Raw genomic sequence first — 144,179 nt, 5'->3', positions numbered from 1 at the left:
AGTCTATTCTTGTTCTGACAAATGAAGGCTATTCCATTTGAGGAATTGCCAAGAAACTGAAGATGTTTTCAAAACTAGAATGTTGACATGAATTGATTATTTACAGGGATACACAACATCCTGAGATATGTAGATATCTTTGTTAGAAAGAATACTATATTTCCCTTGACGTAGTGATGCTGAATATTACATATCTCAACATACCCCACTCTCCCTTAATCAGAAACAAACAAATGAAGACAAGCCATATCTGATCGTTCTCTCATCTCGTCTTAGTGGTCCAGGACTTAAAGGCAGGAGAGGCAGAAGAAAGCCAAGAACAAGAACAAACAAGAACATACCACAAAGTGGGTGGTGTCGCAATTGGCTTGGGTTCCATCTTGAAGGCAGCCCAATAGCTGCTGAAGACATAATCATCTATTCGCTACTGGATTATCAATACCAATAATAAATACAGTGTATGTTGGTATTTTATTTCTCTGTATACATTTAGACTGCAAAACTATGTAAAAAGGTCTTTGCAAATGAAATTGACTGTTGTCATTATTGTATTACTATAATCAATAGTAGTAGTTGTCATGTTCGCCTCTGTATGTTACAAAATCACATATTAAACCAAACCAACAGCCAGGGAAGCCAAGATCAACTCCCTCTTGTCTGACAAGCTGTTCCAATAAGAAAGTATATTACTCAATCCAATGGAGGCTCCTCAGATGAGGAAGGAGGGGACCATCCTCCTCAGTGAATTTCAGAAAAATACAATTGGTGAAACATTTAAAAAGTGATACTTGTTTTTTAGGTACAACTATACTAAATATATTCACATCACCAAATAATTGATTAAAACACACTGTTTAGAAATGAAGGTCTACAGTAGCCAACAGCACTCTGTAGGGTTGCACCATGGTGTTGCTGGAGAACAACTAGTTTCCTCCTCTGGATACGTTGACTTGGATACAAAACCTAGGAGGCTCATGGTTCTTAACCTTTCGCATAGACTTACACAGTAATTATGAGAATTTTCGGAGGGAAATCCTCCAACCTATCAGAGCTCTGGTAGCATGAACTGACATGTTGTCCACCCAAACAAAGGATCAGAGAATTAATCTAGTACTGAAAGCATAAGCTACAGCTAGCTACCACTGCAGTGCATAAAATGTGTTGAGTAGTTGACTCAAAGAGAGAAAGACAATAGTTCAACAGTTTTGAACAAATCATTTTCTTCAAAAATTAAGAAGCAAAAGAGGGAGCGAGAGAGAGCTGGCTAAACTTCATAGTGTTTTTTTCCACTTACTTAGCTAGCGAATGCAGCTAGTTAGTTTAGCCTACTCAAACACCCAGCTCAAACAGAAAGGAATGCTATGTTAGCTAGCTGGCTATGGCTATCCAACACTGGATCTCTTCCAAGTCAAGGTAAGCTTTTGGTTTTCTTAATGTATTGCCACCGGGGCTCGCTGGTGTAACTGCTAAACTGCTTGCTGAGTCTACACTGTACTGCATGATTGTAGCAGGTTTACTAATGCATTACTTCTAGTAGCTATGTTGACTATGACGTTAGCTAATATGGAGACAATTTTCATTGTTCCCCAACCAAATTTGGCCCATGGGTGGTTTTATTTGGCCACCCAAGTTTTCTGAGTAAAAATAAAACACTTTAAAAAATGTAATAATAATTTTTGTACATAAGAATGTAAAAACACCAGAAAATCAGCTCTTAGTGATTTTAATTTATGAAATCTGTTCCCAAGTCTTCACATGCATAATAGAGACACATGATCATACACGAATGTAAGCAAGATTTGAAATTATTATGTTTTAGTCAAACATATCTGTTTGGGCTTCTTGCTGTCAATTTGCAGTCTACACATTCATTTATAATTATGTTCCGGGCCCCCGACCATCCGCTCAAGAAAATAATTGCCCTGCGGTTTAATCTAGTTGAAGTCCACAAGCGAAGAGAAAAGGTGAGAGGAGGTGCGAGGGGGAATTATTTATACAACGAGCAAATTGATCATGCTGTTTGTATGTGGCTGCTATGAAATGGAACTGTGTTTGCGTGTGATCAGGGTGTATTCATTCCACCGATTCTGTTGAAAAACTTTTCTTAAATGGAAACAAACGAAGCGGGGATAAACATACCTGAATCTATACAATAGAAACTCTTGTTTGCAACTGTTAGACAAATGATTACACCCTCGATCAGCTAGATGCAGCCAAGAGTATGCAAGGCGGTATTGAATGTGTCTGTCACTTTGATTACAATTTTTTTTTTATCTCGCCCTGTGCACCTACGTTGTAAGCTTTAATTCATAGGCTAGGTTGTAGCAACCTCATGATGGGTACAGGGTAAATTAAAGTATCATGTAGTAGCCTATACCTATCGATGTTACATTGAACTGGGTGAATGGAACATGAATGAGCCATCCAATATGCTGTAATATAAATAAGGCCATGCTCATAAAAAACATATAGTCCTTCCTCATTTAAAATGGCACCCACCGCCACTGACTCACAGTTTGCTGTAACATGGAATCCTCCCAAAGCCCCCTTTCCTAATACAGTCCATACCTCCTCCCTCTTGTTCACACACAGTTAAAAAATTGCCCTGTCTCTCTCTCTCTCTGTGTGTGTGTGTGTGTGTGTGTGTGTGTGTGTGTGTGTGTGTGTGTGTGTGTGTGTGTGTGTGTGTGTGTGTGTGTGTGTGTGTGTGTGTGTGTGTGTGTGTGTGTGTGTGATTGTTGGAATTCCTCAGTGTTCCCTCTCTACATCTGGTAATCATTAGCCATGTCAGTATATAAAGTGGATGTTGTGCGTAGTCAGGATCCAGTGTATCAGCATGGAGCAGGCTGTGTGGCTGCTGTGTGTCCTGTTTCTGCAGGTCTGTCTGCTCTCCACCACGGCCCTCCCTGGACAAGACAGACGGACAGCAGCTTTTCAAACCAACCAAGCCATGGTGAGACATTCTTCTGGATTCTACTAGGTTTATTCCCTGCCCTATAATCTATGATTCCAACCCTATTCCTAGAGAGCTACCCTCCTGTAGATTTTCACTCCAACCCCAGTTGTAACTAATTAGCCTGATTCTAATTATTAGAATCAAGTGCGCTAGAAGGGGAGGTTTTCGGGGGTGACTGTGGGGGGGGGGGGGGGGTCTTGGATGGTAGAGGGGCGGTTTTCATGGGGGGACCGTAACTCTCCAGGAACAGAGTTGGGGAGCCCTGCTCTAGACTGACACACAGTTAGAATGTGCACATTGGTATAGGAGTCACTCTGGCACTATCACGATCATTCTGCACCACTCTCAACAGGGAGGCTCTTCCCCATTCCTCCCAGGACCTCCACCTCAGGTAAGAAACTATTTTATCACATATTACCACATTACATTTCCACATCATTTCTACTTAACAATTTCTACTTTACTTGCTTTGAACTATGATTGATTCTAATTGTGTCATCATTTGGACATCAGGTAGACATGAAGCCACTGGTTGTGCAGCTCAGAGCAAAGGGACATGAGGAGGGGTTCCCCGAACGAAACAGGGTAGGGGCATGCAGCAGCCAGCGTCCAGGGAGTTGTTCAGTGTTGTCAGTCCGGAAGAATGCTGTTGGACCTCCACCGCCACCCGAGGTTAGAGAGAGAGAGAGAGACGTTGTAGTGTTGACACATATGAAGGATATGTAGACTTACACTCGATTTTAAGTAAGGTGCTACATCTCCGTCGAGGGAATAAGTAACCTTAAATGTATCAAAACTACTCTTAGAAAAAATGGTTCCATAAGGGTTCCAACTGCATAAAAAAAAGTTATTCAAAACATTCTCCAAAGGGGACAGCCGAAGAACCCTTTAAGGTTCTAGTTAGCACTTTTTTTCTAAGAGGGTATAAACTGGCTGATAGAGTGGACAGCCCCTATCATAACAATGCTATTGTACTGTCATACTGCAAGGTTGATATTAAATCTCTTGAATTCATTTAATATTATATGCAGTTCTCAAGGAAACCCACTCTTAATCCTTTCCACTCTTAATCCTTTCACCTCAGAGTTCCAGGACTAAGAGGCATGAGAGTACTAAGGGCAGACGCAAAAGACCCTATCATCCTGGAGCCTTGGCTGCATTTTCCGAACTAGCTGTTCCTGTAAGTGACGTGTACCCGACAATCGTCCATATAATGGAACGCTAGAGGTTTACATGATAGTATATGTATCTGATTGTTTTAATCCTTTGCTGCCATACGTACAAAAAAAATTTATCTGTGCATTCAGCCTTACAGATCCTCAGCATAGAAGAAGACGGTACTGAGACACAGGACAGGCCATGGAGAGAAACCAACCGCTGAAACTTGCTTTATTTTGGGTCATAAGTGAAAGAAGCATGAAATAAACATGTGGTATCGACAGTAAAACACTCAGTCCTGCTTTATTTGAAGTGCATCTTGAGAAAGCTTTTTTAAATGGTCATATAGGCTTCATAAACACTGCATAAATAGGTCACAAATAATCTATAACTCATTTCATGCTCGATAAAATATTTCCAAATATGATTTCTAAATCTGAACAAATAAATGCATGGTTATGTCACACAGTTATACCACATTATGAATCTTTATAGAGCAAGATATAAGGTTATAGATGATATGTGAAGCATCTATGTGGGGCTTTATGTTGCCTTCATAAGATGCATTTCAAATAAAGCGGGACTAAGCTTTCATTGACTTTTTTTCCCCCAGTTTTCTAGCAATGCAATTATAAATAAAACTCTACCGCGCTATGGACTGGACTAAGCCATTCACTCATTTCTGAATGTTCTGTAAGACAAATCACATTGGGGTCACCAAACTTGTAGGTGATGTTATGTTCCTGGAATCGACTCTGTATTTTAATGTTATTCAAAGCCTTAAATCACAGTTAAAACAAAGGAAACAAAAATCTCAAGACACACAATGTATTTGCTTCAGTAGTCAATCTTTTCACAATTTCTCGATATTCTCTGTCAAATGCTCAATGTTACTGCATATTTTACCATAGCAAACCTTTCAACAGTTGTATATGTCTGTTCTACTAAATAAAAATGTTAGGACATGAACACAATCCAGTTTATTCCTACTGTTGTTATTACGAGAGATTTGACTCAATCCAGAAGACATTAAAACCCCAGATGTTTTGATTTTTGAAAAGGTCATCATGGACGTTTGCAATGTCTCCCCAAGTTCCAATCAACAGTTGAAACTTAGATGGATTTAGGGAGGCAGTGAGAGAATATACACATGTTGAAAACAGAGTTAGAAGACCAGCTGTCTGCAACCTTTAACAGAGTAGCTAGTAGTTAGTTAGCCACTGGTAGTCTGCACAGCGCGATATCAACCCAGAGTACATCTTCCTACCTCAAGATCTGAGCCGACTAATCGTAGGAGGTGGTTTCAACAGGCTCTTCTGTTGCGACATCGCCAGAGGCCCATCTGCTATCCCCGGCCCGCTAAATGTCTGAATCGCCGTGTCTCCAGCTCGCCTAGCATAGTAGCAACTACTGAATCTACATCCTGGCTCATCTATTGCTACTCTTTGGACCCTATTATCACTTGGCTACACATGCCTCTCCCTAATGTCAATATGCTTTGTCTATTGCTGTTTTGGTTAGTGATTATTCTCTTATTTCACTGTAGAGCCCCCAGCCCTGCCCAACATGCCTTAGATAGCCCTTTTGTTCATCCCCCCCACACATGCGGTGACCTCACCTGGCTTAACTGGTGCCTCTAGAGACAAAACCTCTCTCATTGTCACTCATCATCCGACCATACCTTTGTCTGTACATTGCCTTGAATCTATTCTTCCATCCCCAGAAATCTGCTCCTTTTACTCTCTGTTCAGAACACACTAGATGACCAGTTCCAATAGCCTTTAGCCGTACCCTTATCCTACTCCTCTGTTCCGCTGGTGATGTGGAGGTTAACCCAGGCCCTGCAGCTCCCTGCACCACTCCCATTCCCCAGGCGCTCTCATTTGTTGACGTCTGTAACTGTAAAAGCCTTGGTTTCATGCATGCATTAGATGCCTCCTCCTTAAGTTTGATTTATTCACTGCTTTAGCACACTCCGCCAACCCTAATGTCCTAGCCATGTCTGAATCCTGGCTTAGGAAGACCACCAAAAATCCAGAAATTTCCATCCCCAACTACAACATTTTCCGACAAGATAGAACTGCCAAAGGGGACGGAGTTGCAATCTATTGCAGAGATAGGCTGCAGAGTTCTGTCTACTATCCCGATCTGTGCCCAAACAATTCAAGCTTCTACTTTTAAAAATCCATCTTTCCAGAAATAAGTCTCTCACTGTTGCCGCTTGTTATAGACCCCATCAGCCCCCAGCTGTGCCCTTGACACCAGATGTGAACTGATATCCCCCCATCTATCTTCAGATTTCGCACTGTTAGGTCACCTAAACTGGGAAATGCTTAACACCCTGGCCGTCCTACAATCTAATCTAAATGCCCTCAATCTCACACAAATGATCAAGGAACCTACCAGGTACAATCCTAAATCCGTAATCATGGGCACCCTCTTAGATATCATCCTGACTAACTTGCCCTCTAAATACACCTCTGCTGTCTTCAACCAGGATCTCAGCGATCACTGCCTCATTGCCTGCGTCCGTAATGGTTCTGCGGTCAAACGACCACCCCTCATCACTGTCAAACGCTCCCGAAAACACTTCAATGAGCAGGCCTTTCTAATCGACCTGGCCCGGGTATCCTGGAAGGATATTGACCTCATCCCGTCAGTAGAGGATGCCTGGTTGCACTTTAAAAGGTTTTTCCTCACCATCTTAAATAAGTATGCCTCATTCAAAAAATGTAGAACTAAGAACAGATACAGCCCTTGGTTCACCCCAGACTTGACTGCCCTTGACCAGCACAAAACCATCCTGTGGTGTTCTGCATTAGCATCGAATAGCCCCCGCGATATGCAACTTTTCAGGGAAGTCAAGAGGCAATATATTAAGTCAATTAGGAAAGCTAAGGCTATCTTTTTCAAACAGAAATTTGCATCATGTAGCACTAATTCCAAAAAGTTTTGGGACACTGTAAAGTCCATGGAGAATAAGAGCACCTCCTCCCAGCTGCCCACTGCACTGAGGCTAGGAAACACTGTCACCACCGATAAATCTACGATAATCAATCATTTCAATAAGCATTTTTCTACGGCTGGCCATGCGTTCCACCTAGCTACCCCTACCCCGGCCAACAGTTCTGCACCCCCTGCAGCAACTTTCCCAAGCCCCCAAGACACTCTAGACCCAAACTGTTATAGACCTATATCCATCCTGCCTGCCTTTCTAAAATCTTTGAAAGCCAAGTTATCAAACAGATCACCGAACATTTTGAATCCCACCGTACCTTCTCCACTGTGCAATCTGGTTTCTGAGCTGGTCATGGGTGCACCTCAGCCACGCTCAAGGTCCTAAACGATATCATAACCGCCATCAATAGAAGACACACTGTGCAGCCGTCATCATCGACCTGGCCAAGGCTTTCGACTCTTGTCAATCACTGCATTCTTATTGGCAGTTGAAAATGAGAACTTGTTCTCAACTGGCCTTCCTGGTTAAATAAACATTACATTTTTAAAAAATATCAAAAGTTATTGATAAGACTGAACTAGATCAATGATAATTCAATAATCACTATTATGTTGCATCTTTAACCAGTAGCCTAACATACATAAGGGAACATTTTGACATTTGCTGTATGGTTAGTGAGAAAGTCCATATTGCAAATGTACGGTCCCTTACTAGATGTCCGAAAACGTTTGTAAAATTCGCGGACGGCGTCGGGCCGGGAAGTCATCAAATGAACTTTGTCGGACATTCGGTTTCCGTTTGATAAAATAATCAAATTTTGGTCATTTTTCCGCTGTCCCGGAAAATCCCACAAGAGGGCATAAGCAATCATATTGCTATTGGACAAAACATCACGAATCACGACGGAGCCTTATCTCGAAAACGGAAAATATTTCGAAGCCGAAACTTGGTGAGCGTAGGTTTGGCATAATGGGCAGTTGGCCCCAAACAAGATGGCGTCTAGACCTCAACGGTTTTTGAGTTATGGCCATTTCTCTGGGATTAAAGGTCCAAAATGAAAATAGAGAAATTATTTTTCCACTTCACGTCAAAGTCAAGGAGCCTCCGGTGCCAATAAAAAAACGGACCAGCCATTTATCTATCGTCATTTAAGAGAAATCGTACAATGACAAATTGGTGATGTTCAAAGATAGGTGTTTGTTTTTTTCAACGTTTACAGATCCAGTTGCAGGGTGTTCATACGAATCTTTTTAAAGTGTGCTGCAGAGCTCTGCGAGATTTCTGTGATTTTCTATGATTTTCTGAAATAACACACACTCACTACACCCTCTGTAAATAACTCAGTTCTTAACGTAAAGACTTAAAACTCAGGATTCTGTAAAAGCATACCCCAATCAGGATATGAGTTTATTTATAGCTTCCTGTGCCAACCGGAAGTGCCTTAAATGGTGTCACAGTGGCAGTTTCCAATGGTTAAAAAGGTCAGATCTTTTCAAAACTTCATTTGTGTGATTAGGCAACCCCCATAAACTGTAAGTCAGTCATTTCTCCCAACAGATGTCAAAGAAAAGCTCTCTCACACACACAGAAACACACACACAAACACACACACAGCAAGGATGGAGTGACAAAGTGCGGTGCTTAAAGACACACAAAGCCTACAATGGCATTTCCATATTCTCTAGGCCGTGCCGAGTTCAACGAGATAGCCCGCTTGACCGTATCTCGCTCGGTCTAAGCACAGCGACCATTAGAAAAGTAGGCCCAAAATGAAGCCTGCCCCACAAGTCATTTGCTTTTGGGTGACAGTGAGAGAACCATTAGGGTGAGAAGCACAATTTGACCTCAGGTACGTTCCTAAGGTCCTCCCGATCTGTGCAAGCCTAACCTTGACCGTGTAGCATTAACCCTTAACAGTAAAACAGGGTTTTTGATCTCACAGAATACAATGACTTCTCTCCCCATAGGAATACATTGCCTGCACCCCTAAATTGAACCTGAAGCCTATATGGGTTATGAATGCCGTATGAACCTGTCTTCGGTAACAGTCCATCAGGCCAGTATGAGGTCTACCTGTGTTGATTCTAAGCTTCCTGGACCAACCGGAAGTGGTTCAAATCACCCTAAAAGTTTATATCCATACCCAGCCTGCAGTTTGATAGACATAGTGCATTCAACCCTGTGTAAATCAGTTAATTCTTAACATAAAGACTTAAAACTCAGGATTCTGTAAAAGCATACCCCAATGAGGATATGTGTTGACTTATAGCTTCTTGTGCCAACCGGAAGTGCCATAATTGGTGTCTCAGGGGCTGTTTCGAGGGATTTAAAAATTCAGATCTTTCGAAAACTTCATATATGTGATTAGGCAACCCCCATGAACTGTAAATCAGTCATTTTTCCCATAAAATTTAAAAGGAAAACTAAATCACACACACACACAGCTTGGAAGGAGGGACCCATTGGGGTGCGTAGAGACAGACACTGCCTGCATTAGCTAACCTTGTTGGAACTTTTAAAGAACCTGTTGTTGGAACTTTTTTTGAATCCTGTTCTAGACCTCCGGCCAATAGTGCGTGGTGAGTTACATGGCTCTAGAAGGTTCTCGGACCGAGAACCAGCCTCGTACATTTGACTAGGTGCATTGCGACTGTCTCGGCCCATATAGGCAGACCCCAACGTTTCTGTCCGAAAGCTCATTCAAGGACCCCGTAGCAAGTCATGGAAAAGTGGATTTTCAACACCAATTAGGGTTTTGCTCGGACACCAAATGACCTATCGAGCCGAAACTTGGGATTCGGGGTCGCCTCAGCTAGGCCTACACATAACATAAGAAATGGACCCGCAGCTAGAATGTAACTACGTGTTTTATGGTTTTTTAATGGTTTGAACCGAAGGCGTTGTGAATTTTGGGCCAGCTCTGAAGTATGTGATAGTTGGCTACTAAATGAGTTGGAAAAAGTGGGTTTGGTGTCAGTTTGTATCAGTTTGGTGTCAGAATGATATCTAATTGACTGATGGAAGGTGACTTGCTGGTGACTCTTGTCCATTTGCAATATGTTTAAACAGTGAGGTACCATCACCAAAGTGACATTCTGAAATCAACCCTAACGAGTGATTGAGATGAACCACAATCACTGCCCAGCCATCCCGAGTTCATCGGGCAAGTCAATTTCGCATTCCTGCAGGATTTTTATAGCATGACAAATTCGTCACCATATTGCAAATGCACAGTGACTTTGCAAAAGTGAGAAAACATAAACAAATGGACATAATGAAATCAACACAACGAGCGATGGAGAAGACCCACTATCAATGCCCGGCCATCCCGAGTTCATCTGGCCAGTCAATTTTGCATTTCTGCAGGATTTTTGAGCATGTCAAATGTCTTATGGTAAATGCCCATTGAACCATATTGCAAATGCACGTGCACTTGCAATATGATTCAACAGTGAAAAAACATCACCAAATGGACATGATGAAGTCAACACAACGAGCGATGGAAAGGAGCAACTATCGTGTGGCCATCCTGTGTTCATCAGGCCAGTCAATTTAGAATTTCCGCAGGATTTTTGAGCACGACAAATTCGTGATGGTAAATGCCCATTGAACCACATTGCAAATGCAGAGTGACTTTGCAAAAGTGAGAAAACATAAACAAATGGACATGATGAAATCAACACAACGAGTGATGGAAAGGTACAACTATCACTGCCTGGCCATCCTGTGTTCATCAGGTCAGTCAATTTTGCATTTCTGCAGGATTTTTGAGCATGTCAAATTTCTTATGGTATTTGGCCCCCAAAAAAGGGACTTTTGACTTTGACTTTTGACTTCCTATGAAATCATATTGCAAATGGACAAATCATATTCCTTATGCACAAGTAAAAAATAAAATAAAATAATGATAACAAAATATGACTAAAGTATGTTGATACAGTTCTTATACGTGTGTAATTGACACAAAATTCGAAATAATTTCGAAAAACGGTCCAGAAAGCACTTTTTTAAGGGTGTGTGAAGTTTTTTACAAAAGTTTGACATTTTTGACTTTTGACTTTAGACTTCCTATGAAATCATATTGCAAATGGACAAAACATATTCCTTATGCGCATGTAAAATAAAAAATAAAAAATAATAATAAAATTGGACAAAAGTATATTCATACAGTTCTTACACATGTGTAATTGACAAAAAAAAAATCAAAAGAATTTCGAAAAACGGTCCAGAAAGCACTTTTTAAGGGGTGATAAGTTTTTGACAAAAAAATCATTTTTTCAAAATTTTGCTTTTGGATGTTGACTTGGGTTACATTTCCAATATGAAAAACCAAGGTGGATTCGCACTCGCCACCTGTTGGATTTTTAAAGTGTTACAACTGCCAATTGCCATATGGCATTTGCAATACACTTTGCATGAATCAACGCCGAATTGGGTGGTATTGGACATCGTGTATATGGTTTGTCCGATGCCAATGACTTCCCATTCATTTTTGTCCAATTCAGGGGGGTATTCCCTTACAAATGAACAACTCTCGCAAATAAATCACAAAGACTTCTGATTGTCTCTATTAACACATGCTCTATATAAAATTTCAGCCAACCCGAGCTGCCTGCTCGCCCAACACTCACCAGTCTAGTCAATAACTCAACACTCTCTCCCCAACACAATTTCCTTCCCATCTTTTTTTATGTCTCAAAGAAACATTTATAAAAACACACATAAACTTACATACTAACACACAGAAACAGTACACCCTCCACATAATTCCTATCATAGGACTAGTAGTACTGTAGAGCTCTTTTTACTTGCACACAATAGAGCTGGGTCACCCTGTCCCATCCCTAGGGGTCCACAGCCCTGCAGCTCCCCAACTCAACACAAACCCCACTCAGCTTTAGGATCTTAGTGAAACATTCACTATTGGTTTCAGGTGTGTTTGGCCAAGGCCAGAATGCCAACCAGCAGTAGGGCAGACTCCGAGGGCCAGGACTGAGCAGCCCAGCAGCTAGAGTTTGCTTAAATAGGTAGGTATCTTCCCTGACGTGGGCATGTTTTCATTGCAGACTCCTTTTGTTGTACTGTATTCCATATAAGGCATCCAAACCGTATGTTGCCAGTATACCCTTAATCTTGTAATAAATCAAATCAAGTGATATATAATTGAACATTTCTGCCATCCATTGTGACATTGTGGGAGGATAACCAACCTTCCAATTAATGGCAATGCATTTCTTAGCCGATGTAAATGCTAGGTTACACAGTTTCTTCTGATATCCATCTCCAGAATCAACATTTCCAAGCAAACAAAACCAGGGAGAATCTGTAGACATGCTGAGATAAAATAACATACTCTTAGCCAGAATTCAGCCAGCCTTCACAAGACCATAACATATGCAAATATGTCCCTTTTTGTGTTATACACCTCCAGCAGAGGTTTCTGTGTGCATGATATTCAGTTTCATTTGCATATAGTATGTTCTATAGATGGTTTTAAACTGCAGTAATTTATATCTGAGATTATATGAACATGACTGGGCATTCTGTATCCATTCATCATCTATATCCATTCATCATCATCAATAGCGTCTCCCAGGACTTCATCACATTTTTGTTTAAAGTTTTGCTAAAGTTAGTCAGCTAGTTAACGTTAGCCAACTTTTGGCTAGCTCTGCTAGCTAATGGTACAATGGTATATCATTAAATTTACTTCTGTTGAAATGGGACAAAACAGCCGTTAGATACTGCTACCTGACAGATACTGTAGCTAGAGGCTAGCTAGAGCTGAACTGGCTGTGGACAGTAGCTACTAGCTAGCTAACATTCACTAGAAACATTATTTTACAATGTAACAACTCACGTTCGAGAGAATGGATTTTAACAAGGCTAATCTGAAAACAAGACTCCCTAAATTCTATCAGCATATCGATTGTGCTACCAGGGCTGGTAAAACCCTGGATCATTGTTATTCTAACTTCCGAGATGCATATAAGGCCCTCCCCACCCTCCTTTCGGAAAAGCTGACCACGACTCCATTTTGTTGTTCCTAGCCTATAGACAGAGACTAAAACAGGAAGCTCCCGCTCTCAGGTCTGTTCAACACTGGTCCGACCAATCTGATTCCACGCTTCAAGATTGCTTCGATCACGTGGATTGGGATATGTTCCACATTGCGTCCAACATCAACATTGACAAATAAGCAGATTCGGTGAGCGAGTTCATTAGCAAGTGCATCAGCGATGTCGTACCCACAGCAACTATTAAAACATTCCCAAACCAGAAACCGTGGATTGATGGCAGCATTCGCGCGAAACTGAAAGTGCGAACCAATGCATTTAACCAGGCAAGGTGACCGGGAACATGACCGAATACAAACAGTGTAGCTATTCCCTCCGCAAGGCAATCAAACAAGCTAAGCTTCAGTATAGAGACAAAGTAGAGTCGCAATTCAACAGCTCAGACACAAGAGGTATGTGGCAGGGTCGACAGTCAATCACGGATTACAAAAAGAAAACCAGCCCCATCGCGGACCACAATGTCTTGCTCCCAGACAGACTAAACAACTTCTTTGCTCGCTTTGAGGACAATATGTAACGGTTTTCTTCCGCTGAAGGAGAGGAGGACGAAAATGCAGCGTGGTTAGAGTTCAACATGTTTAATAAAGACCATACACGAGAACACTACAAAATACAAAACAACAAATGTGAAAACCGATACGGTCCTATCTGGTGCAATGACACATAGACAGAAGACAATCACCCACAAAATACCCAAAGAACATGGCTGCCTAAATATGATTCCCAATCAGAGACAACGACAGACAGCTGCCTCTAATTGAGAACCAATCTAGGCAACCATAGACATACAAAACTACCTAGAAAGGAAACAGCCCCATAAATATACAAAAAACCCTAGACCAGACAAAACACATAAATCCCCCATGTCACACCCTGACCTAACCAAAATAATAAAGAAAACAAAGATAACTAAGGGCAGGGAGTGACAGTACCCCCTCCCCCCCAAAGGTGCGGACTCCCGGCCGCACACCTAAATCCATAGGGGAGGGTCTGGGTGGACGTCTATCCACGGTGGCGGCTCTGGCGCGGGACGTGGACCCCACTCCACCATAGTCTTTGTCCGCTTTAGTCTCTTCCTAGGAACGGCGACCCTCGCCACTGACCTCGGATTGGCAACCCTACTAAAGGGCAACCACTCCACTAAACAAACTCCTCCGGACTGAGGGGCAGCTCCGGACTGAGGGGCAGCTCCGGACTGAGAGGCAGCTCAGGACTGAGGGGCAGCCCAGGACTGAGGGGCTGACTGACGGCTCTGGCAGATCCTGGCTGACTGACGGCTCTGGCAGATCCTGGCTGACTGACGGCTCTGGCAGCTCCTGGCTGACTGACGGCTCTGGCAGATCCTGGCTGACTGGCGGCTCTGGCAGATCCTGGCTGACTGGCGGCTCTGGCAGATCCTGGCTGACTGGCGGCTCTGGCAGATCCTGGCAGACTGGCAGCTCTGGAGGATCCTGGCAGACTGGCGGCTCTGGCGGTCCTGGCAGATTGTCAGGGGAAAAAATTATGCACTCTGATATAGAGCTACTGTCAGTGTTGCTGCGCCCCTTCTACCTCCCCCGTGAATTCCCCCAGCTTTTTTTGACCGCTGTTTATATCCATCTGAGAGTAAACAGTGTCAATGCAGCTGACATCCTTTTTTACATCACTCAAGAGCTTGATGTGATTTCCCCTGATGCGCCCAAATTATCATGGTGGATTTCAATAGATGCACTCTCAAGCATACTTTGAGTACTTACACCCAGCGTGTGACTTACCTAACAAGGAAAAATAAGATCAATGAGCATATATCTATGGTCTCCACCTGTTGTATTCGGCGCATGTGACAAGAAAAAAAGGATTAATTTGATTTGGAATCCAATTTGAGTACGATATGAGGATTCCAAAGAAATGGTCAAAATCCACCCACGGACCACCCGTGCAAATACCACCCCAACAACCAGTATATAGTATTAGTTCTCTGTCTGACCGATAGAGGGGAGTTGCAGCTCAGTGTATTGTTTCATCATCTTATGTAATGTGTTCTCAGTGAATTTGGTGATGGGTCCCTTACCGTGTTCTGACCACTAGATGGTGCTGTTACTGCTATTAGGAACAGCGCCATCATGGAACAGCAACTCCCTAAATGTTAAAGGGATAGTTCACCAAAATGACATTGGTTTCCTTACCCTATAAGCAGTCCATGGACAAGGTACGACAGAGAACAGAGAAACACTGAGAAAGAAACAATCAGAGCTGCAGCCCCATACTACAGGTCAGACAGAACGCATAATACAGAGCCTTCGGAAAGTATTCAGACCCCTTGACTTCTTCCACATTTTGTTACGTTATTCTGCCTTATTCTAAAAATGGATTCAATAGTTTTGTTTCCTCAATCTACACACAATACCCCATAATGAAAGTAATCCTTCTCACCCCCCCCCCCTTAAAAGATTTAGATGCACTATTGTAAAGTGGCTGTTCCACTGGACGTCATAAGGTGAATGCACCAATTTGTAAGTCGCTCTGGATAAGAGCGTCTGCTAAATGACTTAAATGTAAATGTAAATCATTGACGTACAGTATGTTACGGCTCGGTCCCCAAAGCGAGTTCATCCTTGGCCAGACCTCCACTGGGTGGATCAGATCATAACACTGTTTTTCTACATTCAACTTATAGACAGTTACTCAAAAGAAGGTGGTGGAAAAACAAATACAGGTGTGGGACAATGACAGCAGTGATCAGTTGCAGGGATGCTTTGATTGTACCTCCTGAAGTGTATTTGAAGAATCATCCAATGACCTGGACGAGTAATGTTTGGCTATATTGAATTCTGTGTTGATTTGGTGATCTCCACAAAAAAAATTGCTAAGATATTTCCTAACAATAAACCATGGGTGACCAAAGAATTGAAGGTGGTGCTTAGCAAAAAAAAACAAGTGTTTGCCTCCGGGAATCCACTTGAAAGAAATGAGGTACAGAGATAGGTGAACACAGGGATAAAAAAAGGTGAAATGCCAGTACAAGGATAAGATGTAACAGACAATGTCAGAGAGAGACTCTCGGTCTGCCTGGTTGGGCATTAAGAATCTGGCAAACGCCCCCTTCAAAGGGAGGCAACGTATCGATCCCTGCCTGGACGAGAGGGTGTGCCTCTCTACAGCCAATGAACTAAACAAGTTCTTCACCCGCTTTGATACAAGGGGCGCCCCCGCTCCCCCAGCCTCTCTGGAGGAGGATGTCATGGCAACCGAAAGCGAGCTTGTCGTACGAGTGTTCAAAAGCACTGGAGCACGAAAGAGCCCGGGGTCCTGATAACATAAGTGGTCGTGTCTGGAAAAACTGCTCCACTCAGCTGAGAGGTGTATTCTGCTCTATCTTTCAGAGGTCCCTGGATACATGGAAATTCCATCTCTATGGAAAAAATATATTGTTGTACGTGTCCCAAAAACCTATCATCCATCTGCTTCAAATGATTACAGACCAGTCACTCTTAACTTTCTCTTGATTAATTATCTTGAAGATCATCAAGGCAGAGATAATCAACACCACCAGACACCTTCTTGACCCCCTCCAATTTGCATACCGGTCAGAGAGAGGGACAGATGATGCCATCCTTTCACTCTTACATTTGGTGTACATGCATTTGGAGGGCAGAAAACCCATGTGCGTATCATGTTCGCAGATTTATCCTCTGCGTTTCACACAATCAATCCGTTGATCCTTGCGGACAGACTGGGGGGAGACTTCGGACTTGATGCTTATCACATGGATCACCAACTTCCTAACTGATGCGTCTCAGCAGGTATGAGTTGGCAACACACTCTCTGAGGTGCGCAATACTTCAGTTGGAACCCCACCGGGCAGTGTTCTTTCACCAGTACTATACATACTGTATACAGATAGCTGCCGGAGCCGTTTAGCCAGGGTGCCACCTGATCAAATACGCTGACGGTACTGCTTTGGTCAGTCTTATCGAAGGGGATGAGACGGAGTACGGACCGTCTCTGAATGATTTTCATGCCTGGTGTGAGTCATCCCATCTAAAATTAAATGCGTCAAAAACAAAGGACAATGATGATTGACTTTCGAAGGAACAATACCATCACAGATAAAAGGTGATCCCATTGAAATAGTGGAGGAGTACAAATACCCTGGGCTAGTCATTGACAGCAAGCTGCCCTAGATCAGGTTACTCACTCCATTTTTAATAAAGGCCAACTGAGACTGTATGTCCGACGCAATCTGCACTTTTTTAATGTTAATCAAACCATCATGGTTTTCTTTTAGAAATCATTAATTGGGAACATTCTATCCTACTGCTTGACCTGCTGGTTTGGGAATATCAAGGTTGCACAGAAAAATAGGTTGGACAAGATAGTCAGGACTTGCGGAAAAATCACGAGGCAGCCACAGCAAGAACTGTCATCTTGCTACCTGGGCAGAACTCTCCATAAGGCAAATAAAATAGTGGTTGACTCTTCCCATCGACTCCACCCTGAACTCCAAATCCTTCCCTCTGGTCGCAGGTACACACCACCTAAGGTTAAAGAAAATAGGGCCAAGAACTCTTTTATTCCAAATACAATTCTGCAACTTAACAAAATGTTGGACTAATTAAACTTAGTGCAAGTGCTATGAAACTGCACTTACTATTTGCTTGTAAATATCCTTTGCTATTTATTTTTTATATATGATATATGTTATGACTGCTGCATGATGAATTGCTTCTCTGAGGACATTAAAGTTCTCTGAATCTTTCCTGTTTCAGCATGACAATACCCCCATGCACAAGGTGAGGTCCATAAAGGAATGTTGAGATAGGTGTGGAAGAACTTGACTGTCTTGCACAGAGCCCTGACCTCAACCCCATAGAACACCTTTGGGATGAATTGGAACGCTGACTTCGTTCCTAATCGCTCAACATCAGTTCCCGGCCTCACTAACACTTTTGTGGCTGAATGAAAGTAAGTCCCAGCAGCAATGTTCTAACAGCTAGTGGAAAGCCTTCCTAGAAGAGTGGAGGCTGTTATAGCAGCAAAGGGAGGACCAACTCCATTTTAATTCATTCCCGTGATTTTGGAATGAGACGAGCAGATTTCCACATACATTTGGTCATGTAGTGTACATCATGCGATGCAGTGAGAGGGTGGGTTTGTGTTGGCCGGTATATTTCTTCTCATTGGCTACATCTGCTGGCCAGTGGAGAGCGTGGCACCTGAATATAATTAGCTTGGCAGTTGGGTGTTGGCTGTTTTAGCCTGGCCTTTGCCCGATCTGCTTTGGTAGGGATGGTATCAAGCGCATGAAGCAAGATGGTGGATGGTGGTTGGAAGAGCGCGCTTGTTTGAAATGTAAAAGCATCTCAGTAGCTTTTGATAAAGAAGAACATCAAGACGAAGCAGCTGCTTTATAAGTGGGAAGCACTGCTGAACGCTACATCCCGAGGGGTTCGTGCTGATGGTACAGAGATTGTGACAGCCGGTTAAATGGCATCCCTTGAGAAGGCAAGAACAAGATGTTTGTCAGGCGAAGTGCTGTATTATCATAAGGAGACGTGTACTTGGGAATACGGAGGAGGAATGGAGAGGAAAAGAGAGGCAGAGGAGGTCTAAGAGAGAGAGAGGGAGGAAGAGGGTGAGCTTGAGTTGGTTAAAAATGTTGGGAGAAATAGATTTGGTTTGTTAAAGAAGAATGGTAGAAGGTGTAAGCAGAATGAGTTGAAGACAGGAGGAGAAATGGAAGTGAATGAGGTCGAAGTATCATAGGTGGTAGGTATGGTGAAGTTCTCGGAGCCCAAAGCGTTTTTGGGAAAAAGTGGACCCTTGCCTGATCCATTTGTGGTTTCAGGGTGGGTGAAAACAGAGTTGGATGCTGTGGAATCGGTGAAGGTAACCAGAAGCTGTCTTGTGATAATTGTTTATGTTTCTGCTGGTCAGAAGGAGAAGGCGCTCCGCGTGAATTGTTTTTGCTCTCAAGAAAAGGGCACCATTTAAAGGAGTGATTACTGGGGCAGCAGTCAATGTAAAAGTTGACCAACTGAAGGGCGAAGATTCCCGGTGTTTGTGATGCTCGTTGATTGGTGCGAAGCAGACAGGGTGGCATGAGTGGTGAAACAGAACAGAGTTATTGTCTGTTCTTTTGAGTTTTGATGTTGAATCTCTGCCTGACAAAGTGATGTTAGGATATATAAGTTGTTATGTTCTGTTAATTACTGATGTCCCTTTTAAAGCGGGAGCACCCTTGGTCATGCGCGGTGTTGTTCTATGTTATTCTGGTACTAACTCTTTTGAGTAAATGTGAAGCTCCAGTTCAATTGCTTGTATTCAGAGTCTTTCTTATTACATAAATAAGTACTAAGTGTTAAGACACTACATAAGTTATCCTAATACATTACGTTGTTACAGGTGTCAAGCTTATGGGCATGTGGCAGCAGTGTGTACGAAGGAGGTTCTTAGGTGTGAGAAGTGTGCAGAAGGGCATGAGACAAAGGAATGAGTAGAATTGTGGAGTAATGGTATGTGTTAATTGTAAGGTTGCCCATAGGGCTGGGGATCAGAAATGTCCCGTTGAGAGAGAGGCATGTTGAGGTTTCCGGGTTTAGAGTAGTGCAGCAGATGTTAATATGCTGAAGCAGTGAAGAAAATAGAGGAAGATGGGTCAAGGGGGAAGGATCCTGAGAGGAGTGGTGTGAGTAGTATAGTATATATGTACTAGTAGAGAGAGATAGGTCAACATGTGATATATGTTTCAGTAAGATTGGATGTTTTGCATTTAAAGCAATGGTTATCAACTTTACTTCAGGGATGGAATGTAAAATCACGGAAAATTGAGATTGTGGTGGCAGCTGCAAAGAGTTATTTGGGTGTGTGAGACTTGACCCAGAACAATTAAATGGTGTCCCATTCTTTCAGGTTGTTGGCCTAAGGTAGGACTAAATAGATTTAAATAGTGGAGTAGGATGATGTTATTTTTTTATTATTTAGATATACACTACCGTTCAAAAGTTTTGGGGTCACTTAGAAATGTCCTTTTTTCTAAAGAAAAGCACATTTTTTGTCAATTAAAATAACATAAAATTGATCAGAAATACAGTGTAGACATTGTTAACGTTGTAAATGACTATTGTAGCTGGAAACGGCTGATTTTTTATGAAATATCCACATAGGTGTACAGAGGCCCATTATCAGCAACCATCACTCCTGTGTTCCAATGGCACATTGTGTTAGCTAATCAAAGTTTATCACTTTAAAAGGCTAATTGATCATTAGAAAACCCTTTTGCTGCAATTATGTTAGCACAGCTGAAAGCAGTTGTTCTGATTAAAGAAGCAATAAAACTGTCCTTCTTTACACTAGTTGAGTATCTGGAGCATCAGCATTTGTGGGTTCGATTGCAGGCTCAAAATGGGCAGAAACAAATAACTCTTCTGAAACTCGTCAGTCTATTCTTGTTCTGAGAAATGAAGGCTATTCAATGCGAGAAATTGCCAAGAAACTGAAGATCTCGTACAACGCTGTGTACTACTCCCTTCACAGAACAGCACAAACTGGCGCTAACCAGAATAGAAATAGGAGTGGGAGGCCCGGTGCACAACTGAGCAAGAGGACAAGTACATTAGAGTGTCTGAACACGATCGAACATCACTGGAAAGAGCTAAAAAAAAATGTTGTGCAGCAACGCTCCCCATCCAACCGATCCAAGAATGGGAGAAACTCCCCAAATACAGGTGTGCCAAGCTTGTAGCTTCATACCCAAGAAAACTTGAGGCTGTAATCGCTGCCAAGGGAACTTCAACAAAGTACTGAGTAAAGGGTTTGAATACTTACAGTATGTAAATGTGATATTTCCTTTTTATTTTTATTTTTTATTAGCAATAATTTCTAAAAACCTGTTTTCGCTTTGTCATTATGGAATATTGTGTGTGGATTGATGAGAGGGAAAAAATACATTTAATATTTAAATATTGTAATGTAACAAAATGTGGAAATAGTAAAGGGATCTGAATTCTTTCCTAATGTACTGTATGTATGTGATTGTATTATTCCTTTGCTGCCGTACGTTAAAAAAATGTATATTTGTGCTTTCAGCCTTACAGATCCTCAGCATAGAAGAAGACGGTACTGAGACAGAAGACAGTCCATAGAGAGGAAACCATTACTTGAATTTGTTTTGTTTTCTCAACAGAATGGTCAGAAGTGATTTTTATTTTATTTTAAATACCTTGATTTGTCTAATATCTCAGTGTAATTACACTGAAAAAATACACAAAATATTCAAAATTATGTCGACACCCCTTCAAATGAGTGGATTAGGGTATTTCAGCCACACCTGTTGCTGACAGGTGTATAAATCAAGCACACAGCCATACACTCTCCATAGACAAACATAGACAAAGGTAAGGCCACAATAGAATGGCATTACTGAAGAGCACAGTGACTTTCAGCGTGGCACCGCCATAGGATGCCACCTTTCCAACAAGTCAGTTGGTCATGTCTTTGCCCTGCTAGAGCTGCCCCGGTCAACTGTAAGTGCGGTTTATTTTGAAGTGGAGATGTCTAGGAGCAACAACGGCTCACCTGCGTAGCGGATAAAAATTGTCTGTCATTGGTTGCAACACTCACTACGAGTTCCAAAGTGCCTCTCGCAGCAACGTCAGCACAAGAACTGTTCATCAAGAGCATCATGCAATGGGTTTCTATGACCGAGCAGCTGCACCCAAGCCTAAGATCACCATGCGCCATGCAAAGCATCGGCTGGAGTCATGTAAAGCTCACCACCATTGGACTCTGGAGCACTGGAAACGCATTCTCTGGAGTGATGAGTCAAGCGTCACCATCTGGCAGTCCGACGGATGAATATGGGTTTGGTGGATGCCAGGAGAACGCTACCTGCCTGAATGCATAGTGCCAACTGTAAAGTTTGGTGGATGAGGAATAATGGAAAAATGGTCTGGGGCTGTTTTTCATGGTTCGGGCTAGTTCCAGTGAAGGGAAATCTTAACGTTACAGCATACAATGACATTCTAGACAATTCCATGATTCCAACTTTGTGGCAATAGTTTGGGGAAGGCCCTTTCCAGTTTCAGCCTGACAATGCGCCCGTGCACAAAGCGAGGTCCATACTGAAATGGTTTGTCGATCGATGTGGAAGAACTTGACTGGCCTGCACAGAGCCCTGACCGCAACCCCATCAAACAATTTTGGGAAGAATTGAAACACTGACCGCGAGCCAGGCCTAATTGCCCAAAATCAGTGCCCGACCTCACTGATGCTCTTGTGGCTGAATGGAAGCAAGTCCCCTCAGCAATGTTCCAACATCTAGTTGAAAGCCTTCCCAGAAGAGTGGAGGCTGTTACTGCAGCAAAGGGAGGATCAACTCCATATTCATGGCCATGATTTTGGAATGAGATGTTTGATGGGCAGGTGTCCACATACTGTTTGTCATGTAGTTTATGCGGTATCAACCGTAAAACCTTAATTGACTTCGTTTTTTTCCGGTTTTCCAGCAATGCAATTATAAATACTGTGGACTGGACTAGGAAAGCAATTCACTCATGTCTGATTGTTCTGTAAGACAAATCACATTGGGGTCACCAAACTTGTAGGTGATGTTATGTTCCTGGAATCGACTCTGTATTTTAATGTTATTCAAAGCCTTAAATCACAGTTAAAACAAAGGAAACAAACATTTTAAGACACACAATGTATTTGCTTCAGTAGTCAATCTTTTCACAAATTCTCTTTATTCTTTGTCAAATGCTCAATGTTACTGCTTATTTTACCATAGCAAACCTTTCAACAGTTTTATATGTCTGTTCTACTAAATAGAGATGTATATACAGGACAGAAACACAATCCAACTTATTCCTACTGTGGTTATTATGAGAGATTTGACTCAATCCAGAAAGCATCACAACCCCAGATGTTTTGATTTTTGATAAGGTCATCATGGACGTTTGCAATGTCTCCACAAGTTCCAATCAACAGTTGAAACTTAGGTAGATTTAGGGAGGCAGTGAGATAATATACACATGTTGAAAACAGATTTAGAAGACCAGCTGTCTGCGACTTTTAACAGAGCAGTGAATCACCTCAGTGCTGTCTTTGGGCGGTGCCGCATTAGACTGGAATCCAAGCTGATATGCTCTGTTTAACCAGTGAATCAGTTCAGATCCCAGACTAGTGCAATGTAGACACTTGGCCAAAGAGCAGATCCTTAGCAGATAAATATTTACAGAACAACATACTTCAGCCAAACCTTGATGGAAATGTACAGAAAGATGGACTCCCACAGATAAAGAATTGATCCAATATCAACAAACACATGTACTAAATTTTAAGTCCTGAACTCTTTGATCCTCCCCCATATCCATCCTTAAAAATGCAATTCTAGCTCAAAACTTGACCAAAACATAAACTCAGCAAAAAAATAAACGTCCTCTCACTATCAACTGCATTTATTTTCAGCAAACTTAACGTGTAAATATCTGTATGAACATAACAAGATTCAACGAATGAGACATAAACTGAACAAGTTCCACAGACATGTGACTAACAGAAATGGAATAATGTGTCCCTGAACAAAGGGGGGTCAAAATCAAAAGTAACAGTCAGTATCTGGTGTGGCCACCAGCTACATCAAGTACAGCAGTGCCAGTTATTTGTGTTAGATGTTACCCCACTCTTCCACCAAGGCACCTGCAAGTTCCCTGACATTTCTGGGGTGAATGGCCCTAGCCCTCACCCTCCGATCCAACAGTTTCCAGACGTGCTCAATGAGATTGAGATCCGGGTTATTCGCTGGCCATGGCAGAACACTGACATTCCTGTCTTGCAGGAAATCATGCACAGAACGAGCAGTATGGCTGATGGCATTGTCATGCTGGAGGGTCATGTCAGGATGAGCCTGCAGGAAGGGTACCACATGAGGGAGGAGGATGTCTTTCCTGTAACGCACAGCGTTGAGATTGCCTGCAATGACAACAAGCTCAGTCCGATGATGCTGTGACACACCTACCCAGACAATGACGGACCCTCCACCTCCAAATCGATCCCGCTCCAGAATACAGACCTCGGTGTAACGCTCATTCCTTCGACAATAAACGTGAATCTGACCATCACCCCTGGTGAGACAAAACCGCGACTCGTCTGTGAAGAGCACCTTTTGCCAGTCCTGTCTGGTCCAGCGACAGTGGTTTTATGCCCATAGGCAACGTTGTTGCAGGTGATGTCTAGTGAGGACCTGCCTTACAACAGGCCTACAAGCCCTCAGTCCAGCCTCTCCCAGCCTATTGCGGACAGTCTGACCACTGATGGAGGGATTGTGTGTTCCTGGTGTAACTCGGACAGTTGTTGCCATCCTGTATCTGTCCCACAGGTGTGATGTTCGGATGTACCAATTCTGTGCAGGTGTTGTTACATGTGGTCTGCCACTGCGAGGATGATCAGCTGTTCGTCCTGTCTCCCTGTAGCGCTGTCTTAGGCGTCTCACAGTACAGACATTGCAATTTATTGCCCTGGCCACATCTTTAGTCCTCATACCTCCTTGCAACATTTACATTTACATTTAAGTAATTTAGCAGACGCTCTTATCCAGAGCGACTTACATGCCTAAGGCACGTTCACACAGATGAGCAGGGACCCTGGGCATCTTTCTTTTGGTGTTTTTCAGAGTCAGTAGAAAGGCCTCTTTAGTATCCTAAGTTTTCATAACTGTGACCTTAATTGCCTACCGTCTGTAAGCTGTTAGTGTCTTAACGACCGTTCCACAGGTGCATGTTGATGAATTGTTTATGGTTTATTGAACAAGCATTGGAAACAGTGTTTAAACCCTTTACAATGAAGATCTGTGAAGTTATTTGGATTTTAACTAATTGTCTTTGAAAGACAGGGTCCTGAAAAAGGGCCGTTTCTTTTTTTGAGCTTACATACATCAATAATGACAATATTGTAATATTATGGCATTGTACTGCTTAACTCTATTCCGTTATTATTCCATTGCACTTTACAATGCTATACAACTGTGGTTTATTTTCTGTGAATTGTTTTTCTGTGCCCTTACTCACAGGAGAGAAATATTTTGTTTTCTCCAAACAAGACAAAAACTTTTCACAAAGTAAAAAATTGCGCTTGTGTAGCCTACAACTTAGTGTGAAAGCTTTGACATCCCTGTCAGCTAGCACATAGATTTACAAACACATTCACACTTTGGTTAGTTGCTGGTTATTTCTCTCTTGTTTTTCACTGCACTAACATCTGGTTTGCGTTTTCGCTGTCATCGCTTCATGTATGAAATCACTTTTTGAAAGAGCTCCTGCTGTGATATCTAATGAAATGAATCAGGTCTTTCATTTTGCGGTGTGGTTCACCATCACTCAACTTCATCTTCTCCAGAGCTGTTCAATTATCCGACCACAAATGCATGACAGCAGATGTTGAGAGAGTTTGTGGCAGCAACAATAAGTTAGGTCTTTGCTTACCGCTACTTTTGTATTGGTAGCACTAATTACAAGCCTGTAAGCCCCATATGATTTCTAGACACAGTTATATTAGTAGGAATGCTGTACTCTGTTATGATTGAGCAAATTAGGTGTGTTTTTCTCGCTCTCTCCCTCCCCTCTCATTCTCATTCTGTCATTCTCTCTCTCTCTCTCCCTCAATCTCAAAAAATAACACCCTCCTTGTGATGTGCTTATGAGTCAGAGTTCCCAAAAGCACAGCGGAGGATACGGACCAGTAGCTACAGCTCACTGCAGTAGAGGAGACGAGCAGATGCGGTAAGACTTACTTATTTGTGGATAAAGTATTCCTGGTGGTGACATTGTGAAGCTGGTTAGTAGTTGATATGTTCCTTAGCGAGCAAAAACATTTGGCTATAGATTGGCTGAAGATATGATTGGATGTGGAGAGACAGGTATACAGCATAAAGAATCAAAGACACCCTACGTATGTCATATACTTTCCCCAAATGTGTAGTGTAAATCCAGGTGAATGTTTTTCAGCTTGATTTATGTATTTAATTTCCCGAAATGCTATATCCACCAATTTGTATTTGTTCATCAGAAATGACTTCGAATTTTTTATGAACAGATTTTTGTACAAAAAGCTATGTACCCATTGTTTCAGCTGGAATGGAATGTTTGTATCCTGTATATTTGTACTGTGATATGTTTTTGTCTCACCTAGCTATCTTAAGATGAATGCACTTACTGTAAATCGCTCTGGATAAAAGCCTCTGCTAAATCAGTGTTTCCCAACTCTGGTCCTCGAGTACACCAAACAGTACACAGTTTCATTGTAGCCCCTGACAAACCCACCTCATTCAACTCATTGAGGGCTTGATGATTAATTGGCAAGTTGAATCAGGTGTGCTTGTCCAGTGTTACAGAGTGCTTGAGGACCTGGGTTGGGAAACACGGTGCTAAATGACAAAAATGTCAAATATAAATGTTTTACATGCAGACCTCATACTACTGTATTGATAAAATTGTATATTTTATATATATCGATGTCACAAATGTATCATTTGCTAATTCCTTTGTTGTGAATGTAGTTATTTGTTACATTTGACTGTGTAAAAACCTAGCAGTACAACTCATTTCTCTGAGAGTGGGGTGGATATATAGCATTTAGCAGAGAAACATGATTATTTGTCTCTCTGAAATGAAACCACCAAGTGATAGATTTTAAACAAAAACAGCCTCCTGCTACGATTAGGTAGCGGAAAAAACACACCAATCTGTTAAAAGCTAACATTTCTGAAAATGTATATATAGCGTTTTGGTGAGAAACTCTTTATTTTTAGTGTCTGTTATTTAGTGTCCATCACTGGTGAGAATATCTGGGATGGGCATAACACACACATACCCTACTGGATGAAACACATATTACACCTGTTACCTATAACATTACATTTAATTTGTGGTTCTTTTAACTCCTCTATGGTAACTATGCTCCTAATGCACTTAGATAGCCATGAGACACAGGAGTTTAATCCCACCTTTCTGCCTGTGTGAGTAAGAAGTTAGATCACATTCACACATTTTTACAGCCCCCAATGATTTTGTAACCTCATGAGGTAAAAGACGCAACAGAAAGAGCTGGGATGGATTGAGCAAATGGAATTTCGATAGCGTTTCCACCTGGACCCGTGGAATGTGTGTGTGTGTGTGTGTGTATCCTTTCATCTTCCTCTGACTGTGCACTGAACTGGGTCAGAGTGAGATCCCATGGAGATCACACAGGGTTTAAAGCAAGAAGAGGAAAAAGCAAAGTGATTGTGAAGTGACTGTGGCCCAAACTTTGTCTCTGGTCTCCATATAATCACTCTCTGCCTGTTCTTGCTTTTTATGCCTTGCATTTTATTTTACTGTAAAATCCATTGAGATGTTAAAATGTAAATGCACTTTCAATGAAATAATAAAATAAATAAAATAAAATAAATAAGTGCACTATTGAGACCAGCTAACTTGGTGAAGCATCCCAGTTATCAGAAAGGATCTCACATGAAAAGACGAGTAGATTCATGCTCTACTCTGCATCTCAAAACCACATTTTGTTTCGACACCCACCCTTGGGTGTGACAAACCGTTGTCCCCACACACAATGACTCAGGGAAATAGAGGTGTTAACATTCCTTTCTTTTTCCTTTCCATTTCAATGTATACTGAACAAAAATATAAACACAACAAGTATTGTTCCTATGTGTCATGACCTGAAATTAAAGATCCCAGAAATGTTCGTGCTTTTACACCTGCATTGTTTGCTGTTTGGGGTTTTAGGCTGGGTTTCTGTACAGCACTTTGAGATATCAGCTGATGTACGAAGGGCTATATAAATAAATTTGATTTGATTTGATTTGATGTACAAAGATCTTATTTCTCTAAATTGTTGTGCACAATGGGACAGCATTCCACAGGCCAAAATCAGGCTGATCAACTCTATGCGAAGGAGATGTGTTGCGCTGCATGAGGCAAATGGTGGTCACACCAAATACGGACTGGTTTTCTGATTCACGCCCCAACTTTTTTTTAAAGATATCTGTAACCAAAAGATGCATACCTGTATTCCCAGTAAATGAGCTGTAACTCACTAAAATCTTTGAAATTGTTGCATGTTGCGTTTATATTTTTGTTCAATGTAATTTCATTTGATCTGAATTTGCTGCACAGACCGGGTTGAACAAGGTGAATTCCATTAAAGACCCTCTGTACTACTGACTTCCAGTGCTCCATCATAATCTTCCTGCTTTGTCCTACAGATACAGATAATCCTCCAGTATGGATTTGACCGAAGAGGATGACTATGATTACCACAACAACCTCACCCTGAACTACAGCTACGAGGACTACCACACCGTGTGTGAGAAGGCTGACGTGCGCTCCTTCGCTGGCCTCTTCCTCCCTGTGGTGTACACAGCCTGTGTGGTGGTGGGGCTAGCCGGGAACTCCCTGGTGCTAGCTGTGTACGCCTACCACAAATGTCTGAGAAGAACCATGACGGAAGCCTTCCTAGCCCACTTGGCCGTAGCCGACCTCCTCCTCCTCCTCACCCTGCCCTTCTGGGCTGCAGACGCGGCGCTGGGCTGGGAGCTGGGCCTGCCTCTCTGTAAGCTGGTCTCGGCTTGCTATGCCATCAACTTCACCTGCTGCATGCTGCTGCTAGCCTGTGTTAGCATGGACCGCTACCTAGCATCTGTTAGAGCGGAGGGCAGGAACCAGGGAAGGCTGGGCAGGGTCTTCACCCGGGCGCACTGTGGGAAGGTCTGCCTAGGGGTGTGGGCTGTGGCTTTTCTCCTGGGTCTTCCCGATCTTCTGTTCTCCACAGTAAGGGAGACCTCCAGGAGGAGGGTCTGCATGGCCATCTACCCGCCCAGTCTGGCCCGGGAGGTCAAGGCCTGCCTGGAGGTGGTTGAGGTCCTACTGAGTTTCCTGATTCCTCTCCTGGTTATGATGTGGTGCTACGCCGGCGTGGGGCGTGTGCTGAGGCGGCTGCCCGAGGAGAGCAGGAGCAGGAGGCGGAGAGCTATCCGGGTGTTGCTGGTCGTGGTGGGGTTGTTCGTGGTCACCCAGTTGCCCTATAACGCGGTGAAGATGTGGCGGGCGATGGACTCGGTCTACACACTGGTGACCCACTGTGGTGTGAGTAAGGCCCTGGACCGGGCGGCACAGGTCACTGAGAGCCTGGCTCTGACCCACTGCTGTCTCAACCCACTACTCTATGTCTTCCTAGGGTCCTCCTTCAGACAATATGCGCTGAAAACAGCCAAGGCATTTAGAGAAAGGACGAAGAGGAGAAGGGGGGAGCAGAGAGAGGACGAAGGAATGGAGATGTCCTTCAACTCTCACAAACCTGCCTCTCAGGAGACCAGCACCTTCTCCATATGAAAGAGAAGAGAGGGGGGGAGAGAGAGAGAGAGAGAAAGAGAGAATCTCTTTGGCTAACACCTTTGTATCACATGAGATTCTAGCACTTTTATAGAATGAGGACCTCCTCAACCCACCAAATACCCGCCTCCCCTCAAGAAAGCCAGTCTGGAAAGATCTACCCAATGATGACTTCAACAGGCATCTGACCTGGACACAATGGGAGTTACCGGACCTGACAAATAATCACCTCATCCCCATCCCCACGCAACAGCCCCCTGGTTTCAACCTCCCCGGGAAGGAGGGATTCACCCTCAATAGGTTCAGGACTGGCCACGGCCCATACCTCACCAACCTCCACCAATGGGGCATGAAAGAAAGCCCACTATATGCCTGTGGGGTGGTGCAAACCCTGCACCACATTCTTGAAGTCTGTCCAATCTACAAACTCAGCGGAGGCCTCCTCACCCTTAACACAGCGGGACTGGAAGCAATCACTTGGCTAAAAGATCTGATTCATAATCTTGCTTCAGTGTATTAAGAAGCTATCAGTGCTGTATAACCAGATGCTTTAGTATCGTTGATACTATATATCTGCTGCTATGGAATTATTGAGCCCAACCAGGGGAAGGGTAAGGGCTAGCCTGGTCCCAGATATGTTTGTAAATGTGCTGTCGTGCCAGCTCCTATGGTCATTGTCAAGGGGAAGTGACAAAACAGCACAAACAGATGGGATTCGGCTAAGGAGACGCATTCCAGTTATCAGAAAGGGTCTAGCATAAAAAAACAAGTAGATTCATGCTCTACCCTGCATCTTGAAACCACATTTTTGTTTTGACACCAGCCCATGTCCTCAGACATGTGGTTGACAATGACCTCGGGGATAGGGAAGTGTTTACATTCCTGTCTTTTTCTATCAAAACAACGACAAGTTCCAGATGTTAATTAAAGCGAAATTATAGGGTTGCACAGAACGCAAACACACACACCCTCTCGATTGGCCTAGCATGTTGGGGAGTTCACACTTGTCAGTGGGGCCAGGGTACATTGTAATCGTGTGAGATAAGAACATGTCTATTTGAAGTTGTAAGTTACTCGTACTAATAGCAGTCCTCTGGGATGGGTGGTGCCACTAATTACAATCTCATTAACTCATTCCTCAAAATGTCAGCCACAATTTACCAAAACAGGTCAATTTTCTCCACTCTCTAAGAAAACAGCTGCATTATGTGGGGTGGGTCAGCCTGACCTCAGAGCCATACAAGACATATCATATGTATTTTTGACCACCTCCAGGACGTGATAACTACAAATGGTCTAGTTACTTTAGACAGAAACAAAACTAGGGAGGTTGGTCAGGGAGGATGGATGAATCTGCGACCGTCTAGCAATCCAAAAGGTTGCATGTTTTTGAGTCGCGTCAGTGACAACTGTAGCATCTTAGCTAACCCTTCCCCTAACCCTTATTCTAAATGTGACCCATTTCACCTAACCTGCTACAGAAATATAACATTTACATAAGTATTCACACCCATGAGTCAATACTTTGTAGAAGTGATTACGGCTGTGAGTCTTTCTGGGTATGTCTCTAAGAGCTTTCTTTGAATCAAATCAAATCAAATCAAATTTATTTATATAGCCCTTCGTACATCAGCTGATATCTCAAAGTGCTGTACAGAAACCCAGCCTAAAACCCCAAACAGCAAACAATGCAGGTGTAAAAGCACGGTGGCTAGGAAAAACTCCCTAGAAAGGCCAAAACCTAGGAAGAAACCTAGAGAGGAACCGGGCTATGTGGGGTGGCCAGTCCTCTTCTGGCTGTGCCGGGTAGAGATTATAACAGAACATGACCAAGATGTTCAAATGTTCATAAATGACCAGCATGGTCAAATAATAATAAGGCAGAACAGTTGAAACTGGAGCAGCAGCACAGTCAGGTGGACTGGGGACAGCAAGGAGCCATCATGTCAGGTAGTCCTGGGGCACGGTCCTAGGGCTCAGGTCCTCCGAGAGAGAGAAAGAAAGAGAGAATTAGAGAGAGCATATGTGGGGTGGCCAGTCCTCTTCTGGCTGTGCCGGGTGGAGATTATAACAGAACGTGGCCAAGATGTTCAAATGTTCATAAATGACCAGCATGGTTGAATAATAGTAAGGCAGAACAGTTGAAACTGGAGCAGGAGCATGGCCAGGTGGACTGGGGACAGCAAGGAGTCCTCATGTCAGGTAGTCCTGGGACATGGTCCTAGGGCCCAGGCCAGTTGAAACTGGAGCAGCAGCATGGCCAGGTGGACTGGGGACAGCAAGGAGTCATCATGTCAGGTAGTCCTGGGGCATGGTCCTAGGGCTCAGGTCCTCCGAGAGAGAGAAAGAAAGAGAGAAGGAGAGAATTAGAGAACGCACACTTAGATTTACACAGGACACCGAATAGGACAGGAGAAGTACTCCAGATAAACAAACTGACCCTAGCCCCCGACACATAAACTACTGCAGCATAAATACTGGAGGCTGAGACAGGAGGGGTCAGGAGACACTGTGGCCCCATCCAAGGACACCCCCGGACAGGGCCAAACAGGAAGGATATAACCCCACCCACTTTGCCAAAGCACAGCCCCCACACCACCAGAGGGAAATCTTCAACCACCAACTTACCATCCTGAGACAAGGCCGAGTATAGCCCACAAAGATCTCCGACACGGTACAACCCAAGGGGGGGGGGGGAACCCAGACAGGCCGACCACAACAGTGAATCACCCCACTCAGGTGACCCCCCCACCCCCAGGGACGGCACGAGAGACCCCCAGCAAGCCAGTGACTCAGCCCCCGTAACAGGGTTAGAGGCAGAGAATCCCAGTGGAAAAAGGGGAACCGGCCAGGCAGAGACAGCAAGGGTGGTTCGTTGCTCCAGAGCCTTTCCGTTCACCTGGATTGTGCAACAATTGCTCATTATTCTTTTCCAAAATTCTTCAAGCTCTGTCAAATTTGTTGTTGATCATTGAACGACAACTATTTTCAGGTCTGCCATATATTTTCAAAGTAGATTTAAATCAAAACTGTAACTCAGCCACTCAGGGACATCCACGGTCTTCTTGGTAAGCAACTCCAGTGTATATTTGGCCTTGTGATTTAGGTTATTGTCCTGCTGAAAGGTGAATTCATCTCTTAGTGTCTGGTGGAAAGTAGACTGAACCAGGATTTTGCCTGTGCTTAGCTCCATTCCGTTGATTTTTTTATCCTGCGGCGACATAGGCAGATGAAATGAACTGATGAACTGAGACGCAGCCCACGGAACAATGTCAATCCCTCAGTCCCAAAACTAAAGACACTAAAGACCAGCATCACCCGAAGACCCAAAGACATTGTTCGTAATATTCAGTTTGTAACATGTTTAATTTGCCTTAAGAGTGTGGTAGGAAAAATCTAACTATTATTTCACCTGCTGAGGCATCTGCTCTGTATATTACACACATTTTTTACATGATCAGTCGATGCTCATAGCCAAAACCCTCTGTTGTGGACAAAATGTTGAGTAACATCCCCACTCTTTCCACCCTAAGGAAATCAAGAAATCTGTTAGGTACATTTATTATTCAGCTCCTTGTCTGCTACCACCTCAGAAATTCACCCCATTGCGAGTGAGCAGTAAGATCGTGACCGGCTATTAAACACTTGTTAGTTGTTAAAGGTCCAGAACAGTTATTCGGATTCACATGTAAAATAGCCTTTTGAGTGACTAAAATATCCCCTATACTTGGCATAGAAATGCTCAAAATTTGAGAAAAACTACTCTTTCTACCAGAAATGTTGAAAATACAGGCTGAGTGGGCAGGGATCTTACTTACTGAAATTCCTATGTCAAGAAACTTGGATGCAGTGAGCAGTGTTGCAGTAAAATCATCTCGTGCTAATTTGGTGATACACAAAGCAACTCAAACATTGCAATTGCATCAATAATGTCAAATCTTTTACATCTGCCATTCGGCATGTCTCTTGTGATGAGGTTCACAGCAGCAGCGACAGATGTGTTGACATGACAACTGTGTCAGAGTTTTGAAAGTCTTCTTTTTTTATTCCATGCAGGCTGAAGACCTAGCTAGCCAGTAACTAGTCTAAACGTTTAATTGTATTTGCTGACACCCTAATCAAATGTTCATACTTCGATCTGGTTTCATCCAAATATCCAACTTTGTGAAAAACATGATTTTGACTGTTCATGACCCTTAACCTGCTCTTAGTTTTTTTTAAATTCAAAGTGATCTATCAAAGTGTTGATGTTTTGGTTGCAATCTGGTACCATCTGAGCTTGTTGTTGAAATGCCTTGTTTTTACACTTTTTCTGTACAATGTCAACAAATAAACACCACTCTTACTCAGAAAGTGTATAGTAAGCAAGGACAGCTGAAATATGTCATACTAGTCTATGGACCAGATAGTAATTCATTTACTCAAAATGTATACTTAAGTTGGTGTTTATTATTACCATCAGGAAAATGTTTATGGTAGGGTAACATTCCTGTTATTGACAGGTAATCAAATATACAACCTACTGCATAACAACTCGTTTCAACAGTACATGACCATTAGCCCACAGCAATTGAATGTGTTTAATATAAAACTTTGGTCCAACAAAATGTGCAAATATACAAAATATAACAAAAACACAAAACAATATTCCTTTGATTAGGACAAGAAACTAGAAATATACAAAACCGCTTCACACAAGGCACCATTCTGGTCTATAAAAATTCAGACCAAATGTCATACGGCAGGTCAAATTATTATAAGGCAGTTGAACAGCTCCAAGTCCTGCAAAAATAACTACAACCAAGAATATTTTTCTTTCATTGAAGTTAAAAAAACCCTCTATTATACATCTATTCAAATATAACTAGTTAAGGGAAATAACATATTTAAGCCTAAAATATTAGCAGTCACATTCATTTACAAAGCAAAACAGTAACATCCATACAGTTAGGCCTCGAGTTAAATAAGACTGAGTAAGATAGAGTTCAGAAAGACGCTTCACATTGCATGGTGGAGATGAGGAAGACATCGAGTCAGTGAGAATCAATACTACCTGACGTAATTACAGACAATCACACTGGATCAACAAGCATCTCCACGACCGGAAATGTCAATAACTGTGTCCATGTCAGCAACGAACAGCATCACATGACTATTTGAGGTGTTAAATATCAAAAAGATCTACAGAAAAAGAAAAACCCTGGCGTCAACGCAACGCGATTCAGTTGTGGAAAATACTTTGTTCGTCCAAACAAAGACGATGCAGAGATGCATCTAAATAAGTGCATTGGATAGCCAACAACAACCCCACATCATGGCTGCATCCACTCAGGCACTTCGCTAACTAATATTCCTCTAGAATGGAGCAGAGGTTTTCCTTCACCTGACTCAAGTATGGCTGTATTATTGTCTGGACTGTCGATGTATTCCCCTCACACATGAATGAGAAACTTCCCTCAGGACCCCCATTTGAGCACTGTGACTCCTGGTATAAACAAAGGGCGACCAATTACGGTCATACAGCGGATAAAATCCTCATCATCCTCTGGCAGATGGGTTCAGCTGCTACATTCTTCATAATTCACATTTGGACAGATAGTAATGGCTGGTAGAGCCATAGCTAGAGATGACTGACGTCTGGGAATAAGAGGTCATAATAGGTCGCTGATATCTAGGGACTCAGAAAATGTCAGTGTTTAGGGTTGATGCCAAAGGGATATTATTAAGAGTACAACCATTGGCAGAATAGGCAGTGCACTAATGACTCAATGTAGGCTTAAATTAGGAAATTTAAACATGACAGAAGAACCTCTGCTACGCTAGGGAAAAGTAAAGAAACACTCCGCTGTTTGTACGAACATGATGCCCTCTCGTCCCTCAGTAATTGAGGATCTGGACGTCGAACAGATCACAGACTCCCTCATTGTCATCCAGGTTGAAGTTGTAGTCCACCCCTGCATTGGGAGACAGTCGCAGCAGAGGGAACACTGTAACACAAAATAGAGAGGAGAAAACTAAAATCTCACACTGTTAAACTTGTATATCTTGGTCTTTGGAGAGAGAATATTGAGAGCAGCTAGATAGGATCTTTAGACTCTCAGCCCTAATGTTTACCATCAGAAGACATCAGCTCATCTATTAGGTCAGCCACACCTGAAGAACACAGAAAACATTTCTGTAAGTACGCCACACAGGGAGTAAAGCCATGTTAATACAAGCCCCCATCCAAATCAGTTGGCCACCCTCCCAGTTCCAGACCTCCCTCAGCTGCTCTCCTGAGGGAGAGACCTCCCCTCTCACCCCGCTCCCTCACATTCTCTCTCCCCCTTCAGCTAGTCTCCTGTGTTGGTTAGTTTCAGCAGGCTGCACACTTCCCCCTCTCACCCCCCCTCACTCACCCTCTCTCTCTTCCTTCATGTGGTCTCCTGTGTTGGTTAATTTCAGAAGGCTGCCCACATCCAGCATGGACTGGAGCTCCTGGCCCAAGTGTCCTCCCAGAACCCCTTGCTGCTGGACACCTGTTGGCATGCCGACCAACTGCTGCATTGCTAGACCAGTAGTCGCCTGAGGGTGGCATTCTACAGGAGGGGAAGGGGGACAAAACAGTAGCATGGCATTAGTCTGGAGCATGACGGGATTTGATGCTGCAAGTACTTCCCATTGCTCTTACTCCCTCATCTATACGGTTGTTGATTTCAGATATGACAATAACAACCTTTTTTTTTTAAGTCACTAAAATCCTTAGCCTGTAGCAATCAGAAGGGAATCGAAGATATCACCACCAGTAATTGGTAGGATATCTTCACAACTGATGTGAGCCCTGAGTGAATGGCCTAGTAGTCCTCCTTACCCATGTGTATGTCTGGTGGGGTGGAGGAGGGTGTAAGATCCTCATCGTGCCTCCGCAGTGGCGCCATCTTGTGTTCAGAGATGTGGTGTGTCACAGGGCTGGGGAAATGGGCTGAGTCAGAGGGCAGGGGGAACCTCTGCAGGTCCGCAGGGGTGGTGGGTGGGGTAGGCATAGAAGACAGGTCCTCTGGGGGAGGCACAGAGAACACAACGGGTCTGGAGGAACCAGACTCTTTGTTGATGAGCATCACCTGGATCGGCGCAGACGTGCTCCTTAGATTCACCTGGTACCTCTTCTGGCCTCTCTGACCCTAGGAGACCATGGGGACAGTTTGTAGACCAAATAGCCTTTTCATAAAATGGTGTCGACCCAAAACAAACTGTTCTGGTTCGGATAGTTTCTTTCCACATCATCCTTTCCAGTGCAGTTCAACCAACTCTGGTGTATGCATAAACAGTCCAACTCTGGTGTATGCATAAACAGTCCAACTCTGGTGTATGCATAAACAGTCCAACTCTGGTGTATGCATAAACAGTCCAACTCTGGTGTATGCATAAACAGTCCAGCCCAGTATGGCTTAGCTTGGTTCGACTTAGCTCAGTAGTGTGAAATAAGTATAAAGCGCTCAACTTTGTTCCAATATCCACCCTAGCATACCACATGACATACCGTTTCAGGCACCGGTACCTCCAGCTGTGTTCCTGAGGGAGCGACCACCGCCAGGAGAGTGTCTCCGCTGAAAGCATCACAGATGTCCTCGTGGGTCACATACATATACGTGGGCGGTGTTAAGGAAAGAAATGGGCAGAGAGACTGAAGTGGAGCAGGAAAGACTGACGTGATAATCAGTGTAAACTGGAAAAACTAGACCAAGAGCATTAAACAACAAAGAGCTTAAAACTGAACTGACATGCTAATTACACTTGTGTATGTAATCCCATCCTTACATTTAACGGATTTCCTCCTTTGAGTTCATCGTTAAAAGTAGGGGGGCCTTTCAGGGACATAATCACTGTCGGCATAGATGAGGTAGAACACAGGTGTAAGAGAAACAGACAAGACCCATCTCATATTTCATATTTCACCAAAATTCAGCTCAGTCTCAAATTCTCACTAACGTCCCACCAACAAAGGCATGATTCACGCTAAACTTCGAGCTACACGAGTTTCTCGAGTGACTTACGGTCAGTAACACATGCAACCTAATGGGGCAGTGCCCCACCACCCCCACAGTGCGAGGGAGTTCATGTTGAAGGATATCTGCTGGCGATGGGGTCATCGTTCATGTGTTTGATGCTCTGCTCCAGCCAGGCCTTCTGGCTGTCAAGCTCCTTCTCCTGCTCCTCCAGCTCAGACAGCTGAGCTGTCAGCACCTCCACCTGCTCCAGCACCTCTGCTGTCTGGCAGCCCAGGTTCTCCCCTCTGGGACAGGATGAGAGAAGGGGTTTGAATGGGAGAATGTGTGGGTAGGGCATTTGGATGTGCAGTGATTTTTCACATTCCTTTCCCTGATGTGTTGCATGGAAATTAACACCATCCAGAGTGACTGACTTCAATCACCCTGACCCTGCAGACAACTGCCCAACTCACCTCCACTGAATTATGTTCTTGGTTTTCTTCTCGATGAGGCCCACTCCCTCCAGCACGTTGGTGATGTCATAGATCCTCCTCTTCTGTCTCACAGCCAAGCTGTCTGCAGCCTGTCAATGGACACAACAGACGTGTTTAAAAATTAGACAATACTGACAGACACATGAAGAGACCATTACTGAGAAAACTAATCTTGAGAAAAACTGTACAGTCACAATACATTGGGGATGAAAACCCATGCAAAGATGTGGAAATGATGAAGCTGCTTTCTATTGTGTAGAATTAAACTACTGAGTACGGTGTATATACGCGCCTACCCCCCCCCCCCCCATGCTCAGAATTGGCACAAACCAACCAAAACTTGGCACATGAAGACTAAGTAGACTTCATACAATGGAAGGAGAGGGAGGGAGCCTGCCTGCCTACTGAGTAAACAGCCTGCTGTGGCGCGCAAGTAGAGGGGGAAATGGCCAAACTCCTTATCAGCAAAGGAGTTGAAAACAGCCAGTTCAAACAGCCAGGTTGTTCAGGTGGGTAGTAAGTTAGGTGGAAGTAGTCTACTCTGCATTAATCAATCAATCATTACAATCACTGTAAAAGGAAGGAAACCTTGTCAGGAAACAGACACTGATGGGAGTGGGGTTAGTAGGGATGGCCAGGTGGCCCAGTTGTGATCATCTTGGTCTCATTAACAGTTTAAGTAACTTGTTGCATAATATGCATGTCCAGAAAACAATATTTCATAGCTATGGACCAATGACAACAGGTAGCTAGCTATGGAGCCAACAAGCTAGCTGCCTTGCTATGTACCTGCCTTTAAGTGGGGAGATATAAAGTAAGTCATTTGATAGAAATGAAAACTGGCAGAATGAAAGTGTGCCAGCACCTAACTAGCTAGCTAGCAAACTTGGTTTAAGACAAAAAAATGTGACAACTTTCTTCACTGTGAAATGACCTTGGGACGCTATAACACATTGACAATCTGATATTTGGTCAGAAGAATGACTGGTGAATCAAGACCTTGCTTAGGCTTTGTTCAATTTCACACCAATTTCTCTGGCTGGATGATGGGGGAAAACACCGACATAACATTGCATAAATAGTGAAAAATATGAGAAGCAAGCTTCGACAACTGACCACTTTCAGGTCAAGTACGCCGTCCTTCGCCTCTTGGAGTAAAGTCACGAACTTGATTGTGAGGAGCCCCAAACTTTTCTCATGTCGACTCGATGCGGCTCCGCCGTTCGGCAGGCTCGAGCGCACAGACTCAGCCATTGTCTCGAGGTCCTGGGTGAGAAATGTTTCTGTGAGCTAGCTAGGTTGTTGAACTCACTTCTTGGGTGGTGAAGTGATGGTTGAGAGAAACAGGAATTTTCTCCATTCAGTTTATTTACCTCAGTCAGGACGACGGCAAATACTGTTTGAGGTTTTTAAAACGAACGGAAGTGACGTTAGATTACAATTGCCATGGCAACTTCCCTTACCCCATGCAGAGATATTAGCAAAAACAGTCCGGTATGAAGATAGGCAGAAACTGCTTCGATAATAGAAATCCCCGATCACACTTGTAGATGATTTCATAGCGACGTTGGCTAGCTAAGCTCATGCGCAGAAACACCTCTCTCTCTCAAAAGTTTTAGAACATCCACTCATTCAAGGGTTTTTACTTTACTACTACTTTACTATTTTCTACATTGTAGAATAATGAAGACATCAAAACTATGAAATAACACACAGGGAATCATCTAGTAATCAAAAGTGTTAAATAGACACACTTTGAAGACAGCTTGACAGCTTTTCACAATCTTGGCATTCTCTCAACCAGCTTCACCTGGAATGACAGCAGTCTTGAAGGAGTTCCCACATATGCTGAGCAGTTGTTGGCTGCTTTTCTTTACTCTGTGGTCCGACTTTTCCCAAACCATCTCAATTTGGCTGAGATCTGGGGATTGTGGAGGCCAGGACATCTGATGAAATTTCATTACTCTCTTTGGTCAAATAGCCCTTACACAGCCTGGAGGTGTGTTGGGTCATTGTCCTGTTGAAAAACAAATGATAGTCCCACTGGGATGGCGTATTGCTGCGGAATGCAGTGGTAGCCATGCTAGTTAAGTGTGCCTTGAATAAAATAAAATCACAGACTGTGTCAACACCTCCTCCTCCATGCTTCACGGTGGGAACCACACATGCAGAGCTCTTCCGTTCACCTACTCTGCGTCTCACAAAGATACGGTTGGAACCAAAAATCTCGAAGGACAGATTTCCACTGGTCTAATGTCGATTGCTTGTGTTTCTTTGCCCAAGCAAGTCTCTTCTTCTTATTGGTCCTTTAGTAGTGGTTTCCTTGAAGCAATTCAACCATGAACGCCTGATTCACACAGTCTCCTCTGAACAGTTGATGTTGAGATGTGTCTATTACTTGAACTGAGTGAGCATTTATTGGGCTGCAATCTGAGGTGCAGTTAACTCTAATGAAATTATCCTCCACAGCAGAGGTAACTCTGGGTCTTCCTTTCCTGTGGTGGTGAAATTTTCTGGATTGACAGACCTTCATGTCTTTAAATAATGATGGACTGTCATTTCTCTTTGCTTTTTGAGCTGCTCTTGCCATAATATGGACTTGATATTTTACCAAATAGGACTATCTTCTGTACACCACCCCCTACAGTGTCACAACACAACTGATTGCCTCAAACGCATTAAGGAAAGAAATTCCACAAATGTACTTTTAACAAGGCACACCTGTTAATTGAAATGCATTCCAGGTGACTACCCCATGAAGCTGGTTGAAAGAAATCCAAGAGTGTGCAAAGCTGTAATCAAGGCAAAGAGTGGCTACTTTGAAGAATCTTAAATATAAAATATATTTTGATTTGTTTAACACTTTTTTGGGTACTACATGATTCCATATGTTATTTCATAGTTTTGATGTCTTCACTATTATTCTACAATATAGAAAATAGTAAATAAATTAACACCCTTGAATGAGTAGGTGTGTCAACTTTTGACTGGTACTGTACGTGTCAGTACATACACACAAGTAGGTCACATGGGGGAGAGGTTTTGTGCCATGAGGTGTTGATTTATTTGTTTTTTGAAACCAGGTTTGCGGTTCACTTGAACTTTTAAAGATGGAAAGGAGTTCCATGCATTCATAGCTCTGTAAAATATTCTGTTTCCTTACATTTGTCCTGGACCTGGGAAATTTGAAAAGACCCCTGGTGGCATGTCTGGTGGGGTAAGTGTGTGTGTCAATGTTGTGTGTAAGTTGACTATGCAAACAATTTAGAATTCCCATAAATATTTCTTATAAAAACAATTATTGACAGTCACATGGAAAATAGGAAAAATAAAGAAAAACCCTGGAATGAGTAATCAAACTTTTGACTGGTACTATATGGCATACTGGTACTAAATGACATCAGTTTTACGGGCCCCAACCAAAAGTGCTATTATGTATTTTTTTTACATTATTTGTAACTTATTTTGTACGTAATGTTTCTGCAACCGTATCTTACGATGAAAAAGAGCTTCTGGATATCAGGATCACTCACCTCGGATTAGACAAATATTTTTTTTTCAACAAGCAGGACGCACAAGACATTTTCCGAACCCCCGACAAGGCCAACATCCCAGTTATTGGCAAGAGGAAGAGACGCAGGTACAGGGGACACAGAGCGGGGTGCCTCATAAGGATTCGCAGAAGGTGAGTCGGAAAGCTGTTGTTACCATCAATATTACTCACCAACGTGCAATCATTGGACAAGAAATTAGACGAGGTATGATCATGAATATCCTACCAATGGGACATCAAAAACTGTACTATCTTATGTTTCACGGAATCGTGGCTGAATAATGACATGTATATTCAGCTAGCGGGATATACGCTGCACCGGCAAGATAAAACAGCACACTCCGGTAAGACGAGGGGAGGCGTTCTGTGCATATTTGTAAACAACAGCTGGTGCACAAAATCTAAGGAAGTCTAGATTTTGCACGCCTGAAGTAGAGTATCTTGTGATAAAATTCAGACCACACTATTTGCCTAGAGAGTTCTCAGTTATACTTTCGTGGCTGTTTATTTACCACCATAGAAGGATCCTGGCACTAAGACTGCACTCAGTCAGCTGTATAAGGAAATAAGCAAACAGGAAACCACTCACCCAGAGGCGGCGCTCCTAGTGGCCGGAGACTTTAATGCAGGGAAACTTAAAATCAGTTCTACCTAATTTCTATCAACATGTTAAATGTGTAACCAGAGGGAAAAGAATTCTAGATCACCTGTACTCTACACACAGAGAAGCGTACAAAGCTCTCCCTCGCCCTCCATTTGGTAAATCCGACCACAATTATATCCTCCTGATTCTTGCTTCAAGCTCAAAATTAAAGCAGGAAGCACCAGTGACTCGGTCTATAAAAAAGTGGTCAGGTGAAGCAGATGCAAAACTACAGGACTGTTTTGCTATCACAGTAAGGAACATGTTCCGGGATTCTTCCGATGGCATTGAGGAGTACACCACATCAGTCACTGGCTTTATCAATAAGTGCATCGAGGACATCGTCCCCACAGTGACTAAGTACATACCTCAACCAGAAGCCATAGATTACAGCCAAAATTCGCACTGAGCTAAAGGGTAGAGCTGCCGCTTTCAAGGTGCGGGACTCTAACCCGGAAGCTTATAAGAAATCCTGCTATGCCCTCCGATTAACCATCAAACAGGCAAAGTATCAATACAGGGTTAAGATTGATTCATACCACACCGGCTCTGACGCTCGTCTTATGTGGCAGGGCTTGCAAACTATTACAGACTACAAAGGGAAGCACAGCCACGAGATGCCCAGTGACACGAGCCTACCAGACGAGCTAAATCACTTCTATGCTCGCTTAGAGGAAAACAACACTGAGGCATGCCTGAGAGCATCAGCTGCTCCGGACGACTGTGTGATCCCACTCTCTGTAGCCGACGTGAGTAAGACCTTTAAACAGGTCAACTTTCACAAGGCTACAGGGCCAAACGGATTACCAGGATCTGTGCTCCGGGCATGTGCTGACCAACTGGCAGGTGTCTTCACTGACATTTTCAACATGTCCCTGATTGAGTCTGTAATACCAACATGTTTCAAACAGACACCATAGTCCCTGTGCCCAAGAACACGAAGGCAACCTGCCTAAATGACTAAAGACCCATAGTGCTTTGAAAGGCTGGTAATGGCTCACATCAACAACATTCTCAGAAACCCTAGATCCACTCCAGTTTGCATACCGCCCAAACAGATCCACAGATGATGCAATCTCTATTGCACTCCAAACATCCTTTTCCCATCTGGACAAATGGAACACCTACATGAGAATGCTACTCATTGAATACAACTCAGCGTTCAAGACCATAGTGCTCTCAAAGCTCATCACTAAGCTAAGGATTCTGGGACTAAACACCTCCCTCTGCAACTGGATCCTGGACTTCCTGACGGGCCGCCCCCAAGCGGTGAGGGTAGTTAGCAACATCTGCCACACTGATCCTCAACACTGGAGCCCCTCAGGGGTGCTCAATCCCCTCCTGTACTCCCTGTTCACCCACAACTGCATTGCCAGGCACAACTCCAACACCGCTGCCACCCTAATCTGGTGGTCCCAGTGCGCACGACCCATGTGGAGTTCCAGGTCTCCGGTAGCCTCTGGAACTGCCGATCTGCGGCCAACAAGGCAGAGTTCATCTCAGCCTATGCCTCCCTCCAGTCCCTCGACTTCTTGGCACTGACAAAAACATGGATCACCACAGATAACACTGCTACTCCTACTGCTCTCTCTTCGTCCGCCCACGTGTTCTCGCACACCCCGAGAGCTTCTGGTCAGCGGGGTGGTGGCATCGGGATCCTTATCTCTCCCAAGTGGTCATTCTCTCTTTCTCCCCTTACCCATCTGTCTATCGCCTCCTTTGAATTTCATGCTGTCACAGTTACCAGCCCTTTCAAGCTTAACATCCTTATCATTTATCGCCCTCCAGGTTCCCTCGGAGAGTTCATCAATGAGCTTGATGCCTTGATAAGCTCCTTTCCTGAGGACGGCTCACCTCTCACAGTTCTGGGCGACTTTAACCTCCCCACGTCTACCTTTGACTCATTCCTCTCTGCCTCCTTCTTTCCACTCCTCTCCTCTTTTGACCTCACCCTCTCACCTTCCCCCCCTACTCACAAGGCAGGCAATACGCTCGACCTCATCTTTACTAGATGCTGTTCTTCCACTAACCTCATTGCAACTCCCCTCCAAGTCTCCGACCACTACCTTGTATCCTTTTCCCTCTCGCTCTCATCCATCACTTCCCACACTGCCCCTACTCGGATGGTATCGCGCCGTCCCAACCTTCGCTCTCTCTCCCCCGCTACTCTCTCCTCTTCCATCCTATCATCTCTTCCCTCTGCTCAAACCTTCTCCAACCTATCTCCTGATTCTGCCTCCTCAACCCTCCTCTCCTCCCTCTCTCTCTGCATCCTTTGACTCTCTATGTCCCCTATCTTCCAGGCCGGCTCGGTCCTCCCCTCCCGCTCCGTGGCTTGACGACTCATTGCGAGCTCACAGAACAGGGCTCCGGGCAGCCGAGCGGAAATGGAGGAAAACTCGCCTCCCTGCGGACTTGGCATCCTTTCACTCCCTCCTCTCTACATTTTCCTCCTCTGTCTCTGCTGCTAAAGCCACTTTCTACCACTCTAAATTCCAAGCATCTGCCTCTAACCCTAGGAAGCTCTTTGCCACCTTCTCCTCCCTCCCGAATCCTCCTCCCCCTCCCCCCTCCTCCCTCTCTGCAGATGACTTCGTCAACCATTTTGAAAAGAAGGTCGACGACATCCGATCCTCGTTTGCTAAGTCAAACGACACCGCTGGTTCTGCTCACACTGCCCTACCCTGTGCTCTGACCTCTTTCTCCCCTCTCTCTCCAGATGAAATCTCACGTCTTGTGACGGCCGGCCGCCCAACAACCTGCCCGCTCGACCCTATCCCCTCCTCTCTTTTCCAGACCATTTCCGGAGACCTTCTCCCTTACCTCACCTCGCTCATCAACTTATCCCTGACCGCTGGCTACGTCCCTTCCGTCTTCAAGAGAGCGAGAGTTGCACCCCTTCTGAAAAAACCTACACTCGATCCCTCCGATGTTAACAACTACAGACCAGTATCCCTTCTTTCTTTTCTCTCCAAAACTCTTGAACGTGCCGTCCTTGGTCAGCTCTCCCGCTATCTCTCTCAGAATGACCTTCTTGATCCAAATCAGTCAGGTTTCAAGACTAGTCATTCAACTGAGACTGCTCTTCTCTGTATCACGGAGGTGCTCCGCACCGCTAAAGCTAACTCTCTCTCCTCTGCTCTCATCCTTCTAGACCTATCGGCTGCCTTCGATACTGTGAACCATCAGATCCTCCTCTCCACCCTCTCCGAGTTGGGCATCTCCGGCGCGGCCCACGCTTGGATTGCGTCCTACCTGACAGGTCGGACCTACCAGGTGGCGTGGCGAGAATCTGTCTCCTCACCACGCGCTCTCACCACTGGTGTCCCCCAGGGCTCTGTTCTAGGCCCTCTCCTATTCTCGCTATACACCAAGTCACTTGGCTCTGTCATAACCTCACATGGTCTCTCCTATCATTGCTATGCAGACGACACACAATTAATCTTCTCCTTTCCCCCTTCTGATGACCAGGTGGCGAATCGCATCTCTGCATGTCTGGCAGACATATCAGTGTGGGTGACGGATCACCACCTCAAGCTGAACTTCGGCAAGACGGAGCTGCTCTTCCTCCCGGGGAAGGACTGCCCGTTCCATGATCTCGCCATCACGGTTGACAACTCCATTGTGTCCTCCTCCCAGAGCGCTAAGAACCTTGGCGTGATCCTGGACAACACCCTGTCGTTCTCAACTAACATCAAGGCGGTGGCCCGTTCCTGTAGGTTCATGCTCTACAACATCCGCAGAGTACGACCCTGCCTCACACAGGAAGCGGCGCAGGTCCTAATCCAGGCACTTGTCATCTCCCGTCTGGATTACTGCAACTCGCTGTTGGCTGGGCTCCCTGCCTGTGCCATTAAACCCCTACAACTCATCCAGAACGCCGCAGCCCGTCTAGTGTTCAACCTTCCCAAGTTCTCTCACGTCACCCCGCTCCTCCGCTCTCTCCACTGGCTTCCAGTTGAAGCTCGCATCCGCTACAAGACCATGGTGCTTGCCTACGGAGCTGTGAGGGGAACGGCACCTCAGTACCTCCAGGCTCTGATCAGGCCCTACACCCAAATAAGGGCACTGCGTTCATCCACCTCTGGCCTGCTCGCCTCCCTACCACTGAGGAAGTACAGTTCCCGCTCAGCCCAGTCAAAACTGTTCGCTGCTCTGGCTCCCCAATGGTGGAACAAACTCCCTCACGACGCCAGGACAGCGGAGTCAATCACCACCTTCCGGAGACACCTGAAACCCCACCTCTTTAAGGAATACTTAGGATAGGATAAAGTAATCCTTCTCACCACCCCTCCCCCCCTTAAAATATTTAGATACACTATTGTAAAGTGGCTGTTCTACTGGATGTCATAAGGTGAATGCACCAATTTGTAAGTCGCTCTGGATATGACTTAAATGTAATGTAAATGTAAATGTAATCATTACGTTTGCAGACAACACAACAGTGATCACTGACAGCGATGAGACGGCCTATAGGGAGTCGGTCAGAGACCTGGCCGGGTGGTGCCAGAATAACAAACTATCCCTCAATGTAACCAAGACTAAGGAGATGATTGTGGACTACAGGAAAAGGAGGACCAAGCACAACCCCATTCTCATCGACGGGGCTGTAGTGGAGCAGGTTGAGAGCTTCAAGTTCCTTGGTGTTTACATCACCAACAAACTAGAATGGTCCAAGCACACCAAGACAGTTGATTTGATTATATGTCTTTACTTGTTTATACCTGTGTTTTGTTAGAATTTTTTGATGTAGGGATGTAAGTTGTTGATAATTTTGTACAATGAAAAAAAAGTATATATATAACTAATTAAATAATAATCATGCGCAGAAACACGTCATTTTTGAATGGTCGCACCAAACTGAGCATGTGCAGGGCGTCAAATCAAAGGCACTCCTTCAATATTTTTTTAATTGAACCTTTATTTAACTAGATATAAAGTTGTTGACGAAAAGTGTCCGTTTGTCACTTTTACAAGGTTTTAAAAAATGTTTAACGTTTATTTAACTAGCAAGTCAGTTAAGAATAAATTCTTATTTACAATGACAGCCTAGGAACAGTGGGTTAACTGTGTTGTTCGGGGATTTGATCTAGCAATATTCAACCACTTAAGACATTGGCTCAAATCTAGGTTGTGGCTTTAGTTTTCTAGAAAATGAACAACCAATGAATAATTATTCCCCATAGCTAGCTACCTTGACTTCTCAAATCCCAAACCCAGCCTGGTCTGTTTCGCGCGTTCCAGAAGTCTCGCAATGTTGCGCCTCTGGGTTTAGAAACCAGGGAATAGCGACTGCCACGTTACATAGAGGATTTCAAGTTGATGGCCGACCATGGTATCAAATATATTCTACTCTTATGTTCACATCTATCTGTGGCGGTACTGCAAGCATTGTTTTCAGAAAACAGTATTCCCCCATTATAGTGAATTGGGAAATGGCTTTGTTCGTGGTCAATATTCATGGATATCATTTTTTTTTATCAGAACACAATCATGGTATCAATAATTGTTTCTTGTACACCAAATGTATGTCCTTGAACGGATTACTTAAAAATCACGTACAGACAAAGTTCTAAGGACAATTTAGTTGCTAATGGTAGCCTGCAGTACCCCGGTAGGCCTTCAATTTAACATACTCCATGAGAGGGGGCAGCAAACCAAACCAAACCTTATTTAATTTGTCACATTCACCGAATACAACAGATGTAGTAGACCTTACCGTGAAATGCTTACTTACAAGCCCTTAACCAACAATGCAGTTCAATAAAGAGTGAAGAAAATATTTACGAGGCTATATACCTGTACCAAGTCAATTTGCAGGGGTACAGTTTAGTTGAGGTAATTTGTACATGTAGGCAGGGGTAAAGTGACTATGCATAGGACTCGGACAATGTTTTGGCCTTTCCTCTGACACCGCCTAGAATCTAGGTCCTGGATGGCAGGAAGCTTGGCCCCATTGAGGTACTAGGCCGTACGACCTACCCTCTGTAGCGCCTTACGGTCAGATGCAGAGCAGTTGCCATACCAGGTGGCGATGCAACCAGTCAGGATGCTCTCGATGGTGCAGCTGTAGAACCTTTTGAGGATCTGGGGAACCATGCCAAATCTTTTCAGTCTCCTGAGGGGGAAAAGGTGTTGTCGTGCCCTCTTCACGACTATCTTGGTGTGTTTGGACCATGATAGTTTGTTGGTGATATGGACACCAAGGAACTTGCAACTCTCAACCTGCTCCACTACAGCCCCGTCAATGTTAATGGGGGACTGTTCAGCCCGTCTTTTCCTGTAGTCCACGATCAACTGCTTTGTCTTGCTCACATTGAGGGAGAGCTTGTTGTCCTGTCACCACACTGCCAGGTCTCTGACCTCCTCCCAAAAGGCTGTCTCATCGTTGTCGGTAAATCAGGCCTACCACTGTTGTGTCGTCAGCAAACTTAAATTATGGTGTTGGAGTCGTGTTTGGTCATGCAGTCATGGGTGAACAGGGAGTACAGGAGAGGACTAAGCACGCACCCCTGAGGGGCTCCAGTGTTGAGGATCAGCGTGGCAGATGTGTTGTTGCTTACCGTTACCACCTGGGGGCAGCCCATCAAGAAATCCAGGATCCAGTTGCAGAGGGAGGTGTTTAATCCCAAGGTCCTTAGTTTAGTGATGAGTTTTGTGGGCACTATGGTGTTGTAGTCAATGAACAGCATTCTCACATAGGTGTTCCTTTTGTCCAGGTGGGAAAGGGCAGTGTGGAGTGCGATTGAGATTGCGTTATTGGAGTGGATCTAGGGTATCTGGGAGGATGCTGTTGATGTGAGCCATGACCAGCCTTTAAAAGCATTTCATGGCTACCGATGTGAGCGCTACAGGTGGTAATCATTTAGGCAGGTTACCTTTGCTTCCTTGGGCACAGGGACTATGGTGGTGTGCTTGATCTGGTATTACAGACTCGGTCAGGGAGAGAGTCAGTCAACTGGCAAATGTCTTCAATGTCAGTTGGTCTGTGTGCATGCTTTGAGTACACATCCTGGTAATCCGTCTGGCCTCGTGGCTTTGTGAATGTTGACCTGTTTAAAAGGTCTTACTCACATCGGACAAGGAGAGCGTGATCACACAGTCGTCCGGAACAGCTGGTGCTCTCAAGCATGCTTCAGTGTTGCTTGCCTCAAATCGAGCATAAAAGGCATTTTGCTAGTCTGGTATGCTCATGTCACTGGGTAGCTTGCAGCTGGGTTTCGCTTTGTAGTCCGTAAAAGTTTTCAAGCCCTGCCACATCCGACGAGTGTCAGAGCCAGTGTAGTAGGATTCAATCTTAATCCTGTATTGACGCTTTGCCTGTTTGATGGTTCATCTGAGGGCATAGAGGGATTTCTTATAAGTGTCCGGATTATTGTCCCGCTCCTTGAAAGCGGCATCTTTAGCATTTATCTCGATGTGGATGTTGCCTGTAATTCATGGCTTCTGCTTGGGATATGTACGTACGGTCATTGTGGGGACGACATCGTCGATGCACTTATTGATGAAGCCGATGACTGAGGTGGCATACTCCTCAATGCCATTGGATGAATCCCGGAACATATTCCAGTCTGTGCTAGCAAAACAGTCCTGTAAGCGCAGTATCTGCATTATCGGGTACTTCCTGCTTTAGTTTTTGCTTGTAAGTAGGAATCAGGATATAATTATGGTCAGATTTGCCAAATGGAGGGTGAGCTTTGCCCACATCTCTGTGTGTGGAGTAAAGGTGGTCTAGAGTTTTTTCCCCCTCTGGTTGCACGTGACATGCTGGTAGAAATGAGGTAAAACGGATTTAAGTTTGCCTGCATTAAAGTCTCCGGCCACTAGGAGTGGCACTTCTGGATAAGCAATTTCTTGTATGCTTATGGCCTTATACAGCTCGTTGAGTGCGGTCTTAGTGCCAGCATCGGTTTGTGGTGGTAAATAGATGGCTACGAATAATATAGATGAGAACTCTCTTGGTAGATAGTGTGGTCTACAGCTTATCACAAGGTACTCTACCTTACCTCAGGCAAGCGACTCCTTTAATATTAGACATTGCGCACCAGCTGATATTGACAAATACACCCCCCCGCCTTGCCAGACGTAGCTTCTCTTTCCTGCCGATGCATGGAAAATCATGGCAGCTCTATATTATCCGTGTCGTCGTTCAGCCACAACTTGATGAAACATAAGATATTTGTTTTTAATGTCCCGTTGGCAGGATAGTCTTTATCGTATATCATCCATTTTGTTTTCCAATGATTGCACGTTGAAGGGCACTGAGCTAACCTGCAACAGTCACTTCCTAGAGTAGCTCAAACACATGCAATGTTTCCAAAAACTCCTCCATGTACCAAGACGGCGACACGCTGAAATGACACTTCCCGATCAAATGCACCGCTGAGCATTCTCATAGAAAACAATGGGGTGACTTCATCGATGGCTTTGTCTTATTTTTTACAGTCTTTTAGAAAATGATATTTGTATCTCTGCCCCATCTGCTCCCCCCAGGCCCCCATCACAGCCCAAAACTTTTTCTAAGACTTGACAACGAAAGCGGAATAAAACTGCTTTTATTTAGCATGATAAAAATATACACATATTTGATAACTTTAGTTCAAATATTTACACAACATGTAAATGTATTACATTTCAAACTAGTGCCCTAGATGGCGTAGTTATTCCTGATGTTGTATTCCTCCTTAACTCGATTTAATTAATGGCCCACCAGCCTAAATAAAATTTAAAAAAGGGAAAATATGTGCACTCTTAACAAAACACAATTTCTCCCCACCGATTTCGGACAACTTCCGGATGCTGTTCAGCCATGGGATAACAACAGACTGATGCACTGAACACTGTGTGCAACATCTGGATGTTATTAGAAAAAAGTCTAGGAAATGTTTTTTTTTTTATTAAGACAGTACAGATATTTTCCCTTTTTGGGGGGGCTGGCCCGCCAATCGAGTTAAGGAGGAAACCAACACCTTTGCATCCTGAATGGAGGATGCTTTATGTATAAGCCAGTCGCGGGGGGACAGGTGTCTATAGATGGGTTAGCTGACAACATCATGAAAACGATGTGTACGCTTCAATGGGATAGAAGTCGGAGTTGTGATTCTGGATGGCCAGATAGCTACCAACAATGACAAGAAACTGCCACGAGGGGAATTGTAAGTGACTCTCTTCAGCTAGTCTTGTTCTTGATACCATTTCTTGTTTTGAGGTGTTTTGACTGATGCTAATGGATCAAATTCGTTAGCTTAACCAACAACTGTAACAATGGTTGAGAGACAACAAATGCTCATTGTGCAAATGTATTTATGTTTTCAATAAACATTGGAGATTAAATATAGTTGACATGTTGTCAACAATCTAAGCCAACCCCGTCTATTTTGCCTCACAGTTGCGCACACGTCGGTTTTGTTGCTAAACAACCAACTTGTCTATATCCGTCTGGGCACAAAGTCTGACGCAGATGACAAACAACATAAAATGAAATAGTGCCCTCTGGCGGCCGGTTGGGCTAATTTCAAACTTACTGGCCTAACCACAACAAGTCCAAAACCACCCCTAAAAACGTTTGACTGTCAGAACAACTTAACATTCACGTTTTGCAAATAATTCACATCAACAAATGCTGTCACCTCATCCGTGTAACGTCCAAGTAGAAACACAGGTGACTCTATAGGTGGATGATATACACCATCAGCTGTACTTAGAAGTCTTTCAATACGCTGGTGAGACGTCTCATCTTCTCCTCCATTGTTTTCTTCTCAGTTTCAGTCTCCTCCAGGAGCTGACGCATCTCCTCCTCCACCTGAAATACCTGAGTCAATAACACACACATTCCACTATTAAACAAACCCCAATAACGAACGCATTATACACCTGAGTAAAAACACACACGGTCATACATCTGAGACATTTGCATAAATAATGCATTAGGAGATGTGCAAGGAATTTGAAATTACGTGCATGGATCTCAAGTTAACATTCATTCATTCCTTAGTATGCGTCTGAGCAGGTCAGTGTAGTGACTGTGGTAACCATTACTGTAAGCTACCTTCTGATTAGACTGTTCAATCCGTTTCTGCTTGTCATTGGCCAGCCGTAGGAGCTCGGTCTGATGGGATGCCTGTAGCGATTCCAGCTGTCGCCGGAATGCATCGTCCATACTGTGTAGCTTCTCTACCACCGCTCTGGAGGGGAAACCACAAGCACAGATACACTGTCATCATTACTCTGACCTGGACCACCGTTGCAGGCTGGCAGCATATGAATCTATGTATTTACCATAGGTCTCTTGGGATAAAAGCATCTGCTAATGACCATATTATAATCATATTACTACTAATCCACGGCTGGATTAGATAGGAAGCCCTATACATTGTCCTATTGAAGTTGTGTTAGTCAGCATACTTGTGCGCCTGTGAGGCCTTGTCTCTCTCCTCCAGCAGCAGGCTCTCTTTAGAGTCGAAGCCCTCCTTCATGCGTTTCACCTGGCTCTCCAGCCGGGTCAGCAGGTCAGCCTTGTCCTGCCACTTCTTATTGGACACACTGCAGGGGAGAACATAGAAGTAGTAAACATGAAGTATGTATGAAGGAATGTAGTGGGGACAATGTGCGAACATTAAAAGAATTGAGGATGGTGACACAGGGTGTCAGACATATAGGATTGTGGGTCCTCAGAATGATGTTGTGATGGGTAAAATCCCAATTTGAGATCCACATCTGTACAAAATGTTTCACTCAAATCTCCCATTTACATCAATGCATGATTTATGGAAATGTAGAGAAACATGTGGAGCTCAAGTTTATTCAGTGCAGTGTGCTGTGCGAGTGTATTTGTGCGTGTCGTGAGCTACCTGAAGGCGGCCTTGACCTCGTCCAGCTCCATTTCCTTGTCCTCCAGCTGTTGCTTGAGCTGCTCCTTGCGGAGACTGAGCTGCTGCACAGTGTCTCCCAGGCCCTGCGATGTGGCTGACGACTCCTCCAGCTGCTGCTGCAGGCGCCGCTGGGCCTGCAGGCTCTCCTCGCGCTGCCTCCGGCCCTGCTCGTCACGCTCTTGTAGGCCCTGAGGGAGAGAGGGAGGGTGGAGAGAGAGAAAGTGAAAGAGTGCTGACAGAGAGAAATGCCAGTAGCTCTGAAATCAAGTGCACCTCAAAGTACTTGATGTATGTATTTGACCAAGGTCTGATTTTTACTTTCTATAAGCAACCCTTATGGAGGAGAGACTTTAAAAACAGAGTAACAGGTTTGATTTTTGCCATGTCCTAGAAACACCTCATATTCGAAAGATATGGCATGAAATAATCTCAACCTGTGTACTGTTATATCACACATATTCATTGGAAAAGTTGTCAAATGTTTCCCCAATGACACCAGTTAAAGTTCAATAACACCAGTATACACAGAATGGGTCTGAGCCAAATAGACTACATTAGTTCTGGAGAGTCATTGTTTCAGAATGAGGGGTGCTGTAGTTCTGCTGGTGTTTTTCTGTTTGTCTAGGGCATGGGCTCAGGGAGAGAGCGCAGGGGTCAGAGAGAATTACATCACTCAACAGGGCCTAGGTGACAAGGGGAGAGAGTCGGGAAGGTGATGCTGAACAATCAACCTGACATCTGGACTGAGCTGAAGGAGCTAAGGGACATGGTGGTGGCACAGAGAGTGGAGCTGGGGAACATGCAGGCCAGACTGACAGCCAGTGAGAGCCATGTGGATGAACTGAATGGAGAAGTGGTGGATCACAGAGTAGAGCTGAGTGTCACTAAGAATGAGGTGCAGTTCCACGAAAACAAGGTGGAAAAACTGGAGACCAGGAACGTAGGTAAAGTGATGTACAATCAACAACAGTGACGTGTTGAATTCTAGTCAAATATCCCATTAAAGATGGTATAGTGTCTGTTTGAAACAAGAACAATTACTCTCAGATGGACAAAAAGGTATGTCCATCAAAGGTAAGTTGCTTTTTCTAAGCATTAAATTTGCTGTCTGCAGTATTTTCCAGTATCATAAAATGAATTGTAGCTTTCAACCTTTTCAGTGCCATGTTGAAAGTCATATAGAGTTGATCATCATAACTTATTTATACTTATCTGTACAAAATATCATTGGTTAAACTTGATTATGTACACCTGGGGCAATGGACATTCAGGAGAATGGACATTTGCAAAATGGTCTGATAGAAATGTATTGCGTAGATCAAACATGACTGTCAGATTGGTATAGTAGAATGTGTGTGCTCTTATTCATTCTATTTCCATCTTCAACATGCAGCTTCAGACACAGCCCGCCATTAGTTGAAGGCGGCCAATGCAATAGTTTCAGAAAAGTAGTCACTTCCTGAGATCTGTATTCAAATTGTAAAAATTAAGCAGTTGCTTTCTCAGATCTGTATTCAAATAGTTGAAAAAAAGTAGTCCTTTTTTGTCTGCTATGAGAGTGCTTTGTCCCTACTTTTCCTCTGATGCAGGTGTCTTCACTGCACCATTGAGAGGAGTCTACTACTTCAGAACCAGTGCACATTTTCTTGTTCAAGAATGACCTGTGTATAATGACGGTACATCGGTGTAATAGTCAGAGGCAGGGAGAATGTATCAAATGTAGTGACTCTAGAGCTGGAAGAGGGAGACTTGGTCTAAGCACACCTTTCCAGTGACCAGTCTCTAGAATGATATCAATAATTACAGCATATTCAGTAGTTTCTTACTCTTCCCATTGCGAGGGGAACAATGCTTCTCATATATTGAGCCAAAATTATATCAAGGCATTTACTGAACAATATTGCTATCATTTACTGTCAGGTTTTCATTTGATTGATGAACATGTCCTTGCTGTGAATTATATGTCTGTAATTATGTACAGTTGAAGTCGGAAGTTTACATACACTTAGGTTGGAGTCATTAAAACTCCTTTTTCAACCACTCCACAAATTTTTTGTTAATAAACTATAGTTTTGGCAAGTCGGTTAGGACATCTACTTTGTGCATGACATAAATAATTTTTCCAACAATTGTTTACAGACAGATTATTTCACTGTATCACAATTCCAGTGGGTCAAAAGTTTACATACACTAAGTTGACTGTCCCTTTAAACAGCTTTGAAAATTCCAGAAAATGATATCATGGCTTTAGAAGCTTCTGATAGGCTAATTGACATCATTTGAGTCCATTGGAGGTGTACCTGTGGATGTATTTCAAGGCCTACCTTCAAACTCAGTGCCTCTTTGCTTGACATCATGGGAAAATCAAAAGAAATCAGCCAAGACCTCAGAAAAAGATTTGTCTAGTTCATCCTACGACCTGTACTGCGACCTGTACGCTCTCATTGGCTGGCCCTCGCTTCATACTCGTCGCCAAACCCACTGGCTCCAAACCCACAAGACCCTGCTAGGTAAAGTCCCCCCTTATCTCAGCTCGCTGGTCACCATAGCAGCACCCACCTTTAGCACGCGCTCCAGCAGGTATATCTCTCTGGTCACCCCCAAAACCAATTCTTCCTTTGGCCGCCTTATTTTTCTACTGTATTATTGACTGTATGTCTGTTTTACTCCATGTGTAACTCTGTGTTGTTGTATGTGTCGAACTGCTTTGCTTTATCTTGGCCAGGTCGAAATTATAAAATGAGAACTTTTTCTCAACTGGCCTACCTAGTTAAATAAATAAAAAATCTTTGGGAGCAATTTCCAACGCCTGAATGTACCACGTTCATCTGTACAAACAATAGTACGCAAGTATAAACACCATGGGACCACGCAGCTGTCGCTCAGGAAGGAGACGCTTTCTGTCTCCTAGAGATGAACGTATTTTGGTGCGAATAGTGCAAATCAATCCCAGAACAACAGCAAAGGACCTTGTGAAGATGCTGGAGGAAACAGGTACAAAAGTATCTGTATCCACAGTAAGACGAGTCCTATATCGACATAACCTGAAAGGCCGCTCAGCAAGGAAGAAGCCACTGCTTCAAAACCGCCATAAAAAAAGCCAGACTACGGTTTGCAACTGTACACGGTTTGCAACTGTACACAAAGATTGTACTTTTTGGAGAAATGTCCTCTGGTCTGATGAAACAGAAATATAACTAGAATGACCATCGTTATGTTTGGAGGGAAAAAGGGGGAGGCTTGCAAGTCGAAGAACACTATCCCAACCGTGAAGCATGGGGGTGGCAGCATCATGTTGTGGGGGTGCTTTGCTGCAGGAGGGACTGGTGCACTTCACAAAATAGATGGCATCATGAGGATGGAAAATGATATGGATATATTGAAGCAACATCAGGACATCAGTCAGCTTGGTCGAAAATGGGTCTTCCAAATGGACAATGACCCCAAGCATACTTCCAAAGTTGTGGCAAAATGGCTTAAAGACAACAAAGTCAAGGTATTGGAGTGGCCATCACAAAGCCCTGACCTCAATCATATAGAACATTTGTGGGCAGAACTGAAAAAGCGTGTGCGAGCAAGGAGGCCAACAAACCTGACTCTGTCAGGAGGAATGGGCCAAAATTCACTACCAAATACTAATTGAGTGTATGTAAACTTCTGACCCACTAGGAATGTGATGAAATAAATAAAAGCTGAAATAAATCCATCTCGCGACTATTATTCTGACATTTCACATTCTTAAAATAAAGAGGTGATCCTAACTGACCTAAGACAGGGAATTGTTGCTAGAATTAAATGTCTGAGTTCGAATGTATCTGAGTTCGAATGTATTTGGCTAAGGTATATGTAAACTTCCGACTTCAACTGTACATGGGTGGTATTCAGTAGAGGGTAATTGGGGGTTGGGAGATTTGACCTTCCCTTAATGATAAGGATATACTGTCCTTACTCCTGCTCCTAGTATAGCCATTTATCCCGGGCCTACAATGTCACGGCTAAATGTATCATGTGCTCCAAGCCTACCACCTGCTAACTTGACCCCATACCTACAAAGCTGGTCAAAGAACTTCTCCCAACCAACAGTCACCATTATAAACACAAGTATCCAAGTGGGGATGTTTCCTGAATCTTTTAAAAGGGCAATCTTCAATTGGTACATCCATTTTTCATACTTTAAAATGAATGATACACAACATGACCAAAAGTATGTGCTCGTCAAACATCTCATTCCAAAATCATGGGCATTAATTAATGTAGAGTTGGTTCCCCCTTTGCTGCTATAAACAGCCTACACTCTTCTGGGAAGCCTTGTCCACATACTTTTGGTGATGTAGTGTACATATAAATTGACTCAGAAGAACTTATAAATGTCTCATACGCTTAGTTAAACATTTGTACCCAATCAGAACCCAAAATATCAAGCTTGTTTTACGCCATTGTTTTCTAAACAGCGCAACTGTAAACAAAACACTGTATAGCCTCAAAACATGGTTAAATCAACTTTTATCTCATGGATGTTCAGTCCTTGCATCCCTGGCAGTCTATGAATTTGAAAGTGGTTACATTTCTCCAGCCCCATCCCTCAGCAGTTGACCAAAACAGTGCTGGGGTGACCCTCTTATTTGTACTGCAGATTGCCCCTTTAAATTGGCTGTAATTAAACCAGACCTTGATCCAGATGAACCTTAACAGTGTAGACTGTAGCCCACCAGCTCAAATCCTTTTAAAATTCAAAACAGTATCTTTAAAACTCTTCAATACGGTTTTAAACCATGTCCCAGCACTGTGACTGCACTGGTCGAGGTAGTAAACGACACCGTTGGGTTTTTAAAATGACTTGAGTACAACATGGGTTATAACGTGTCAATACAGCATTGATAATCTCATGGTGCGTTCCGTTATTGCCTGCTGATGCGCCATCAACCGTGGACGACCATACCATTGTACCTTCAGACTATGCCCAGTTCAAGCTCTTCTCTGTCCTGGCAAGGGCCCATCTTCTGAAAACATCTGAAACCCTACCTCTTCAAAGAGTATATACAAATACTCCTCCTCACCTTGACCCCCCTCTAAAAATACAGTGCTCAAAAAAAATAAAGGGAACACTTAAACAACACAATGTAACTCCAAGTCAATCACACTTCTGTGAAGTCAAACTGTCCACTTAGGAAGCAACACTGATTGACAATACATTTCAAATGCTGTTGTGCCAATGGAATAGACAACAGGTGGAAATTATAGGCATTTAGCAAGACACCCCAAATAGAGTGTTGCTTCCTAAGTGGTTCTGCAGGTGGGGACCACAGACCACTTCTCAGTTCCTGTGCTTCCTGGCTGATGTTTTGGTCACTTTTGAATGCTGGCAGTGCTTTCACTCTAGTGGTAGCATGAGACGGAATCTACAACCCACACAAGTGGCTCAGGTAGTGCAGCTCATCCAGGATGGAACATCAATGCGAGCTGTGGCAAGAAGGTTTGCTGTGTCTGTCAGCGTAGTGTCCAGAGCATGGAGGTGCTACCAGGAGACAGGCCAGTACATCAGATGATGTGGAGGAGGCCGTAGGAGGGCAACAACCCAGCAGCAGGACCGCTACCTCCGCCTTTCTGCAAGTAGGAGCAGGAGGAGCACTGCCAGAGCCTTGCAAAATGACCTCCAGCAGGCCACAAACATGCATGTGTCTGCTCAAACGGTCAGAAACAGACTCCATGAGGGTGGTATGAGGGCCCGATGTCCACAGGTGGGGGTTGTGCTTACAGCCCAACACCATGCAGAACGTTTGGCATTTGCCAGAGAACACCAAGATTACAGGGCGCCAGTGGCAAATTTGCCACTCTTCACAGATGAAAGCAGGTTCACACTGAGCACGTGACAGACGTGACAGTCTGGAGACGCCATGGAGAACGTTCTGCTGCCTGCAACATCCTCCAACATGACCGGTTTGGCGGTGGGTCAGTCATGGTGTGGGGTGGCATTTCTTTGGGGGGGCCACACAGCCCTCCATGTGCTCGCCAGAGGTAGCCTGACTGCCATTAGGTACCGAGATGAGATCCTCAGACCCCTTGTGAGACCATATGCTGGTGAGGTTGGCCCTGGGTTCCTCCTAATGCAAGACAATGCTAGACCTCATGCGGCTAGAGTGTGTCAGCAGTTCCTGCAAGAGGAAGGCATTGATGCTTTGGACTGGCCCGCCCGTTCCCCAGATCTGAATCCAATTGAGCACATCTGGGACATCATGTCTCGCTCCATCCACCAACGCCACGTTGCACCACAGACTGTCCAGGAGTTGGCAGATGCTTTAGTCCAGGTCTGGGAGGAGATCCCTCAGGAGACCATCCTCCACATCATCAGGAGCATGCCCAGGCATTGTAGGGAGGTCATACAGGCACGTGGAGGCCAAGCACACTACTGAGCCTCATTTTGACTTGTTTTAAGGACAACATCAAAGTTGGATCAGCCTGAAGTGTGGTTTTCCACTTTAATTTTGAGAGTGACTCCAAATTCAGACCTCCATGGGTTGATAAATTTGAATTCCATTGATAATTTGTGTGATTTTGTTGTCAGCACATTCAACTATGTAAAGAAAAAAGTATTTAAATAATATTTCATTCATTCAGATCTAGGATGTGTTATTTTAGTGTTCCCTTTATTTTCTTGAACAGTGTATATATCCTATCCAGTGCGACTTACAAGTATTTAGTCAGCCACAAATTCTGCAAGTTCTCCCACTTAAAAAGATGAGAGAGACCTGTAATTTTCATCATAGGTACACTTCAACTATGATAGACAAAATGAGAAAAAAAGTCCAGAAAATCATATTGGAGGATTTTTTATGAATTTATTTGCAAATTATGGTGGAAAATAAGTATCTGGTCACCTACAAACAAGCAAGATTTCTGGCTCTTACAAACCTGTAACTTCTTCTTTAAGAGGCTCCTCTGTCCTCCACGCGTTACCTGTATTAATGGCACCTGTTTGAACTAGTTTTCAGTATAAAAGACACCTGTCCACAACCTAAAACAGTCACACTCCAAACTCCACTATGGCAAAGACCAAAGAGCTGTCAAAGGACACCAAAAACAAAATTGTAGACCTGCACCAGGCTGGGAAGACAATCTGCAACAGGTACGCAGCTTGGTTTGAAGAAATCAACTGTGGGAGCAATTATTAGAAAATGGAAGACATACAAGACCACTGATAATCTCCCTCGATCTGGGGCTCCACGCAAGTTCTCACCCCGTGGGGTCAAAATGATCACAAGAACGGTGAGCAAAAATCCCGGAACCACACGGGGGGACCTAGTGAATGACCTGCAGAGAGCTGGGACCAAAGTAACAAAGCCTACCATCAGTAACACACTACGCCGCCAGGGACTCAAATCTTGCAGTGCCAGACATGTCCCCCTGCTTAAGCCAGTACATGTCCAGGCCCGTCTGAAGTTTGGTAGAGAGCATTTGGATGATCCGGAAGATTGGGAGAATGTCATATGGTCAGATGAAACCAAAATATAACTTTTTGGTAAAAACTCAAATCGTCATGTTTGGAGGACAAAGAATGCTGAGTTGCATCCAAAGAACACCATACCTACTGTGAAGCATGGGGGTGGAAACATCATGCTTTCGGGCTGTTTTTCTGCAAAGGGACCAGGACGCCTGATCCGTGTAAAGGAAAGAATGAATGGAGCCATGTATCGTGAGATCTTGAGTGAAAACCTCCTTCCATCAGCAAGGGCATTGAAGATGAAACGTGGCTGGGTCTTTCAGCATGACAATGATCTCAAACACACCGCCCGGGCAATGAAGGAGTGGCTTCGTAAGAAGCATTTCAAGGTCCTGGAGTGGCCTAGCCAGTCTCCAGATCTCAACCCCATAGAAAATCTTTGGAGGGAGTTGAAAGTCCGTGTTGCCCAGCAATAGCCCCAAAACATCACTGCTCTAGAGGAGATCTGCATGGAGGAATGGGCCAAAATACCAGCAACAGTGTGTGAAAACCTTGTGAAGACTTACAGAAAACGTTTGACCTCAGTCATTGCCAACAAAGGGTATATAACAAAGTATTGAGATAAACTTTTGTTATTGACCAAATACTTATTTTCCACCATAATTTGCAAATAAATAAATTTAAAATCCTACAATGTGATTTTCTGGATTTTTTGTTCTCATTTTGTCTGTGTACCTATGATTAAAATTACAGTCCTCTCTAACCCTCATTTTTAAGTGGGAGAACTTGCACAATTGGTGGCTGACTAAATACTTTTTTGCCCCACTGTATATATAAAATATATACACACACTGGTAGGTGGTTGGGTAGGTTTAGGCACCCAGAACATTCACACCTGGCCCAATGGGCAAATCAACAAGTGGTTGTCTGGCCTTGGAAGTGTTTTGAGTACCTCTTTGAGTTTGCGAATGGTCTCTGTCTGGTCATCGATGACCTTGACTTTGATCCTCACGGCGTCGTTGTCTCGCTCGTTCTGTTTCTTCTGACTCTCCAGTTCAGCAGCCAACACCTCAATCCTCGCCTCCAGACGACCCCTGTCCTGGGACAGAGACGCTCCTATGTGTGTTTTTTTTTTGGGGGGGGGGGTGGGTCAAACATAGGGGGAAAACACAAGACGAGTGTCAATAAAGGTCACTCAAGAGAAAATTTAGAATTCAGTATTTATTGACCTGGTGGAGCTAGACGGCAGCCCAACACATTTAAATGAATGGAAAAGGAAGAGGATAGCAACTACAAAAAAAGTAAACTACAACCGGCTAGCCTAGATTTGAGATTGAAATCACTGTAAAGGGTACACTACATGACCAAAAGTATGTGGACAAATGCTCGTCAAACAATCAATCATGACCATTAATAAGGAGTTGCTGCAATAACAGTCTCCACTATTCTGGGAAGGCTTTCCACTAGATGTTGGAACATTGCTGCAGGGTCTTGCTTCCATTCAGCCACAAGAGCATCAGTGAGGTCAGGCACTGACGTTGGGCGATTAGGCCTGGCTCGCAGTCTGCGTTCCAAATCGTGTTCGGTGGGGTTCAGGTCAGGGCTCTGTGCAGGCCAGTCAAGTTCTTCCACACCGATCTCGACAAACCATTTATGTATGGACCTCGCTTTGTGCATGGGGGCATTAGACATGCTGAAACAGGAAAGGGCCTTCCCCAAACTGTTGCCACAAACTTAATCTAGAATGTCATTGTATGCTGTAGCGTTAAGATTTCCCTTCATTGGAATCATTAAAAAAAAAGCCCAGACCATTATTCCTCCTCCAAACTGCACAGTTGGCACTATGCAGTCGTGGCAATATGCAGTCGGGCAGGTAGTGCTCTCCTGGCATCTGCCTACACCCAGATTTGTCCGTCGGACTGCCAGATGGTAAAGCACTGCTCCAGAGTCCAATTGCGGCGAGCTTTACACCATTCCAGTCGATGCTTGGTATTGCGCATCGTAATCTTAGACTTGTGTGTGGCTGATCGGCATTGGAAACCCATTTCATGAAGCTCCCGATGTTAATTCCAGAGGCAGTTTGGAACTAGGTAGTGAGTGTTGCATGCGAGGACAGAAGATTTTTACGCGCTACCCGCTTCAGCACTCCGCGGTCCCGTTCTGTGAGCTTGTCTGGCCTACCACTCCGCGGTCCCGTTCTGTGAGCTTGTCTGGCCTACCACTCCGCGGTCCCGTTCTGTGAGCTTGTCTGGCCTACCACTCCGCGGTCCCGTTCTGTGAGCTTGTCTGGCCTACCACTCCGCGGTCCCGTTCTGTGAGCTTGTCTGGCCTACCATTCCGCGGTCCCGTTCTGTGAGCTTGTCTGGCCTACCACTCCGCGTCCGCGTCCACTTCACAAAAACAGCACTTCCAGTTGACTGGAAATTTTACGAACTGACTTGTTGGAAAGGTGGCATCCTATGACGGTGCCACATTGAAGGTCGCTAAGCTCTTCAGTAAGGCCATTCTACTGCCAATGTTTGTCTATGGAGATTGCATGGCTGTGTGCTCAATTTTTATTTTTTTGCAACAGGTGTGGCTGAAATAGCCAAATCCACTAATTTGAAGCGGTGTCCACATACATTTTATATATAGTGTACCATAGAAATATAATTACCTCTATAAACGGGGTGTTTCGAGCACTAAATGGTGATTGGCTGAAAGCGGTGGTATACCACGGGTATGACAAAACATTTCTTTGTACTCCTCTAACTATGTTTGTAACCATTTTATAATAGCAATAAAGCACCCTCAGGGTCAGGGTTGTGTGGTGTATGGTCAGTACACCACGACTAAGGGCTGTATCCAGGCACTCTGTGTTGCATAAGAATAACTCTTAGCCATGGTATTTTGGCTTTATACCACACCCCCTCGTGCCTTATTTCTTTAATAATAGTAACTAAGTAATTCTATTTCTAAGGTGTTAGCATACCTTGTTGAGCCAGCTCCTGTCCCCAGATCCTCCTCTCAGCTCTGAGGCCGTCTATAACGGACTCCTGGGCGGTGAGCTGGGACAGCAGCCTGGCCTTGTCCTTCTTCACCAGCTCCAGCTGCAGTTGCAGACGCCTGTCCTCCTCCGCCCCCGCCTCCAGAGACCGCATACGGCCCTGACGGGACACAAACACCACGGAAACAATCAACCCCTACCCCCTTATCTTAGCCCCTAATCCATTCACACTACCTTATATGCACTTCCCATAGTCTTAAACTCCAGGTACTAGGGCTGGGAATTGTCAGGGACTTCACGATAAGATATTGTCACGATACCTAGGTGCCGATATGATATGTATTGTGATTCTCACGATTCTATTATGTATTGCGATTCGATACTGCGATTTTATGTTCCAAACATATTGCTCACTATATGTCTGCTGCAGAGAGATAAGAGAGAGCATGAGAAAATGAGTTTTGATCAATCATGGAAATAAAAGCTATAAGATTAAAAATATCGGCGTTTGGGGGCAGGTCAGCTGACTAGCTAGCTATAGATACACACACACACACACACACTACCAGTCAAAAGTTTAGACACACCTCCTCATTCAAGGGTTTTTATTTTTAGTATGTTTTTCATTGTAGAATAATAGTGTAGACATCAAAACTACGAAATAACATATGGAAAAATGTAGTGACCAAGAAGTGTTAAAAAAAAATCAAAATATATTTAATAATTAAGGTTCTTCAAAGTAGCTACACTTGATGACAGCTTTGCACACTCTTGGCATTCTCTCAACCAGCTTCATGAGGAATGCTTTTCCAACAGTCTTGAAGGAGCTTCCACATATGCTGAGCACTTGTTGGCTGCTTTTTCTTCATTCTGCGGTCCAACTCATCCCAAACCATGTCAATTGGGTTGAGGTCGGGTGATTGTGGAGGCCAGGTCATCTGATGCAGAACTCCATCACTCTCCTTGGTCAAATAGCCCTTACACAGCTTGGAGGTGTGTTTTGGGTCATTGTCCTGTTGAAAAACAAATGATAGTCCCACTAAGCCCAAACCAGATGAAATGGCATATCGCTGCAGAATGCTGTGGTAGCCATGCTGGTTAAATATGCCCTGAATTCTAAATAAATCACAGACAGGGTTACCAGCAATGCACCCCCACACCTCCTCCTCCATGCTTCAGTGGGAACCACACATGTGGAGATCATCTGTTCAGCGTCTCACAAAGACACGGCGATTGGAACCAAAAATCTCAAATTTGGACTCATCAGACCAAAGGATAGATTTCCACCGGTCTAATGTCCACTGCTCGTGTTTCTTGGCCCAAGCAAGTCTTCTTCTTATTGATGTCCTTTAGTAGTGGTTCCGTCTCTCACAGTTGAAGTGTACCTTTGATAAAAATTACAGACCTCTACATGCTTTGTAAGTAGGAAAACCTGCAAAATCGGCAGTGTATCAAATACTTGTTATCCCCACTGTATATAAATCTCTAAGACTCTTTGATTCAAAGTATTGATATAATATTGTCCAAAATAATATTGCGATATGTATCTATATACATAGAAAATATTTTGATAGCTATAAGCAACATGCTGAAGAGCCCCGGTCGTGGTGTTGTACCTTGAGCTCAGTGACGGCGTCTCGCTTGGATTTGCTGAGCTCTGTGATGCGGCTCTTCTGCTCCTTGACCATGGCGGTGAGCTCCTGCACCAGACCCCCTGCCTGTCTCTCTCTCTGTTGGGTCTGAGACAGGGCAGCCTTCACCTCCGACAGCTCAGCACTCAGCCGGGTACAGCCCTGCTCCACCTACGTACGGAGGACACAGGCAGAAACCTTGTTAGTTGTTCCTATCAAAAAGTTTCATATTCATCTAATCATCAATTTCCTGAGTCAAAGGCTCTCTTTAGTCCTATTGTCTTAATTAATCATTTTTATGACAGTCTACTACTGTGCATTCCCCGTTTGTGTCAATCTTACCAGCAATATGTTTTCTTCTAGCTCATTTAGTAGGTCAAAGCTAGAGAACTGAGTTAGCGATGTAGGGGACATTTAATACCTAATGAACCAAAGTGTCAACGTTACCACAATACATGCACACACACACACACACACACACACACACACACACACACACACACACACACACACACACACACACACACACACACACACACACACACACACACACACACACACACACACACACACACACACACACACACACACACACACACACACACACATACATACACATACATACACTACATAAGTATCTAGAACAGGTCAAAAATGTGTCCTTGTTTCAGATGTCTTTTTATACTACTGGAAGTTAAATAACAAATAAACGGTTTTATTTTATGTTCTCTAGTTCAGTGTTCAGACCTCAGTGAAGCGAGCAGCCTCGATGGTGAGGGCCATACGGAACTCGTCCTCCAGGGCAGTGTACTGCTGTGAGGCCTGGGCCAATCTGTCCTCCAACCCAGCCCTGCTCTGGGCATGTCTCTGCTCTACACCAGCCACCTCCTTGGCCACCATCTCCCGGAACTCTGCCCCGCCTGGCACCAGCCGACCCTCCAGCTCCTTCCTGTGAAACAGGATGATACCGTTAAGACTCTCACTGACTGACTGACTAAATTAATGAGATCTGGGTCAGGTTCAAAACATTTTGAAACTGAGTGAAATGGTGAAGAAACACTCATTTTCCATTGTGTGCCCTAATGATGGCACCGTACTGCAAAAAAAGGTGCTGTAGTCTCAGAAGTTTACCATAGCCAAATACATTTAAACTCAATTTTTCACAATTCCTGACATTTAATCCTAGTAAAAATTCCATGTCTTAGGTCAGTTAGGATCACCACTTTGTTTAAGAATGTGAAATTTCAGAATAATAGTAGCAAGAATGATTTATTTCAGCTTTTATTTCTTTCATCACATTCCCAGTGGGTCAGAAGTTTACATACACTCAATTAGTATGTGGTAACATTGCCTTTAAATTGTTTACCTTGGGTCAAAAGTTGAAGGTAGCCTTCCACAAGCTTCCCACAATAAGTTGGGTGAATTTTGGCCCATTCCTCCTGACAGAGCTGAGTCAGGTTTGTAGGTCTCCTTGCTCGCAAATGCTTTTTCAGTTATGCCCAAAAATGTTCTATAGGACTGAGGTCAGGGCTTTGTGATTGCCACTCCAATACCTTAACTTTGTTGTCGTTAAGCCATTCTGCCACAACCCTGGAAGTATGCTTGGGGTCATTGTCCATTTGGAAGACCCATTTGCAACCATGCTTTAACTTCCTGACTGATGTCTTGAGATGTTGCCTCAATATATCCACAACATTGTCCTCCATATGATGCCATCTATTTTGTGAAGTGCACCAGTCCCTCCTGCAGCAAAGCACCCCCACAACATGATGCTGCCACCTCCGTGCTTCAGTTGGGATAGTGTTCGTCGGCTTGCAAGCCTCCCCCTTTTTCCTCCAAACATAACAATGGTCATTATGGCCGAACAGTTCTATTTCTCCAAAAAGTACAATCTTTGTCCCCATGTGCAGATGCAAACCGTAGTCTGGCTTTTTTAAATGGCGGTTTTGGAGCAGTGGCTTCTTGCTGAGCGGCCTTTCAGGTTATGTCGATATAGGACTCGTTTTACTGTGAATATAGATACTTTTGTACCGGTTTCCTCCAGCATCTTCACAAGATCCTTTGCTGTTGTTCTGAGATTGATTTGCACTTTTTGCACCAAAGTCCGTTCATCTCTAGGAGACAGAACGCGTCTCCTTCCTGAGCGGTATGACGGCTGTGTGGTCCCATGGTGTTTGTACTTGCGTACTATTGTTTGTACAGATGAACGTGGTATCTTCAGGCATTTGGAAATTGCTCCCAAGGATGAGCCAGAGTACTGGAGGTCTACAATTATTTTCTGAGGTCTTGCCTGATTTCTTTTTATTTTCCCATTATGTCAAACAAAGAGGCACTGGGTTTGAAGGTAGGCCTTGAAATATATCCACAGGTTCACCTCCAATTGCCTCAAATGATGTCAATTAGCCTATCAGAAGCTTCTAAAGCTATGACATAATTTTCTGGAATTTTCCGAGCTGTTTAAAGTCAACTTACTGTATGTAAACTTCTGACCCACTGGAATTGTGATACAGTGAATTATAAGTGAAATAATCTGTCTGTAAACAATTGATGGAAAAATTACTTGTGTCATGCACAAAGTAATGTCCTAACCGACTTGCCAAAACTACAGTTTGTTAACAAGAAATTTGTGGAGTGGTTGAAAAACAAGTTTTAATGACCCCTAAGTGTATGTAAACTTCCGACTTCAACTGTACCTGTGCACTTGTTCCCTGGAGGCCAGCAGTTCATGGAGCTGCCGTAGCTTGTCTTTATGCTGTCGGAGCGAAGCTCGCTGGATCTCAAGCTCTCTCATCAGGGCCGACGCCTTGTTCTCCAGCTCCTGGCTCCTCTTCATCTGAAAGGTCATCGAAAGGTCACACCCTACTCAGTACGGGTAAGATTACTATTTTGCAGCACAAGGGCTTGGAATTTTTCCTGACCACATTGCAACGTTTCATCCCAGTGCTACCTATGGAAGCTCTACTATATCCATGAAGTATCAAGGGTTATGAGGCAGCAGTAGCTCTACCTCCTCAGCCTGCCGGCGTGCCTTCCGTGCTTCACTATGGGACTTGCTGTCCTCCAGGCTGCGCAGCGCCCTCTTGTGTTGCTCCTCCCGCTGCAGGACCTGCTCCAGCTGCAGCGCGGAGCTCTGACACCTCTCATCTAGCTCCTCCACGCGAGCCTGCAGACCAGAGCGTTCCGAACGCTCCTTCAACAACAGCTCCTTCAGTCTGGGAGGTGGAAAGAGAGACAGGGGAGTGAGACACAAGGTTCGACTTTAGCTTGTATTAAAAACCTACAGGAAGCATGAGATAACGGAAGTAAAGTGTGTGTGGGAATTTAGCAGAGATTTTAACTTTTTGTGACAAGAGCATAAGGAATATCTGTGTTTGTGTATGTACTGTATACAGTAAAATACTCTAACCTGTCGGTGGTGTGCAGGGCCATGCTCTGCAGGTCTTTCTCCTGGCTGGCCTGGGTCTGCAAGGTCTTCATCTGCTCAGTCAGCTTCCTCACAGCCTGCTCAGCCTTCCACCGCCTCTCTCTCTCCTGATCACGCTCCTCCACAATCGCCTAGGGAGGCACGCAAACACACACACAAAGTTAATTGTGGCGCACTAATTATGCATGCACTTTCATAGTATCAGTAGTAGTTCACAAAATCACTAAGTTGATATATTCAATTAGATAGGGAATCTATGCATGATATGACAGCCGAACTAGTTAAGTTCAACAACGATATGTACAGCAGTGGTGTAGAGGACGTAAAAATGCACGTAAACACAGTTTACACACTTTTTGTTGTTACTGTACGAGCATGATCCTTCCTTTTTGCTGAAAAATGCGTTAAAGCAGGGATCATCAACTAGATTCAGCCGCGGGACCATTTTTTGCTTGAGCGGACGTTCGGGGGCCAGAACATGATTACAAATGATTTGTAGACTGCAAATTGATTGCAACAATCATTTCAAACCTTGCTTACATTTGTTAAAGATCAAGTGTCTCTACTACACATGGGAATACTTGGAAACAGATTTCTTAAATTAACATCACTTGGAGATGATTTCCTGGTGTTTTTATAGTCTTTTATGTCCAAGAATAAAATCTAATAAAAATACTCCCCAAAAATGTTGCTTAGAAAACAGAAGTATACGGAGCATTACTTTACTCACCGCGAACGGTGATCAGCTTTTTTTCCAAACACTACATCACTGATGTACACAAATACTGCATATAAGAACTGTGGTCTATGGTCCGTACCCTATAAGTCTCCTCCACTGCTTGTTTGGTGCTGCTGGGAGTCTTCCTGACTGGTCCTATTGAGTCGGCACCCCCAAAGGCCTGATGGACGCCTGACTTCCTCCCAGGGACAACTGAACACTTTGAACTTTTCCCTTTGCTTCTCTCTTGATCACTACACATAAAAAGTCAAAGCAAAGCAGTCTCTTTATAGGTTTCAGAATGAGTATGAAAATGTGTCAACTATGATTGATTAGGTTCACTAAAACAAAACGACTCGAACTGAGCGGGTATGATAAGAATCTGATGAAGCATAACCACAATGTCAATGTCACTGCGTCATGTGTGGAGATCATGACAGGCGTGAAATTGTCAATTAAGAAACTTGCCAGCACAGAGGCAGTGTCTGTTACCTGTCTGGTTGTTTGGCCTTGGTGGGCTGCTTGATGATCCTCTTCACTGCAGTACTGTTGCTACCCCTGTGCCGAGTTGGGATTCTGGAGCGACGCCCCCGGTTCTCCTTCCCGCTATCGCACTCACTCTCTGACGTGTTGTCTATGTCCCTCTTGGGCCTCCGTACCTTCACAAAGGGGGTGGAGCTGCTGGAGACCTCCCCTGCAGGAGTCTGGTGACCAGGTTAGGAGCTTCATCAGTGATGCAGGTGGATAAACCATATGCATTACTACTACACTACTTTGTAGTATACAACTCAAATACTCTAGTGTAGAGAGAACTACACCACTGTATAGTACTACAATAAAACTGGGGCATAATTTCATTATATGCGTGATATGATATACACTGAGTGTACAAAACATGAAGAAAACCTTCCTAATATTGCGTTGCACCTCCTTTTGCCTCAATTCGTTGGGGCATGGACTCTACAAGGTGTCGAACGTGTTCCACAGGAATGCTGACCCATGTTGACTACAATGCTTCCCACAGTTGTGTAAAGCTGGCTGAATATCCTTTGGGTGGTTGACCATTCTTGATACACACGGGGAACTGTTGAATGTGAAAACCCAGCAGCTTTGCAGTTCTTGACACACTCAATCCGGGGCACCTGGCACCTACTACCATACCCCAATCAAAAGGCACTTCAATCTTTTGTCACCTTCATCTACACTGATAGATTTGAATTTAACAGGTGACATCAATAAGGGATCATGTTTTGTACACTCAGTGTATGTGAATGTTTATACAGCAACAGTCTTCACACAGGTGCCGATCAGCATCAGGCAGACGTCTTTAGACCGTTCCATCCAGTCTCACCTGTTGGAACAGCTGGGACACCTGGTGCTCCAGTTTCTGGATACGCTGTTCATTGTTTGGGTCTGCTGCTGTACTATAGCTGCCCGCTGTAGCCCAACCTGGCTGTGAAACCTGGGGCCGTCTGACTGGATCTGGGGCCCCCACTGGGCCCCCTGCCCGCTGGCGGAACTGCTTCAGCACCTCGTCAATATGGGAAGTGGTGGAAGAGCCGTCAACCCTAGCCTGTGGGGACATCTTATGTTGAGATATTAGTTCTAAAACATTCAATAGGTGTAATATGTAATAAACACCCAGAGAAACATGCCATGTGCCAGATAAGAGAAAAACAGTTCAAAGTGACCCAAAGTGGTGACACTTCGACTACTTCAAATTACAAAAAGCATTCATATACACTGCTTATAAATTACTTGTCAATTTAGCAATTTTATAACTCATTTATTGCAATCCTCCTATTTTTTCCATGGGGCATAGAGAAACAATTGCAGTTTAACAGCTAATTTCATGCAATACAACACATTTTGAAAAAAGCAAAGGTTTGCCGTTTTTAATATGATATCTGAGTGAGAGTGACTAAAAAAATCAATGGGGTCGGTAATTAGACCATGGTTACTACAACTTTTGACATAACAAGAGAAAAACTGCTGATGCACAACCAAATTATTATATATATTTTTTTTATTCTCCTTCTGAAAAAATGATCTGGGGAAATTGATCCGCGGGCCTACAAAAGGGGTTGCCCATCGCTGACAGACGGTGATCTAAACCCACATCAGTTTTAAGATGTGGTACAACCCTTTTGGCATACATTATATAGAATATCATTTGGTTGTGATTAATGTTTACCAGTTCGTTGGCACTGGTGTCTGAGGAGAGCAAGAAGTCCACGTAATTCTCCAGGCCGGGGATGTCGATGGGGCTGTCCTCCCCCAGAGGAGCAGGGTTCCCCAGCCGGTCCACCCCATCCAGGCTGGAAACCTGGGGTAAGGACTGGAGCACCAGCTCTCTGTAACCTGCAGCAGGGAACACAGGAGTCATTGAGTTTGAATATGCCAATTAGATGTCCAAAATACTTAGTTTACATGACCTACAGTGCCTTCAGAAAGTATTCATACCCCTCGACTTATTCCACATTTTTGTTGTTTTTCAGACTGAATTTCTCTCACCCATCTACACACAGTACCCCATAAGGACAAAGCGAAAACATGTTTAAAAAAAAAAAACATTTTTGCAAATGTATTAAAAATGAAATATTTAATTTACATAAGTATTCACACCCAAGTCAAAACTTTGTAGAAGCACCTTCGGCGGTGATTACAGCTGTGAGTCTCTGAAAAGTCTAAGACCTTTTCACACCTGGATGTACAATATTTGACAATTATTATTTTTTACAATTCTTCAAGCTGTCAAGTTGAATGTTGATCATTGGAGGACAACAATTTTCAAGTCTTGCCATAGATTTAAGTAAAAACTGTAACTAGGCCACTCAGGAATATTCAATGTCGTGTTGGTCAGCAACTCCAGTGTATATTTGGCCTTGTGTTTTAGGTTGTTTTCCTGCTGAAAAGGTGAATTTGTCTCCTAGTGTCTTTTGGAAAGAAGACTGAACAAGGTTTTCCACTAAGATTTTGCCTGTGCTTATAGCTGTATTCGGTTTCTTTTTATTGTAAAAAAAAAACTCCCTAGTCCTTGTCGATGACAAGCATACCCATAACATGATGTTGCCACCACCATGCTAGAAAGTATGAAGAGTGGTACTCAGTGATGTGTTGGATTTTCCCCAAACAAAGCACTTTGTATTTAGGACAAAAAACTTTTGTCACATATTAATTTAGTTTCTTGTTGACAAAAGGATGGATGTTCTGGAACATTTGTATTCTGTATAGGCTTCTTTCTTTTCACTTGGTCATTTTAGGTTCGTATTTGTGGAGTAACTACAATGCTGTTGATCCATCCTCAGTTCTCATATCACAACCATTAAAAAGGGATATTTCAGGATTTTGGATATTATATTTTTAGGTCTCTGTGTCCAGTATAAAGGAGGTTGAAGGTAGTTTCGCAAGCCAACACTAACTAGCGTTTGCGCAATGACTGGATGTCTATAGGTATCTGCTAGCATCCCAAAGTATCCCTTTAAACTCTGTAACCGTTTTAAAAATCACCATTTGCCTCATGGTGAAATCCCTGAGCAGTTTCCTTCGTCTCCAGCAAGTGAGTTAGGAAGGATGCCTGTATCTTTGTCGTGACTGGGTGTATTGATACACCATCCAAAGCCTAATAACTTCACCATGTTCAAAGAGATATTCAGTTCCTTCTTTTTTTCCTTCTTAATCATCTACTAATCCGGTGCCCTTCTTTGCGAGGCATTGGGAAAACCTCTCTGGTCTTTTTGTTTGAATCTGATCTTGAAATTCACTACTAGATTGAGGAACCTTTCAGATAATTGTATGCGTGGGGTACAGAGATGGGGTAGTCATTTAAAAAAATCATTTTTGCTCTTATTTAGGCTTGCAATAACAAAGGCGATTGAATACTTATTCGCTCAACAACACAAAAACAGCACACTAAGCACAAGCAGCATAGCGGGGGACAAGCTAAAAAGTATGCTATCCAACGTGCCCAACAATGAAAAAAAAATCATTTCAAAAATGAATTGACAAAATTACACTTTGACATTATGTTGTATTGAGCATAGTTCATTGACATACAATCTAAATGTAATCAATTGTAAATGCAGGCTGTAATACAACAAAATGTGGAAAAAGTAAAAGGGTGTGAGTATTTTCTGAAGACCCTGTATCTCTGGCTAAATCTCAAGAAACTGCCATTTTTGGTTTTTCATGGACATACTTTTGCATTTTCACTCAGAATGGAGGTTTAGTATGGCTACCCAGGAGTTGTGTAGCTCAAATAGCACTGCAACATCACTCAATTTTCATCACCGCTCACCTGGTAAGCTGCAGACTGAATTGCCTGCTCCCTCCACACTTAGGGTGACATCACTCAGATTCTCCAGTCCCAGCATGCACTGCAGCAGCTGGTTGATGCTGTCCAAGCGGTTGCTATGGAGATGGAGGTTCCTCAGTTTGTACTGCGCCCCGTGAAGGTACAGCAAACCTGGGTATTACAACCAATCACCCTCGTGATAGTAAATGTACATTTTTGTTACGGAAAACTTGGCCATGTGTGATCATCATGAGCAGGGATGGGCAAGTCTAGTTCTCTGGGACAGTGTTGCCCATCCCTGTTCATGAATGTTGTGGTCAGTAGGCTGCACACTGTGCATGTAAGTGTAAACTGAAGCTTACCTGTGAGGTCACTTATCTGATTATAGGCCAGGTTTAATCTTATCAGGTTAACAAGTCCATTCAGTCCTGAAAAGGAGAAATTAACATCTTACACACAAAAGCCCAATTCCGAATGTTTGTGACAAAATTTTTAAAAACTAACTGAACAACACTTTTCTGTTTGACCAGGGCTCACCTTCGACCTTAGTGATCAAGTTGCAGGACAAGTTCAAGGTTCTCAGTGAGGCTAGAGAGTTGAGGCCCTCGATGCGAGAGATATGATTGGACGACAGATCCAAGTGTCGGAGATGCCAAGCAGTGGTCAAGCCCTCTACTTTCAGAATACGGTTACAATGCAGATTCAGGGATGTGACATTGGCACTCAATGGGACCTCCAGCAAACTACAGAGGGTGACATGATGAGAGAATCCCATGGATTATTTCATACAGAAGTTCGAGGTGAAGATTTTACTGGAATATTAAGGTGTGATTACCTTGATATGCTCTTATCTATCAGACACAGCTCTCCATCAGCCATCGCCTAGAAGATCACAAATAAATAGCTACAGTTTCATTCATGCACAATTTCAGTGGTTACATTTCTACAGCCACATCCTTCAGTTGACCAAAAAAAGTGGCACTTAAGGTATGTATCCAACGTTAAATGTGCTAGTAGCAACGTTACCTAGCTACTGCACTGTTCTAGCAAAGATGTCTTATTGTTAAGAATGTGGTTCTAGTGTAGCTAAACGTTAGCTTGCCAGTTTATGTTTAAGGCGTTAGCTTATAATAAGGATTTTCTGCAACTTAACAACAACCTAATCCGAATATTGGACATAAAGACATGTGTAACATAATGAAATAAAATAAGTGTTCAAAACTATGAAACTAACGTTAGCTAGCTAACGTACTGTAGCCATGCTAACAACAAATCGACAAACTACATAGAAACAGCAAACCTCCCTCGACCCAGGACAACCTTAACCACTAACGAAACATAGCTAAATGTGTACCATGTGTACTATCCTCATCCCAATACTAACCCCCAGTGCAATGTGACTTGTAGAAGTTGTTCAGCATCTGTTGTTGTTGTTTTGCCGCCGCTCCACTTGAACTGGCCGCCTGTATCATCGACTTCCGTCAATATTCAGTCGCATTACTGGTCAAGCACTGCAGGTGGCGGTAATGCGCAGGCCGTCCTTGTGCACAGGTCTTCTTCCTTGATGAGGTTTTACAGCGTTTGGCATCCAGCATACATTATGTTGCAAGTACCTTCACCAACTAGACTGGGGTTATACTTTGCGCTACGAAAAAAGGTTAAAGGGAATTTTTAAATATTTTAATTGTCTCTACCCTCTAATCCTACATTCATTAAAACACACCCCTATTCCACTACTACTTTAACCCTATCTGGTCCTACGCCAGGCCAATGGCCTGGAAGGACGGGACCCCACCACTCAACACACCTTGTAACTCCTCTGCAGTCAAATCTCGTATCCCCAAATACTTCTCTGCAGCTGACATCACAACCTCTATTTTCTGTGACTTATGTTCTATCCCTGCAGTACAGTTGATACCATTGTTATGAACCAGGGGAGGCTGCTGAGGGGAGGACGGCTCATAATAATGTTTGGAACAGAAGAAATGGAATGGCATCAAACACATGGAAACCATGTGTTTGATGTATTTGATACCTTTGCACTTATTCTGCTCCAGCCATTAACATGAGCCCGTCCTCCCCAATTAATGTGCCACCAACCTCCTGTGCTATGAACGCTAAGAAGCCAATCTTCCTGAAGCATATATCACCCATTGGCCTATCCCTTGGGCTGGCACAGGTCCACTACTCACACGGATCCTCTCAGGATCCAGCACCCTTGACCCCTCTTCCTCTACGTTCTTCACTGTGCAGCATATGACACCCCCTGCACTACTCTTAGCCTGGTGACCTCAACCTGCCTATCTCGTGCACAGTGTTCTAGGGGAGAGGCTCTAGGGACATGCCTGGTGTCCAAAATGTATGTCGTGCAGCGAGAGCTGAGTGGGGATGAATGTTATCGGTTCAGTCAGTCATCCTAAAATGATTCTGCCAAAAGAAGGGACTTGGGAGTGTTCAGAATCATTTCGTTTTTATCGGACTGCAAAATCAACAAATGTGCATTAGCTGCCTGTAACCCTGGCCTGATATTAACTACACTATCTAGCCAATTCCCTCTAAGTTACTGCAGCGCAGCAGTGTTGCATGGCAAGCACGACTCGGGAGCGAGGGACGCACTGTGCCCAGTGTTGTTGTGTTGCCTGCTTGCAGCCCAAGCTCTCCCAATTGACCAGCAGGAGTAGACTGTATCACGGTGACATCCAGATGGTTACTACCAATATTACAAGTTATTTCTCGTGTATGCTGCTGTCCTACTCAAAATATCATTGAGTATGGAACAAATTGGCCACATTAGCCACCGCCAACAGCATGTGATACAGCTAGCTGCCCAGGGAAGCAACTGCTGCCCAGCAGTGGGAAGCAACAGTGTGAATCTATGACTCAAATTCAGAGGGGCTTCAACTCCTCCTCCCTTCCTCTTTCCTTGCATACAGCAGGAATTGGTAATTCACTCTGGCTTGTTGTTTACGTTAGCTAATTTTGCATGTCACAGTGGTATCCAGATTCCAGACGGTGATTTAAATTTAGGGAGTTTATAAGTCACATGCACAGGTAGGTGGTGGGCTGGATGGGAGGGAGGAAGAAGGTGAGGGACAAGATGGCCGGTACACCCGAATGGGTTATCAGATTTGGAGGTGGAGTCAGTGGAACACATAGCGGTTGGTAAGAAGGCGAGCAGGGAAAAAAATGAAGAAAGTGGAACATATTAAGAGTAAATATGGAGTGCTTAAGAAGAAAATTGAACATGACGAGAATGAGGACGAATTAACTGCAGGTGCTGTGAAGACCACTGAGTTTGAGCCTCACCCTGATGGCGTTCTAGCTGATCCATCTGTGGCGTCAGGTTGGGTGGGAAAGAGGTTAGGGAATGCTGGGTCAGTGAAAGTGACTTGAAATGGAATTGTGTTTTTTTGCCTTTCTGCTGTCCAGAGGGAGCGTGTGCTCCACACCACGCGACTGGGGACAAGACCTGTAACTTGTTTATCATTCCGGAGTAGGGCGCTGAAAAACTGGAGTGGCATTAAGTGTTGAGGATGGTCAACTGAAGTTGATGATTGCCAGTGTCTGTTTGGTGAAACATACAAAAAACACTGTCTGTATTACTGAGTTCTGATGCAGAGCCATTACCAGATAAAGTCAAGTTAGGACATGTTAGTTATGCAGTGAATGTATTTGTCCTGAACCCATTACCGTGTTTTAGATATCAAACTTATGATCATGTGGCAGCAGTGTGTAGGAGGGAGATACCTAGATGTGAGAAGTGTACAGGAGGACATGAGACAAAGGAATGTGTAGTATTGGTGGAAGAAGTTGTGTATGTAAACTGTAGAGCTACGCATGGTGCTGGATATCAGAGGTGTCCACTGAGATAAAGAGGTGTCCAGTAAGATAAAGATAAAGAAGTGTCCAGTGAGATAAAGGTTGAGGTTGCGAGGATTTGAGTAGTGCACAAGGTGTCGTATGCTGAGGCAGTGAAGATAATAGTAGATGAAGATAGATGGGTCCAGGGTGAGGGATCCTCAGACGATCCATGTGAGTAGGTCGAAGCCAATAGAGAGTGATAGGAATAACATGTTCTTCAGTAAGATAGTTTTGGCGTTCATGGCCTTGGTTGTCATTTGTATGGCAGGAATGGAATGTAAATCACAGAGGATAGATGGGGTCGCAGCTACAGAGAAGTACTTGGGTGTACAAGATTTTACTGCAGAAGTGTTACAAGATGTTTTCAATGATACTGTCCTGTTCTCCCAGGCTGCTGGCCTGGAGTAGGATCAGAGCGGGCCAAAGGAGTGGAATAGTGGGGAGGATTTCATGGGTGTTGGGTTAGTTGGTAGGGCAAGTTTTTCACAAAGTGTAATGAATTCATACTACAGAATTGTAGGCTGATACACAGCCAATACAGTAGGTGGCGGCATGCACCTATAATATGTGTTTGCAGACCAAGAAAGAAGACAAAGAAAAAGAGTTAGCTAGCTAGCTAACTACACTGAACAAAAATGATATATGATGATATAAACGCAACATGCAAGATTTTCAGAGATTTGACTGATTTACAGATCATACAAGGAAATCTGTTAATTTGAATGAATAAAATAGGCCCTAATCTATGGATTTCATATGACTTGAGAGTACAGATATGCATCTGTTTATCACATACAGTGGGGCAAAAAAGTATTTAGTCAGCCACCAATTGTGTAAGTTCTCTCACTTAAAAAGACGAGGCCTGTAATTTTCATCATAGGTACACTTCAAGTATGACAGACAAAATGAGAAGAAAACAAATCAGAAAATCATTGTAGGATTTTTAATGAATTTATTTGCAAATTATAGTGGAAAATAAGTATTTGGTCACCTACAAACAAGCAAGATTTCTGTCTCTCACAGACCTGTAACTTCTTCTTTAAGAGGCTCCTCTGTCCTCCACTCGTTACCTGTATTCATGGCACCTGTTTGAACTTGTTATCAGTATAAAAGACATGAGGTGATGGCGGCGAATGAATGGCACGACAGTGGGCCTCAGGATCTCGTCACAGTACCTCTGTGCATTCAAATCGGCAACGATAAAGTGCAATTATTTCATTGTCCGTAGCTTATGCCTGCTCATACCAGAACCTTACCCCCACCATAGGCACTCTTTCTTACAACATTGACATCAGCAAACCGCTCGCCCACACGATGCCATACAGTTGAAACCGGGATTAATCCGTGAAGACCACACTTCTCCAGTGTCCCAGTGGCCATCGAAGGTGAGCATTTGCCCACTGAAGTCGATTACGATGCTGAACTGCAGTCAGGTCAACTCCCTGGTGAGGACGACGAGCATGCAAATAAGTTTTCCAGAGACAGTTTCTGACAGTTTGTGCAGAACATCTTCGGTTGTACAAACCCACAGTTTCATCAACCGTCCTGGTGGCTCGTCTCAGACAATCCCACAGGTGAAAAGCTGGATGTGGAGGTCCGTGGTCTGCGGTTGTGAGCCCGATTGGACGTACTGCCAAATTCTCCAAAACAACGTTGGAGGCAGCTTATGGTAGAGAAATTAATTAAATTAATAAATTCTCTGGCAACAGCTCTGGTGGACATTTCTATAGTCAGCATACCAATTGCACGCTCCCTCAAAACCTGAGACATCTATGGCATTGTATGACAAAACTGCAGATTTTAGAGTGGCCTTTTATTGTCCCCAGCACAAGGTGCACCTGCGTAATGACCATGCTGTTTAATCAGCTTCTTGATATGCCACACCTTTCAAGTGGATGGATTATCTCGGCAAGGGATACATGCTCACTAACAAGGATGTAAACAAATTTGTGCACAAAATGTAATAGAAATAAGCTTTTTGTGCGTATGGAACATTTCTGGGACCTGTTATGTGAAACATAGGACTAACACTTTACATGTTGCGTTTATATTTTTGTTCAGTGTAGTTAAAACAAGTGGATATGCTGCAAGTTAGCAAGACTAGATAGCTTGCCTTTGTCACTAGCTAGCATGTCATTCCAGGAGGAGTTTTGGCTTTCAGTTTATTCCAAGTAATAATTTAAGTCTACAAAAATCGATAGTAATCAGAGCAGGACCGACTAATTTCATTCATACTGACAAATAAGAAATGCCACATTATCCCTGTCAATAGTTGGAGTAGGATGATTACAGAAATGTCAGGATGTACATTTTCTAACTCACAAAATGCATTCCTTTGCTGTGATTTATTTTATTCCTTCTTGTCTCTAACTTTTGTCTCACATTATCTATTCAGCTCTCCTGTGCCCTGCTCCCAGAAATGGGCTGATTCATTCACCTGTGAGGAGAACCATCCTACTGCAGTTTGAACTAGCCATAACCTTGCCTGTTCTCTTTTCTTTGATAGATTATTTGTATTTTTAGAGTTGAAGAACACCCACTACAGATACACATGCTTGTTTGAGCATTTTTATTTATTATTGTCTCTCACTTTTGTCTCTCAAGATCTATTCACCAAGTCCTGCAGTTTAAACTACCCTGCCTTCCCTATTTACTTCATTTGCCTGTTGTCTTTTCTTTGTGGGTTTCGTCTAACTCGGTCTTGACAGGGTGGCAGGTGGCCTAGTGGCTAAGAGCATTGGGTCTGAACCGAAAAGTTGCTGGTTTGAATCTCCAAAGTGACTAGTTATGTTTTCCTCTTGTGAATCGCTCTGGATAAGACTAAGATGTAAATATCTCTCTCTACATTGGTCAGCTACATTGGTGACCAGCGTGGGGAAATGTTGATAGGCCTATGGGGCCTGAGCACACAAATGCTCTTAGAGAGAAGGGAACACTGAAGCATGCATTGACAACAGTTCTAGTCTCCATCAGAGGCCCAGGCTTTTGGCATTGCATGTTACAGATACCCATAGACTTCCAGTCATTGTGCTAACGCCAGTTAGCATTGACTCACAAAACTAGCTGTAACTTCATTCATACTGGACACAGAGACATAAAAATGTTATCCGCAAGTTTATCTGATTCTGGGGAAGTAGATAAAGGGCCTCATTGGCAAAATCCCGAAGTATCCCTTTATGGTTGTGATATGAGAACTGAGGATGGATCAACAACATTGTAGTTACTCCACAAAACAAACCTAATTGACAGTGTGAATTAGAAGGAAGCCTATACAGAATAAAATATTCCAAAACATGCATCCTGTTTGCAATAAGGCACTAAAGTAATACTGAAATAATTTGCCAAAAGAATTAACTTTTTGTCCTGAATACAAAGCATGTATTGAATCAGGGGTGTGAATACTTACGTAAATGAGATATTTCTGTATTTCATTTTCAATACATTTGCAAAATGTCTAAAAACATGTTTTCACTGTCATTGTGGGCTATTGTGTGTAGATGGGTGAGAGAACACCATGAACTCAGCAAAAAAAGAAAGTCCCTTTTTCAGGATCCTATCTTTCAAAGATAATTCGTAAAAATCCAAATAACTTCACAGATCTTCATTGTAAAGGGTTTAAACACTGTTTCCTATGCTTATTCAATGACCTATGAACAATTAATGAACATGCACCTGTGCAACGGTCGTTAAGACACTAAAAGCTTACAGACGGTAGGCAATTAAGGTCACAGTTATGAAAACTTAGGACACTAAAGAGGCCTTTCTACTGACTCTGAAAAACATCAAAAGAAAGATGCCCAGGGTCCCTGCTCATCTGAGTGAACATGCCTTAGGCATGCTGCAAAGGAGGCATGAGGAATGCAGATGTGGCCAGGGCAATAAATTGCAATGTCCGTACTGTGAGACAGCGCTACAGGGAGACAGGACAGATACCTGATCGTCCTCGCAGTGGCAGACCATGTGTAACAACACCTGCACAGGATTGGTACATCCGAACATCACACCTGCGGGACAGGTACAGGATGGCAACTACTGCCGGATTTACACCAGGAATGCACAATCCCATCAGTGCTCAGACTGTCCGCAATAGGCCGAGAGAGGCTGGACTGAGAGCTTGTAGGCCTGTTATAAGGCAGGTCCTCACCAGACATCACCGGCAACAGCGTTGCCTATGGGCACAAACCCATCATCGCTGGACCAGACAGGACTGGAAAAAAGTGCTCTTCACTGACGAGGCGCGGTTTTGTCTCACCAGAGGTGATGGTCGGATTTGCATTTATCGGTGAAGGAATGAGCGTTACATCGATGCTTGTACTCTGGAGCGGGATCGATTTGGAGGTGGAGGGTCCGTCATGGTCTGGGGCGGTGTGTCACAGCATCATCAGATTGAGCTTGTTGTCATTGCAGGCAATCTCAACGCTGTGCATTACAGGGAAGACATCCTCCTCCCTCATGTGATACCCTTCCTGCAGGCTCATCCTGACATGACCCTCCAGCATGACAATGCCACCCACCATACTGCTCGTTCTGTGCATGATCTCCTGCAAGACAGGAATATCAGTGTTCTGCCATGGCCAGTGAAGAGCCCGGATCTCAATTCCATTGAGCACGTCTGGGACCTGTTGGATTGGAGGGTGAGGGCTAGGGCCATTCACCCCAGAAATGTCCGGAAACTTGCAGCTGCCTTGGTAGAAGAGTGGAGTAACATCTCACAGCAAGAACTGTCAAATCTGGTGCAGTCCATGAGGAGGAGATGCAACATGATTCAACAATTGAATTCACTGACAGATGAAGGGACCCGTGGTTCGGGTCCCTGATGATCTTCTTGGTCTTCCTGCGACAGCTGGTGTTGTAGGTGTCCCGGAGGGCAGGCAGTGTGCACCCAATGGTGCAGTCGGCTGAGCATGCTACCCGCTGTAGCGCCTTGCGGTCAGGGGAGTTGCTGTACCAGGCTGGGATGGTTGAACAGTCGCTGTCGTGCATTCACCATGGTGTCCATGTGGTTTGACCATTTCAGCTCCTCTGAGATATGTACGTCGAGTTCCTTGGCGTGTTTGGCCATCTCCACAGCGACCAATACGACAAGTGACCAATACGACAAGTTATTTCTCCCTTGCTCATCAAAATAAATATTGCCTTCTTTTATTAAACAAGTTTTAAATAGCGCCAGCCAGCAGTGGCATAGTGCCTGGAGAAGTGGATATGCTATAATTTTGCCAAACATTTCCCAAATGGCCCATCCCGCAACGGAAAGATGCACTGCGTGAAAAATGAGAAACAGTAACACACTTTGAATTAACAATTATTATTATTTTTTTTTTAAACATGTCTTTCAGTCAGGCCAAATCAAACTGTACTGTGTAGTAGGCTAATAGTGGCCATTCTATTGAAACCGATAAAAGGCTGTCAACTTAGTCAGAAATTCACAAGTTTTCATTCTTAGTCACACAAAAATGTGATGTTTTAAAGCACCACATCTAGAGACCACTTTTAAGACATTTAGATTTGTCATAAGGTGAATGCACCAATTTGTAAGTCGCTCTGGATAAGAGCGTCTGCTAAATTACTTAAATGTAAATTTGAGTGTAGTTTCCCTTTAATTCAAGTGTGCAGGCACCAAGCACTGCTGATTGGTTAAGAGGTTTTTCTGTAGCACATGATGGCCACAGGTTTGACCAAATAATCATATCATTCTGCCAGATAAGCATACACTACTTTGTAACTAGTTAACATTTAATTAAGGTTTTTGGGAAAGCCTTGCCATCTACCAGAAGACGTCCAGCCTGTAATAGGATCGCTGTATTTTTCCTGTTCCTTAATTAGTTGAAACCTGGATGTTTTAATACATATGAGGCATCTTACCTTGCTTCGAAGTAGCCTATAGCCAAAATCATATTAGCGACCCATGGTAGTTGTTTCATCTTTAGATCGCCCCTATTTCTACATTTCCATCTTTGTCCATGAAACCATTCGCATTTAAGAACCCATTTTGGGACATTCACACGTTGCTGCGCCTAAAAACGTGGAAAAATAAAGCCTATCAACATTAAGCTAAACATTCTCTATTCAATCAGCTTTATTGATACACTGTATACCCTCCACAACACCACTGCCGGTCAGAATAAACTAGCTAGCTGGGAAGGGCTCATCATGACAACTAACTAAACATGTCTCCACGCTGTGTAACATTACACACGCCATCAATGTGGCCGGAAATTGGTTGATACTCCTTAATCCTCTTAAATTCCGTTTTGATCCCTCAAATTGGTGATGGGCAAAGTTAATCTCTGTCCTCCACAGTTTGGGGTGGATAAAGATGTGTGGGCTAACAGGCAGGGGCAGATAAAAAGAATGTAGTGTTATGCATGATAATACTTGCGCTCAGATGTTCACTCATTTCCCCATGGGAAAGTAAAACAAGACGCGAATATCAGAGTTAGCAATATCTTTTAATCCACCCCCCTCAGCATAGAATCACTGTTGTACATAAATTAAAAAAGGATTCTCTCAATTTCACAGGTTCATTTCTCTCTTAAAAACTTCCAGTTTGACCTCCCTCTCGTAATCAAACAAAAAAAAGCAGATTGTATTATACAAAAATGCAAACCAATTTTCACACAGTGAATTCTCTTACAAAGTCATAAAATGGTGTAATAATGGCTACATCCACATTGGAGGAAGATAATTCGAAACATTCCTTAATGGAGTATAATACATATAAAAACGTATTTTCTTGCTGAAATTAAAACTGTACCTTAATTTAAGAGATATTTTACAAGGGATTAATCATAAAATAAAACAGCCATTGAGTTTTTCCCAAAAGTTAGGAATTAAAATGTGAGCCCAAAACAGCAGTAAGAGTTCTGTGGTTTGGGGGAAGAGTTCATTGGTTGTGTGAAGGAGGGGTAGGCAGCAGTTTCACTCAGAAACAAATGAAAGCATGAGACTGACATGAACATCATTGCTATTCCCATAGAAACTAAATAATTGTTAATTCTACCTCACCTATAGGCTTTCAGAAAGGGACAGTTTACTCCAAAATCAAAGTTTGTTGCACGTTTTAGACCTCAAGTGGTTTAACATTTATTCAAGGTCACGTCCCAAAACATTACACACACACACACACAAACACACGGTTTGGGACATGACCTTGAATAAACGTTAAACCACTTGAGATATATATAAACTATATGCCTTAAACCCAGAATGAGTGGAAATGATGGGCACTGAATTATGTTCAGGTAACTAGACTATGTTCACCTTTGCCATTGATTTGGGGATTGAGGCTTATAGCTGGATCTTCACAATAGATGGCATGGAATGTGGCCTCAAGCCAACAGACCACTTTTGATATCTAAAATCATTAGACAAATTTGAAGTGAACTCTCTTGAAGGCTCACAGCTGGAGGGACTTAAGGGTAAGCACATTTTCATGACTATTCTGAAACAAATGAAAACCTGTGTGGATAAGTGTGACGCCAAGTTTGACAGTTTCCCTGTGGATGGACAACATGATGCGTCGCCTTGGGATGAGTTACATAGATCACTGTAAGACTGGGAAGTAAGTGATTTCACTCAATGACAGGAAGAAAGAAAAACAAACCCAACTAGTTGATTACATTTTCCCCAGTAGAAACACCTTGTTTGTGCTAAATATTACAAAACATGTGTCTCTGCCTGTCATGTGATTAGTGATGGTGGTGAAAAAATGAGTGTGCCAATTAAGATTGCTTTCAATTTGGTTAGGGTGCTTCCAAATGATCTCATACTGTTGGAAGGAATGGCCTAGAACTATTCCTTGAGAATATGAAGCATGCCTTTGACTAAATTAAAGGCTTACCCGGATGACCTCTTAAAAGAGAAAACCTCAACACATTTCTAATATTTCCACACAGTCACCCAGCACAGCGCACTTTACTTTGACAAAAAGATAGTGTACATTTTCTACAATACAACCTAACACACGCACACAAACATTTGTATTGTTGTTGTAAATTTTCATCATTAAATTGTGTCTTCTTTCGGAAGCATATTTCAGTAGAGAACTTATCTTTGTTTGAACACAAAAAGATTAAGTGAACACACATCAATGCGCACAGAAGTCCTTCAACTGGGAAAGGATAAAGTCTGTTGGCAACCAGTAGAGAAATAATATAAAACATTTAGCTGATTCTAAGTAGAGATCATTTAATATAAATGCTGAGCGAGTAGAATAAGAGGTGGCACATTAATAGTGCTTAGTATATTAATGTATGTATACATACTCATATGTATAAGTGAGTTGTTTACCTAAACAATAAAATATAGCAAAGAGTAGCCCAAGAGGCATGAAGTGTGGTTGAAAAAAAAAAAAAAAACACCCTATAACTGACCCTGGCCCTCAACACCCATCTACACTGATCGCGGACAGTTTTTTTTCTTCCTGAACCCAAATTATGAAACCCGATCGATCGTCACCGACATTCCGTGTATTCGTAACCGTTTGAGCACTGGGATCAACCTCTTTGCATTTCAGCGCAGCTTTTTTCTCCAATGGCTAACCATGACAATTGTTTACAAAAAGGCATAGAGCTCCTTAACGAGCATCAGCGATAAACAATTACCATGACAGAACATCAATAATAAAGTAATAATCCTAATAATAAAAAGCATGAGCTGGCGCACACCCAGAGAACATTATTTAGTGTAGAGGTTTTGACTAATGGTGAATAAACTGTAAGCTATAAAAACAAAGTCGCACACTCCATACGTTTTACCTCCCAGTAATTTATTGGGTAAAAAAAACATTAACGTTTCGAAAGGCACAGTGATGCCGAAACATTTGTTTTTTTTTAACCAAATATATTACTGTGAGTTATACATATGGATTGTGCAACTCTTTGTTTTTATAGCTTCCAATAATAATAATAACCAGAAAACAATATAGTGAAAAATTTCATTAAAAAGATCCAGACTTTGACTAGAGGCTTTTTGAGGGGCAACACACTCTGGCTGCTTGCTTTAAGCCTCACATGTGTGGGCCAAAGTCCTGGGTTTTGAATCCACTAAGATACCCTGAATATGTGTCTTGATACAGACTTGTTCTAAAATGAACTAATAGTACACGGTTAAAAACAAAAAAAGGGATAGGACTTTTTTTAAGCCTGTAGAATGACAGTTATTTAAGACACTTTCGCTACTCTAACGGTTGACATTGACGCACAAACCATTGAAAGGACTGTTTGGCAGACTACAGACACCTTTAACACACGTATTAAGAACAAGAGGAGCAAAAAAAATATGCATATTGAACCATTTTACTTTCCCTCCAATTACGGACTAGCGTTCAGGCAGGCCACACCCCCTTAAATTGCAATTTACGCAAGCAAAAAAACAAACAAGGGAACGCAACTTCATAGAAGTTAAGGAGAACCAGTGACAAGAATCCCAATGGGGAGGCCTTTTCAATGACCAGATAAGGAGCTCTGAGGAAGACGAAGAACAAAAACACCAATCACCCCATATGATTCAATTCACACTGGGAGGGGATTAAATCTCTCTCGCAACGTGGAAAATGTTCTTCCTGCAGTGTGAAAATTAATGTTGTGTTACACTCCCTGGAATTTGCATTTCCACGCTGCAAGTTCGATTGAATTCCAGGCCATCAAAGTACAAACAAGACATTTCTGCAGCAAGTCACACCACATCCCACGAGAAGCACATAGTATGTTCCCTTATAGAAAACATGAGAAAAGCTCATTATCAAAAAGATACATTTTGCAATCTTTAAAACAGAATGCTTTGGTTAATAAGATACTGCTTTTCAAGTATGAAACAGACATACGATGTATTCATAAAATGCACTAATAAAATCAGACTTCTCATGACAGGTTAAATACGGCATGTGGCTTGAAGTGACATGGTCTTGTTTGGCTCTGAGGGTTGACTGATCGTTGGTGGAACGTGTCCCCCCCCGCCCCGCATCTGGTCAAACACGTTTTACGATTCTGGGGGTGGCGTATTCCTGAACACTAGTGGTTACACCTTTATTACTGAACGCCAACAGAACGGTTACTACACTGACTAACCGTTAGTTAGCTGTCAAAGGCATCAGAAAGAAACAACATGTCATACCGGGATGGCAGGTAGTCTAGTGGTTAGAGCGTTGGGTCAGTAACCGAAAGGTTGATAAATCGAATCCCCGAGCTGACGAGGTAAAAAAAAATTGGGTCGTTTCGCCCCTGAACAAGGCAGTTAACCCACTGTTCCTAGGCAGTCTTTGTAAATAAGAATTTGTCCTTAACTGACTTGCCTTATAAAATACCAGGCTATAATGCATTATAAACAGACACATGATACTTATGACAGCTGACATAACTACGTCGTAAAACACCAAGACTTTTGATAGTTATGTAGTACATAAGACCAAAACAACCAGAGTTAGGATTCGATACTAAATTGGTTATGAAATTGAACGTTTACATTTCACAGCCTTAAAACCATCTTTGGGGGTAATTAAGGTCCCTGCAAGTTGCTTACCCTGGTAACGGGCACAAAAAAATAGAGGGGGAGAATTGAGAAATAATCCACCCTTCGATGCACTACGTGTCTTGGTATGTGATATCTACGTAGGAGGGATAGCCTTCTTTGAACAATTATCATCATCATCTGCTTTTTTTGACATATCTACTTTGAGTCTTTTTTTATAATCCCAGTAAAAAAAAACAAGAGAAATAAGTGTCATCAAATGGTTTCCAGGCGATGAAAGTCATAAAAAATAAAGAAAATGCTCATTCACAGAACAAAAAGAAAGAAAATTCATATCACGGCAGATACTGCTCATCCTCTAAATAAAACAAGTATGTGTGTGCATGCTTTAGAACAAAGGCTCTGAGTGTGTGTGTGTGTCGCAGTGTATATGGTCTAGGAGCAGGAATGGACCACACCATTCTTCTGCAGATCAGAGCCCCCAGGTCCTGGTTCAGAACACAGGCTAAGCGATGACGCCCTAGTGGTCAGTGACAGCATAGCTCCGCCCACACCGCCATCCTGAACTAGACCGCTGGAGCCATTCGACACCTCACTAGAAACGAGGAGAAAGACGGAGAGAGACAAAACAAGAGAGGCTTAAAGATCACACAGTTGAAGTCGGAAGTTTACATACAGTGAATTCACTCCAAAGTAAGTGTATCACAATTCGAGTGAGTCAGATGTTTACATACACTAAGTTGACTGTCCCTTTGAACAGCTTGGAAAATTCCAGAAAATTATGTCATGGCTTTAGAAGTTTCTGATAGGCTAATTGACACAATTTGAGTCAATTGGAGGTATACCGGTGGATGTAATATATAATAATATATGCTATTTAGCAGACGCTTTTATCCAAAGCGACTTACAGTCATGTGTGCATACATTCTACGTATGGGTGGTCCCGGGGATCGAACCCACTACCCTGGCGTTACAAGCGCCATGCTCTACCAACTGAGCTACAGAAGGACCACTTCAAGGCCTACCTTCAAACTCAGTGCCTCCTTGCTTGACATCATGGGAAAATCTAAAGAAATCAGCCAAGACCTCAGAAATAAAATGGTCTGGTTCATCCTTGGGAGCAATTTCCAAATGCCCGAAGGTACCACATTCAGCTCAAAGAATAGTACTGTGGCGTACAGCAGGTCAGCCACCGGGGGGAGACTCATCGAGGCCTAGTGACAAACTTAGTATACATCACGAGGTGATGGCTCCATCTGCTGGACATGCAAGGTCTTGACGGGCTCTCCGGCCAGGACTAATTGGGGCTGATTGGGATCTGGTGAGTAATCAAAGGCTGATTGCTCACCAGCTGTGCAAGGCCCATAAAGCTACCAGAAGGGCAGCACACAAGGGAGAGCAGGGGAAGAAAGGACTCCCGTATAGTTGGGGACAGTTGCAAAGGTATGAGGAGGGAGTTAAGTTTGTGGCCGACAGGATACAGCAAGAGCGGCGAGGGTCTCATGGAGACCTATCCTTATCTTTATTTATTATTTAAACACCCTTGAAACCGAGCTAATCATACTCTGATCTGTGTAAACGTCTTGACCAAACCCCCTGGTCTGCCACAAGTACGCAAGTATAAACACCATGGGACCACGCAGCTGTCATACCGCTCAGGAAGAAGACGCCTTCTGTCTCCGAGATGAAAGGACTTTGGTGCAAAAAATGCAAATCAATCCCAGAATAACAGCAAAGGACCTTGTGAAGATGCTGGAGGAAACAGGTTCAAAAGTATCTATAGCCACAGTAAAACAAGTCCTATAATCGACATAACCTGAAAGGCCGCTCAGCAAGGAAGAAGCCACTGCTCCAAAACCGCCATAAAAAAGCAAGACTACGGTTTGCAACTGCACATGGGGACAAAGATGGTACTTTTTGGATAAATGTCCTCTGGTCTCGTGAAAAAAATCAAACTGTTTGGAGGAAAAAGGGTGATGCTTGCAAACTGAAGAACACCATCCTAACCGTGAAGCATTATGTTGTGGAGGTGCTTTGCTGCAGGAGGGACTGGTGCACTTCACAAAATAGATGGCATCATGAGGAAAATTATGTGGATATATTGAAGCAACATCAAGACATCAGTCAGGAAGTTAAAGGTTGGGCGCAAATGGGTCTTCCAAATGGACAATGACCCCAGCATACTTCCAAAGTTGTGGCAAAATGGCTTAAGGACAACAAAGTCAAGGTATTGGAGTGGCAATCAAAGCCCTGACCTCAATCATATAGAAAATTTGTGGGCAGAACTGAAAAAGCGTGTGTGAGCAAGGAGGCCTACAAACCTGACTCAGTTACACCAGCTCTGTCAGGAGGAATGGGCCAAAATTCACCCAACTTATTGTGGGAAGCTTGTGGAAGGCTACCTGACACGTTTGACCCAAGTTAAACATTTTAAAGGCAGTGCTACCGAATACTACTTGAGTGTATGTAAACTTATGACCCACTGGGAATATGATTAAAGAAATAAAAGCTGAAGTAAATTATTCTAACATTTCACATTCTTAAAATAAAGTGGTGACTCCTAACTGACAGGGAAGTTTTACTATTATTAAATGTATTTGGCTAAGGTGTATGTAAACTTCTGACATGATATTATCCTTCAGCATGTCATGTCTTTATACATGTGTGTTTACTATTGAGTTGTGTGTCTCCACTCACCCCAGGGCCATAGCAATCTCCTCCAGCTGGGCCTTGTGGTCCTGCTGACCATTCTCTGCAGTCTTCGTCTTGTACAGGACCTCATGAGCCACCTGGCTGTCCTGTAGAGACCACATCAACTCACATGTCATGGAGCGGGTGTCTGTACACATGTGTCGTGAATGTAATGTTTTTTAAATTCTATAACTGCCTTAATGTTGCTGGACCTCAGGAAGAATAGCTGCTGCCTTGGCAGTAGCTAATGGGGATCCATAATAAAATACAGACACATTAACACAAACCAGCTATAATACCAGACGACAACATCAATGGAGCTGGAGGAGATGGCTGCCATTTCACGATCCCCTAACCAATTGTCCTATTGTGTATGTTTTTTTACGTTATTTGTAACTTGTTTGTCACCGTGTCTAATGACTGAAAATAGCTTCTCGATATCGATTTCTCACCCAGTACTGGAGGAATAATTTTTCTTTAACAAGTCTGATGAGAAGAATTTACTTCAGACCCCGACAAGGCCTTCATTCGCAGGAGAAAGAGACATCGGGGACAAAGGTCTGGGTGCCTTGTAAGGATCCGATGACGAGCGGGTAATCTCCCTTTACCATTACTCCTATTAGCCAACGTACAATCAATGGGAAATAAACTAAAATCACGTATATCCTACCAACGGGACATTAAAAACAGTAATATCTTATGTTGTTTCACCGAGTCGTGGCTGAACGACGACATACAGCTGGCGGGTTAAGCTTTTTCAGCAGGATAGAACAGCAGCCTTTGGTAAGACAACGGGTGGCGGTCTATGTATATTTGCAAACAGCTGGTGCACAAAATCAAAAGAAGTCTAAGTTTTGCTTGCATGAAGTAGAGCATCTCATGATAGTATAGTATATGCCATTTAGCAGACGCTTTTATCCAAAGCGACTTACAGTCATGTGTGCATACATTGTACGTATGGGTGGTCCCGGGGATCGAAACCACTACCCTGGCGTTACAAGCGTCATGCTCTACCAACTGAGCTACAGAAGGACCACACTATGATAAGCTGTAGACCACACTATTTGCCCAGAGAGTTTATCTATATTCTTCGTAGCTGTCTATTTACCACCACAAACCGATGCTGGCACTAAGACCGCACACGATGGGCTGTATACAGCCATAGGCAAACAGGAAAATGCTCATCCAGAGGCAGCGCTCCTAGTGGCCGGAGACTTTAATGCAGGGAAACTTAAATCAGTTTTACCGAATTTCTATCAGCATGTTAATTGTGCAACCAGAGGGAAAAACTTTACTCCACACACTGACCTGCACAAAGCTCTCCCTCACCCACCATTTGGCAAATCTGACCATAATTCTATCCTCCAGACTCCTGCTTACAAGCAAAATATAAAGCAGGAAGCACCAGTGACTCGGTCGATAAAAAAGTGGTCAGATGAAGCAGATGCTAAGCTACAGGACTGTTTTGCTAGCACAGACTGGAACATGTTCTGGGATTCTTCCAATGGAATTGAGGAGTACACCACATCTGTCACTGGCTTCATCAATAAGTGCATCGATGACGTCGTCCCCACAGCTACCCTACGTACATACCCCAAGCAGAAGCCATAGATTACAGGTATCATACACACTTAGCTTACAGCAAGCGGTACTGGAGCGCCAAGTCTAGGTCCAAAAGGCTTCTACCAGCCAGAAGACTCCTGAACAGCTAATCAAAGGGCTACCTAGAGCCCTCTTTTACACTGCTGCTACTCTGTTGATTATATATGCATAGTCACTAACTATTATCCATGTACATATTACCTCAACTAACCGGTGCCCCTGCACATTGACTCTGTACCAGTACCTCCTGTATATAGCCCCGCTATTGTTATTTTACTGCTGCTGTTTAATTATATTTATATTTTTTACTTCACACTTATTTTTCTTAACTTCTTAAAGCATTGTTGGTTAAGGGCTTGTAAGTAATGTAATACTTGTTGTATTTGGCACATGTGACAAATAAAATTTGATTTGATATGGCTAGCAATAACTCTATAGGGCGTTGGGAGGCAGGGCAGAATGATTTCACATTGTAATACAGACAACCTACTATTCTCCCATCAATCCATCCCCCTCTCCCTCACCATGTCCATCTCGTGGGTCCTCTTGCCGATCTCCCTCTCCACCTGGTGGAGTTCCATGCTAAGCTGTTCGCTGGACACTGGGGCAGCGCTGCCAGAACCCCCCGCTGGACCAGGCCACTTCCCCCCCTGCTGGCCCTGGTTCTGACCTGGCTGGGAGAGCTGGTGGAAGAGGAGGAGGGAGTCCAGGGTTAGGTCAGTTTTTCCACCCTACAATTAAACCCATTCTCTACCAATACTTACAATCTCGGATGCCCCACACCCCCAAAAAATGCTAGGTTTTTGTCTCAATTTCAAAGCAAAAAGTTGATGTTGCCCGTCCTGGATTCTGGTTGAGGGTGTCTACACATGAGTATTACAAGTGTTTGTCCCCTCTCTCTGTGTGAATACACACCTCCATGCTGTGGATCTGAGACTGTTGGTTGATCTGCTGGTTGACCTGTTGGAGCTCAGTCTTCAGCTGCTCTCTGTCCTGAGTTGGCATAGGCAGCCTGAGAAAGAAGAGAACCGTCAGAATTACTGATAAATGTGAATTAATAGCTGAGGAGGTGAGAGGTGTGTTCAGCCGTACCTTTCACTGAAGTGTCCCTGAGAGGAGACGACAGTTTGGTGGGAGGGGTAGGAGGCTCCGCCCCAGCCTCCGTGGTTCTCATAGGAGTACTCCGCTGTTGGCGGGACAATGACGCGTTAACCACCGATCATGTCTTAGATACTTTGTTCAACTATTCATTGAGACATGCAAAGAAAAACGTTTTGCAACTGAAATCGAAATGAAGTGTTCCTTAAAGGGGTAGTTCACCCAAATCACAAAATGAAATGTGTTTACTTACCCTGTAAGCAGTATATGGACATGGTATGACTGCAATCAATGCTTTGGTTTAGGTAACCTGGCACAAATCCCATTAAAGTCATTGGACCGATATTAGCACTTTTTGAGCATCATGTTCAAATCATTTTATATGAGACTTAAATGAGCTTCACAAACAATTTGAGACTTTAGAATGATTTGGACATGTGAGAATGCTAAAATGTTAGCATTTGGAACAATGCCAGGTAAATAAAACCAAAGATTGGATTGCGGTCATATCTTGGCCATAGACCGCTTACAGGGTAAGGAAACCAATGTGTCATATTGTAATTTGGGTGAACTATCCCTTTAAGTCCAGGCAGTCTCTCGCTGTTTCCTTCTTTTTGGTGCCTAATGAATATGACTGTGATAAGGTGACGACAGTGAATGGTCAAAGTAAAGTTACAAGTGCCAAGTGTGAGTAACCTTACCAGCTATGGCCATGTGCTTGGGGTTGGGTCCCTGGGTGGAGCCCAAGGCCTGCATGGGGCCTGTCGTCTGGTAGCCTGTCTTGGAGGTGCGTGAGATGGCCCCGAAGCGTGACACAGTGGGCTGGGGGCCGAAAGGGATGATGGGGTCGTCGTCCTTCACCTCTGTCCCCCGCCTGACCTGGGCCTCCATGGAGGGCTCCCCCCGCCTACCTTTACCGTCCACATTCTAGATAGAGAGGGGGGGGCGGGCATTTAGAACAGTCATTTAGCAGGCCCCTTATTTAGTCAGTAACAGTAGCAGGCCCTTCATTTAACAATAATTTAACAGTCATTCTGCAAAGAGACGCGGGAGAGAGAGAAATGAACAAAAAGACTGGGTTGAGAAAGACAGAGAGTAGGGGCACATTTTAGAATTGTAGACATTGATCAGACGCACTCATCCAGAGTGAAATACAATAATAAAACAAAATGGAGAGGGAAAGATGGGGCGAAGAGAGGAAAATGAGAGTGAAAGGCCGAGGGGCAATTAACAATTGAACCATTTAACAGATGCTCTCAAACAAAGCCAATAGGAGAGATGGTGAAGTAAGAAGATGAAAAAAAAAGGGAGGAAGGAAGACACTAGGTAAAAATAGAGCTCATGTAGCTTGTTCTAATCCTCCTCATCAAGCACAACACTGCTCCTGTGACATCTGAACCAGTAACACGTTCAGACACATACCTGTCTCACTAAGACCCACCGGCACTATTCCAACTGTCACTCACCATCATCTCCATGGCCCCGGGCGCCATGACATCTTTGGGCTTTGAGTCCTTGGTGCCGATGTAGGAGCCGATGGTGTCACAGGACCAGGGAGAGTACTGGCCCGCGTAGTCGGGCTCCCTGCACTTCCCAAAGGCTTTGGAGCTCTCCTCCCCGTACTGTGGAGACAGGCAGACGTGTTAGTAACTTACTTGTATATCCATGCTAACTAGGAAACAGTATTTAAACATGCTAAAACATAGGCATTTTAGAAATTTGTATATAGAGCGGAATAATATAAAATATGGAATTTTGCTGAAACAGGGTCATGGCAAGATAAGATTGTCATAGCTAAAACAGCACCAGAAGCTCTGTTTTGAAACTGTTATAAATAGACAATGTCATGACATTAAAACTACCAGTGGGGAGCTTTGAAGGCCAACACTAGTCACTCAACAGTTTGTTTCTGGACCAGGCAGAACTGACTTGTGTGTGTGTTGACCCTGAGTGACATTCGGTGTGTATGTGTGTGTGGGGGGGTCCTCACTTCTGGGGGGTAGTCGCTGGGGAAGGTGTGGGGGAGGGTGGGCGAGGGAGCGATGACCTTCCTCTCCTCCAGCTGGGCCATCAGCTCCTTACGGCGGTGGTGCAAGTAGTCTAGGCTGGGCTGGGAGGAGCGCCCGTACGGCTCCTAACAAACCACAGGACAACATTTCTAATGATTAGTTACAAATAAATATAGTGTACACCAATGGTGCAGGTCGTCCAGACTGGGCTGGGAAGAGTGGCCATACTGCTCCAAGTTAACTCACCTCGGGACACAGTTCATGAGATAACTATTCAATATTAAATACATCTGACTTCTGGCCAACTTCTAACGACACAAATGTATAACTCAAGGGAGATGCAGCTCATATCTTATGAGTCATAAGACAACTGCATTGTAGTCCGTGTGCATGTTCACCAATGGTCACCAACCTGGAGAGTTACAGGGGTGCTAGCTTTTTTCTGAGCCCAGTGGCAACGCAGCCAGATTCAACTTCATCAAGACTTTGGACTGGTTGAATAAGGTTTTACTACTGGTCCAGTCCAAAAAGCCAATCTACCTTGTAACTCTCTGGGACCAGGGTTGCTGACCACTGTGGAGGAACCAAACTCACTCTGACGTAGGACCTCAAGGGTTGGGGCTGGGCCCCCGGTGGGTAGAATCCTTCTGGGGGATACCTCTCCCTGGCAGCCTGTTCCTGGTGGTAAGGGGGCCCTTCCAGGGGTGCGGGGCTCATCCGGACCATGTCGTCCCTCTGCGAGGGGTAGGGCTGGGGCGGAGGAGGGGGCCGGGGTAAGGGCCGTGACGGCCCCGGGTGTCATAGTGGGATGGGGGAGGGTAGGAAAAGGGAGGGCCCGAGTGGGGGGCCGGGTAAGGGCGATCGGGTGGGCCGTAGTCAGGATAGGGGTCCTGGTAGGAGAGTCCGGCGGGCTCGTTGGGGGAGGGGGTTGCGGATGTAGCGCTGGGGGGTATACTGGGGGGGCTGCTGGTAGGGGTAACCTGTGGGGCGAGGGGGAAATGACATTTTCTTCATATTGGTCTTTCAACAAAAGCATTGAAATAAGTAAAAGTAAAAACATGAAACTAAATCAGATGTTTCAACAGCACAAAACAAGCTTTTAGCAGCCTCACCTTGGGGATACTGCGAGGGGTCGTACTGCGAGGAGGAGGGCGGGGGGCGAGAGTCAGAGTAGTACATCTCAGGTAGCTGCTGCGGGTACATCTGAGGCCCCCGGGGCACCACACCACTGGGCATCTGCTTGGGCATGGACATGTGGTCTCCTGGCCCCCTGGAGTAGCCCATGGCATGGGGTGGCTGGGGGTACCCTTGTTTGGGCCCAGAGTCCAGACTGAGGGTAGAAAAACAGTGAGTTCTGGATACAATAAATACATAAATCAATCAAGTTTTCGCATTAATGTAAAAAATAATTTTAAAAAGTGTTTATTTAAACAAAACAATATAGCTAAAACACACATTTTCTTCTGTTACAAACTAGATTAACATAATTATATCTATTTGAAGGTTGGCTGAAAGGCGGTGTTTCCCACTCACGAGTCAGGGGGCGATCCCGGGGAGCTGTTGCTCCCACCGTCCATCTTGGGCTTGCGCAACAGGTCGTAGGTCACAAGGTCGGTGCCACGGGCGATGAGCTGGGGCATGGGGGGTACAGCTGAGCCGTTGGTGAGGGGCGAGGGTTTCCGGGTCACCCCCACGTCCAAAGAGAGTCCATCGTCCGACAGCAGGCCAGATGAGCCAGGGAGGCGAGCTACCAAACGCTTGTTCATTTTACGGTACCTACGAACAGAAAATACAGTTATACTTCTGGCCTTGGTGGCTTGCTATAAACACAAAATACAGTTTTAATTTTACAGTAGCTATAAAACAGAAAAGTCATCCTACCGTAGATTCAAAAATAAAAAATCTACACCAAGGGGAAGAGGTTTTAAAACAGTGCCATTCTAAGTGATAACTATCAAACTCAGAGGTTATCAGAGCAAAATATGTTTAGGTCTATTGATTTAAATGGGAAAGAGGGCGCTATTCCATTTCAATCAAAAGGATGGTGGTAGTTAGATGTTTATATTTCTGAAAGGGACTTACTTCTCCAGCTCCTCCTGAGAGTGGGCGAAGGTACAGCTGGCTCCTCGAGGACAGCCTCCTTTCTGCTTCATGTCCCGACACATGTAAGTCTTGTACTTGCTGTGCTGGGGGGGCTGAAGAGAGAGACATTTTAGAGTAACCACATTTCCAGCTACAGTTTTTAATCGACAGCTGTGATGGAAAGTTGCAGTATAATTTTATACATGCAGACATAATTTGTTTGTTCAACCTGGTGGGATCTTCTTGTGTCTGTAAAATTAATTGTGTGAGAAATGGCGTCGGAAATGCATTTCATGTAGACTAGCCTTCACGCACAGTCTACCTGCACTGTAACTGTGAGCTGTTGGCTAGAGAGCACGTGGCAAGACCAGAGTGGGCACATTTAATATTTAACACAACAGCTTCTGGACATAACTGTCCATAGAGTTGAAAATGCGATGGAAACACGTTGCACTTTAGATTTTTTTTCAGTACATGAAAACTTTGAAGTGAAATGGTACATTATGTGCTTTATTTTCTTTACGCAAATTTTAGATAATTTTCCTGAAAAAAATCTGTCACAAATTCTGCCTTCAGAAAGTATAAATACCCCTCGACTTATTCCACATTTTGTGTTACAGCCCGAATTCAAAACGGATTCAAATGATATTATTTGCAGTTTTACTTGAAAACAGGACGTATGTTTTGGAATATTTTTTATTCTGTACAGGCTTCCTTCTCACTCTCAATTAGGTTAGTATTGTGGAGTAACTGCAATGTTGTTGATCCATCCTCAGTTCTCTCCTATCACAGTCATTAAACTGTTTTAAAGTCACCATTGGCCTCATGGTGAAATCCCTGAGCGGTTACCTTCCTCTCGGGCAACTGAATTAGGAAGGACTCCTGTATCTTTGTCATGACTGGGTGTATTGATACACCATCCAAAGTTATATTAATAACTTCACCATGCTCAAAGGAATATTCAATATCTGCTTTTAAAAAAATAAGACCAATAGGTGCATTGGAAAGCCCGTGTTTGAAATTCTCTGCACTACAGGATAGAAGATTCTCCCAGAAAGCCAATATTGTACAAACTATGAAAATTTGAAATAATTTTGATATCTTATCTTTAAAGTAGATAAGAGCGTTATAAATGACTTAAATGTAAATGTAAATAAACACCTATGCCATATTAAATCCCTTTTTTTTTTTTACCAAAGTCCGTTTTGCCACATTATTTGAAACATGACAGGGCAATCAATAGTACAATTGGAAAGTACATTACATTTTGGAATGTTGCACCTAAAAAGCAACATTTATATTACTATATTCAGAAAGTATTCAGAAAGTAGTCACAACCCTTGGCTTGTAATCGTTAAGGACTGGGGAGTGTTAAGATTGTTTTTTAAATCCTAGAGGAAAACCTGGTTCAGTCAGTCTGCTTTCCACCAGACACTGGGAGATGAATTCCCCTTTCAGCAGGACAATAACCTAAAACACAAGGCCAAATCTACCCTGGAGTTGCATACCAAGAAGACAGTGAATGTCCCGAGTGGCCGAGTAACAGTTTTGTCTTAAATCTACTTGGAAATGTATTGCAAGACCTGAAAATGTTTGTCTAGCAATGATCAACAACCAATTTGACAGCACTCAAATCAAGTTGTTTTTCAAATCCGTTCTGGAATACTGACTGTCCAAACAACAAATCGTATGTGTGTTCAGACAGCAGTCATTTGCTGACATGGCTATGCTAGTTGTCATAGTAACGACAGGCGTGCGCACAGTGGTGTTAGTCCTATCACTCAGATGTTCAAAATCTGTAAAAACAACATGTGGAATAAATCAAGGTGTATGAATACTTTGTGAAGGCAATGTATATATCCTTTTCTCTCTGACATGTTGCGACCCACTTTGGGTCGTGACCAATAAAGGCTGCTGTAGAGTGAAAGGCGTAGCGGGGAAAGGCATGTGAGCTACAGTACCTGTTGTGGGTCGGCTCCCTTTTTGCTGTGGTTCTGGATGAAATCTACCAGGCCGTGGACTACAGTCTTCACCGCCACCAGACCTTTCTCCAGCTGCTCCCACGTGGGAGGGGGGGCGTCTAGAGACCCAGAGGACGGAGGGAGATAAGAGTCAATATTTGGCCTGAAGGAGTATAACACAGCATTACAATAGTGAGGCTGATAACTTAGATATCTTGGTCAGTTAGGTCAATGATAAACAATAACTCTTAATATAATTTATAGGCACTGTGTTCAAAGTGCTTAACAGCCCCAAAAATAAAAATATTCACACCCCTGAACTTTTTCCACATTATACAGCCTTATTCTAAAATGTATTAAATAACCCCCCTTCAATCTTCAAACAATACCCCATAATGACAAAGCAAAAACAAGTTAACATTTTTGCAAATGTATTAAATATAAAAAACTTAAATGTCACATTTACATAAGTACTCAGACCCTTTACTCAGTACTTTGTTGAAGCACCTTTGGTTGCGATTACAGCCTCGGTTCTTCTTGGGTTTGACGCAACAAGCTTTGCCACCTGTATTTGGAGATTTTCTCCCATTCCTCTCTGCAGATCCTCTCAATCTCTGTCAGGCTGGATGGGGAGCGTCACTGCACAGCTATTTTCAGGTCTCTCCAGAGAGGTTAGATCGGGTTCAAGTCCGGGCTCTGGCTGGGCCACTCAAGGACATTCAGAAACTTTTCCCAAAGACACTCCTGCATTGTCTTGGCTGTGTGCTTAGGGTCATTGTCCTGTTGGAAGGTGAAACTTCACCCCCAGTCGGAGGTCCTGGAGCAGGTTTTCATCAAGGATCTCTGTACATTGCTCCTTTCACCTTGATCCTGATTAGTTTCCCAGTCTCTGAAAAACATCCCCACAGCTTGATGCTGCCACCACCATGCTTCACTGTAGGGATGATACCAGGTTTCCTCCAGACGTGAAGCTTGGCATTCAGGCCAAAGAGTTCAATCTTGGTTTCATCAGACCAGAGAATTTAGTTTCTCATGGTCTGAGAGTCTTCAGGTGCCTTTTGGCAAACTCCAAGTGGACCGTCATGTGCCTTTCACTGAGGAGTGGCTTCTGTCTGGCCACTCTACCATAAAGGCCTGATTGGTAGAACACTGCAGAGATGCAAGTCACTGTGATCTTGGGGACCTTTCAATGCTGTAGAATTCTTTTGTTACCCTTCCCCAGATCTGTGCCTCAACACAATCCTGTCTCGGAGCGCTACGGACAATTCCGTAAACCTCATGGCTTGGTTTTTGCTCTGACATGCACTGCCAACTGTGGGACCTTATATAGACAGGTGTGTGCCTTTCCAAATCATGTCCAATCAATTGAATTTACCACAGGTGGATTCCAATCAAGATGTAGAAACATTAAAGAATGATCAATGGAAACAAGATGCACCTGAGCTCAATTTCAAGTCTCATAGGAAAGGGTCTGAATACTTATGTCAATAAGGTATCCGTTTTTAATTTGTAATATATTTGCAAAGAGTTCTAAAAACCTGTTTTAACTTTGTGGGGTATTGTGTGTAGATTACTGAGGGAAAAAAAATATTTAATACATTTTAGAATAAGGCTGTAACCTAACATAATGTGGAAAAAGAAAAGCGTCTGAATACTTTCCAAACTAACTGTATATACACTATATATATAAAAATGTGTGGACTTCAAATTAGTGGATTCAGCTATCAGTCACATCAGTTGGTGACAGGTGTATAAAATTGAGCACACAGTTATGCAATCTCCACAGACAAACATTGGCAGTAGAATGGCCTTACTGAAGAGCTCAGTGACTTTCAACGTGGCACCGTCAAATTTTCCAGATTACTTTAAGACATGAAGGTCAGTCAATGGACTGTAATTTATCTTTGCTTATTTGACTTGTTCTTGCCATAATATGGACTTGGTATTTTACTTGTCTTCTGTATGCCACCCCTACCTTGTCACAAAACAACCGATAGGTTCAAATGCATTAAGGAATAAAATTCCACAAATTAACTTTAACAAGGCACACCTGTTAATTTAAATGCATTCCAGGTGACTACCTCATGAAGCTGGTTGGGAGAATGCCGGGAGAATGCCACGAGTGTGCAAAGCTGTCATCAAGGCAAAGGGTGGCTACATGGAAGAATCTCAAATATAAAATGTATCTTGATTTGTTTAACACTTTTTTGGTTACTACATGATTCCATGTGTTATTTCATAGTTTTGATGTTTTTATTATTCTACAATGTAGAAAAAATTGTACCAAAAAAAAGAAAAACCCTGGAATGAGTAAGTATGTCTAAACTTTTGACTGGTACTGTACGTTATTAATATTTAATTCAGTGATTTAAATTATGACCCCAGCCTATTTCAGCAGGCTATTGGGAAACACAAACACTTCTTACTGCGGAATTGCCTCAACTCATGAATAAATTGGTCTTAATTTGAACTAAGCAAGCTGCTAAATCGTTCAGTTTACAGCTTGCCTACATCTTGTCTAGGCTACTGTCAACTATCTGAAATTAGATGTAGGCATATCAGGGGCTATAGACTAAATGCTTTTATCTAAGCAAACTATATCTAAATGTAATTACAATAATAAAAACATATTTTATTCTGTAGCCTACACCCATTTTAATGAAAAGTCAATCTTGCCAATGGGCCATATATAAGGGTTTGTAGTCTTAACATCTGGCACATAATAACAGCAAAATTGCCAGAGAATAGACTAATATCAGTTTTTTTTATGTTCATCCAAGTGTTTCTTGCTCAGAGATTGAGATCCTCTGTCCAGCTTTCATCACTCAAACTCCTGTCGGATTTATCTAGTTATGCACATGCGCAGACGATTGATTTACATTTATAAACCTGGTTCGAGCCCTGAATGCCGATTAGCTGAAAGCCGTGGTATACTTTTTACTGTTCTATTTACAGTGGTAACCAGTTTATAATAGCAGTAAGGCAGCCCGGGGGTATGTGGTATATGGCCAATATATCATGGCTAACGACTGTATCCAGGCACTCCGCCTTTGCATTATGCTTAAGAATAGCCCTTAGTCGTGGTGTATTGGCCATATGCCATAGCCCTTGTGCCTTATGACGTAATATAGGAATTTGAATGTGGCAAGTGAAAAAGATCGTTCTTTTTCCTTGGAAAACACACACACACATATATATATATACACATATATATATACATATATATATATGGCGAGTTTTATATCAATGGATGCCGATTAACTCGTTTGACTACTATGATCAAGTAATGTCATAGCTTGCAATATTTATTATTTTGAAGGAAAATTTGGTTTTCCTCTAACGTGAGAATACTTAACTGGCTTGATAAAGTTATGGGAAAAAGGTGAATGGCAAATGATCTCTTAATCCAAAAACAACAAAAAAATTGGGCTACTTTTCAGGCCTCCTGGGAAGGGTTTGACTGGTCATTGAGCTAGATTTTTTTTTAGCTTGACCTGGCAACCCTGCATGCATATACATTCTTATGGTACATCTTCCCAGTATCATTCATGGTTTTACTAACTCATGGTAAAACAGTGTCCTGTAGGCCTAGATAATAACCATATACACCCCCTTGCCTATTACTGCCACTCACATACATAAATATACACACACACACACACACACACACACATATATACACATATATAAGCCAGGGCCTAAAATGAACACTCGCCACCTGCGGGTCGATTTTGGCATTGGCAGGTGAGATGTCTATTTCACCAGGCACATCAACGTGTGGTCTGGGCTCCACAGTGCGAGCATTTCACTCGCATTTGTGAATGAAAATAGTCAAGTATGATCACATTTACAGGATAATGAAAACAGCTACAGTTACATTTAAAGTATTTCTGCAGTTTCGATTCATAGCTGGTAAATTAATCGCACAAAGTCAAAGAACTACGAATCCTATATAGCCTATTCTACATCATGCTGCAACACTTTCTGGCTGGTTAAGAGCTGAGTGAAAGACTCATTCTTTAGAAGCGGTGCGCACAGGCATAAAAGTTGGTCTAATTTACTTGAAACTAAAGTCTACTGATGTAATTTTGGCAACAACAAAAAAAATCTGGTGAAAGATACGAGTGGTTGGTAGATTTTAAATCTACCCGTCACAGGCGCTTGTAGACCAAAAAGTTAATTTTATGCCCTGATAAGACCTGGGTTCTATCAGGTGGGGCCCCTCTCTATGAGTACTAGCCTAGTGAAAGAAATAAGAAAGCTGCCTGAAAAAAAGGGTAACACACACACAAGTATGACAATACGGCTTGTGTTTACATAGCCACTCTAAGAACCCAAACTAAGAACCCAAATCTGATTCTTTCCATATCCGTTCTCCATTTTTTTTTTCTGACTGTCCACACTCAGAATTACTTGTGACCCATATCAGATTTGCACACTCACACTGATGTATCCTCTGAAAGTAGTACACCGATGCAATGGTCATTTCATGTCACTTCTCTTTTTCAAACATTTGGGGTGGTTGTCATGGTAACAGCAGGTCATGTGCAACCACTAAAAAAAAACACTTCAGAGCAAAATGATCTTATCTGAGCATGTAGTGTTGGGGAATAATCAGAATTGGTTGGTAACATAGGTAAGATGTTTTATATTCATGATATGCTTATGAGTTATTTCTCATAAGAATGTATTTTGTTGTACGATAGTGGTGGCCATTGGCAGTTATCTGTTCTCTGTCAAGACTAAGTTGCATGGGCCGCAGAGAGGGGAGTGGTCAAGGTGTCATGTGTAAACATATCTTTTGCTCGACTGTGTCTGTGTGCCAGTCACTCCCTACTTTTCCCATCTGGGAGAGGAGGATGGCAGTGTCTGGAATCATTCTATGCTCCCCGTGAGCTTGTCCAGGATTGATTGTATTTAGAATTGGTTGTATCTAAATGACAATTTGATATATGCCTGTTGATATGGAGGATTGGTTTATGTTTCTGGGTTTGAGTAAGGAGACAAAGCTGAACGATTTATTATGTCTATGCTGTCTGACAATGTGTGTTCTTTGCTATTAAAGGATCTCAGTTGCAATGTAGTGGGGCTCTCAGAGAATTCATTGATAGACACTGAATTGATCTGAGTGTCACAGGGTTGTGATAGAGCTCATATAATTAAAGATGGACTTTGATAACTAACTCTGACTTGTGTGTGGTTTGCGCTCATGATTTGGTAAATAGAGGAAATTTCCACGACAGTAGACAGAGGTCGCAAATGGTGGATCGGGTTTGTATCAGGATTGAGATCCAGAGACGCAGGTGGTATAAAAATCGGGAGTCAAAAATACGAGATTCCACGTGGTTGTTAAACAAAAGGAAAAATACCAGATAGGTATCAGACAGCCAAATTATTTTCCCAATTATTTGCATGTACTTCACTCCCCCTCTTAAAACATAGGCTACAGCTTAAAGGGCTCTAAAAACAAAAGCTCCTCAATGAAACGGTACTTAACCATGATTAGAATGACAGATAGTCAAAATCCATAGGTGAGATGAGTCATAAAGGGCCAATGAGTTATGCTCATTTGAATCAGTCGGATAACATCACAACTTATTCTCCCTGACCACAGCCACATGCAGCTCAAACAAACCCAACCTGTTCTACACTGATTGATTGATTCTTTACCACTTAACTATTGGAAAGCACTGGGCTGTATTTAAATCCAGAAAGTTCAAGAAAACTCCCTCCCCTATGCACTTGTTCCCTGCCCTTCGAGAATTTGATGGGACCGAAAAGGGCAATGCAATAATTTGGCTAAGTTCCTGGTAATGCTTTCAGGTATTTAGTCCCATCAGTCCCATAATGGGGACAACACAAAAACAGGAGTGAGTTAGAGAACAATATTGAATGCGTAAAGGCAGCCCTGGTGTGTCTGTGGTTCGAATACAATCTTCAGTTGCATGCATCATTGTCAAGCTTTGGCCCAGAGCGGGGTGTGTGATGTGCATGGGAGCCAGCGTGTGTGTGCCTCTCACCGGGGCTCGGGTCGATGTTGGCCAGGAGCTCCAGGTGTGGTCGGAGGCGGTTAAGGTTGGCAGGGTCGCCTGTCCTCTGCAGGGCGATGGTCAACTCCTGAACGCTCTGGGCAAATGAAGCCGGCGTCTGCAACTGGAGGGGACACGGGATATTAATGAAAATTCTAATCAGCATTTGAGTGCCTGCACCTGGATATGATCATTCCTGCTATCCTGAATCCTATCAGCATTGTTTGCAATAACATGTTTTCTATTGTGAAGGATTGACCCACAGACAGAGCGCTGCTCCTTTAGTGGAAGTTTATGGTTATTTTGTGGTTTCATGTGTGCACATAGACAGTTATATAGACAAATACACAAACTGATAAGTAGATGTTCACATGAGTGAAAGTGGGATTTTTGTGAATATGCATAACTGACACACAGCTCGTTGATAATGGAATGTACGACGAACAGTACCAGTCAAAAGTTTGGGCACAAACTTTGGACACAGATTCTTCAAATAGACACACTTAACAGCTTTGCACACTCTTGGCATTCTCTCAACCAGCTTCACCTGGAATGCTTTTCTAACACTCTTGAAGGAGTTCACACATATGCTGAGCACTTGTTGGCTGCTTTTCCTTCACTGTGTGGGTCCAACTCATCCCAAATCATCTCAATTGGGTTGAGGTCGGGGGATTGTGGAGGCCAGGTCATCTGATGCAGCACTCCATCCCTCTCCTTGGTCAAATAGCCCTTACACAGCCTGGAGGTGTGTTTTGGGTTATTGTCCTGTTGAAAAACAAATGATAGTCCCACTAAGCACAAACCATATGGGATGGCGTATCGCTGCAGAATACTGTGGTAGCCAGCTGGTGAAGCAAAGCACCCCCACACCTCTTCCTCCATGCTTCACGGTGGGAACCACAGGACAGATTTCCACCGGTCTAATGTCCATTGATCGTGTTTCTTGCATGTCTTCTTATTGGTGTGGTTTCTTTGCATAAATCTGATAATGAAAGCCTGACTTACACAGTCTCCTCAGAACAGTTGATGTTGAGATAATAATAATAATAATATATGCCATTTAGCAGACGCTTTTATCCAAAGCGACTTACAGTCATGTGTGCATACATTCTACGTATGGGTGGTCCCGGGGATCGAACCCACTACCCTGGCGTTACAAGCGCCATGCTCTACCAACTGAGCTACTTTTTACTTGACCGCATTTATTTGGGCTGCAATTTCTGAGGCTGGTAACTAATGAACTTATCCTCTGCAGCAGAGGTAACTCTGGGTCTTCCTTTCCTGTGGCGGTCCTCATGAGGTCCAGTTTCGTCAAAGCTCTTGATGGTTTTAGCGACTGCACTTCAAGAAACTTTAAAAGTTGTACATTTTCCAGATTGACTAACCATGTCTTAAAGTAATGGACTGTCATTTCTATTTGATTATTTGAGCTGTTCTTGCCATAATATGGACTTGGTCTTTTAGCCCTATTTGGTATCTTCTGTATACCAACCCTACCTTGTCACAACACAACTGATTGGCTCAAATGCATTATGAATGAAAAAAATTCCACAAGTTAACTTTTACAAAGGCACACCTGTTAATTTAAATGCATTCCAATTCCAGGTGACTACCTCATGAAGCTGGTTGAGAGAATGCTAAGAGTGTGCAAAGCTGTCTTTGAAGAATCTTAAATATAAAATAGATTTAGATTTGTTTAACACTTTCGGTTAATACATGATTCCATATGTGTTATTTCATAGTTTAAGACCACAATTATTCTTCAATTTAAAAAATGTAAAAATAAAAACCCTGGAATTAATAGGCGTGTCCAAACTTGACTGGTACTGTACATGACAGCTACTTCTAAGACTAGTAACAGACCTAAACAGACGCAGACACCTTGTCGAAGACACACAAGTACCTTGTCGATGATGGACTGCATGTGGGACTTGTGAGACTGGTCCCCGTAGAGCAGGGAGGACCACTGGTCAGGGGCGATGCGGAGGCCGCCCTCCATGGCGATCTGGACAATCTGGGAGTCGTGTTCGCGCCGCAGTGCCTCGTATGTCCGGAACTCCTCCTTCAGCTGCATCAGCGACGAGTCCTCGTCCCGCTTGGTCACCTAGACAACCAGGAGAGAGGGCATTAGGTTAGAGTTTCCTGAAAACATTGGGTCAGGATCTACTGATTGGTTATAGATGTTTTAGAAAATCTTAGGGAGGTCATAGACCAAAACATGTTTGTGAATCATGTGGCCTATGCTGGGTCATATTAATTGGAGCACACTCTAGCGAATGTTCCAAAAACACTACACAACAGAAAACAGTGTTTGTTATTGGAGAATGTTAGCTAGTACCTCTCCATTTTACTCTGGTTTGTACCAAATGAACAAGAATCAGCTCTTAGAACAGTGTGTGTGTGTGTTGGTAGAGTCAGACCTACCTTAAAGCAGGAGGCCCTGTAAAGGAGCTGCACCACGTGGCCTATGCTGGTTTTGGAGGCCTGGGGGAAGCGTGGCTCCAGCCGCTGGACCACGAACAGCACCAGGACCTTCCTGGACAGGGCCGAGCCGTCCTCCAGAGCCAGCAGCACCAGCTTCAGAGCCTCCTCCTGCATGGCTGGGAGGGAGAACGCATACAAGTGGGTTTAGACCACAAGCACACCCACAGCATTTAAGACATTTGTGCAAGTTTGACAACACAAACATTTACAGTAGTAAATGTCATTGCATAAGACAGCGTTTCTCTAACCTATCCTTGGGGACCCCCAGATGTTTCACAAATTTGCTTTTGTCCTGAACTAGCAGTGATTCAACTGGTCAAGAGCTTGAGGAATAGCTCTGGACGATCTGGGAGTTTGCAACGGAATAGATCAACTGGAAAATGGAATGGCTGGGGGTCTCCGGGGATAGGTTAGAGAAACTCTGGTATAGTCAAGGCGGGTGTGTGTAAACTTGATCTCATCCTACCTGGACCCAAGAACTGGCAGCCCCTGGCCCGGACGGCGGCCCACAAATTGGACGACAATTGCTGGGGGTTTTGGTGCTGCAGGATGAGCTCTGTGACTGTGCGCTCCCCCAGAGACCTTGCTGCCCTCATGGCACGTACCCGGCCCTCCTCCTCCACCAGCTGACAGTGGACCAGGGTCACCAGCTTCCTCTGCATGGGTCGACTGAGCATACTCAGGGTCGTGCTGCTCAGACCCACCCCTGGTGAGAGACAAAGGGAAGGAGGTTGGGGATGGAGAGAGACACACCATCAAATGGTTTTTAATTAAAATAATATACAGTTGAAGTCAGAAGATTAGCCAAATATATTTAAACTCAGTTTCACGATTCCTGACAGTTAATCCTAGTAACAATTACCTGTTTTAGGTCAGTTAGGATCACCACTTTATACTAAAAATGTTAAATGTCAGATTAATAATAGAGAGAATTATTTATTTCAGCCTTGATTTCTTTCATCACATTCCCAGTGGGTCATAAGTTTACATACACTCAAGTAGTATTCTGTAGCACTGCCTTTAAAATGTTTAACTTGGGTCAAATGTTTTGGGTAGTCTTCCACAATAAGTTGTGTGAATTTTGGCCCATTCCTCCTGACAGAGCTGGTGTAACTGAGTCAGGTTTGTAGGCCTCCTTGCTCGCACACGCTTTTTCAGTTCTGTCAAAAAATGTTCTATGTGATTGAGGTCAGGTCCTTATGCCATTTTGCCACAACTTTGGAAGTATGCTTGGGGTCACTGTCCATTTGGAAGAACCATTTGTGACCAAGCTTTAACTTCCTGTCTGATGTCTTGAGATGTTGCTTCAATATATCCACATAATTTTCCTCCTCATGATGCCATCTATTTTGTGAAGTGCACCAGTCCCTCCTGCAGCAAAGCACCCCTACAACCCGATGCTGCGACCCCCATGTTTCATGGTTGGGATGGTGTTCTACAGCTTGCAAGTATCCCCCTTTTTCCTCCAAACACAACGATGATCATTATGGCCAAAGAGTAGGAAGAGTCTTGGTGGTTCCAAACATCTTCCATTTAAGAATGATTGGAGGCCACTGTGATCTTGCGGACCTTCAATGCTGCAGAAATGTCTGGCACCCTTCCCAAGATCTGTGACTCGACAGTCCTGTCTCGGAGCCCTACAGAAAATTCCTTTGACCTCACGGCTTGGTTTTTTCTCTGACATTCACCATCAACTGTGGGACCTTATATAGACAGGTGTGTGCCTTTCCAAATCATGTCCAATCAATTGAATTTACCACAGTTAGCACATGTCCAATCAAGTTGAAGAAACATCAAGGATGATCCATGGAAACCGGATGCACCGGAGCTCAATTTTAAGACTCATATTAAAGAGTCATATTAAAGAATACTTACGTCAATACATTTAAATAAATATGCAATAATGTAAAAAAAAAATGTTTTTGCATTGTCACTATTGGATAATGTTAGATTGATGAGGGGAGAAAAACTATTTAATCAATTTTAGAATAAGGCTGCAATGTAACAAAACATGGAGAAAGTCAAGGGATCTGAATATTTTCAGAATGCACTGTACATTTTACGGACACAATGCATTTTACAATAGTTACCATAGCCATAACAATGTATTTTACAATAGTTATCATAGATGGGAGGGGTTGATATCTCGGCTATCTCTGAAGACCTTCCATTTTTGATGTGTATTTGCCATATATTTTTTTACTGTGCGGTTTAAAAAGTTCTGATGCTAAACACATTTTACGGACACAGTATATTTTACATTTGTTATCTAGTTGTTTTAAGTCCCACCCATCAGCTCGACTCAATCCCTCCCATCTATCTTTTTACACCATCCATATTTGATGTGTATTTGCCATATATTTTTCAACTGTGCTGTGAGGTTTCACAAAAGTTCTGAACCTTTCTATTCTCATAGTTCCTACAGATTGTAAATGTATTGTTTTTGCTAAAAGTATCAATATATTATTGCTCAATTGACTATGACTTTTTCAAATAACCCAGCAGTGCCATTTGCAGAGTTAGCTCAAGGTAAATGTTGCAATTCTTTAGCCATTCTTGGACCTGCGACCAATGATTCTTTCTCATCACAGCTAAATCTGCAGAGTTGGGATGGATGTATCCCCCCATAAATAACATCCATTGGTTGCAAGAATTTTAAATAGTGATTTAAATTTTAAGTTTTGAATCCGGCATTAGTTTCTCTTCCCAACTATTTTGCAATCTATACAGCACAGCTGTCAATTTTTTTGTCCTTAAATGGAACTGGTAGACTTTTTTTATTAATCATCATTTGTCTTTAATGCTGTAATTAGTTGGTTGTAATTTTGGGTAAAGCAGACATTTCCATGACTTAACTACATCAGTCCTATTTATGATATCATTTACAAATATTATACCTAAAAAAATATATTTTAAAAACCTCAAAATTGTTTTAATCAATTAGTATATTTGAGTTTAAACATATTTGTTCTGTCTTTCCTGGTGGATTAAACTGAAATTGCAACCAACTTTCTAGGCTTGTTTTACAATTAATGACATTTGAGATTATTTCATATTCAAATAACCAAAAGAGAGAGGTTCTAATCTGAATAAAGGGGAAAAGGGCCATTCTTGAACATGGGGTGAGACATTCTTACTAATCTGCTAGAGAACCAGTATGAATTTAGGTATAACTTTTGTATGACATAAGTCTTTAGATGTCTAATGCTTTAATATTTAAATAATTTCTGCCCTCCAAATTCCTATTCATTATATGAATAGGCCCAAATAAAAGGAAATATTTTTTGCTCATATTTTTTTTTAAACTAGTCGCTAGGTCTAGGCAAGGCCATAAGCACTGTAAACTGGCAGGTAGCCTAGTGGTTAGAGTGTTGGACTAGTAACCGAAAGGTTGCAATCCCCGAGATGCCAAGGTAAAAATCTGTCGCTCTGCCCCTGAACAAGTAACCCACTGTTCCTAGTCCATCATTGAAAATAAGAATTTGTTCTTAACCGACTTGCCTAGTTAAATAAAAATAAAAACTGGGATAAGACTAAAGAATTAAATCAGGGTGATTTTTCCACAAATAGACAGGTATTTTCCTTTCCATGGTAGCAATTCCTAATTTTGCTAACTTTGTATTAAAATGTATTGAGACCTTTTTTCTTTCGGGCTAGAAATACAGAGTATGTCCACATCATTGCCAGACCATTTTATTGGTAAACTACACAGTAATGTAAAAGCTGTATTTTTTTTGTTGATCAAATACGTAACATAGTACAATTGGTTGTAATCCAGAGAGGTTAGAAAAGTATCTAGATACTCATGAGGCTGTGGATGGATCCACATTGTGGATTTAAAAGAAAACATGAATCATCAGTGTACAATGACACCTTTGTTTTTAAGCCCTGGATTTCTAGGCCCTTCATATTGTTGGATCTGATTTTAATAGCTAACATTTCAATGGCCATAGTAAATAGATATGCTGATAGTGGACAACCTTGTTTTACTCCTCTGGACAGTAATACTTTCTGAGAAGCAGCCATTATTTACTAGTTTACATATGGGGTTACTATACATAACTTTAACCAATTGTATATGAGAGTCTCCAAAATTGAAATATTCCAGGCATTTATATATACAGTGGGGCTAAAAAGTATTTAGTCAGCGACCAATTGTGCAAGTTCTCCCACTTAAAAAAAGATGAGGCCTGTAATTTTCATCATAGGTACACTTTAAATCCAGAAAAATCACATTGTAGGATGTTTAATGAATTTATTCGCAAATTATGGTGGAAAATAAGTATTGATAAATTATATACATTTTCAAAGCAGCGTGGATCACCATTATTTGGACCATATAGATTAATGAGCACAATCTGTTTATGGTCAAATAATGTATATAAAATAATCCATTTAACTTGCGGATCTGTTTGGACAATTTTTACATTCGGATCAAAATTATTGTTAACTCATATCATTACCGCTTTTGAGTTTCTTTTCCCATGGGAGAAGTATATTTTCCCCACCCCAGTCCTTTTTCCACACAACATCCTCTAAAATTGTTGAATGAGTTTCCTGTAAACAATAGATATATTCCTTCTCTTTTAGCCAGGTAAAAACTTTTCTTATTATGTGCTAAGCCATTCAAATTATAACTGGCTATAGTCATTTCACCATTTACCACAAGATACAAGTTTCAATTCTATTATCATAATATATGTTTGTAAACTTACCATTAAAAAGTACAATAATGATTGAGTGTCCATATAGCTGTACCATGATATTAGCATTGCTACTAAGTAAACCTCCAATTGTTCTCCACTGTTCCGCACAGTGCCACCCACAGGACAGAAGCAGATAAACCGCCAAAAGCATTTCCATCACCCTCACCTCGATAGTAGTATATAGTTATAAAAAATATTAAATCTTGCGTATCTTAATTTCTACAATTAACAAATAAAATGCGTAATAATGTGGGCAGTTCTAATGCTTAGGATGTTTACCTATAAACCAGGATTGCCATTACAAAAATTACATTTTTGGCAAGCAATGAATATTTTAGCAAACAATTATTGTGATTCATGAATTGTTAATTATTTACAATATTGTCATCATCGTCCCGAGTCAGTTCAACACTGTGTATGCGCGTTACCTCTGGTGTTGCTGAGGGGTTTGAGGTAGAGGGCCAGCTCCTCCACACACTGACTGGCCTCCTCATAGTGCTGCGCGTCTTCTGGGCTGGTGATAAGGGCCACCGGCTGGATCTTGGGAACCTGGAATTGACGGGACACACAAGTGACACAATGGAATATTAATACATGAAAATAAACAATTAAACACTTTTCACATTTAACATGATGCTGGGAAGTGAGTAAATGGGTTAATTTAGTCAAATAAGCAAACAAAGACCTTTGTTGGCTTATAATATAATCAGATGACTTCAATCAATACAGTTATGTGTTGGAGCATTGAGTGTGCAGGTTCTACTTTCCCTATACGCAGTGACATATATTGAACAAAAATTTAAAACGCAACATGCAACAATTTCAAAGGTTTTACTGAGCTACAGTACATATAAGGAAATCAGTCAATTTAAATAAATCCATTAGGCCCTAATCTATGTATTTCACATGACTGGCCAGGAGTGCAGCCATGGGTGGGCCTCACGATCACTGAGGTGATATAGAGCAGCAGCTGTTGCATCCTGAGGTATCTCTGCATGAAAGTACATGATCTGAGTGATTGATAGTTGGTATTCCGCAGTCATAAAAAATACAAACTACAAAAGAGAAATTGTCAGACAGCAGAGGCAGCAGCTTTATAGAGATGAGAATTTTTTGAAATAATAAAGCAATCAAATAAAACAAAATGTAATATACACAATTGCACTGACCACACACACCTGTCCCCTAAGCCCCCTTTTGAGCCTGGAAAAAAACCTGTATGTCTGTATGTCAATGGGCATAGATACGCACTGAGCAGAGAGAATCTTGGACACCCTTGGCTGGCTATGTGTTGACACTTCCAGTCAAATTGTATCACAGATTGTCACTCTTAACAGAGGAAACAGTGTGATGACAGCGCGTCTTGGCAGTAATAGTAATGTTACCTGACAGACCATCTGGCAACTTCACAAAAGAAATGTATCGATATCTGCCACATCCCTTTGCATCAGACCAATGTCCTTTCACATAGACAACATTAGCGATCCCACAACACTACTGCGCCATCACCACACCCCAAAAAAACAATCCAATAAAAAAAAGCGAGAGATGCCCTGGTGAGTAACATCCCAAACTGAATCTGCCTTTTGTGATTTAATATATAGTCAGGTTTCCATTGACCCAAGTTTATTCGACAAAAGCAATCTGTAATGGAAACGGCAGATATAGAATACATCTTCTAAAGGAGCGACAACATTTATCAATCAAATTTATTTATAAAGCCCTTTTTACATCAGCAGATGTCACAAAGTGCTATACAGAAACCCAGCTCAAAACCCCAAACAGGAAGCAACGCAGATGTAGAAGCACGGTGGCTAGGAAAAAATCTCCCTAGAAAGGAAGGAATTTAGGAAGAAACCTAGAGAATTGGCCAGTCCTCTTCTGGCTTTGCTAGGTGGAGATTGTAAGAGTACATGGCCATTTAAGGCCAGATTGAACATCTTGAAGAACAAACGTTCATAGACTAGAGGGTGCAACAGGTCAGTACCTCAGGAGTAAATGTCAGTTGGCTTTTTATAGCGGAGCATTCAGAAGTCAATACAGCAGGTGCGGTAGAGAGAGTTGAAAACAGCAGGACCAGGACAAGGTAGCACATCCGGTGATCAGGTCAGGGGCAGGCAGGGTAGCCTAGTGGTTAGAGTGTTGGGCTAGTAACCGAAAGATTGCAAGTTTGAATCCCTGAGCTGACAAGGTACAAATCTGTCATTATTCCCCTGAACAAGGCAGTTAACCCACTGTTCCTAGGCCACCATTGAAAATAAGAATTTGTTCTTAACCGACTCACCTAGTTAAATACAGGTAAATAAAAATTAGCCACAGGCAGAACAGTTGAAACTGGAGCAGCAGCACAACCAGGTGGACAGCCAGGAGTCAAGGGTGGATTTTTCTTTTGTTAAACTTGATTTGCAACAAATAGTTTCTTATAAATGTTGATTGCCAAATAAGTTTGGAAGCTCCACTCCACATTTAATTCTAAATACGCATTGCTTGCTAAATCTATTTTAACTATATAAAAATATATATATTTGCAGGACAAGGATTGTCCTGACTTTCAAGAATGCCTGAACTGCTTTAGCTTGTTGGCTGGCAAGTTTCACCATCAAATCATTTCAGAGCTACAGGAGTGCAAGTTTCACCATGGCATGGACCGTGGTGCTATGTTGGAACACAATTATTAGAATACGGCAAATATGTAAATTATTGCATTCTATTCATTCTGGTTTTCGCAGGCTACCTGAGGTGAGAGGGCATACAGGCTGTTTTTTTAAATATATTTTTTAATTTTTTTAAATAGGTATGAATTCCTTACGTACAGCAGTTTTTAATCAACAAGATAGTTTTTTTTTTACCCCTTTTTCTCCCCAATTTCGTGGTATCCAATTGTTGTAGTAGCTACTATCTTGTCTCATCGCTACAACTCCCGTACAGGCTCGGGAGAGACGAAGGTTGAAAGTCATGCGTTCTCCGATACACAACCCAACCAACCGTACTGCTTCTTAACACAGCGCGCATCCAACCCGGAAGCCAGCCGCACCAATGTGTCGGAGGGTACACCGTGCACCTGGCAACCTTGGTTAGCGTACACTGCGCCCGGCCCGCCACAGAAGTCGCTGGTGCGCGATGAGACAAGGACATCCCTACCTACCGACCAACTATCGACAAGATAGTTAAATGGTAACACACCCTTGCGGGCAATTGTCACATCTAATTTCTTTGTGAACTTCCTAAATGTTGACAACAACAACAAAAAACAAAAAAAATCTCCAGACAAGTTAATAGAAACATAGCTAGTGATCATAACTGAATAGGCTATTACTCTCAGACCATCTCTGACACACCTTTAAGTAGGGATTGGCATTTGACATTTGACTGTTCCGAGTACTCCCACGACCCCCCCTCCCCAGTGCGGAACACAGGGTCCGCACAGGGGGAAAAAATGTCATGTATTTATATATATACCAACAGCGCGCAACATGCCAAATTTGTCATAGCCATTACATCAGAACCATTACATATACATCCTAATTGTTACATTTACCCATATATATCTATATTTATATGTCAAGAAAACAGTGCCATTTAAGATTAATTTACTGAAGCCGTATCAACTGGTTATATTATAGCGTGGAACACAATCTTCAAAAGAGGCAGTAAAAGTAAGTGGCTCTTGCTTGTAGAAACGTTATGTTAGGAATCAAAAGGACTATGTAATGGTAGCTTAAGTAATTAAATATGAGCTGAAATCAAATTTCCCCATACATATTCAGTTAATAAAAACAAGTGCCATTTGAGAATCATTCATTGAAACTGTAATGAACTGTGTTACCTGCTCGGCTCTGGCAGGGTCACGGCAGTCCTTTGCGGTGGCAAAAGACGTAGCAGAAATCTCGCGTTCACTTATCCCCCTCTGAGAACATCTCTTTCTGCTTGATAAACGTATGATTTCTTATGGAACTAGATGTGCTGTGATAGGAGAGCTTGATATTGCATAGTTTGCATTGCACATGGGTTTCATCAGTTTGATCAAAATACCTTGCTTCCAAACCTCACTGCGTTTGGCCAACATGCTGATAAACCCCACTTTGCTCTATGCGCCTGAAACAGACACCCCACAGCAAATCAGAAGCACTTGACATAAAATAGTTGTCATTTAGATTTTTGAATGTTAAATAATAGTTAATCCCTCTCTGACAATATAAACGTTTATTAATGTTAATGTCACGTGCACAAGGTTACATTTCTTGCAGGCTCTAAATCCAACAACGCAGTAATTAATAGCAATGCAGATAAAGTCTAATAAAACCACACAATAAAATAAGAACGAGAAAGTTAGAAGCTATATACAGGGTCAGTTCCAGTACCATATTTACAATGAGCAGGAATACTGGAGTGAGAGGTAGATATGTATAGGGATAAGGTGACTAGGCATCAGGATGTATGATAAACAGTGTAGCAGGAGCGTAAATGATGATTATACGCGTGTGTGTGTGTGCGCAATCAGTATAAATGTGTATGGATATTATGTGTGTTTGTGTGTGGGACGGTGTATTGGGTAGAGCAGGAGTTACGAAATAAAACTGACAAATAATATTGCAGTATTTAAAGAAAAACGTGATCTCTGGGTTAAAGATCAAGTTGAGACATACGTTTGAGTACTCATGGCCATCCCTACCTTTAAGGCTACCAGGTACATGCACTACAACTACTGACCAGAAAGATCTCTGAACAACACAGATCCCAAATAACTCCCCATTAGCTAGGTCCTCCTCTTATCATTAACTACTCTGTTTCTTCACCCTAAACATCAACAATCAGCTCCTAACTATCACATCTAATGGATTCATATCCAATACTATTCTGTTGGTAGAATTCCCATGATCCTGTATCCCTAACCCTGGAGACCTTGGCACCTCATCTGTAATAGAAAAGGAGGAACACTGTGGTGGGACAGCGCAACGAACAGAGTCTAACTGAATTGAGCCACCCCCCTCCAACCCTGACGCCCCTCTCCCAGGTCTCACGACTCACCTGTCCCCCCACCAGCTGCAGCAGGGCTGTGTTGACGGGCAGCTGCTCGATGTCAGTGGCGATGGCCGTCTGGTCGAAGGGGCAGGCCTTGCGGTGCAGCTTGTTCAGGCACATCTTGCAGACTGTGTGGCCACAGCCCAGCGAAATGGGCCGCCGCACCGTCTCCTCGAACGTCTGAGTGCAAATGGGACACAGCAGGAACTCTGTCCATTGTGGGGCTTGCACGGGCATGGCTGGGCAGCGTGTGTAGGGGTTGGGTGGGTGTGTGTGCAAGTGTTAAAAAAATATTTTAAGATTCCACTGGAATCAAGATTTTTCTTCCGAACTCAATTGTTCTTCAAATGTCACACATCACGTCACAAATCCTGAAAGAGAAGGAAAACAATCATAGTGAGATAAAAGCAATGGATTATATATAAACTCCATGTCTCCATCTTGGCACTCCTCCTCCTTTGTAAAACATTTTTGAAGCTATAGAAATCCATTTATTAATGTCTACATTCGTTTTTGGACACATTATATTACAGACACCTTAATGAATAATTTGATATATATGTGAGCTAAACACAAAACTACAAAATGAAAACATTTATAAAATCATTCGATGAAGTATAATTATTTGAGACTGCTAATGTTACTGTCCCCACTACAACACAAATACTTAAATACATGTAATTTTCTCCTTGAAACATGTAATTGAAATACTGTAGAACTTCATTAATTCCTATATAGGACCGCTCCTACTGGGTAGTGCCAATATGGCCGACCGGTGGCTTCACAGCCTATCCATTGGCAATACATAGCATCTGTAATCCAGGGTTTACAGAGAGAAATAGTAATGGCTTCTTTTTGTAGGCACTAACACCGCCATGGTTCAGTGGACAAAGCTTATGAGGAAAATAAATGCCATTTTTGGATAAACGCTGAAAATAATGTCTGTGGTAAACACAAGCATAGGAAATCTTTAAACATTTGATTATGAGAATCTATCAGCTAACGTCCCTTGTGAATTTAAGAATTTATGTTGTAAGAAAAAGCAAATAAAGGCTTCATAATTCATAAAGGTTATGTTAACTGACTGCTATAATCTCATAGAACAAAACGTATAAAAATCTCCTAAACCTGTGTTAAATGTCGAAAATAAGGCTGGAGGTTATTAAACGTATTATTTCCCCCATATCGATGTTTTTAAATAACCAAAGGTAACCCATTTCCGGGTTTTAGGACTACAAACTGGCGAACTCTATATACATCATTGGTTAAAAGCCTGTGGGTTATATTGTGTTGACAGTGACTCTTGCACAATGTAACATTAGCCGAGCCAATTACCTTGACACAACAGATGACTCAAACCGTCATTCTTTACATTTATGGTTGGCAACTATTTGCATAACTACACTTCTCATAACAAACAACCCAAGTTACAGGAGCTAATAAAGTGGATCTAATTTCTCTTCTTAGCACAGGTCAAGCAATAATTGCTACATTTAACTAACGTTAGTTACAATAAAATAAGGTTGGACAAATCCATTGGCCAGTGTCCTGTTAGCCAACTAACGATACTTAGCTTACAGAGAAACGTTAGCGTTTATATAACTATATTTTCATTAAAATTATATCAGGCACAATATGAATAGCTTCAATGAAAACGCCTAGAGAATAGATTATGGTTAGCTGCACAAGGCAAGTCAGTTCAATACCGCTGCCTTACAAATTCAAAATGGCTAGGTAAAGCGACAATCCACCACCGGCAAGCTGAATAGTTAGTTAGTAACGTTAGCATGATTGCCATCCAGCAGTGTCGTCTTTAGTTAACCAAACAACTATCTGATTAAACCTGTTCTGGGTGGTTCAATCATTTTCAAAGCGCCAGAAAATTCAGCCTTCAGATACATAATGAATGGCTGGCCACCCAGACGGCCAAATGACCGATCAAAACAACGACTGAAGCTGTTAGCCTGTGGCCTGGTTAGCTTTAGTGGACAAAGAGGCGACGACGCTAGCTACTTGTGCTGCTTGAACTAACGTAGCTAGTTAGCCAACTTATGCTGCGCAGAATTAGCTAACTAACAATTTGATCCTGCAAGTTTAGCTACAGCTTCTATATACTCATACGTTTTATTTTAAATACCAATTAGTTAACCACGCAACACGTCTAGCTAGCTTTATGGCAAGTCGCTAAATAGTTTAGTTAAATTCGAGCGACAATTAGCTAACTGGCTACTATATATGGTAAACAACCTTATATCTAGCTAACGTTAGATGCTTTCATGACTGAAACGAAAACAAAAACGCATTAAACGAATTTAGTTAAAGAAACTAGGTAAGTTAGCTAGCCGTTAACTAGCCACATTAACATTACAAGTAAAACAAATAGCTAACTACAAGGGAAATCGTGCTAGCTAGATAACGTAAAGCCATTTCATGTGGCAATAGCTACAATTGTGTTAGCTAAGCTAGTTAACGTTAGCTATATTTAACACTACCGTTTTACTATAGTAGACGTCTAGTTAACTGAATATCAAATATTTAGCTAGCTATCGTTCTGTGGCAATCCAATTACTAAACCAGGTTGCAGAATGTTGTTGGCAAGTAAATTAAATAAACCAGTTAACATACTGCTACGTAGTTAGCGAGCTGAGTGGGATGCCAGCTGGCTAGGCTAGCTCAGAAACTAGGCGTCGTTAACGAACATGTATTGTTCACGGTTCATAACATTTTAGCGTTTACATGCACAAATTACTCACTCATTCCAAAACACTTGGAAGACTTTTATCTGTCTTTAGAAAAATCTTGTGTTATTTTATCGGAAGCCATGTCGCCTATGCAGCTTGGCTGCTGCCGAAGTTTGAGGGTGTCAACTGAGTGTCTGGCTTGTTATAGCTAACATTTGAGGTGGGCGATGAGCGACTGCACCCCCGGTTGGTGGGAGAATGCCAGTGCACAGCAAACATGTCGGGCAGCATCGCCATCTGTCACGTCTAGTGGATATGGCCAGAGAGGAAGCGTTAGCGGCCCATGTCGTTGGAAAATATGTGTCCCTCCAAGTAGGTGGCGTTTTTCGCCTACCAAGCAATGGTTTGTTTGTATGGAGATCAATGAGAGTTTCGAATTTGGCCCCCAAAAAATAAATTGGTTATTTGCTACGTGAGGTTTATTTGATTGAATAGACGTTTCATTCATTGATGGTTGTTACACCAGTGTACTGATATAAGTAAGACACGTTTCATGTTAATTAATTCTGTGTTCCCGGTCCAGAATGACCGCCCCATTATATCTGATTATAAATCCATAATAATCCATATATTATCACCTAATATTGTGTTAGATCTTTTTAACTTAAGTTATTGTGAACATTACACGTTTTGAACATCTATTTGCTATTTATGGCCTGTAGGCCTCATTGACCTGAGCTCATACAACTCGTTTTTGAGTAAAATGTATGGATTATTTTGACTATAACAAATACCCAGATTACATATATTGTGCTATTTATCACTGACTACTTGTGTGAAATTTTAACAAGGACTCTCTCCTCACCAGTGTCATGATCAAAGATATGATCAAGAGCCTCACATACAGTATATCGTTTGATCATTGTGCTGCCACAGAATGAATAGTGAGCAAGGCCTCAAAAAAGCTATATACCAGAGCTGCGAGAAAAGTGCTATGTATTATTGAAACAATGTTGCGATTGTTTGTGAGAATGCCAACAGGTGTGGTTCCCATGGGGGAAAGGTTCCGGTGGAGGTTTCCATGGATGCCAAGAAGGGAGTGAGGTGTGTGCTCAAACATACATGCATGTGCGGGTCTGGGAGAGGAACTGTGTCCATCTGATGAATGGGCATGTGACCGGTCATTTTTTTTATTTTTACCAGGAACACCACAGGGGCACAAATGTTAAATAAAACACCCAACGTCTAATGAAAATCATCAAAATGTATATTGTGTGTTCAGATGCCCTGTGTGGACAAAGTAATGGAACCTTATAACAATCAGATTAAGTTAACTACATTTTTCAGAGAGAAAACATGTAAATCGGTCGAATTGGACCGATTCACAAGTTTTCTTCAAGGGTGGATTACATCTGTCCAGGTAGGTTATTGACCTTGTTCAAATATTTTATAGTCATTTTGAAATTATTTTGTGTATTTCTATCCTCTGGTACACTTGAAACTCAATGTCAGGGGAATTCTTTCAGTTGCAAATAGGTCATTCATTCATGTCCGATAGCCTACAGTTGGATGCTTAGTAACAGATAATTGTTGTTCTTATACTATTTACTTTTATTAGTACAACTGGACAAATCCTGTGCCTAATCAGTCTGCAGCTGATCATAAAGCAACATTGAACAAAATTACACTTTTTTGCACTTTTTTATATATATTTTAATGTCTTCATCCCATGTCTTTTATGGCAATACCACTTTCTTATATGGTCAGTACAATGCCAGCTATCACACATATGTTTCTTGTGTATTGGTGGCTTATTTCCATTCTAAATGATTATCCATTATCCTATGTAGTAATCATTTGATAAAGGGTAGACATTGAATTAAGATTTAGATGCACTATTGTAAAGTGACTGTTCCACTGGATGTCATAAGGTGAATGCACCAATTTGTAAGTCGCTCTGGATAAGAGCGTCTGCTAAATGACTTAAATGTAATGTAAATGTAAATCCACTACTTCAAATATCCTAGTTCTAGTGAGTCAATTTTACCAGCTGCCTGCAACAATTAGTGATCCCTTTCTCCTCATTAGGTTCCAATCAAACATGTCTTCTTTGCCTTGTCAGCCAATGGAGGAGGAAAAGGTGCAAATCACACAAATATCGCCTTCTGCCAGCTCTTTGCATTGGACAAAATTCTCTGATGACCGGGGCTTCCTCCTGAGCCTCGTCCTCGAGCCTGGCACACTCTCTGCCTCCTCTCCCTTACATTCCCCCTCCTCCCCCTCTGCTCCAGGCTCTGCCATCCATGACCTGCAGTCCAAGGTGAAGGCACTCTCCCAGAAATCCAGCGGGAGAGAGAGAAAGAGGGAGTGGGAGGACAAGAGGGTCTTAGAGCTCCAGGCAGGGGGGGGGCCTGTCTCGTCCCAGGCAAAAGGACCGTAGTAGGGGGGAGGTGCCACTGCCCGTGCCCTCCCGGTGCTTAAACCAAAGGATGAGGTCCAGCAGTAGTGAAGACGATGTGGTGCAGGATATGGTGGCCAGGGTACAGATCCACAACTACCTGACTGAACCACAGAGGGAGCAGGAGAGCTGGGGTACCATGGGGAAGGGGGCAGAGAAGGGGGAGAGGGGAGGCCTGGCTGAATGTGTGCCAGGGCAACCTCGTGGGTTCGGGGAGGGGGCCAGCTTGGAGAGCTTGGACAACATCCAGTCGGACAGCACCGGCGGAAAGATGGAGGACCCCCCTCCTTCTCCAAAATCTGCTTCTTCATCCTCCTCTGCCTCATCTTCCTCCTCATCTCCCTCCTCTCACAAACACTGGACACCCCCTAAAGGCTTCTGCAGGGTGGCACGCCCAGAGACTCTGAACGGAATAGCCACTCAGTCTACCGTAGGCACTCAGACTACGATGCCCATAGCCTCGTCATTTGTGTCTCTGAAGGACAAACCCCCTGCTAATGCCACCCTCTCAAGGACAAGGGCTGTTGGGACATGCTATGTTCGGACAGCCTGCACTGCTACCCGGGTGGGGAGGAGAAAGGTGTCGTGGACATCCCGTACCTCTGTGTCGACCAGATAGACAACAGAGATGGTATGATCATGAAGTTCCAGTGAAGATGTGAAATGTTGGTACGCCTTGTTGTAAGACAAGTCTGGGTACTTGGAGAAGTTAACTGAAAAAGATAGATACTAAATTCCCCTTGCTGACCGCTCATGGTTGAAGAACATGGTACATGGTAGCACGTGTGCTGTGGGACAGAGTGTCCATCAAGAATCGGCTGCCTTCGATACTGTGAACCATCAGATCCTCCTCTCCACCCTCTCCGAGTTGGGCATCTCCGGCGCGGCCCACGCTTGGATTGCGTCCTACCTGACAGGTCGCTCCTACCAGGTGGCGTGGCGAGAATCTGTCTCCTCACCACGCGCTCTCACCACTGGTGTCCCCCAGGGCTCTGTTCTATGCCCTCTCCTATTCTCGCTATACACCAAGTCACTTGGCTCTGTCATAACCTCACATGGTCTCTCCTATCATTGCTATGCAGACGACACACAATTCATCTTCTCCTTTCCCCCTTCTGATGACCAGGTGGCGAATCGCATCTCTGCATGTCTGGCAGACATATCAGTGTGGATGACGGATCACCACCTCAAGCTGAACTTCGGCAAGACGGAGCTGCTCTTCCTCCCGGGAAGGACTGCCCGTTCCATGATCTCGCCATCACGGTTGACAACTCCATTGTGTCCTCCTCCCAGAGCGCTAAGAACCTTGGCGTGATCCTGGACAACAAACTGTCGTTCTCAACTAACATCAAGGTGGTGGCCCGTTCCTGTAGGTTCATGCTCTACAACATCCGCAGAGTACGACCCTGCCTCACACAGGAAGCGGCGCAGGTCCTAATCCAGGCACTTGTCATCTCCCGTCTGGATTACTGCAACTCGCTGTTGGCTGGGCTCCCTGCCTGTGCCATTAAACCCCTACAACTCATCCAGAACGCCGCAGCCCGTCTAGTGTTCAACCTTCCCAAGTTCTCTCACGTCACCCCGCTCCTCCGCTCTCTCCACTGGCTTCCAGTTGAAGCTCGCATCCGCTACAAGACCATGGTGCTTGCCTACGGAGCTGTGAGGGGAACGGCACCTCAGTACCTCCAGGCTCTGATCAGGCCCTACACCCAAATAAGGGCACTGCGTTCATCCACCTCTGGCCTGCTCGCCTCCCTACCACTGAGGAAGTACAGTTCCCGCTCAGCTCAGTCAAAACTGTTCGCTGCTCTGGCTCCCCAATGGTGGAACAAACTCCCTCACGACGCCAGGACAGCGGAGTCAATCACCACCTTCCGGAGACACTTGAAACCCCACCTCTTTAAGGAATACCTAGGATAGGATAAAGTAATCCTTCTCATCCCCCCCCTTAAAATATTTAGATGCACTATTGTAAAGTGGTTGTTCCACTGGATGTCATAAGGTGAATGCACCAATTTGTAAGTCGCTCTGGATAAGAGCGTCTGCTAAATGACTTAAATGTAAATGTAAAGAGTGTGGGAGGTAAACAAATAGGTCTAGCTTTGGAACACAAATAATTCGCTCGATAATGCTGGGATTGGGAAGGAGGGCTTCGTTTCACCTTTTAGATGCACCTCCTTTTCAAGTGAATGTCAATTGTTTTGTAAGCAAACCAGGCGTCGTTGATGAAGTAAATCTGTTCATTATAAAATGTGCTTAGAACTGTTCAGTCTGGGGCCCAGTCTCAGATCTTGTGTCAGACGATCAGAGCTCTATGGTTTCTGTTTCCGTGAGTACCTCCCACCATCAAGAGCACTTAGAGGAACAGATGTGTTGGTGTTGTGGAGCTATTATTAGCACTCTGGGTTTGTTTGTACGCGTGTGATTGTGCAGGGTGGGGTTGAACCACAGTGACACGGAGTGCATGGCACAGTCAGATGTTAATGTTTTAATACCGATCTGTAAGGCCCATGAATCTGACAGGCATTAGGATCCGAGATGAGCTTGGGGACGTTCCATGGGTTTGATGTGATGTATGGCTTACCTTCAACCTTAATGGCTGAGTAAAGCCCTCCGCAGTTTTAGTACCTGCATAAATGCTTTAACAATGCACTTCTGCTGCTCAGTTTGCATTAGAGCTAAACTGTGACCAAAGTATCTCAAATGTCCTAACATGTAAATGTATCTTGATGCATTTTCACCCCTAAACGTCAACCATGTGAATTGAAAGTGGGTTTGTGTAACAATGTAATAGCATTTGTGTTAATGCTAAGCTTGTTGAGTTGAACGGTTCCTTTGGATTTGTTGCAACGGATGCATGAGGGTCCATTTGCATGGCATGGAACTAAGTTTGGAAAGATTTATTTTAATGGTGAAAGGTCTCTTTTTTGTTTTCAGTGTCTCTAGACACATCTGCCTTTGCGAGACCATGAGTGGGATTCGGCCATTCCACAAGTGCTGCACACTAGTGTCTGTCTGCATAGAAAAGTGGGGTGGGTGTGTGTGCAAGGATGGATGGGGGTTCAACTACCTTTATGGGGGATAGTTTTTCCCCCCTATATATTCTTTATTTGGTTCAAAAATAAAACATTGTCCTCACTAGCATCATGCACACCTGAACGTTGCATTGCCCCGAGGGACATGGTTGAAGCGTAAATCACTTTGAACAAATCAATGAAAGCAGGCTGGCCACAGCTGGAAAACCATGTCAAAATGAATTTTTGTCAGAGCTACAGGTTGAAAAATAGGCTACAGCAAAGATGCTAAGAAAGCATATGACATCCGATCACACCACTCCCGTGAGAGTGGAAGTAGTGGGTAAATACGAAGCATCACAAAGCTAAGCTACAGACAAAACATCTTCCTTACATCCAGGAGTGGATGAGTATGCAGATGACAGGGATAAGGGCGTGTCATGCTCTCTTGGCCACTAAAGCAGATAGAGCAGAGGATCAAGTGGAATACAGTGGATAAAGTACAATACAGGGGCTAAGCTACGCTGTTGGGCATATGACACTCCTCTCCTAATGCTCGCCACCATGCTCCAGTCCTATCTGATTTTATATAAGAAGGCTTAACGTTGAAGATTCGGGCGTTCATAGCTCCACTCTCTATAAGTCTATCCGTAGGGCATATGATGTTCTCTGGATATGTACCAGTGCAGAATCAGCTCGGTACAACTGAAGGCCCCAGATGTGTGGTGCAGGCAAATGAGTCGAGAAAAAAATACACTCATTTGTGTGGGTTCGGATCCCACCACTGCCATCAATTATGCAAGGCAAGGATTCAGTACAGGGTAGGGCAACTGCATTCTTCAATTGTGTTGTAGCAACATCATAGAGGTAGATAGATGGCGCACTTGGACCAAAAGCCTGCTTTAGCATGGGCAGCACCATTGAGGACTTTCACAATTTCGAAGTAGTCAACTAGGTGGAACTTGCTATGGGTTAATAAGGAAGAATCACAGAATTCCAACCAGGTTAGCAGCTTTAAAACTGTTCAGACTATTCATACTCCAGCATTTATTTAAAAACCGCTAATACACCAATAGAAGAAGAATAAATTGACTACTTTAAAATGGAGCTAGACCCCAATGGTGTTGCCCATGCTGTAACAGAAGACGCCTTTACGAAGATTAAAGGGGTGCTATCTTTCCATATCTATGATCAATCAATAAACAAACATGTTGCCACTTCAATTACTAGCTCAAAGACAACCCTGATCCCAAATCATCCCAAGAAACTATTCAAGTATCCCACAGGGTGATTGCGCCCTCTCCTGGCAAGGATTGGTAAGACATTTATATCACCTATATACAGTGTATATATATATTTCTATATCTCCCTCTCCCATTTACCCTCTGTCTCTATGTGACAGACAGGTCACACGTCAACCCTGACAAAATTCCCCTGAGCCCCAGACACGAGTGGGCCATACTACTGCAGGAGAAGGCATGGTTAAAAGCCCACTTCAATCACGCCAAAGGGGAACGCCCCCCAACCCGCCGTGCCCATTCTCCCCAGATATATAACCGATAAGTCAGCTGTGCCCTGCTGTCAATCAACTGTATTTGTTCCTTTGTCGATCTCTATCAACACCCTCTTCTGTTCATCTGACCACCTGTCTGACTACCTGTACCTTTTGAGAAGTGTAACTTGTTCCAAAAAACCCTTTTGATTTATTTCACAAAATGTTTACATTGTGTCGTAAAAAGCACATGTTTAACATAATAAAAACATGTTTTCCCATCTCAAGAGCTTAAATTTAAAAAGTACTATAGTAAGTGCCTATTTAAGTACCAAATAAATTAACAGGCTTGACCGAAACAGGGTTGACCGTAAAAGGGTTGACAATTTAATCATAAATCAGCCATAAATCTGCTCGTGACAGCAGGAATGGAATGGAAGCTTTTTGTGTGCAACAGAGAGTGGCAATTGAAGGCAAGCTTCACAAAAAAAACGGTCATTTCTAACCTGTCTGTCTATGGGTAACAGGGTTGACTTGTTATGCTCAACCAGCTCAGTTTTCCACCACAAAACACCAGAAAATTGCCCTTTTTTAAAATGTATTTTTTACCAGCTCACCTGTTTTTACACTCTGATTTGACTTAGGTGTTTAATATTTCTATATAACAATAAAAAAGGAATAGTTTCACCATATTAAAAGTTCAGTTCACATAGCAAGGTTGACCTGAGAATGAGGGACAGACGTAAACTAATCACAACAAATAAATAATAATGATCAGAAATTACTTCGTCAAAGCAACAAAATAGCTAGTGCTTTACAATGACGGTGAAAACTTGGGAGACATTTTTGGATCAAGTGGTTTGAAATCTTCCTACAATTGGCACAAGGTTGATGGAGGCACATGTCAAAATGCTGAATATTTGCACTTTAGCGAGCCTTTATTCATATACAAAATCTGATTTATTGAATGATCCAAGTGGTCTATATTAAAGGGCACTTTATTTCATCTAACAGGCTTTTGAAATTCAGTATTGATGCACAATTTCTACTTAAAATATCAAAGGGATGCAAAAGGCACTCATTTCGTGGAACGACCCAACTACCAATGACTGATCATTTCAGAATCATCACTCTGGTTTCTGATTGGAAACACAGAGCGGGTATTTTAGAGATACAGAGACTGCTCTATGGCTTACACCATGGCATTTACGTAATGGTTATTTTGTTCCTGAAATCCCCTCTTATACTGTATCAGTGGGATCCATTCACAGCAAATGGTATTAGGAATACTGACACACACACACACATAATCGTCGGTATGGGAACTCGCCCACGCGGGTGCGGTTTGAGGACGAATCAGAGAATGAAGCGGAGTCTTGCTACCTGGATTGGGAGAGTGGGCGGGCCACGGGCCAGAAATCCAAGGGCATTCTAGAAAATAAGACAGAGTATAGAATCAGCATTACAGGCCCTACTCCAATACTGGAGGACGTCAGTTTCACGAATGCTGTTTCTACCCAGGTGACGGAGTCAGCGATGTTGGTGAGGAAATGTAAAGATTGTGGATCTAATCTTAGGGATCTTCCGGTGCCCGAACCACAGACTGCTACAGCCCAGCCCGGAAACGCAGAGGAGAATCAGGGGAAGAAGGTCACTCGCTGTGCCCTACCAGCTCAATCAGATGGGATCCCCCAACTAGAACAGCCCAGCAGTGGCTGCCCCAAAGTGGCAGCGGTCACCATTGGGGAGGTCCTGATTCTGGGAGAGAAATCAGTTTATTAATCAGCTTCTTGATATGCCACACCTGTCGAGTGGATGAATTATCTTGGCAAAGGAGAAATGCTCACTAACAGGGATGTAAACAGATGAGTGCAAAACTTTTTAGAGAAATATGATTTTTTTGCATATGGAACATTTCTGGGATCTTTTATTTCAGCTCATGAAACACGGGCCCAACACTTTACATGTTGAGTTTATATTTTTGTTCAGTTTATATATACAGTACCAGTCAAAAGCTTAGACACATCTACCACATTCCAGGAGTTTTCTTTATTTGTACTATTTTCTACATTGTAGAATAATAGCGATGTCTTATGAAATAACACATATGGAATCATGTAGTAATCCAAAAAGTGTTAAACAAATCAAAATATATTTTATATTTAAGATTCTTCAAATTAGCCACCCTTTGCCTTGATGACAGCTTCGCACACTCTTGGCATTCTCTCAACCAGCTTCATGAGGTAGTCACCTGGAATGAATTTCAGTTAACAGGTGTGCCTTGTTAAAAGTTAATTTGTGGAATTTAATGCATTTGAGCCAATCAGTTTTGTTGTGACAAGGTAGGGGTGGTGTACAGAAGATATCCCTATTTGGTAAAAGAAATAAGCAAAGAGAAATGACAGTCCATCCTTACTTTAAGACATGAGGATCAGTCAATCCGGAAAATTTCAAGAACTTTGAAAGTTTCTTCAAGTGCAGTCACAAAAACCATCCAGAACTATGAGGAAGCTGGCTCTCATGAGGATTGCCACAGGAAAGGAAGACCCAGAGTTACCTCTGCTGCAGAGGATACGTTCATTCAAATTAACTGCACCTCAGATTGCAGCCCAAATAAATGCATCACAGAGTTCAAGTAACAGACACATCTCAACATCAACTGTTCTGAGGAGACTGTGTAAATCAGGCCTTCATGGTCAAATTGCTGCAAAGAAACCACTACTAAAGGACACCAATATGAAGAAGAGACTTGCACCGGCCAAGAAACAAGAGCAATGTACATTCGACCGGTGGAAATCTGTCCTTTGGTCTTTTTGGTTCCAACCACAATGTCTTTGTGAGATGCAGAGTAAGTGAGTGGATGATCTCCGCATGTGTGGTTCCCACCGTGAAGCATGGAGGAGGAGGTGTGATGGTGCTTTGCTGGTGACACTCTCGGTTATTTATTTAGAATTCAAGGCACACTTAACCAGCATGGCTCCCACAGCATTCTGCAGTGATACACCATCCCATCTGGTTTGCGCTTAGTGGGACTGTCATTTGTTTTTCAACAGGACAATGACCCAAAACACACCTCCAGGCTGCTCTGTCTGTACACATTGCTAACGTGTGTGGGAGGTCTATGGCAGAGTGGGATGGTAGACCCAAACTCTCACTGCGACGGTTCTTCTCCTTTGTTGGGCTGCACAGTGTGGGCAGGCTGGTGAAGGGAGGGCGCTCCAGCAGCATGGAACAGCTCAGTATCTCAGCCCCTCTGGCCAGCTCCGCCTCACCCAGCCACACCCACAGGCTTCACCCCAACGCCCGCCAGCAGAGGACCCCCTCACTACAGGCACTGTGCACAGTAAGCACCAGTCCTTCAATTCAGGTCAGCTCAGTTGCATTCTCACTAACTCATTAAGCAACAGAAAGGCCTATGGCACTTTACTCTTATAACATTCTTTAACATTTTCATGTTGAGATATATTTTCATGGCTGACATTCAAGAGACTGTCTGTGACTGTCAGCACTCAGGAGACCACATCAACTGCACTGATGATGACACCTTGTTGCAATGTGCTTCTCTGTCACCAGGTGTCCCTACTGGCACAGCTTCGGAAGCCTCCTCTGTGCAGAGTCTGGAGAGGAGAGTGGAGCGTTCAACCATTCTGGGAGGGGTGCCCGTGCCTTAAAGCCTGGCACCCAGGTACAGAGAGAGAGTGTGTGTGTGTGTGTGTGTGGGGGGGGGAGAAGGACAAAAGAGATTTATCATTGTGTATAGGCTCTAAATCAACTAGCTCTGCCAATAGTACTCTGTACTTTCCAATCTTTCAAACGGTTAAAAAAAAAACTATAATGAAACAGAAATTCAATTCCAATCAAGAAATTTCAGGACAACATATGGAACATAAAGGAAAAGGGGGAATGTGAATACTGTCATCCTTTTTGACAACACTACAAACACACGCAGTTCTTCTTCATCTACACTGAACAAATGCCCTTCCGTATGCACAAAAACCTTATTTCTCTCAAATGGTGTGCACAAATTTGTTTACATCCCTGTTAGTGAGCATTTCTCCTTTGCCAAGAGGATCCATCCACCTGACAGGTGTGGCATATCAAACAGCTGATTAAACAGCATGATCAGTACACAGGTGCACCTTGTGCTGGGGACATTTTTAAAATATGCAGTTCTGTCACACAACACAATGCCACAGATGTCTCAAGTTTTGAGGTAGTGTGCAATTGGCATGCTGAGTGCAAGAATGTCCACCAGAGCTGTTTCCAGATAATTTAATGTTAATTTCTCTACCATAGGCCGCATCCCAATGTCATTTTAGAATATTTGTCAGTACGTCCAACCGACCTCACAATCACAGACCACTTGTAACCATGCCTTACGAGGACCTCCACAGCTGGCTTATTCATTTGCAGGATCGTCTGAGACCAGCCATCCGGACAGTTGGTGAAACTTTAGGTTTGCACAACCGAAGAATTTCTGCACAAACTGTCAGAAACCATCTCATTTGCATGCTCGTTGTCCTCACCAAGGTCTTGAACTGACTTCAGTTCGTCGTCGTAACCAACTTCCGTGGGCAAATGCTCACCGTCAATGTCCACTGGCACACTGGAGAAGTATGCTCTTCATAGATGAGTTCCGGTTTCAACTGTACCGGGCAGATAGCAGATATGATTCATTTTTTTAGTGTATGGCGTCATGTGGGCGAGCGGTTTGCTGATGTCAACGTTGTGAACAGAGTGCCCCATGGTGGCGGTGGAGTTATGATATGGGCAGGCATAAGCTATGGACAACGAATAAGATTGCATATAAATGGCAATTTGAATGTGCAGTATTACCGTGACAAGCTCCTGAGGCCCATTGTTGTGCCATTCATCTGCCACCATCACCTCGTGATGCATGATCGACATGTACGACAGCGTGTTTCAGTTCCAGCCAATAGTTGGAGCAGCTGTACACAGCCCATTTGTAAATAGCCCATCCAACTACCTACCTCATCCCAATATTAGTTTTTGTTTTTCTGCTCTTTTGCACACCAGTATTTCGAATTGCACATCGTCATCTGCACATACAGAATATCACTCCAGTGTAAATTGTAATTACTTTGCCACTATTGGCCTATTTACTACCTTACCTCCTTACTTCATTTGCACTCTGAGTTTTTGTTTTTGTCACACTTGCTTTGCTTGATCTTGGCCAGGTCGCAGTTGTACATGAGAACTTGTTCTCAACTGGCCTACTTGGTTAGATAAAGGTGAAATATATATTTTTTTATAAAAACAAATATCCAGCAACTTCGTACAGCCATTGAAGAGGAGTGGGACAACATTCCACAGACCACAATCAACAGCCTCATCAACTCTATGCGAAGGAAATGTGTCACGCTGCATGAGGCAAATGGTGGTCACACCAGATACTGACTGGTGTTCTGATCCACGCCCCTACATTTTTTTTAAAGGTATCTGTGGCCAACAGATGCATATCTGTACTCCCAGTCATGTGAAATCCATTGATTAGGGCCTAATGAATGTATTTCAATTGACTGATTTCCTCATATGAACTGTAACTTGGGAAAGTCTTTGAAATGACTGCATGTTACGTTTATATTTTTGTTCAGTGTAGATTGTAGACCTTATTTCACACTAGGCAATGTTTGACTTGGCAAATTGCCTTGTGTTCATACAAAAATTTCCAATAGGATCTCGATTTTGACAACTGCCACCAATTTTTCATGAAGGTAAATATACCCCCACTACATTTCACCGGAATGTCTGTATCCTACTATCTCTACCGTGATCCAGAGAGCCCTGAGTGTGGAAGAGGTCCCATGGGGCTTGTCATCCAGGACTTCCCTGATGGGACCCTTCTCCTAGAGCTTACCAGAGCTCCATTTATCTCCATCCCTCTATCGCCCTCCCTCCTACCCTCTCTCTCCACCCCTCTCTCTCATCTCAGGTGTGTATGTGGAGCAGGTAGGGGACGGTTCCTGGGCGCTGAGGGGGATGAGATCCTGGAGGCCAAAGAATGTTTATTTGTCAAAATCTAAAATACAGTTGAGTGTACGCTTTTTGAACAGGGAAGCGGTGGCTAGACTGACCCTGGATCAGGTGCCAGGTCTCATGACCCGCAACAGCACCACCTCTATCCATATATCCTGCCACTCCGTCGGAACCAGCAATGAGCAATGCAATACTGGAATATTCCATTATCCATGTCAATAAATTTAAAAAACACTGGACACTGCCCTGTGATGATGTCATGACGAAAACACGAGAATGGAAATAAGCAAGCATAATGAGAGATGTTTTTAAACTCTGAGAGAACCAAAGGAAGGACGTAATCAACCCAATTATATTTGTCCATGATTAGGCCTAGTCTTTGAAGATTCAGGCAAATGTAAGTACCGGTAAATCAAAACTGATGTCAAATAACAGAGGAGAAAGAAGATGCTGCACCTAATGGTCATTTTGCATTTCACAATAAATCAGGTGATAATGAAATATGTTTATTAAATTAGGCTACCTGTTTAACCTGCACTCACTCGTCCTATGCAATATTTGGTAACTTGCTAAATGACAGTTCAACCCAATAGTTGACCTTTTTCTAACACACAGCCTCCCTTGCGAATCTAATTGCAAGCTTTGTTGAAAAAGCTCATTCATCAAATATCTCTACTACCGAGGTAGCGGACTTTCTTATGAACTTTACCAACAGCTTAGGGCCCGAGACATGGTTTATAGAAACTAGTTCCAACTACATTGATTCGTCGAAGGTCAATACTTAATACTTAAAAAATACATATATCAAACGTTCACCTTGTACCTATGTTTGCACTCTGTAGTTGCGCGCCTTTCTTTGCTGAAATCCAGACTTTTTCAATAAAAGTTGTAGGCTATTTGATTAACGTTTATTGAAAACGTATGGATTTCGGCAAATAAAGAAAGGCACGCAACTACAGAGGGCAAACACGTACAAGGCGGGCGTTTCCTAATTACTTTTTAAATTTGTATTTATGTAGCCTGGTCTCGGCTCCACGCTGTTGGTCAAATTCATCAGTAACTTAATTCCCAATGGAGTGAAGTTTAGTCCGCTACCAAGGTGGTTAATTTCTTTCTCAAAAGTTATTCATCAACGCTATAGACCTACCGTATGTTATTCTTTCATTTTTGTGGCAGTGTCTCCTTCTGCAGTCAATCGATTGACTTTAACGAAAAAGGTTGGGAAATAGGCTAGTGTTTGTTTTTCTCTTTTTGTATAGCCGACAGTTTGCCCAGTCTGCTTTTACTTAATGTAAGAGGATGCTTGTCGTGACCAGTCATCCACAGCACGTGATATTATGTCAAAGGTCGTGTGACACTCAACTTTCAAGGCGTGAAAACAGGGAGCTAGTGAAGGAGGAGACATTGGTGGGGATTTTTTTAATCAATGGAAGTAAGTGGCTCTAATGTGTTCCGTTTAGCGTAGGACGTTTTCTCCACAGTCTGAAGCTTAGACGTGTCAGTAAATATGTCTCTGGAGACGAAAGAAACGCACACCTGTTTAGGCGAGGTGCTGGAGTAGAACACTTGAAAAAGAAAAGGACAGCCGCACACTCTGTCTCAACTTGTCTTTGTAGAATAGGCTACATATCAATGGACAAGTAAATGTTATTGTACATTATACTAAGTTTAAGAATTAGGCCTAAACCTTGCCACCTCTGATGGTCCGACAAAAGTAGGTTAGGCTATAGACAGACTGTAAACCAAGGCCTATATTCCTAATCGTAGCCTACTAGGTTATAGCCTATCCTTATCGAACATGGGGTAATATATTCCAATAAAACGGAATTATGATAGGCTAGTTGCGCCCTTCATTTGAATGAACAAAAAAAGCGTGGAAAATACCTGACCATTTAGCCTATAGCCTATGCTGTATGTCCTCCAGTGATGGTGCGTCACTGCTGATTTCTCCCTCCGCTTATCCGATGAAAGCGAGCTGATATGGGTTTTATCTCTCTCAGCCATGTCACCCCCGGGGACTCCCGCTAAATTTGCCACGAATACCAGGCATGGCTACCCCATAGATAAGCTACATAAAAACAATGACAGTGAACAATTCCTTCCAGCATCAGAAGTCATTTTGTATTGGGTCCATTTGTGTATTCAACTTAGACAACAACAGAATTACACATTGGTCATCTCCAAAGTACTGATGTTGAAATTAATATAATAGAATATTAGAGAATAGGCCTCGATTCAACTGAAATGTATATTACTACAGCCTAATGATTATGATTAGTTTATAATTATGATTATTAGGCTATTATTATTATATCCTATGACTATTATTATCAGCGTCGGTCTACAAATTATAGGGTTGTATTGCCTAATTTTAATTGGAAATTAAGCCTTATGCACGACAAAGATAAACATATTGTACCTTACAGACTTGTTTGTTTATTTTCCAGGGGCGGAATAATATCAGGAAAATATAACCACATAGATTCACCTTTTGCCTATACCTCGCATCGTTGTAGTTTCTGGAGCTGCATCCATATGTCTTTATGCTTTGCCCTCCACAAGCCTATATAGCCTACGACAGCCAAATAATAATGAATCATTTCATAAATAATGGGTTTAGTGGCTTATCAGGAACGAAGAGTCCGCTGCCGTGCGCTTATCTCGCCTGGCCACATTGCGCTCGTGTTCCGCTCCCCATACTGAGCGGGCGCGCTGGACGCAGTGAGGAATAACTCAAACCTCACTTCCAGTTCCACACTGCACTTCACCGGCACTAAAAAAAACCTCAGACATGGATGACCCACTCACAAAATGGCTCCACTTTCACACTAGCATCAACAAGACGTCGGGAACGGTAAGCGCATAAAATTAATCGATATTTCCTTTTTCCATGCCTGGGATTTGCACGCTAAATATTTTTGAATTACAATTAGGAGTGTGTTTGAAGTGTTTTTTCGTTATTGTTCGATGGTTGGCCACTTTAGAATACATTAGGAACGCATTAGGCCCTATTCTTTTTAGGGATTTATTTTTAAACAATTATAGGCGAATCATAAATAATTATGTGGCTATTGGTTCGAAACGGTTTTGTGTGATTGTTTTGGCCTATTTTAATGATTGTATGAATATGAATAATTATTGTTATTGTCTCATTGACAATGGTAAGCTATATTATTATCCTACAGTTCAAAAGGATTGGCTTGTGGTTTCTTCGTTGTTTTGGGTTATGGTAGGCTACACATGTTAGTACTACAGCATCGATAGAATCTAAAAGGGAACGAAAAATAAATCAAACATTCGAACAATAGCTCGGTGATGTCAACCTTTGTTCCAAATGTCTGATGCAATCTATAATCGAAGTGACTGCCTATTGGATCGTAGGCTATAGCTTTAACCATAGAAACGAAAATCCCTCAGAGAAAAGCCATTTTGATGAGGTTTGTTTCAACAATAAAGACAATTAAGAATGAGATTCACTTACTATATTGTTAATAATACATTATTTCACATGATCAAATTAAATAGGCCTAATAGGTCATTTCAAAAGGAAATATTTCAAGTTAATGCTCACAATCCAGACGGCTTTTCTCGCTAAATGTTTTTGTTATAGGATTTGAAGAAAAGGTCATTTTCGAAAACAGCAACACCAATTTTCATTTTAAATGTCATATTGAATGCTTGCTCCATATAGGCATTGGTCACTGTTTTTCAAATTAGAATAACGGACGTTTAAAAACAGTAGTTTGAAGTGGAAATGATTTCGCTGAACAACACCATTGGCGATCAAAGGCAGTCACTTATGTTTTTCACTGACCTCTCGTAACGTGCCCCGCGCTTGATTCATATCCATTGTGTTCGCTTTTCAAACTGCATTTATTACTTATTTTCTGAATAATATTCAGTGTGGTGCACTCAAACATGGCCATAGGTAGGCTCTTTGGAGAATTACAAGGCCTGGTCTATTTTGGTTTCCTAATAGCGAACCCTTCGATCAGCCTTATAGGATTTATCTAGGGTCTAATCCAACATGTTGGGGGAAAATAAAACAACCATAGTATCCAAAACAACATTGCAACGAGTTGCGAATCACAGTATATTTGTAGCATTGATGAGGACATTTACCACCAGTTCTGAATTGAAAGCATGTTAACATTTGATGCGCAGATGCCTGCATTTTAGGGGCAATTTTCTTGATAGTCTATACGAAATGTATATATGTGGTGCTTTATAGGATACATGTAGGCCTATGCCAACTGCCCTACACAGATTAATAACAGCCTTATAATGATGGAATCGTGGAGTGATGAAATTATCGGGAAATGCCTTTGTTGACTGCCTTGACCTGAATCAACAACAATAATGTTTCTATATCAGTCCTCTTTTATTGCATGCATTTACAAAGTAGTTTTCTGCCCCACAGTGTGGTGTTTTCGACAGCTGATTTATAGAGAGACATTTCATAGGATATAACTCCAACGTGATGAAATTATGGAAAAAATGAAGCTGGATCTTTGTCCTGGAAGTCCCGGTGCCAAATCATGCATCCCGCTGAAGCAGGATTCCATCAGGGAGAATGGGTGCCAAGACCTGGAGGACTCGAAGGAGGGGAACTTCACTGGGGAAAGGGTTAAGACAGATGACGCGCCTCTGCGGAACACGCGCAACGGGACCATCATCCTAAACGGCGTTGCCAAGGAAACCGCTTACGACGCCCTTGACCTGAAAAGGGAAGTACCAGTGATCGAGCTCTTGAGGAGAGACGATATAAAGACGGGACAGCAGAGAACCGACAGTCAAACGGTACCGATCACGGAGCTTCGCAGACCACCCGTGCCGTTGCCGCTGCCGCACCGAGACGCGCTGATCGACGCTCGAATGGTTCAGCTGAGCCCAAACGCGTTCCCTCTCCCGGCGCGAGCAATGCTCTACAACTTGGCGCAACCTCTCGCTGCCATCAACAGGTAAAGTAAAATAAACTATAATATAGCTTTGAAAAATATTGTCCTGATTGCCCCCCCCCCTAAATAATATAGCCTATAATTATAGCCTATAGACGTCTATACGTTATTCATCTTCGTTTATTTTTGTGGCAGGATAGGCCTAATCCTTTGTAAATTATTACTTACAGGTATAGCCTACATCAAAACATGGTCTTTTATAGCCTACCTATAAACCTAAATTACGGAGAAACAGAAAAGTGAATGTAGTAGCTTGTTATCTAGGCAATTGGCTCATTCACCTTCACAAAGGTATTTGTCAGAGCCTTCACCTCTAGGCTACCTGTGTTGATTCATTGCAGTCAGATTTATTTCTGTTTATTAGTCTGAATATCGAAGATTTCAGGTTAGACTACTTGTGCCTATGTAACGGATGTGTTACACTTTGGACACGGAGACCATCTGTATGTCATATAATACGGGGCTATAATAAGGCTATACATTACATGAAAGATTTTGGTATTGCCTACACATCATATTGGTAAGCTGTTGTATATGTGCCTGTGTGTAAGTAGTTTGTGTGTATGGTAGTATGTGTGTATGGTAGTATGTGTGTATGGTAGTATGTGTGTATGGTAGTATGTGTGTATGGTAGTATGTGTGTATGGTAGTATGTGTGTATGGTAGCATGTGTGTATGGTAGTATGTGTGTATGGTAGTATGTGTGTATGGTAGTATGTGTGTATGGTAGTATGTGTGTATGGTAGTATGTGTGTATGGTAGTATGTGTGTATGGTAGTATGTGTGTATGGTAGTATGTGTGTATGGTAGTATGTGTGTATGGTAGTATGTGTGTATGGTAGTATGTGTGTATGGTAGTATGTGTGTATGGTAGTATGTGTGTATGGTAGTATGTGTACCTGTTTCTCATATCTATTCTCTGCCACTAGTCTTGGAGGGGAGTCGGAACAGTACGGCATGTACCCCAGCAACAGGGTAAAGCGCCGTCCTGCGCCTTACGAGGTTGAGCTCGACGAGGGTAGGCACATTTTTAGATCTTTCTAAGTATGGTAAGACGCACCTCTGCTGTGTCCTCCTGCTGCTCACAGTCTTCTTCTCAATCCTCTCCTCATCCCAATATCACCCCATTCCGTTTATCCAACGAACATGGCCGCAACATGGGCAGGTATTGAAGAAAATAGGCTACCGACCGACCATCAATCTATAGAGCACTCCTAAACAAATCTCCAAAACTAGTCAATGATGTCGAATAAGATATCTATGGTTTTAGCTTATTAGAAACATCTGTAGGATACAGCGTCTCGTGTCCTCGATCAACCACTCACAGTCAAATAGTGTGGGGGAGGGTGGAGGGAGTTAGCTGCCACCTTGCCAAGGCTTTGCTGCATAGTAAGCTGGCAGATTACGGGAGGCTGGGTGTGTTCCAAGAGAAAGAAATGGTATACTGTACACCAACGGGATATTGTATTTCTCAAATGCATCCCACAGTTTCAGACGCGAGCCGCAGGTGTTATTCATTGGCTATATGTACAATTATATTAAACACCACATTGGGAAATATATGATAATGGATAACATACATTTACGTTACCCGCTGCGTCTCCTATCCCACTTCTGACATCGACGTAGCAAAGCCAAGATTAGAGTCCATCCCGCGGCACTGTGCTCGCCAACCCAATAATGTAATCGGTGTGTCAAACTCAGGAACCTCTTCACATATGGCAGAGCATAGACAAGCACATGTATACAGATTATAAAAGTGCTGTTGTCTAAATAAATTGGTCAGCTCACTGTGTTATATCTTGTGCTAGAGTGTTTAAAGAGTCCCACTTCTGGTTGCTTTGCAATACATAACCAGCTTGTTAACCAAGGCACCGTAGAGCTGTCTTCAGAAATAGAAAATGCAGTCACTCGTCACCACCTTTACGCTGGCTTCTGTCATGCCGCTATTCTCATTTTGTATCTCCCTCGACTACTTTACCACCATTAAAACATTCTCATCACTTTGTCGCTTTTCAATTTACTTTGTGAAGAGGAAGGATTACATCTAAAGTGACCAAGTATATTCTGTAGAGCAGATAAGACAAACATCAAGGCAGAATTTGAGAGAATACGACATTTGGACTGACTGAGTCTTACTCTTCATTTGTGCATCCCCTTTCCCACATCCCGTATCTTTCCCATTACTCCTCTTTCCTCCCCTCCACTCCCCTCCCCTCTTCCTCTCCTCCGCCAGCTGGCCAACCAAAGATCGTAAGGCGGATCTTCACCAACAGCCGGGAGCGCTGGCGGCAGCAGAATGTCAACGGGGCGTTCTCCGAGCTCCGCAAGCTCATCCCTACTCACCCACCGGACAAGAAGCTGAGCAAGAACGAGATCCTGCGTCTGGCCATGAAGTACATCAGCTTCCTGTCCAACCTGCTGGACGACCAGGACGGAGGGGCCACCGTGGGCGTGGGTGATGGGACAGGGCTGCTGGTGGGGGGCCGTGAGGGTGGACCCCAGGGCCCTCGTCAGGACGGGGTGGGACTGGCCAGGGAGGACGACCTCCTCCTCCAGGGCACGTTGTCGCCCGGGTCCAGCTGTGGGAGTCTGCCAGACGGGGACGGCAGCCCCGAGAGCTTCACCGAGGACCAAGACTCACCTCCAGCCCCGAGAACTGTGCCCGTGCCGCGCGGTAGGGACCTACGACGCAATGCACGCCCACAAGATGGCGGCAGCCAGCGATGACGGCGATGATAATAGTGGTGGGGATGGTGGCGATGTGGTGTCGGTGATGACGATGGTGGATACGGAGTTGGTGGAGCTGATGGTGGACCGCAGGGAAACAAAGGGATTGACTTATGTCCCCAGAAGAGGGATGACTCAAATATGGATGAGTCTGAGAAGGGCCCTAGCATCTCTGAGCTCTATCTAAAGAACGGTCCTTCGGGTTCGGGGAGCATGCTGATGCCAGAATTTCACTTCATCAGGATTCTAATGTCCTTTTTTTGGTCCTTTTTTGGTCAGTTGGTAAACAAAATGAAAGACTTGTAAATTCTGCATGCTTCATGCTGTCTAGGACCTGGGTTGAGGAACACCTCATATTTCCTGCATTATGAATGTTCAAATACAGTGTGCTTCTGTTACACTATCATGTTATCAGTATACATCATATGTCATCGTCATAAAAGTCATTGATGCCATGGTACCAGCAGGCGATGCATCAGTCCACACCAGGAAATGTCAATAGGAATGCCATCATGCTCTCTCTCACCTTGGGTTAAGAATAAGATCAATCTTTACCAGTTGTCAATGAGGGCCATTTGAACTGTTCTGAAAGTTTACGACAACACGACAATAACATAACTGTTTCGCTGATAGCAATGGCTTGATGCCAAATCCTCACACAAAAAAATGCACATTTAATCACACATTGAAGACCATTATTATTTGCTTTAAAATGTGTTATCTTTAGCAAGGATTTAGCACTCTCAACACATGATCAAACATGTACATATAACATTAGCCTAACTTCTAAAATATTTTGACAGTGGTTCATGTCAAGTGATGTGATTAGGCAGTTTGATATAGTGGCCTATATTTTAGACAGGGCTTTCAGGCAGGTGGCTTTTTGAGAAGGATTCTGCTCTGTGCTCCTGATGACATACTATTCATTCCACAGTGGGTGAACAACATGTCAACTAGTAAATGAATGGCAAACACATATAATGATATAACAAATGTGGTACCTTATTTATTTATTTCCGCCACACATGACTGATTAGCGTTGAGTAAAACGACGCAGAGTAACATGGCAACTGATCGTTAAGCGCACACACACACACGCACGCACGCACACACGCACGCACGCACGCACGCACGCACGCACGCACGCACGCACGCACACACACACACACACACACACACACACACACACACACACACACACACACACACACACACACACACACACACACACACACACACACACACACACACACACATCGAGTACAATCTGTGTGGACAGTTTTGATTTCTGAGACATATTGCCTAAGCATGTAGATGGACATATGTGCGGTGAGGTTGCTAGCAACTACAACAGCCACAGGTATACAAATTCAAAATGAATCCTGTCAAGAGGTACAAATAGTATTTCTGTAACTGAGATCCAGTGAAATCATACGCTCACTTCCAACCATTTTGTATATTATAAATATCTATTTTAATGTTTTTCTCACTGTATTGCAGTTGTGGTTTGGTATGGTACACTAAGTATATCACCTCCTAAATACACCCCTCCTTCTCTCTGTTGGGATGATCAACAACACCAGCAGTTTTATGTCAGTAAACAGTGAGGTGTACATCACTGTAGTTTGGTTATTTCATTACGGCTTTTTAAACATACATTTAGTAGCCTATCTTGGTACCTTTGGTTACTATTTTATGAACTACAGTAAAGCGAAGGGACATTGTATGTTCTGTTTAGTAAAAAAATAACATGTTTGTTGTATGATAAATATATCTATGACTATATGCAATGTTAACTTGATGACTTTTATATAAAATGCTGAATAAAATGAACACAGGAAAAGGCAACAAAATACTGATTATGTAATGTTATAAATCATGTGTATCACACTATTTTTTTCCAGCGTTCTTATGATTCAGTTTTCTTTATTTACTTATTATTATTATTTTAGGAAGCATCACCCATCACATAATTCAGACTATTGAACAACAATTTCAAGAATTGAAAAACAACTCATTCCTATATTTGGGGGCTAAATTAAGCACAAATGCAGTGAACCACCCCCTTCAACACAGCCTGGACAATGTGCAGTAAATCCATATCACGGCATGTAAAACACTCCCACTGGAGTCTGGAATCCTCACTTCCTCTTAGCAAGTGACAACTTCCTGCAAAGGTCAGAGTGGCTCAGTGACCTTCAGGATATCCTGCCATTGTGAAAGTGGTTCACACTCTTTAAGACCTTCCACACTCAGTCCATCTGGAGCATTACCCAACAATCACATGAAACACGAAGAGTTGTTCATTCACGATGATGCGGCACAAAACTCAAGAAGTAAACCACGGAAGCCATTATGATGCATGAACGCTACATCGACCGTTTAACTTAATGATCATCTTGCAGTACAAAATATGTTTCATGTTTTTGTATGAATTACAGTGATAAATCGGCTCCACTTGCAGATATAGCAAAAAAACAAAGTGCAGTGTTTCTAGTAAAGCGGAGGCACCCAGGTGTTCTAGGACCCCTCCAGTATTCCACATCAGGCTATGACTGACTGGACTGCGACCTCGATAACTAACTCTGTGGCTCGACTGCCAAACATTTACCTGCAGCCCAGAGACTGCAGCCATACTGTCCAAAAAGAGAAACAGGAAAACAGGGACAGAGAAGTGCATGAGAGAGAGTGACAGAAAAAGGCAGGGGGGGGGACTGTGTGTGTCTGTGTGTCTGTGTGTGTGCGGGTGTCTGTGTGTGTGTGCGTGCCGGTGTCTGTGTGTGTGTGTGTGTGTGTGTGTACATGCATGTGTGTGTGTGCACGTGCGCGTGTGAGCGGATTTATCAGCTCAGTGCAGATGGATGGCAGAGTGGCTCTTGCAGCCAAATGATTCTGTATGTTAATGAGTTGTTATCTGCCACGCTGCAGGAACAATACACTGGCTCTCACACAGTGGGGAACCAGCCTGCTGGGTACAGATTACACTGCCTACACCGCCATGGCAGTTATTTATATTTTCACACACAGTATATACCAACACACACACACACATACACACATAAATGGTTTATGTCTTTTGACCTGGACAAATAGGACGGTGGAAAGCTGTTTTTCTACCCACAGGTGGCGATGTCACTCCTTTTTATGGTTTCTATGAAACGTGTATGACTCAATACCATCACCAAGAGAAGGGCTGACTTGTAATTTACTCATCGTCCAAGTTATGGTACACACACGACAGAAATGATTTCCTTCATTTGGATTTTGATCAAACGTGGTCTTCTTGTGCATGGACATTCTATGG

At 43.1% G+C, this 144,179-nt stretch overlaps 5 protein-coding genes and 1 pseudogene across 7 annotated transcripts; 3 read left to right on the top strand and 3 right to left on the bottom strand.

The window, feature by feature from the left end:
• The first annotated feature begins 2,749 nt into the window (after positions 1-2,749).
• On the top strand, positions 2,750-5,088 carry LOC124010198. The gene is made up of 5 exons (XM_046322608.1): positions 2,750-2,953; positions 3,309-3,347; positions 3,470-3,628; positions 4,041-4,136; positions 4,264-5,088. Exons 1-5 carry the CDS (start codon positions 2,804-2,806, stop codon positions 4,282-4,284), a joined length of 465 nt encoding a protein of 154 aa, XP_046178564.1. The 5' UTR covers positions 2,750-2,803; the 3' UTR covers positions 4,285-5,088.
• A 20,749-nt stretch (positions 5,089-25,837) lies between these two features.
• Positions 25,838-31,103, top strand: ackr4a (atypical chemokine receptor 4a). Its single transcript, XM_046322178.1, has 2 exons — positions 25,838-25,905; positions 28,389-31,103. Exon 2 carries the CDS (start codon positions 28,408-28,410, stop codon positions 29,512-29,514), a length of 1,107 nt encoding a protein of 368 aa, XP_046178134.1. The 5' UTR covers positions 25,838-25,905; positions 28,389-28,407; the 3' UTR covers positions 29,515-31,103.
• Positions 31,104-34,080: 2,977 nt separating this feature from the next.
• e2f5 (E2F transcription factor 5) lies at positions 34,081-39,486 on the bottom strand. 2 transcript variants are annotated; one of them, XM_046322667.1, is made up of 8 exons: positions 39,092-39,486; positions 37,955-38,064; positions 37,625-37,786; positions 37,034-37,142; positions 36,365-36,674; positions 35,913-36,092; positions 35,629-35,667; positions 34,081-35,468 (listed from the first exon to the last, which is right to left on the bottom strand). In XM_046322667.1, the coding sequence occupies exons 1-8, from the start codon at positions 39,227-39,229 to the stop codon at positions 35,392-35,394; spliced, it is 1,125 nt and encodes a 374-aa protein (XP_046178623.1). In that variant the 5' UTR covers positions 39,230-39,486; the 3' UTR covers positions 34,081-35,391. The 2 variants fall into 2 exon arrangements, with proteins under 2 accessions (XP_046178623.1, XP_046178622.1); XM_046322666.1 differs by having other exon boundaries at positions 34,081-35,501; positions 39,092-39,483.
• Positions 39,487-50,709: 11,223 nt separating this feature from the next.
• lrrcc1 (leucine rich repeat and coiled-coil centrosomal protein 1) lies at positions 50,710-83,385 on the bottom strand. Of its 2 annotated transcripts, XM_046321633.1 has the most exons (21): positions 83,257-83,385; positions 74,918-75,178; positions 74,369-74,415; positions 74,071-74,276; positions 73,896-73,961; positions 73,537-73,704; positions 71,434-71,600; positions 70,591-70,812; positions 69,732-69,943; positions 69,340-69,493; positions 68,504-68,652; positions 68,105-68,309; positions 67,791-67,930; positions 65,845-66,046; positions 65,083-65,268; positions 63,452-63,626; positions 61,433-61,596; positions 53,022-53,230; positions 52,576-52,713; positions 52,220-52,355; positions 50,710-51,982 (listed from the first exon to the last, which is right to left on the bottom strand). In XM_046321633.1, the coding sequence occupies exons 3-21, from the start codon at positions 74,410-74,412 to the stop codon at positions 51,872-51,874; spliced, it is 3,054 nt and encodes a 1,017-aa protein (XP_046177589.1). In that variant the 5' UTR covers positions 74,413-74,415; positions 74,918-75,178; positions 83,257-83,385; the 3' UTR covers positions 50,710-51,871. The 2 variants fall into 2 exon arrangements, with proteins under 2 accessions (XP_046177589.1, XP_046177590.1); XM_046321634.1 differs by lacking the exons at positions 74,369-74,415; positions 74,918-75,178; positions 83,257-83,385 and having other exon boundaries at positions 73,537-73,649; positions 74,071-74,108.
• A 439-nt stretch (positions 83,386-83,824) lies between these two features.
• On the bottom strand, positions 83,825-120,431 carry LOC124009538 (annotated as a pseudogene).
• Positions 120,432-135,762: 15,331 nt separating this feature from the next.
• On the top strand, positions 135,763-142,783 carry LOC124009736 (T-cell acute lymphocytic leukemia protein 1-like). Its single transcript, XM_046321864.1, has 4 exons — positions 135,763-136,041; positions 137,608-138,148; positions 139,075-139,163; positions 140,382-142,783. The coding sequence occupies exons 2-4, from the start codon at positions 137,676-137,678 to the stop codon at positions 140,873-140,875; spliced, it is 1,056 nt and encodes a 351-aa protein (XP_046177820.1). The 5' UTR covers positions 135,763-136,041; positions 137,608-137,675; the 3' UTR covers positions 140,876-142,783.
• The last annotated feature ends 1,396 nt before the right edge of the window (positions 142,784-144,179 follow it).

Source organism: Oncorhynchus gorbuscha, linkage group LG22 (assembly GCF_021184085.1).
Source record: "Oncorhynchus gorbuscha isolate QuinsamMale2020 ecotype Even-year linkage group LG22, OgorEven_v1.0, whole genome shotgun sequence".
Classification (NCBI taxonomy): domain Eukaryota; kingdom Metazoa; phylum Chordata; class Actinopteri; order Salmoniformes; family Salmonidae; genus Oncorhynchus; species Oncorhynchus gorbuscha.
Note: the sequence above shows the minus strand (reverse complement) of the source record. Positions and strands in the feature narration are given on the sequence as shown.

Coding starts and splice junctions, on each gene's coding strand:
- LOC124009736 (XM_046321864.1), top strand. CDS start 137,676: ATGGAAAAAATGAAGCTGGATCTTTGTCCTGGAAGTCCCGGTGCCAAA. Junction 138,149..139,074: donor CCTCTCGCTGCCATCAACAG/GTAAAGTAAAAT, acceptor CTCTGCCACTAG/TCTTGGAGGGGAGTCGGAAC. Junction 139,164..140,381: donor CGAGGTTGAGCTCGACGAGG/GTAGGCACATTT, acceptor CTCCTCCGCCAG/CTGGCCAACCAAAGATCGTA.
- LOC124010198 (XM_046322608.1), top strand. CDS start 2,804: ATGTTGTGCGTAGTCAGGATCCAGTGTATCAGCATGGAGCAGGCTGTG. Junction 3,348..3,469: donor TCCCAGGACCTCCACCTCAG/GTAAGAAACTAT, acceptor TTTGGACATCAG/GTAGACATGAAGCCACTGGT. Junction 3,629..4,040: donor GACCTCCACCGCCACCCGAG/GTTAGAGAGAGA, acceptor CTTTCACCTCAG/AGTTCCAGGACTAAGAGGCA.
- lrrcc1 (XM_046321633.1), bottom strand. CDS start 74,412: ATGGCTGATGGAGAGCTGTGTCTGATAGATAAGAGCATATCAAG. Junction 69,494..69,731: donor AAGGCCAAACAACCAGACAG/GTAACAGACACT, acceptor TTTTATGTGTAG/TGATCAAGAGAGAAGCAAAG. Junction 51,983..52,219: donor TTGAACAGTCTAATCAGAAG/GTAGCTTACAGT, acceptor TTATTGACTCAG/GTATTTCAGGTGGAGGAGGA.
- e2f5 (XM_046322666.1), bottom strand. CDS start 39,229: ATGGCTGAGTCTGTGCGCTCGAGCCTGCCGAACGGCGGAGCCGCATCG. Junction 36,093..36,364: donor CCCACCAGACATACACATGG/GTAAGGAGGACT, acceptor CCCCTCCTGTAG/AATGCCACCCTCAGGCGACT. Junction 35,502..35,628: donor TGAGCTGATGTCTTCTGATG/GTAAACATTAGG, acceptor TTTGTGTTACAG/TGTTCCCTCTGCTGCGACTG.
- ackr4a (XM_046322178.1), top strand. CDS start 28,408: ATGGATTTGACCGAAGAGGATGACTATGATTACCACAACAACCTCACC.